This window comes from Lithobates pipiens, unplaced genomic scaffold (assembly GCF_037356315.1).
Source record: "Lithobates pipiens isolate NorthernLeopardFrog02 unplaced genomic scaffold, aLitPip1_a1.2 Scaffold_19, whole genome shotgun sequence".
NCBI lineage: Eukaryota > Metazoa > Chordata > Amphibia > Anura > Ranidae > Lithobates > Lithobates pipiens.
In genome coordinates this window covers 337,611,537-337,755,715 of record NW_027507764.1, presented here as the reverse complement: position 1 = coordinate 337,755,715, position 144,179 = coordinate 337,611,537, and positions in this window count along the sequence as shown.

Genomic DNA, 144,179 nt, shown 5'->3' with positions numbered 1-144,179 from the left:
CACATGGGTGCCGAAGGCCCATACACCATCACTGAGGCCCATAACACAAGGGTACTGAGGCCCATACACCATCACTGAGGCCCATATCACACGGGTACTGAGGTCCATACACCATCACGGGGGCCCATATCACACAGGTACTGAAGCCCATACACCATCACTGAGGCCCATATCACATGGGTACTGAGGCCCATACACCGTCACTGAGGCCAATCTCACATGGGTACTGAGACCCATACACCATCACTGAGGTCCATATCACACAGGTTCTGAGGCCCATACACCATCACTAAGGCCCATATCACACGGGTACTGAGGCCCATACCACACGGGTACTAAGATCCATACACCATCACTGAGGCCCATATCACAGGGGTACTGAGGCCCATACACCATCACTGAGGCCCATATCACATGGGTACTGACACCCATATCACATGGGTACTGAGGCCCATACACCATCACTGAGGCCCATATCACATGGTTACTGAGGCACATACACCAACACTGAGGCCCATATCACACGGGTACTGAGGCCCATACACCATCACTGAGGCCCATATCACACGAGTACTGAGGCCCATACCACACGGGTACTGAGGCTCATACACCATCACTGAGGCCCATATCACACGGGTACTGTGGCCCATACACCATCACTAAGGCCCATATCAGACGGGTACTGAGGCCCATACACCATCACTGAGGCCCATATCACATGGGTACTGAGGCCCATACACCATCACTGAGGCCCATATCACATGGGTACTGAGGCCCATGCACCACCACTGAGGCCCTTATCACATGGGTACTGAGGACCATACACCATCACTGAGGCCCATATTATACAGGTACTGAGGCCCATACACCATCACTGAGGCCCATATCACACGGGTACTGAGTCCATTTGTTTATGCGGCTGGAGCTGCCAAGTGCTGCATACAGGCAGCCCATGTAAGTCTTTGGCGACCAGCAGCTGCCTGAACACAGCCACTCATCCTAATTTGAAAGGCATGGGGGTGCAGGTGAGCGGACCTAAATTAAGACATTGGGGGAATTTCACTCACACCTGCAATTCTGTCAAACTACTGCCAGCAATCTTTCCCATAAGCAGGGGTTCTGTCCACTGATCCCCTGCTGATCGTAGCAGACCGGGGTGGGCAACAGGTCCGTGTCCACTCTGTCTATGCAGAACTGACAGGCTCCGCTGTGCTCTATGGATGGCTGGGAGTAAATGGACTATACTGTCTGTTTACATCCAGCTATCTCCAATCCGGAGCCCTCTTCCATTTTTTTTAGCAGGCCTGATCAGACTCAGAGGTAGGTGGTTTTAAACAGACACACGTCCCTTTGCACCCACCGGTCCATAGGAATACATGGTCCTTCTGATCAGGTCTGTGTGAAAAACTAACACATGGACCTGATTGGACCATCCATGTAAAAGGGGCCATAGATTTACAGTACAGTACATTGGCTGTCTGCATGCATGCACTACCTGGTATCACCAGCTGCATAAATAAATGGCCAATCCACATGTACACGCTTTAGCACCCATGTAAATAATATTATAAATCTGGGCCAGATTCATGCAGTGTATTACTGAAAACCACCCACAGTGCACTGCAACACACAGTAATACACTTCTCTGCATTGTGATGCAGTAAAGGTCAGGTGCAGCTTGATGGCAATAGCAATCAGAGTATCTTTTTCTAGTTGTTGGCAGGAGTAGTCAGCCAGCAGCCTTCTGCCAACCTACAAACATAAGATGTAATTTCAAATTTAAAGTCACATAATGGAAAATTAACAGTTCCTGTAATTGTGATATTTTGTCTGTGGGTACCCAATGCCAAACTAGGTGGGAAGAATAAAGCTGCCATCTGTAAAATTTACACATTCATATCAGGCTTATGTCTGCTGCCTGTGAAAATATGTCTTCAAGTCTTGCTTCCTCTGTGCAGCAATTTAGGTTTCCAATTTGGGATCACTATTACTAAAACTGGTATTATTTTTATGATTTTAACCATTCCCCTTATTTCTAGCATATTGACAACTTTATTATTTTTATTACACCTCTGATTTATTGATTTTTTTAAGCATATTTCTTTCCTTTACTGCATGTTTTGAATGTTTGCTATTTTTAAGGGCTGATTTACTAAAGTAGTTGATTATCTTCACACAATAAATTGTGGTTCACTTCAATTATATAATCATGTAAAAAGCTAATTCCTGTTATCTATTTGAATTGGCATATGGCTGGATAATTGAAGTGACTATTCACACACAATTTGTTGTGTAAAGATTCAAAAGGAATGGGCTCAAATCGCACTGCAAAGAATCTCATGCGATTTCAACAAGAATGCGGTGCGATTCCTGGCTGAGTCACATGCAATTTCCCCCACCGCTACTGTGTGTGTGAACCCAGTATAAAAAGGGAAGGGTCATCTAGTGCAGCAATGGACAGTTTTTTAAAAATGTTATAACAACTCACAATAAAGTACATATCTTGTCAAATCCAAATCTGCATAGTGTTCCTGTCCCACTGATGATAGAAAACCATGGCCACTGGAGGTGCTCACAGGGCCGGAAGAGATGTATAGGCATTCTGCTGCCAAGCTGACATCACTTCCGCCTTATACCCACAGGGGTCTCGAAACTTCTCCTCCAGCCCTGTGAACAGGGGCATGCCTAGAGCATTTGGCACCCAGGCAGATCCTATATCTGGCACTCCCCCATGTTAAAATGTAAAAACACCCCACTTTACCCCCTGCATACCTATGCATCCTTCAATATCTCTTTGTCACTACTGTGTACCCCCCCTCCACAACTGCACCTCTGGACCCCTTTAAATTGCACAGAACCCTGCACCTCTGGACCCCTTTACATTACACATCACCCTGCACCTCTGGACCCCTTTACATTACACAGCACCCGACAGCTTTGGTCCCCTGCATGTTACACAGATACCCCCTACCAGTTCTGAACCCCCTGCATGTTACACAGACCCCCCAACAGTTCTGGACCCCCTGCTGGTTACACAGACCCCCCTAACAGTTCTGAACCCCCTGCTGGTTACACAGACCCCCTAACAGTTCTGGACCCCCTGCTGGTTATACAGAACCTTCTCCCACAGTACAGACCCCTCTCATCAGTACAGACCCCCTACCTCAGAATAGACCCCCCCTTTCAGTACAGACCCCCCCATTCAGTACATAGTCCTCTTCAGTACAGATGCCCTTTCAGTTCAGACACCCCATTCAGTACATTCCCCTCTACAGTACAGACCCCCCCTTCAGTGCAGACCCCCCATTCAGTACAGACCCCCTTCAGTCCAGACCCCCCTACAGTGCAGATCCCCCATTAAGTACAGACCCCCCAGAATGCAGACCCCCCATTCAGTACAGACCCTCCCATTCAGTACAGACCCCCTTACAGTGCAGACCCCTCATTCAGTACAGACCCCCCACAGCGCAGATCCCCCAATCAGTACAGACCCCCTACAGTGAAGATCCCCCCATTCAGGACAGACCCCCCTACAGTGCAGACCCCATTCAGTACAGACCCCCATTCAGTGCAGACCCCCTATTCAGTACAGACCCCCCGCTACAGTGCAGACCCACCTCCAATCAGTACAGACCCCTCTACAGTGCAGACCCAGATTCAGTACAGACTTCCTCTACAGTGCAGACCCCCCAGTCACTACAGACCCCCCTACAGTGCAGACCCCCCATTCAGCACAGATCCCTGTGGGGCCCTGCCGATGGGTGTCACCCGGGTGTGGCCCGAACCCCCCTTGCAAAGCCACTGCAGCTCACCTCTCCTTGTGTGCTCTAACCTGCCCTGTCACTGCAGGACCGCTGCCTAAACCCACCCCGCTGTCGCCGATTCAGTTTTAGAAGGGGGGCACCGGCCTCACCCCCCCAGTGGGTAACACCCAGAGTGGCCCGCCCCCCACTTGGTGCATCACTGCCTGTGAGCACCTCCAATAACCATGGTTTTCTATTGGTGGGACAACGACACTATGAGATATGTACAATAATGTGAGTTCCAACATTTTTAAAAATTGCCCATTGCTGCAATAGATGGTGCTTCTCCTTTTATACTGGGTCCACACACACAGGAGCAGTAGGGGAAATTGCATGTGATTGGGTCAGGAATTGGGTCAGGAATTGCACTGCATTCCTGTTCAAAATGGCATGTCATTCTCTGCAGTGCAATTTGAGCCCATTCATTTTGTTTGCAAAGGTATCAGTACTCGGTTAGGGTTATTTGCTGATAAAAAAACAATATCAACCCTAGTATATATAATGCTCTCCATATAACCAATGCTGTCTCCTGAGGAAGTCATGTGACTCTGTGACACAACGCGTTGGGAGGAGCTGATATCATCATGTCACAAACAGGAAGTGAGCGGTCCGCCATCTAGCATGAGACATTTCATATACACATGCATGTACACTGTTGTGCACCAGGCTATAGGCACTTTTTAAGTTGAGTTATGTTACTTTTGGCTTTATTTTAATAAAAAAAATAACATTGGTTATACAGAGGTTATACAGAGAGCACTATATATACCCTTCTTTTTTAATTTTCTATATAAAATAACTGAAGGATTGCTGTGGATTGTGGTGGATTTAAGAACATCCAGAAGATATCAACACTCCTGGCATATAACTCCCTGTTTAAAGGGAATACGCAAGAGACCAGTTTTTTATTGGGTTTTGCACAATGCATGATTAACCACCTCAATACAGTGCAGTTACACCCCCTTCCTGACCAGACCAATTTTCAGCTTTCAGCACTCTCACAGTTTGAATGACAATTACTCAGTCATGCAACACTATACCCATATAAAACCTGCGTCCTTTTTTTCACACAAATAGAGCTTTCTTTTAGTGGTATTTAATCACTAGTGAGTTTTTTGTGTGCTATAAATAAAATAAAACGTAAATTTTGTGAAAAAAATGCCTATTTCTTTGTTTCTTTCATAACTTTTTGCTAATCTGTAATTTTTCTTCATACATTTTGGCCAAAATGTATACTGCTACATATCTTTGGTAAAAATAACCCACATTAGTGTATATTATTTGGTCTTTGTGAAAGTTATAGAGTCTACAAACTATGGTGCCAATCGCTGAAAATTGATCACATTTCAGTACATCAGGTGTATCTCATTTCTAGAGACACTAACAAGTAGAGATGAGCCGAACACCCCCGGTTCGGTTTGCACCAGAACTTTCGAACAGACCCCAAATTCGTATGAACGTTAGAACCCCATTGAAGTCTATGGGACTCGAACGTTCGAAATTAAAAGTGCTAATTTTAACGGCTAATATGCAAGATACGGTCCTAAAAAGGGTTTGGGGACCTGGCTCCTGCCCCAGGGGACATGGGTCAATGCAAAAAAAACTTTTAAAAACTGCCGTTTTGGCGGGAGCACTGATTTTAATGACGATTAAAGTGAAAAAAAAAAAGTGAAATATTCCTATAAATATCGTGCCTGGGGGGTGTCTGTAGTATGCCTGTGAAGTGCCACGTGTTTCCCGTGTTTAGAACAGTCCCTGCACAAAATGACATTTAACGGAAATAACGTCATTTAAAACTGCTTGCGGTTTTAATGTTATATCTGGTTCCTGCAATATGGTTGAAAATCATTGAGAAAAATGGCATGGGTAGCCCTCCTTGCCCATTACCAGCCCCTTTGGGTCTTGTACGCATATTAAGGGGAACCCCGTACCCATATTAAAAAAAGGAAATACGTGTGACCCCCAGGCCCTATATACTCAGAACAGCAATATACAGGCAGTGCAAACAAGACAGGGACTGTGTAGGTTTGTTGTGTTAAGTTGAATCTGTTTGTAATTTTCAACTGGTACATTTTTAAAGTGTAGCTCCAGTCAAAAAAACTATTTTTAAGCTTTTTGGAAAACATAGGGAAGGGTTATCACCCCTGTATAATTTGTTTTGCCGTCCGTCTTTTCCAGAGCACGCAGACAGCATGCACAATCTCCTACCGCTGACTGCAAGCTCTATTTAAAACGAGCAAGATAGTTAGCTATATAGGTGGATATAGCGGTGTATACTGCGTTCAGAGCACGCAGACAGCATGCACAATCTCCTAACACTGACTGAAAGCTCTATTTAAAACGAGCAAGATATTTAGCTATATAGGTGGATATAGCGGTGTATACTGCGTTCAGAGCACGCAGACAGCACGCACAATCTCCTAACACTGACTGAAAGCTCTATTTAAAACGAGCAAGATATTTAGCTATATAGGTGGATATAGCGGTGTATACTGCGTTCAGAGCACGCAGACAGCACGCACAATCTCCTAACACTGACTGAAAGCTCTATTTAAAACGAGCAAGATATTTAGCTATATAGGTGGATATAGTGGTGTATACTGCGTTCAGAGCACGCAGACAGCACGCACAATCTCCTAACACTGACTGAAAGCTCTATTTAAAATGAGCAAGATAGTTAGCTATAGAGGTGGCTATAGCGGTGTATACTGCGTTCAGAGCACGCAGACAGCATGCACAATCTCCTACCGCTGACTGCAAGCTCTATTTATAACGAGCAAGATATTTAGCTATATAGGTGGATATAGCGGTGTATACTGCGTTCAGAGCACTCAGACAGCACGCACAATCTCCTAACACTGACTGAAAGCTCTATTTAGAACTAGCAAGATATTTAGCTATATAGGTGGATATATCGGTGTATACTGCGTTCAGAGCACGCAGACAGCACACACAATCTCCTAACACTGACTGACAGCTCTATTTAAAACTAGCAAGATAGTTAGCTATATAGGTGGATATAGCGGTGTATACTGGGTTCAGAGCACGCATAATCTCCTAACACTGACTGCAAGCTCTATTATAAAAGATAGATATATCGCTAGCTATATAGGTGAATATAGCGCTGTATACTGCGGTCAGGGCATGCAGACAACAACCACTACAGAAGAGCAAGAACGAAAAATCGGCCGATAACGGTCGGTGTATACTGTGTTGAAGGTACACAGAACACCCACTAACTGCTACAGATGCCAACACACTACACAAGGCCGCCGCGCTGGCGGCCTTATATAGTGTGGGGCGTGTACTACACAGCCTGAGCTGTGATTGGCCAAGCATGCGGGGTCACAGTGCATGCTTGGCCAATCATGAGCCAGCAATGCACTGCGCCATCGCAGTGCATTGTGGGCCGTGAGCGCCACTCGAATTTGGCGCGAACGGCCCATAACGTTCGGAATTCGCCGAACGGGCGAACAGCCGATGTTCGAGTCGAACGTATGTTCGACTCGAACACGAAGCTCATCCCTACTAACAAGTCAGGAAAGTACAAATACCCCCCAAATGACCCCTTTTTACAAAGTTGACATTCCAAGGTATTAAGAAAGTAGCATGGTGAGTTTTTTTAAGTTGTCATTTTTTCCCACAATTCTTTGCAAAATGAAGTTTTTTTTTAAATTATTATTTTGTTTTACAAAATTGTCATATTATCAGGTTATTTCTCACACACAGCATATGCATACAACAAATTACACCCCAAAATACATTCTGCTACTCTTCCCGAGTATGGCGATACCACATGTGTGAGACTTTTACACAGCCTGGCCACATACAGAGCACCAACATTGATGTAGTACCTTCAGACGTTTTACGAGCAAAAATGACGCATCTCACTTCTCAACCACCTATTACACTTTTGAAGGCCCTGGAGTACCAGGACAATGGAATTTCCCATAAAATGACCCCATTTTGGAAAGCAAACACCCCAACGTATAATCTGTGAGGCATAATGAGTCTTTTGAACGGTTAATTTTTTTCCAGAAGTTTTTGGAATATGTGGAAAAAAATTAAAACACATTTTTTTTTTACACAAAATTGTCAATTTATAAGATATTTCTAACACATAGCATGTATATAGCAAAAATTATACCCCAAAACACATTCTGCTACTCCTCCCGAGTATGGCGATACCACATGTGTAGGACTTTTACACAGCCTGGCCACATAGAGAGGTCGAACATTGAAGTAGTACGTTCAGGCATTCTAGGAGCATAAATGACACATCTCATTTCATTTCTACCTATCACACTTTTGAAGGTCCTGGACCACCAGGGCAGTGCAATTACCCACAAAATGACCCCATTTTGGAAAGCAAACACCCCAACGTATATTCTATGAGACATGGGCTTCAAATAGGTACTCGGGTACTCTGATGGGCTGGAGATAAGTACTCTGGTACTCTGATGGCCTGGTGACAGGTACTCGGGTACTTTGATGGCCTGGTGACAGGTACTCGGGTACTCTGATGGCCTGGTGACAGGTACTCGGGTACTCTGATGGCCTGGTGACAGGTACTCGGGTACTCTGATGGCCTGGTGACAGGTACTCAGGTACTCTGATGGCCTGGTGACTGGTATTTGGGTACTCTGAAGGGCGGTGACAGGTACTCATATGGATTGTGACAGGTACTCGGGTACTGAGATGAAGTGTGACAGGTACTCAGGTACTCAGATGAACTATGACGGGTACTCAGATGGACTGGGACAGGTACTCGGGTACTCAGATGGGCTGGGACAGGTACTCGGGTACTCAGATGGGCTGGGACAGGTACTCGGATACTCTGATGGGCTAGGACAGGTACCCAGGTACTCTGATGGGCTGTGACAGGTACCCGGGTACTCGGATGAACCGTGACAGGTACTCGGGTACTTTGATGGGCTGTGACAGCTACTAGGGTACTCGGATGAACCGTGACAGGTACTTGGGTACTTTGATGGGCTGTGGCAGGTATTTGGGTACTCTGATGGACCGTGACAGATACTCGGTACTCTGATGGACTGCGACAGATAGTCGGGTACTCTGATGGACCGCGACAGGTACTCGGGTACCCTGATGGACCGTGACAGGTACTCGGGTACCCTGATGGACCGTGACAGATACTCGGGTACCATGATGGACTGTGACAGGTACTCGTGTACCCTGATGGACCGTGACAGGTACTCGGGTACTCTGATGGACCGTGACAGGTACTCGGGTACTCTGATGGACCGTGACAGGTACTCGGGTACCCTGATGGACTGTGACAGGTACTCTGGTACTCTGATGGACCGTGACAGGTACTCGGGTACTCTGATGGACCGTGACAGGTACTCGGGTACTCTGATGGGCCGTGACAGGTACTCGGGTACTCTGATGTGCCGTGACAGGTACTCGGGTACTCTGATGGGTTGGGACAGGTACTCGGGTACTCAGATAAACTGTGACAGGTACTCGGGTACTCTGATGGGCTGTGACAGGTACTCAAATACTCTGATGGACTGTGACAGGTACTCTGATGGACTGTGATTGACAGGTACTATGAGGGGTGGTGACAGGTCCTCTTTATTGGGGGGGCAATCAGTGTGATTGGTGTACACTAGGTGGTAACGAGATGTTACCGCAATCTCCTCCTCACACACGATCAGTGTGTGAGGAGGAGAACAACCCGGTAACATCTCGTTACCGCGGTTTGTTTACATTTTAGTGATCGGCTGTGAAAGGATCGCGCGCATGCGCCGTGCACAGTCGGGGTGTGACCATCTGTGATCGGCTGTGACTTCATCGTGGCCGATTACGTGGTAAACAGCCATAACCAATGGCTGTTCACCCCCTTCGGTGGCGAGCAGTGTCTCCGTGACACGCCGCCACCGAAGAAACAGGGATGCGCGCGCACGATCGCGCGCATTCCCTGTTTAAACGGGAGGCCGTCATATGACGGCCTCCCGCCACAATAGGTGTGCCGCCTGCCCGTCATTTGACTGCCAGTGGTCAGCAACCAGTTAAAGAGATGTTTCAGTGATTCACAACATATGGCAGAAAGAATAAAGTGCAAATGGTATAAGTGGAAGAAAATAATAACGGACACTTATATAACAACTGAAGAATGAAGAACATTTATTGATAATTATGGTCATGATTTGTTGGTCTTGAGACTTTTCAAATGGAGATATGTTTTTGGTATAATATAGGTTTATGATTCATATTATTTTATATAGTACCGCACGGCACTAATTAGTATATGATTTTGCATGAGCCTCCTCCCAACAACAGGCAAAAGCAATCAACCCATAAGCTAAGTTTTTCTTTATTTTTTTGTTAAACCAGACGATTAAATGAAAAAATACTCACAGATCCCCACTTGAACAGAAAGAGATGTTGATGCAGGGATCTCTCCTGCTTTTCTATTGTATTCTGACAGGGGGGATCCTCCCTCCAGAATACACAGAGTAAGCACTGATCAAATGCTGGTTTCCAACATGACCATTTGATAGAAGCTGGTCATTAGATTGGGTTCTGTGTAACAGACAGAGCTACAAAGAACCAAAAGTTGTCCGGTCCTACTGAACCAGCTGACTTTCAGTACTTGTATATCCAGCTTTAGAGAAGAGCTATGAAAGTTAATAACAGCTCAGGTTGATTACAGCCTAGCAACAAAACAGACAAAATTTACTCGGGGGTCCCTACATGTACAGTATTTACTATACTATTGAATTTTTATGTTGTTTCCTTTTAATGGATTTTAGTTATAAAGATCAGGCTATGGAAATGTCACATATTTTTTATAATTATAAATATATAATTTCATACATATCAACAGTATATTTAATATCTTCCCTTGTTAGGCCTCATGTGCACTGCTGCTGGTAAACGGACGTTTAGGAGCAGTTGGGAGTTTTTTTCAACTGCCCCTGAACTCTCCTCTATGTTATCTTATCAGTACATGTACACAGGGTGTTTACAGTAGTTTCCAGGCAGTTGAGTTAAGAGACATTTTTTGGAAAGCAAAAAATGCATTCAGAAGCTGAGTTTACAGGCATTTCCACTGCCAAACGCTTCTAAACCTGGCTAAACATGGTAATTAATGTTTAGCCAGAACTAAAATTTGCAAAATGAAAAGTGCGAATCAACACTCACCACACTTCTATTAATACGAAATTAGCAGAAGGAACCCAAAGGGTGGCAGCTGTCAATTGAACTTCCTCGCTTTCAGCTCGTAGTACGTATAGTACATCACTGCATTTGTGTTTGTTGGCCAACAATTGTGTACAATTTGTATTCAAGACAAAATCCAGGCACACGTCTTTGGACAAAAGTCAGAGGTTTTGTTTGCGGAAAATCCGATCGTGTGTAAGAAGCTTTAGAGTCACATTGATAAAGACTAGATCACATTGCTCTACCCTTGCTCTACCCAAGGGTTAGTAAACTTTTTTCTCACAACTTTATATGGTTCTTATTTTCACACTTTTAAAGCAGTCTAGAATACAGTTTTAAATATAGTTTTGGCATTTCTTTCTTTGGTTTTCCTTTCATTGGCACCACAGCTCCGATGTGTAAAAGTAATTTGCTTGTATATCTTATAGATCTGAGTAGAATGAGTCAATAATTTTATCCCAAACAACTTGAATTTTTTAATTATCTTCATTTTCATTTACTTGCCAAGTCAACAATTACATTTTATAAACAAAATTTATGAATGTTTACCAACAATTTGGAATTTTGGTCATAAAATCCTCAGTTTGTTCAGAAAATATGCATAGTCTCTTTCATGGTAAATGGAACAAAACTGGACGGTCTATCTTGCAGAATGGGGTTTACAGAACCAAGTGTAGCACTAACCCCCAAAGGAGCTGCTGGTTAGATTTGGGCTTACCGTTACCTTCTTTTCTCCTCACTTCACGTCTAGGGGTGTCCTGTGGTAGATGGCCTAGTAACTCGAGAGACTGACAACAGATTCACTCGAATGGATTTTATTTGCAAAAAATTTAGACAATGAACAGTCTCTTAAATTGGGATCAGAGGGTTGGAAAGGAAGTTCAGGTACTCTTAGCCCTTGTACACACGGTCGGAGAATCCGTCGGAATGTGTCCTATCGGATCGTGTTGTCGGATAATCCAACTGTGTGTGGTATGCATCGGACTGATTCCGTCGGAATATCCGTCGGACCCAATTTTCCAACTTGTTGGAAATATTTTCTGACAAACTGGTCCGATCGGACATACTCTGATCATGTGTAGAGAATTTCGGACAAAGTGCTACGCATGCTCAGATCAAATTCCTATACCAAAGCTATTGGCTACTAGCGTGAACGTAGTCCCGTCGTAACGAAATAACGTCATCACGATCTGAACGATCGGATTTTCCGACAACTTGGTCCGACTGTATGTATGCAACAGTTTCGGACACAATCCGTCGGACAAAATCCAACGGATTTGGTTGGCAGAATGTCCGACCGTGTGTACAAGGGCTTAGTGTCAAAGTCAAATGTTGAAGAACTTGCTTACTTTGACTGCATCCAGAGAATAGCCATTCGCAACTGGATGTTCACTCAAGTTGGACAGTCCCTCTCTCACAAGGCCTAGCAGCCAACAAGGTGCTTAACTCAGGAACAAGTCTCTGCTACAGACGTTGTTGTAGAACATACAAGATATGTCTCTGCCACAGACATTGTTGTAGAACACGTAGGAAAACTAAACTTGAAGAACACTCGTGGGATACCTAGATCTTTCAGCCAGCTTGGCGATATCCACGAGACCGGATTCTCTTGGGTACTTCAGCTCCTCCAGGCTCTTACTAAGAAAACAACCCATACGTGGCCTTCTTCTGAAGAGTGCTCCCCTGGATAGCGTGAAATCACTGGCTCTCTCCCAAACCGGAGACGGCACCCAAACACCTCAGAATCCTCCTTTAGTTTAGCCAGCCCTGAGACATCAAGATCGGGTGAATCCGCACCCCTCATCTGGGCATCTGATGTGTCAACCAAAACCCCATAAACACAAATGGTTTATCAGAGGGAAAATTGTAGTTATTGAACAAAGTTTTCTTATATGTCAAATCACTATTTGTCCCAATAAGTCTTAGGCGGAGCATGGGTGTTTGAGGCTCCTATAGATATTAGATCAAAATAGTTCAATTAGAAGACTCAACTTTTATATCAATCTATCTGAAGGTTTGCTGAAACAAAAGGCACTTACACTTATTATGGATTGCAATATTTTTAATTAGTCTTAAGGCACTCATAGGCCGCGTACACACGGGCGGACTGTTCGCCCAACTTTGTCCGCTGAACAGTGTTTGGGCGAACAGTCCGCTCGTGTGTGGGCTTTCAGCGGACAGTTTCAGCGGACAGTTGGACGGACAAGGTTTTTCGGAATTTCCGAAAAACTGTCCGCTGAAACCTTGTTTGAGCGAACAGTCCGCCCGTGTGTAGGCTTGTTCGTCAAACAAAGTTGCGCGCATGCTCAGAAAGGATTTTCACGCCGAAAGCTATAATGCAGTGTATAGGACGTCGTATTTTTCGTCCCGTCGTACGTGCCGTTCACGTCATCGCGCACGGTTTCAGCAAACTGTTCGTCCGTCGTGTGTGGCCATGTCCGTCCATGCTAAGTTTGAGCGGACTGTTTGCCGAAACTGTTGGACGGACAAAGTTGGGCGAACAGTCCGCGCGTGTGTACGCGGCCATAGGCTTTCCCTGAGACAATTGAAAAATAAAGTGTTATAACTGGGAAGCACTGGGAAGCAGGAAGAAAATATGCTTGTCCACATACTCATATATATCTAAAGTAGAACTGAAAACATAGAAATATATATATATTCCAATAAATATTGGGGTTGAACTATTTAAGTGATCATTTATTTATGAACTGGAATATTCACTCTGGAAAGTCAATGTATACTTTCATTTTATGAGGAGAGTTATATTTGAGCAGGACCACTGGAGGCTATCATAAGTATGGCATAGAGTGTAAATGCAGGATGAAGAAGACCTGGTGGGAATTCTTTTTGAAGCAAAGCAGCACAGTGAAGTTTGTTGAATCAAGGACAATTTTTTCTCCAGGTGGGTTGCATTAAGGGTAATGGAAGCATGACTTAAGGGCCAATTTGTATCAAAAGTAGTGTTATCTGGAGATAAAATTGTATTTGTCTGTATCTTACTTAAAGCGGGGTTCCACCCTAAAGTGGAACCTCCGCTGATTGGAACCCTCCCCCCCTCCGGTGTCACAATTGGCACCTTTCAAGGGGGAGGGGGGTGGAGATACCTGTCAAAGACAGGTATTTACACCCACTTCCGGGCATAGACTCCCGTGGGAGTCTACGCCATTTCCTGTCCTGCCGCGCTGTCTGCTGGGACACACACGGGTCTCAGAGACAGCGCAGAGAATTCCTATGCGCAGTAGGGAACCGGGAAGTGAAGCCGATTCGCTTCACTTCCTGATTCCCTCACCTAGAATGGTGGCGGCAGCAGCCGAGGGCCGAGCGATCGATCGGCCTCGGCTTCCGGCATCGCTGGAACCCGGGACAGGTGAGTGTCCATTTATTAAAAGTCAGCAGCTGTAGTATTTATAGCTGCTGGCTTTTAATATTTTTTTTTGGTGGAATCCCTCTTTAAAGTCCATATAAAACTATAACTCCATCTAAGACCACCCTGTCCGCAAGGTGCCAAAGCTGCTGTGTTAATGCTACTGACAGACTGCATAATATATGTATTTTTTTTTTTTTTGCCCATAGTTCCAGTTTGAGGTTTCTTTTGACAGTTTAAAGGCTTGCTTTTTGAAAAAAAGTCTCCTGTTTACAGAGCTCATTGACTCATCAGCAGTAACTCATCATCGTGAGGAGTCTTATTATCTTCAGATGGAAGTTCCCATTAGAAAAATTGCACCTCAAGGCAAGAAGCCCTACTTACTCTACTGTCTCATAAGCTAACATAAATCTCTGGGAATCTTTTATCATAAGATTATCTTATTTGTAAAACATGTATCGCATACATAAAAAGAAAGGTATACAGTGCATCTGGAAAGTATTCACAGCGCTTCGCTTTTTCCACATTTTGTTATGTTAAGCCTTAGTCCAAAATGGATTGAATTCAATATTTTACTCAAAATTCTACAAACAATACTCCATAATGACAGCGTGAAAGAAGTTTGTTTGAAATCTTTGCAAATTTATTAAAAATAAAAAATGAAAAAGTCATATGTACATAAGTATTCACAGTCTTTGCGTGACACTCAAAATTTAACTCAGGTGCATCCTGTTTCCACTGATCATACTTGATTCAAGTCCACCTGTGGTAAATTTAGTTGATTGGACATGATTTTGAAAGGTACACACCTGTCTATATAAGGTCCCAGAGCATGTCAGAGCACAAACCAAGCCATGAAGTCCAAGGAATTGTCTGTAGACGTCCAAGATAGGATTGTATCAAGGCACAAGTATGGGCAAGGGTACAGAAAATGTTTTGCTTCATTGAAGGTCTCAGTGAGCACAGTGGCCTCCATCATCCGTAAATGGCAGGAGTTTGGAACCTATAGAAAAATGGAGAGGGTGCACCGACCTTGCGCATTACCAAAGATAAAATGTATTTAAATAGTAAAAACAAAAGTCATACTCACAAACAAACATTAAACTTAAGGCTTAAGGCTTAACATTACTCCTAGAATTCAGAGCCGTGTTAGGTTCCTTCTAACAATCAGTCCAGGTTGCAGGTATCTAGAAGACACGGCTCTGAAATCTTGGAGGAATGTAAAGCCTTTTTTAATGTTTGTGTGAGTATGACTTTTGTTTTTACTATTTAAATACATTTTATCTTTGCTAATGGGCTAGGTCGGTGTGCCCTCCCCGTTTTTCTATATGTTTCAGCTTTAACCACTTTCAGACCGGACCATTTTGCTGGTAAATGACCAGAGGTCTTTTTACACTTTGGCACTGCGCTGCTTTAACTGGTAATTGCGCGGTCATGCAATGTTGTACCCAAACAAAATTTGCGTCCTTTTCTTCCCACAAATAGAGCTTTCTTTTGATGGTATTTGATTGCCTCTGCGATTTTTATTTTTTGCGATATAAACGTAAAAAGACCGCAAATTTTGAAAAAAAATGATATTTTCTACTTTTTGTTATTAGAAAAATCCAATAAACTAAATTTTAGTCATACATTTAGGCCAAAATGTATTCAGCCACATGTCTTTGGTAAAAAAAAAGTCAATAATTGTATATTTATTGGTTTGCGCAAAAGTTGTCACATCTACAAACTAAGGTACGTTTTCTGGAATTTACGCAGCTTTTAGTTTACGACTGCCTATCTCATTTCTTGAGGTGCTAAAATGGCAGGGCAGTACAAAACCCCCCCAAATAACCCCATTTTGGAAAGTAGACCCCCTAAGGAAATTGATAAGAGGCATGTTGAGCCCATTGAATATTTTATTTTTTTGCCTCAAGCGATTGAATAATGACAAAAAAAAAATTTTTTTTTTTTTTTACACAAAGTTGTCACTAAATGATATATTGCTCACACATGCTATGGGCGTATGTGAAATGACACCCCAAAATAAATCTTGCTGCTTCTCCTGAGTACGGGGATACCACATATGTGGGACTTTTTGGGAGCCTAGCCGCGTACGGGGCCCCGAAAACCAAGCACCGCCTTCAGGCTTTCTAAGGGCGTAAATTTTTGAGTTCACTTCTCACTACCTATTACAGTTTTGAAGGCCATAAAATGCCAAGATGGCACAAAACCCCCACAAATGACCCCATTTTAGAAAGTAGACACCCCAAGCTATTTGCTGAGAGGCATGTTGAGTTCATGGAATATTTTATATTTTGCCACAAGTTGCGGGAAAATTACAAACTTTTTTTTTTTTTTTTTTTCACAAAGTTGTCACTAAATGATATATTGCTCATGCATGCCATGGGCATATGTGAAATGACACCCCAAAATAAATTCTGCTGCTTCTCCTGAGTACGGGGATACCACATATGTGGGACTTTTTGGGAGCCTAGCCGCGTACGGGGCCCCGAAAACCAAGCACCGCCTTCAGGCTTTCTAAGGGCGTTACAGTTTTGAAGGCCATAAAATGCCAAGATGGCACAAACCCCCCCCAAATGACCCCATTTTGGAAAGTAGACACCCCTAAATTTAGGGGTACACTAGTGAGACTAGGTAATAAATGGCGGGTGCCCTGAAACTATAAAAAAATAACTAACCAACCAGCGTCACCTGTAACAGTTATATGGTGATCACTGGTGAAAGGGTTAACTAGGGGGCAATCAGGGGGCTTTATGCGGTAGTATATGGGGGTCCCTGGCGCTATAAAAAGCTGCAGCGAACCTAAATACCTACCTGCCTAACTAGCGTCACCTGTGACACTAATACAGCGATCAGAAAAACGATCGCTTATTAGGCTGGGTTCACACTGGAGCGGTGCGGGAACGCCACGAATGCGCGGCGGGTTCCCGCATCGCATGCCTCCCGGCGGCAGTTCACACTGCCCTATGCGAACTGCTGGGAGTGTCAGTGAAATGTTACTGACACCCCCAGATCAGTTCGCATATCGCAGTGCGATCTGCAAACTCGGATCGCATGGTGTGAACACCCATGCGATCCGATTCTGCTGCGGGCCAAAAAAAGGGTCCCGTGCGAATTTGCGGCGGGTGCGGCGGGTGTGGCGGGTGCGGCGAATGGCTGAACTCGAATCGCACAGAGATCGGATGTGATTTGCACTGCAGTGCGGTGCGAATCACATCCGTTCTCATAAACCGCTGCAATGTGAACCCAGCCTTAGTGACACTGGCGACGGGGGGTGATCACGGGGTTAAACCTTTATTGGGGGGGTTAGGGGGGTACCTTAGAACTAAAGGGGGCTAACCCTAACTGCCCTAACAGTTATTAGTCACAAATGACACCCGCCGGGTGATCAGGGGGTTAAACCTTTATTAGGTAATAAATGGCGGGTGCCCTGAAACTATAAAAAAATAACTAACCAACCAGCGTCACCTGTAACAGTTATATGGTGATCACTGGTGAAAGGGTTAACTAGGGGGCAATCAGGGGGCTTTATGCGGTAGTATATGGGGGTCCCTGGCGCTATAAAAAGCTGCGGCGAACCTAAATACCTACCTGCCTAACTAGCGTCACCTGTGACACTAATACGGCGATCAGAAAAATGATCGCTTATTAGGCTGGGTTCACACTGGAGCGATGCGGAAACGCCGCGAATGCGCGGCGGGTTCCCGCATCGCATGCCTCCCGGCGGCAGTTCACACTGCCCTATGCGAACTGCTGGGAGTGTCAGTGAAATGTTACTGACACCCCCAGATCAGTTCGCATATCGCAGTGCGATCTGCAAACTCGGATCGCATGGTGTGAACACCCATGCGATCCGATTCTGCTGCGGGCCAAAAAAAGGGTCCCGTGCGAATTTGCGGCGGGTGCGGCGGGTGCGGCGAATGGCTGAACTCGAATCGCACAGAGATCGGATGTGATTTGCACTGCAGTGCGGTGCGAATCACATTCGTTCTCATAAACCGCTGCAATGTGAACCCAGCCTTAGTGACACTGGCGACGGGGGGTGATCACGGGGTTAAACCTTTATTGGGGGGGTTAGGGGGGTACATTAGAACTAAAGGGGGCTAACTCTAACTGCCCTAACAGTTATTACAGTCACAAATGACACCAATGCAAAAAAAAAAAAAAAAATTACATTGGTGTCACTGTGACTGGGGGGCAGGGGTAATTGGGGGGGTGATCGGGGGGTAAAGGGGGGGTGTGAGTGTGCCTGGCATGTTTTACTGTGTGTGTAGAGTGTTGGTGCAACTCACCGATCCGCTCTCCTCCGTGTCGGAACGAAAAATACCGACACGGAGGAGAGAATACATCACTTCCTCTCCTGTGTTTACATTACAGGAGAGGAAGTGATGTCACGGGGGATTTCTATTCGTCGGGAGCGATCGCGAGGGGGTGGCCATGAATGAATGGCCGCCCCCTCTTCCCGGATCGCTCCCGGACGAAAACCGACCGCCGCAGGCACCCGATCGGGCCCCCGACCCGCGGGAGGCAAGGGACGTACATTTAAGCCCTTATGCCTGCCCGTGCCATTCTGCCGACGTACATCGGCGTGCGGCGGTCGGCAACTGGTTAAGGACACTCATTGTTCTGCGGAGGGCAGCAAGACTTTTGACATTCCACACTTTAGCCAAAGGGCTGGCTACACCACCTACACATGGACTAAGAGCCTGAGCGCAGGAGATTGTTTTGTGTTGTTTAGAACTTTGGAACCACCAGGACTCTTCCTAGAGCGGCCCGTCCAGCCAAAGTGAGCAATCAGGGGAGAAGGGTCTTAGTCAGGGAGGTGACCAAGAACTCTATGGTCACTCTGACAGAGCTCCAGCATTTCTCTGTGGAGAGAGGAGAATCTTCTGGAAGAACAGCCATCTCTGCAATACTCCACCAATCAGGCCTGTATGGTAGAGAGGCCAGATGGAAGCCACTCCTCAGTAAAAGGCACATGACAGCCCACCTGGAGTTTGTCAAAAGGCACCTGAAGGACTCTCAGACCATGAGAAATAAAATTATCTGGTCTGATGACACAAAGATTGAACACTTTGGCCTGAATGGCAAGCATCATGTCTGGAGGAAACCAGGCACTGCTCATCCCCCGGCCAATACCATCTCTACAGTGAAGCATGGTGGCGGCAGCATTATGCTGTGGGAATGTTTTTCAGAGGCAGGAACTGGGAGACTAGACAGGATCAAGGGAAAGATGGATGCAGCATTGTACAGAGACATTCATGAGGAAAACCTGCTCCAGAGTGCCCTGGACCTCAGACTGGGGCGAAGGTTCACATTCCAACAGGACAACAACTCTAAGCACACAGTCGAGATAACAAAGGAGTGGTTATGGGACAACTCTCTGAAAGTCCTTGAGTGACCCAGCTAGAGCCCAGGCTTGAACCCGATTGAACAACTCTGAGGAGACCTGAAATTGGATGTGCACCGATGCTCCCCATCGAACCTGATGGAGCTTGAGAGGTTGTGCAAAGAAGAATGGGAAAAACTGCTCAGAAATAGGTGTGCCAAGCTTGCAGCATCATACTCAAAAATACTTGAGGCTGTAATTGGTGCCAAAGGTGCGTCATCATAGTATTGAGCAAAGGGTGTATATACTTATGTACATGGGATTTTTTTGTGTTTTATTTTTAATAAATTTGCAAAGATTTCAAACAAACTTCTTTCATGTTGTCATTGAGGGGTTATTATTTGTAGATTTTTGAGGGAAATAATTAATTACATTTATTTTGGAAATAGGCTGTAACATAACAGAGTAAACCAAAATGTTTTTTTGTGCGTTGCGCTGCTGGATTATATATGTCCAGGATGGGGGGAGGGGGGGAGGAAAGGGGGGGGGGGGTTTTGGGGAAAAAAACACGGAAAAAATGGAGGGGAGAGAAATGGGATGGGGAAATGGGGGTATCTGCTATAGTTTATGTGTATAACAGATTTTGGGTTTCAAGTCTGCTGCTCCGCAGAGTTTTGCAGTCCTTAGTGAATATGGCAGTAAATATGGCAGATAATAGTCAATAGGTAGCTGACAGGATCATAGGTTATAGTCAATAGTTAATAGTTGTAAGGATAGCCATGGAAAAGGGAGGATTTCTTAGCACAAGCAGGTAGGCAGCATGTTCAAGGGTAGAAGGCACCTTTAGAAGATATACAAACAGAAGAAAAACAGCGCCAACTTAAGTGCAGTATTTTTAGATCACAGGTATTTATTTGTAAAGTAATACACTCACTCTCTACCAGAATGTTTCAGGCACATCACGTTTTACGTGTGAGGAAAGGTTTCTGGGGGACATCGCAGGGCTCCCGAGGAGAAGCGGTTTCTCTTTCAGCTGTTTCTTTCGTCCGGTGGCGCCGGAGGTTCCCAGCGTCTCACGGCCCGGTGTAGCAGCGTCAGGGAGGTCCGTTCGTTGGTCGTGCGGGGTCGCGCTGTGATGACGTTCGTTACGTTGCACGCGTTCGGAGCATGCGTGCTCCTTCATCAGGCATCTCGACCACCATATTGGAAGTGGTCAAATAGGGAGAAGGCAGTTCTGATTGGTCGATCGGGTTAGGGTGCCACCCTCTGTGGGGCGGGGTTGTTACGGCCAGGGCCCGGTGTTAGTAAGCTATGTGCTGCAAGCTTGCTGCATATTATTGTGCGTGTGCCTATGTAGGGAACTTGGTCATTGTGAAAAAAACTTTTATTTATGAATATATGGATAAAAATTAATAATAGTGGTAAAAAATTATAAGAGTTGGAATTTTTATTATTATTAAAAGCACGAAGATGTTTGCAAAAAGAGTTAATAAAAAATAAAAATAAAAATAAAGATAAAAATAAAAATAAAGATAAAAATAAAAATAAAATTGAGTAAACACCTTATTGTATATAGAAAGGGCAAAGAAATTACCAAGGATATATTTCTTTGATGGGTATTCAGGCGTTAGATAGTATAAGAAATATATATAGAGAAAATTAGATACTATAAAATTTGATACTATAAAATTCAATATAAAATAAGAAATTTTGTATTAAGATTATATATATATACACTTGAATACATGTATACACATATATATATATATATATATATATATATATACACGCATGTGCATAGATACACATACAGGGGGATCTGAAAAAGCGCGTCGATTTTTGATTTGTGGTGGGGGGGGGGGGGGAAGGAAAAGGAGGTCTCGTTAGGAAGGCATAGTGGATGAAGATTACACAACTGAGTTAATTTCTATTTCTTCATTGAGGCCTCCAGGCGTGAGAGTGTCTAGCGTATATATCCAGAAGGTTTCTCTCTCGCAGAGGCGTTTAAAACGCTCTGCGAGGGAGAAAGATCCAGGAATCTGTTCAATGGCCCATACTTGCATGCCCTCTTTGCAAGAAACCACATCAAACCCACTGCAGGAAATTCGTATTTACACTTCCAAAGTTGCCACCACCCGAGGTGGATCACTAATATCCCAAAAAGCCAATTTAATCGTCTAAAACGAAATTGCACTCACAACTCAGATTACATTGAGCAAGGTACCCTGTTTAAAAGAAAATTCGAAGACAAAGGCTTTCCCCCCACCCTAGTAGAGGAAGCCTTTGCCAAATTCCTGGACACCCAGCTAGAAACACACCAGGTTACACTCCAACAACATGAAACCATGCCGAACAAACAGACTGCTCATTCCCAAACCCACAGCACCAGATTCACTACCCAATATCACTCACAACACAAAAAAATGGAAAAGATCTTCAAAAACCATTGGGGTATCCTTCTGGAAGACCCTCTACTAAAAACCTCTATTACAGATACCCCCAGGATCACATATCGTAGAGCCCGTAATGTAAAAAGTTTTATCGCCCCGAGCAAATTGAAAACAACCAATAACAAGTCAAAGCCACCAATGACATTTCTCACCCTGAAGGGCATGTATCAATGCAAAAAACTGAAGTGCCTGACCTGTAAATTCGTCCACCACCGCCAAAAATCTTTTACCACCAAGGGCAACACATATCAATTTAAAGAATTTTACAACTGCTCCTCTGAGTTCGTAATATATGCGATCCGCTGCCCCTGCAACCTACTTTATATTGGGCGTACCATTCGTACCCTAAGAAAGAGGTTCGGCGAACATCGCCGATCAGTAGAAGGGGATTCCAATCTCACCATCCCACGACATTTCAAAGAACACCACCAAGGGTTTACAGAGGGCATGCAAGTATGGGCCATTGAACAGATACCTGGATCTTTCTCCCTCACAGAGCGTTTTAAACGCCTCTGCGAGAGAGAAACCTTCTGGATATATACGCTAGACACTCTCACGCCTGGAGGCCTCAATGAAGAAATATAAATTAACTCAGTTGTGTAATCTTCATCCACTATGCCTTCCTAACGAGACCTCCTTTTCCTTCCCCCCCCCCCCACCACAAATCAAAAATCGACGCGCTTTTTCAGATCCCCCTGTATGTGTATCTATGCATATATATATGTGTGTGTGTGTATACATGTGTATATATATAATCTTAATACAAAATTTCTTATTTTATATTGAATTTTATAATATCAAATTTTATAGTATCTAATTTTCTCTATATATATTTCTTATACTATCTAACGCCTGAATACCCATCAAAGAAATATATCCTTGGTAATTTCTTTGCCCTTTCTATATACAATAAGGTGTTTACTCAATTTTATTTTTATTTTTATCTTTTTTTTTTTTTTTTATATTTATTTTTATTTTCATTTTTATATATTTTTTTTTTATTAACTCTTTTTGCAAACATCTTCGTGCTTTTAATAATAATAAAAATTCCAACTCTTATCATTTTTTACCACTATTATTAATTTTTATCCATATATTCATAAATAAAAGTTTTTTTCACAATGACCAAGTTCCCTACATAGGCACACGCACAATAATATGCAGCAAGCCTGCAGCACATAGCTTACTAACACCGGGCCCTGGCCATAACAACTCCGCCCCACAGAGGGTGGCACCCTAACCCGATCGACCAATCAGAACTGCCTTCTCCCTATTTGACCACTTCCAATATGGTGGTCGAGATACCTGATGAAGGCGCACGCATGCTCCGAACGCGTGCAACGTAACGAACGTCATCACAGCGCGACCCCGCACGACCAACGAACGGACCTCCCTGACGCTGCTACACTGGGCCGTGAGATGCTGGGAACCACCGGCGCCACCGGACGAAAGAAACAGCTGAAAGAGAAACCGCTTCTCCTCGGGATCCCTGCGATGTCCCCCAGAAACCTTTCCTCACACGTAAAACGTGATGTGCCTGAAACATTCTGGTAGAGAGTGAGTGTATTACTTTACAAATAAATACCTGTGATCTAAAAATACTGCACTTAGGTTGGCGCTGTTTTTCTTCTGTTTGTAACATAACAAAATATGGGAAATGGGAAGCGCTGTTGAATACTCTCCGGATGCACTGTAAAACAACAGTTTGGAAATAAATGTAAAAATACTACAATAATATGCCACCAACTCTACCCCGGAGATAGCAGCCCGACTTAAATTGCAATCTAGAGTAGCTAGCTACACAACTTCAGTTTACAAAGGCCAGGCAAAAGCTGTTTTCGCTAAGCAAAAATTATTTGAGCATGGGGAAAAGGCGGGTAAGCAGTTGGCATATCTGTTCCACAGTGAAGATAGACCCCCAGTGGTCATCACCCTGCATGGACCGGGGGGACAACAGATCACGGAACTGCGTAGTGTAACAGCTAGATTTAGAGATTTCTTTGCAGATCTGTACCAAACAACTACAACAGACCCCACTGACCAGAGAACGGCCTTCCTTCATGGTATCACCCTCCCCCAACTGACGACTGACCAGATTGACCTTCTTGAGGCTCCACTCACCACAGACGAAATAGCCTCGGCTATTGCCAGTTTTGCCAGATCTAAATCCCCTGGCTCGGACGGCCTCCCAATTGAGTTTTACTCCCAGTTGAATTTCTTACTTAAAAGTTACTCATGCTATTTAACCACCTTTTCGAGACCTTTTCTTTGCCACCGTCCATGAGAGAGGCAGTAATAGTACTCATTCCCAAAAAAATATATATATACCCCAAACCATAATTATTATTATATTTCCATTTAAAGCTTAACTCCAGGCAAAAAAAACAACTAAACACACAAATAAACTGTATATAGAACTGTTTTACCTGCATGATTTGTACTTCTTCCCATCCAATTTTGCGATTTACACTGCTCTGTCAAACAGGACTGCCCTGCCCGGGCAGGAGATAAGAGAAGACCTGATATTTCTCTGCTGCAGTTTCATTTTCAGTTCCATGTGAGCGAACAGGGCAAAAGAAAAGCAACAGGCTAAAAAAATCATCTTTCTGTCATTCCTAATTTGCCCCTTGTGCTGTTTTTCCTCTCCCCCTCTTTGAGTTCTGTTGTACAGGAATTGCAAGAGGCTAACTCCAAGTCAACTTCAGGTACTTACACTATTTGTCTAAAACGTATATTTAGTGCTGGTTCAAACTGCAGAGTTGTCTGAGATCGGATGTGATTCGCACCATACTGCAGTGTAAATCACATGCGATCTCTGTGTGTTGCGATTTCAGCTATACAGAAAGTAGGGCTGAATTTGCATCGCATTTGGACCACTGCGATATGCAAACTGATTTGGGGGTGTCATTAACTTTTAATTAATATTCCTAGCAGTTTGCATAGGGCAGTATGAACTGCCACTGGAAGCCATGCGATGTGGGAAGTCGTAGTGGATTTGCACGGTTCCTGCATCGCAGCATTGTGAAACAGCCCTTCATGGTGCATTAATGATTTGCATTCATTTTGCTTTTTATATATTTCTGACATTTAGCTTTAACCAACTGACTGCAATGAACAGAAGATTAAATCCTTTAATAATTGATGTCTTCAGGACTAAAGCCAGCCAAACATGGATTGAAATCAGGCCAGTTCTGTAGGGGCCAGACAAAATGTAATCCATGTAGGGCAGGCTGGTTATATAGAAGTCAATCTACCAATTGACATCTGTACAACCAGCCTGTTCGAAAATTTCTGCACAATCAGCACAGCCAGTTATTGCTGGCAGCGCTGATCAGTGTATTCTGACAATGGTGAAATCTCCCCGCCATCAGAACACAGTAGCTTGGTGGGGAGGATTCCCCCATCCACCTCAAGTGTGTGGATGGAGAAATTATATCATTTTTTTTCATTCAACCTACTGGTTGAACGAACAAAAATGACTATGGGCTGCCTATAGATTAGATTATAGATTAGAAAGAAAATTCACTCCAACACAGGTGGAAGGAAAGAAAATTGCTCAATATCCCCATCAACACAGCCACTGCTTATTTGGGAATCACTCTAGCACTATTCTGTTCTGCCAGCAGGGAGCCTTGCTTGCCGGTAGAACACAATGATCACCGCTGGCAGTGATCACAATAAAAAATCTGACAGGCTGGTTGACGGAAGTAGATCGATAGTTCAATTTCATTACAACCAGCCAGCCCATAGACCGAATGAATCTCGGCTGTTCCTTGCCAAACCAACTGCTGATCCTTGCAGAGATTTGATTTGTCTATGGCTATCTTTAGTCTACCAGGTTAAATTCAGGTAATTACACTGCTTACAGCTGAATTAATTTATGTTTTGTTTTGTTTTTTAATATCTGTCTGAAGTTTAGCTTTAAACATTGATGGTGCTTTACAGAAGAAGTACATTTTTTACTTTGAACATCCCTGTCTATGAGTTATTAGGTTTTCACACCATTTTATAATTTAACTAAATAGGTTCGCTAAACTAAGTAAAAAATGTACTAATTTAATAATCAGTCCCATTATATTCTACTAGTATTGAAAATATTTATATTATTTTTGTGAATATCATCAGTATCTTTTACATTGCCATCTTCTAATGTATACCAACTGGCCCTTTAAGGAAAGTGAAGCTACGTTAAATAAACACCGGTAGAAAAGAGCTTAAGTTACATTTCTATAAACAGGAAAGCCCAATCAGCATCCCATTTTATTTTGTAGGTTATTTTATTTTATAAATTACCTTAGATGTCACGATCTTATTCTTAAGACTAACTTTTTCCAGCTATAACTTTGGCTGTAATAGCAAAACTGCTATTTTAATAAAAATATCATTCATATTTTTAGGCAAAGGGAAGGATATGGCATGCAATATTAAAAGCACCAATGAACTTAAAATTTAAGGCTTGCTTTAACCAAAAAAAAACTATAAATCACATTAATAAGAACTTTGATATACATATTGTATATACTGTATGATATATATAAATATATATATATATATATATATATATATATATATATATATAGTTGTTACATGTTCTTATTGCAAAAAAAAATTATTTGAATTAAGGAATCCTACTATGGATTTTTTGGGTATTTTGAAAATGTAGTTTATTTGTGTTTCATGAATATTTTTACACTTATCTATAATACTATTACAGATATGTAAAAGCTAACATAAAACTCTTCATGGTTCACATGAGACAATACACTGCAGTCTGTTACTATTTCCAGAGTCTGTGTACATGTTAGCATTGTTGAAGTATGCTGTGTGTACACAATCCTAATTTTAGATCTTTGAAGGTACGAAAAGGGTGGTCATTATGGTGAAATTTGTCAGAGTGCAGTAACAGACTAGGCAAACAAAAATTATTTATTTGGAATGAGCTTAAAGGTATTTTCTGTTGCGACTTGATTAAATGAGGTAAATGGGAAATTAAAAAAACAGAAACTTCATCTAACTGGATTTGTTTAGAATGAACCACTATATACCACTATGATATAAACCAGGGGTGTCCAAACTTTTTTCAAAGAGGGCCAGATTCGATGAAGTGAACATGTGTGAGGGCCGACCATTTTGCCCGACATTCTTTGAACCATTAAAATTCGGTCATTCGAGCACTCATACCTGGCCCAACAAAAATTCTCGTGCCTTTGTCGCGCTCGTTTGCCTGACACACAGACGAATGCTCTGTTCTTTAGGGGTACCGTTAAGTCTTAATGGTACCCCACACATTGGAAACATGGGGTGCTTTTGGTGCAGCGCAATAAAAAAAAAAAAAAAAGCTCTGGGACTTCTTTCCCTGCATTTTTGTGGGTATGGAAGCCCATTGAAATGCATGGGCTGCCCTACACACAGCATGCAGCCATGCAGATGTGAACCAAGGGCTTATTGGAGGGGCAGTAAAACTACATGGTTAAGCTGTTTTTACCACCCCCAACTTCTCCCCCTTTAGCTGCAGAGGGAGCAGCTGGGGGTGTACACATGCTGTGGCTGCAGCTGGAGGTATGCTCAGGGTGAATGGGCCTGCACTGCAACTACCCCACAACTGTGTAGACTGCACAGTTGCGGTATAGTGATGCTACATTTACGGGCTTAAAACAAGTGGTGAGGAGGCAACATAATGCCTCTTTACCACCTTTCAAATGCCTCTGAAAAGCGATCTGTATATGGATTGCTTTTCAGAGGAGCAGCAGTCCTGGCTGCTATCACACACACAAGCACCACAAAAGCAGTTCTGATGGTACAAGAATGGGGGGGGGGTCTGGATTAAAAGTAACACACATGCATACACATACACACAGACATACACACATACAGACACATGCATACACATACAGACACATGCATATACTTACATACATACAGACACATGCACACACACACATACAGACACATGCACACACATACATACATACAGACATACACGCACATACATACACGCACATACAGACATACATACACACACACACACACACACACACACATACATGCACACAGATACATACAGACACACATGCTGCACACACATACAAACACACATACATGCACACACATACAGACAGACATACACGCACATACATACAGACACACATGCACATACGCATACATACAGACATACATGGACACACACACACATGCAATCATACATGCACAGACACACACACACATGCACACACACACACACAGACACACATGCACATACAGACACACACAGACACACACACACACATACATACATACATACAGACAGACAGACATGCACACACACACACATATAGACACACATGCACACACATACATACAGACATGCACACACATGCACAGACACACATACATACAGACACACATACATACAGACACACATGCACACACACACATACACACATGCACACATACATACATACATACAGACACACATGCACACACATGCATACAGACAGACATGCACACACATACATACATACAGACATGCACACACACACATACAGACACACATGCACATACATACAGACACACATGCACATACATACAGACAGACATGCACATACATACAGACAGACATGCACACATATACATACAGACACACATGCACACATACAGACACACATGCACACACATACATACATACAGACACACATGCACACACACACACATACACATAAATAAAGCCTTTTTAAAACGAATCTAGCTTGTAGTACAGTACCTTTCCATTCCATTTCCTCATTCAGCCGGGTACTGCACTGTAGGGGGAAGCAGAGAGCACAGCACACTCCTCTGCACTTTACTTTCACTTTTGAAGCCGACGGAGCTTCACACAGTGCCGGGGATCGGCTCATTTGACAGCCCTGATCCCGCAGCACACCAGGCGGGCCGTTCAAAACCGGACTGTGGGCCGCGATTGGCCCGCGGGCCGGACTTTGGACATGCCTGATATAAACGATATATATAAATATATACCGTATATACTCGAGTATAGGCCGACCCGAATATAAGCCGAGGCCCCCAATTTACCCCCAAAAAAACTGGCAAACTTATTGACTTGTGTATAAGCCGAGGGTGAGACATGCCTGTCCATCCCTGTGTGTCCGTCCATCCCTGTGTGTCCGTCCATCCCTGTGTGTCCGTCCATCCCTGTGTGTCCGTCCATCCATCCCTGTGTGTGTGTGTGTCCATCCATCCATCCATCCCTGTGTGTGTGTGTGTCCATCCATCCATCCATCCCTGTGTGTGTGTGTCTCCATCCATCCATCCATCCCTGTGTGTGTGTGTCTCCATCCATCCATCCCTGTGTGTGTGTGTCCGTGTGTGTGTGTGTGTGTGTGTGTGTGTGTGTGTCCCCAGCCTACCTGTGTCCCGAGCCTGTGTCCCGAGCCTCCGTCCCGTGCCTTGCCTCCTTGCCTCCGTCCCGTGCCGTGCCTTGCCTCCTTGCCTCCGTCCCGTGCCGTGCCTTGCCTCCGTCCCGTGTCGTGCCTTGCCTCCCTCCCGTCCCGTGCCGTGCCGTGCCTTGCCTTGCCTCCGTCCCGTGCCTTGCCAGGATCGCCGCTCTTCGTCGGCGCCTCGGCGGCCATTCTAAAATTCAAAAGCCGCGCCTTCGCCTGTGATAGGCGGAACACTGAATTTCCCAGCAGCCTGTGTTCCGCCTATCACGGACATCGTCTCATCCTCGTCCGTAGTACGAGGATGAGCGGATGTCCGTGATAGGCTGAACACTGACTGCTGGGAAATTGAGTGTTCCGCCTATCACAGGCGGAGGCGGAGGCGCGGCTTTCGAATTGTAGTATGTCCGCCGTCTGTCTGCTCGATACGCTGATCGAGCAGTCAGACGGCGATGACTCGAGTATAAGCCGAGGGGGGCACTTTCAGCCTCAAAAAAGAGGCTGAAAATCTCGGCTTATACTCGAGTATATACGGTACGTTCTTTATAAAGGAAAGAAATTTAATGATGCTGTGACGTGGGACACATTTCCCCCTTCAATGCAGATTTATCAATAATGTTGCACATGTCAGTTGCATGTTGCTGTGTACAGACATACCCCACTTTTAAGTACACAATGGTGTTTATTAACTATAGCTGGAAAGTGCAAAATCAGGCTCACTTCTGCATAGAAAGCAATGAGCTGCCAGGCTTTATTACCAAAGCTTAATTGAACAAGCCGAGGTTAGAAGCTCATTGGTTTCTATGCAGAAGGGAGCCTGATTTTGCACTGTCCAGTTTTAGTAAATAAACCCCATTGTGTGCTTAAAAGTTGGGTATGCCTGTAATCTGGTAAATCCTTTCCATGCTCACAAAAGGAATATACAATTGGAAAATAAAGGTGAAAGCAACTACCGGAAAGAGTGTAGATAACCTTCCAATATCATATATGTCAGATTTTGCAAAAAAGAAGGAAATATTTTCTAAACCACTTCCTTAGTAGAAGGAGATTTGAGCCCCATAGTGAAGATATTTGCCAGCACACCATGGAATGACATAGATAGCGTCCAAATGGGTGATTTATTGCATGATCACAACAGAAGGATAGTGCAACGTTTCGGAGCCACACAGGACCCCTTCGTCAGCCATGTGATATGTGTGGAGTGACAGTGAAAAATATTTAAAAAGCCATCAACCAATCAAAAAAAAAGGAAAAAAAAAGAAAAAAAGAAGAAAAACCAAAGCTCCTCCCACCCACCGACTGGTATGATGTCACAAATCCCACCAAGATAGTTTAAATGTTTAAAATACATAAGCAGAAATCACAAGAAATATATAACAAGAACAAGGATTAAAAAAAGGACATCATTGAAGTGCCATTATAGTACCTTTTTAACGGTGGTGTTGTGGCGTTGGTCCCCAATCGCTGTGGGGACAAACCAGCTGTAAAGGAACAGCTCCATACACACAATCAGAAAATCTTACGAAAAATACAGCTTTAAAAGCGATCTTACAATAATCCGATCGATAGTACACAGCTTTCGAGAGTCGATGATGACAGTTCATCTGAAATTATCTAAAGGGACAAGCACGAAAAATTCGAATTCGATACCAGATCATAAAGTTTTTGTCCGAACATACAATACAATACATCACTTCTGAATTTGTATTCTGTCGTATGTGAATTTTCGGGACTTTAGTAACCTCTTCACTTTTGATATGAGACTAGCATGCTAAAAAAAAAGATTGATTATTCGTCTGACAATCTCATTGTGTGTACCAGGCATTAGAAAACCTTGGGGCTGTACTTAGCGTGGTGCTCTAGGTGCTGTGAAATCAACATAAAAATATTTGGAGACATATTCACAGAAAAGAGTAAAAAGAAAACTTGATAAATATAGCATAAAAAGACATTAACTTGTTTTGCAAAATACCAGATGCACAGGCAATGCTGCCTGTTTTTCTCTTTATCTATTCAACAATTTGATTGAGTGCAGAGAGTACAGACCTATCAGAACATTTCTAATTGTGGTCATTCATCAAACTGGATTTCTACTTTTTTTTTCAGTTTTGGATAGGGAATAGTTAGCAACAGTGGTGTAGCTATAACTATAGCAGCAGATGGCTGGATGCTATGGTGTCCGGGGATGGAAGAGGGGCCCCACTAGGGAGCAATTTGAGGCCACAAATGAAGAAATCAATGTGCAAAGGTAAAAACAGATCCAGTGCTGTAGCAATAACCCCCATCCTCTTAAGTTTCCATTCTAGATAAACTCGCTCTGGTTACACAGAAAAAGTCTTTGGACTCATGTGGTTGCTAGTCACAGATCCCCCCCCCCCCCCACCCATCTATGAGTAGATTTATTGCCTTCAGGGCCTCTGGCCAGCTTTCTGATCTCCTCAGCTACAAAGTCATTTGAGGTTTGTAATTCTGCAAAACAGGCCATAGTTTGAAGAAGTTTGAATTAAGTTATAGAGTAGTTGTGCAAAGGTGCACTAACAATTATGTATTTATATATAGAGTATATGGTTTTGCTGGAATGGGGTGAACGTCTTTGCCCTTGTACACACGGTCGGACATTCCGACAACCAAATCCGTTGGATTTTGTCCGAAACTGGCGTTGCATACACACGGTCGGACAAAGTTGTCGGAAAATCTGATTGTTCAGAACGTGATGACGTTATTTCGTTACGACGGGACTACGTTCAGGCTAGTAGCCAATAGCTTTGGTCTAAGAATTTGATCTGAGCATGCGTGGCACTTTGTCCAATCGGAATTCTCTACAAACGATCGGACAAAGTCCGATCTGATCATGTTGTCGGAAAATTTTATAGCCCAGCTCTAAAACTTTGTCGGTCGGATTTTTCGACGGAAACAGTCCGATGGAGCCCACACATGGTCGGATTATCCGACAACACGGTCCAATCGGACATTTTCCGTCGGAATGTCCGACCGTGTGTACAAGGTCTTAGATTATGCATGAAATATGATACTATACTCCAAACAACCAGTTGATGCTGAAGGACATTTTCCCTTAGCTTATTGAATGAGGCAAAGTTCTTCTGACTTCCATCATCCAATTATATGCAAGCGAAAATAGTTGGGGTTTTTGTTTTGTTTTTTACCTTGATGTGATTGTATATTCATTGCAAAGTGGATTTTCCCCATGTTCACTGAGCTAACTGAAAATTCCCTTACATACTGAACAGCCTATATGCCTTTATTTATATATAAAAAAAAAATGAGTAAAAGGAAAGCAAAAGGACGCTTTCCTTAACTTTCTGTCCCCCTAGACACATAGGGGTTTATTTACTAAATGCAGCCACTGTGCCCATCAAATGCAGCCACTGTGCCTCATAAAATGCAGCCACTGTGCTATCAAATGCAGCCACTGTGCCATCAATTGCAGTCACTGTGCCCATCAAATGCAGCCACTGTGCCCATCAAATGCAGCCACTGTGCCCCATAAAATGCAGCCACTGTGCCCATCATATGCAGCGCCTGTGCCCATCATATGCATCCGTGGTGCCCATCATATTCAGCCTCTGTGTCCATCATATGCAGTCTGTGCCCATCATATGTAGCCTCTGTGCCCATCATATGCAGCCTGTGCCCATCATATGCGGCCTCTGTTCCTATCAAATGCAGCCTCTGTGCCCATCATATGCATCCTCTGTACCCATCATATGTAGCCTGTGTGCCCATCATATGTAGCCTGTGTACCCATCATTTGTAGCCTCTCTGCCCATCATATGTAGCCTCTCTGCCCATCATAGGCAGCCTCTGTGTCCATCATATGTAGCCTGTACACATCATATGCAGCCTCTGTGCCCATCAAATGCAGCCTCTGTGCCCATCATATACAGCCTCCCTACCCTCAGAAGGCTCACATTCCTTTGGATGATGCATAGTCAGAGTGAGTTAACAGGTGTAATACAAAAGTTAAACACCTTGTTCCATTATGCATCTATTTTCCTTTTCAATTAATACATTTTTATTTAATCTATTTGGAACATATTCCGGTTTGATGATCTTCATATGGTCTATGTTTTAATGTATTTTATAATAATACGTTTTAGGACTACTATGTGTATTTGAGTTCGAGTCAAATAGATATTTGAATAATATATCTCTTTGCTCACTTCCTGTTCCGCCCCCCAATGTGGGCGGATCCGGGATTTACCAGTCTATATATTGAGTAGCAATGTGAGGGGGTCACAGTATGCCCCTGTTGAAGACCCTTAGTGTCAAAACGCGTCGGGCCAGCATTACTTGTACCCCTCATTGCTTTTATTTGTTTTATTTTTACTTTGTGATCACTATTTTTTATGTCATTTATACCATATGACTTCTTTAATAAACCCACTGGTTTGTTTTTTGACCTGCACCATCTGGAGCCCCTCTTTCTTTTTGTTTTTTATGATGAGCCATGTTTAAACCACATCCTAGATACAATCAAAATTTTAGTGCATGACCCTCTGGAGTCCGGGGACGGCTAAATGAGTATTCCATACTAGGAGTATCTGCCTTCACGGAGCCTAGAGATGGAAAAGTGAGGACCCCTTACCAAGATTCACTCAACATACAGTACCTGATTGGGATCAGTTGGGATTCTTAGCTCGTTTGACTCGTTTGTGTGTCCAACCTTTCTGGTAAGGTATCCATCTTCTTTCCATTATTTGATATTACTTCAGAGAAGCATTTGTTTATTGTTCCTGTTGGTCCATACGGTCTCCACCTCGTCTGTAGGAAGACCCCCACCCTCTATTTAGTTCAGCTTTGTTTGTATGAGTGTTAGCCACTGTATTTTGTAATTTTCACATTTGCCTTAGTATAGTGTTTTCCCCCTTTTTTTCTATGTAGTCTGTGTGCCCACCATATTCAGCATGTGTGCCCATCATATGTAGCCTCTGTACCCACCATATGCATCCTGTGTGCTCATCATATGTAGGCTCTGTTCTCATCAAATGTAGCCTGTGTGCCCATCATATGTAGCTTGTGTGCCCATCATATGCAGCCTGTGTGCAGCCTCTGCGACCCCCCCCCACTCACGGCCCGACCGCCACACACTCACCCCATCCTATTGGCAGATGACAGCGGCGAGCTGTGGGTCATGCAGCAGGTGAGGGCGGCAAGCTCCTGTGTCCTCCATGGCTGTCTGTCCTCCTGTCCTTTCGTTCCGTTAGGGGTCTAATGAGGGCGCCTGTGCCTTCAGATAATCAGGTGATGGGTATTAGATCTGCACCTCCTGATATTCATTTGCTTTCCTAACCCACCTGGGTGAACTGAGAGCACAATTCTCTGTGCTCGCAGTTCACCTTTTTTGAAGCCTATTAGAGCCTATGGCCGCTGAAATTCAGGCTTCCGGCGTCCAAAAAGGAGCCGAATACCTGAATAGGGTTGGGTACAGCGACCATGGATAGATTCATGCAATGCATGAATCTATCCATTTTACACAGAGGGGGTGGCTGGAGAGGGGGGGGGGGGGACCCTTAATGTTTGCACCGCCACTGGTTTCTACGCAGAGCTGCACTAGATTTTGCACACTCCAGTTTTAATCAGCCCCAAGAAAATACTGGGAAATATTGGGAGAGGAAATACCCCCTTAGACAGTTGTCACCAAGACAGGTGCCTCCAATGGGTGATTTCTCTTTACCCCATATTCTGGTGACAAACACTATATATCAGATTTATCATTACTTGCTGTCTGGGTGTCAGTGTTCCCCAGCACAAATTGAGAGGGTAAACCTCCCCAGCAGAGACACAGAAAGCAATAAATACATGAGGAAGGTCTAACCTTTCTCTATACAAAAAAAGTTTGGACTGATTTAAATTAGGAAAGACAAAAAAAATCAGGCAAGTTTTCCTTGAGTACGAAAATAGTGTGTCACGGAAAAAGTTTTTTCCCTATGCTATGCGGCGGGGCTTTGTTATGCCATGTTTTCTTTCAGTCACATTAAAGTGGTTCTAAAGCCTCAAGTTTTTTTACCTTCATGCATTCTATGCATGAAGGTAAAAAAAACACCATTGGGATCCAGTGATGTGCACGATGTGTATATAGACATGCAGAGCACTGTGACCAGCTTGGGTGCCCCCATGGAAAGCTGCTTGCTCTAGGGGCACTCGGTAGGAGGTAGGGGCCGGAAGCACTGGTGGGGGCCAGAGAAGAGGAGGATCGGGGCTACTCTGTGCAAAACAGCTGCACAAAGCAGGTAAGTATAACATGTTAGTTATTTTTTATTTATTGCCTTTAATATTACTTTAAACTTTTTATAGCATTACAACTTTTCAAAATATCCAAAATTTCCTTAGACCAGTATATATCCATTGAAAATTACATATTATAAAGTATTTAAATGTTTGTACCCAAAGCCATTTGTACGTTTTTTTTTTCCATCTGTGTCCCATTGGTAAGATTTTCCTTCTTTTTCTGTCCCATAGACACATAGGAAGTGGAAGGATATATTTTCAAAGTGAGGTAAATTCTCACAGTGGTCACCGCTGAAAACGTTCTCTTCATTTCCTATTCCGGCGACAGCTCAAAATGTTGGATTTTCCTGCTCTTTTAGGCCCGGCGACAATAGTCATGGACACAAAGAAAAAAAAATGTAGTAACTCTTCCAAGCAAAGGTACAGATAGCAATACAGTTCTTACCCTATTCTAAACAAAACTAAAAAAGTGTAAGCAATACTTTAATGACAACATAAAAACTTTCTTTGTATTTTATTCCCCAAACCCCTGAACCCAATATTCAGAATCAGAGTGGCGGTAAAATAGTGTCAGGCTGTCAAGTTCAAATCTGTCCTGAATATGGAAGAAACGGGAGAGGAGCAAAGGAACAACAGTTGGGAATCATTCGTAGTCCACTGAGTAGGTTGGTGGTACTGATAAGGAAATTTCACAGGTTGCTGCAATGGTTTAGTAAGTAATCAGTATGTCCACAGTGTGAATTACAATACTGACTCAAAATTTGAGTATTTTGAGGGTAAAAAAGCCTATATACTTGTTTTTTAGCAATGTAGAAGTGACATGTTGCACAGCACTTTATCACGTACAAATAACCCTTCACACCAGGTTCTGTTCTCTACAGAGGTTCACAATCTAAACCATCACCACACTTGTAAACACAGAGGGCCATTTGGGATATGTCTTTGGATTGTTGGAGGAAACCACACAAACAGCATGCAGAAATTGATTTACAGCCAGGATACATAGCAACGAGGCACACATGCTAACCAGTTATCTACAATGCTACTTCATTTTTCAGCACTTTTTACTTTACTTTATTCACTCTACTAGACTTCTGCTTAAAAGGATTACTTACTAATATACTCACATATACCTGAAAAATGTTATTTTATACATTAAAGTGATATTAAATCCTTAGTTTTAGCACTTTCAGCAGCTAATTAAATTTGACGAGTATGCAACTTCTTTATCTTTTGATCCTTACCTAGGTTCCCGTTTAAGATGATGCCATGACCGCTGCCCCAGGTGTCCCTGTTTCAGGGTGGTTCCTTTCTTTTAAAGCATCCTATGGAGCCACCCTTGAATGCAGGGACGAGAGTTCTGTCTCCCTACACTGTGTGCATCAATAGAAACACAAAGCCCCATAGCCTAGGGTGGCAAGTCACTCCCCTGCTCCTTCCTCTCCCATCCCCCCTTCTCCAAACTAACAGACTGGCTAGGGACTGCACTGTCCACTGTTAAAAGTTGCCATCCTCTAATAGGAAGTCAGATCGCAGCAGCATAAAAAAAAATGTTTGGGGATTTGGAGGAGGCTGGATGCAATAGAACAGGGATCTGCAATTAGCGGACCTCCAGCTGTTGCAAAACTGCAAGTCCCATCATGCATCTGCCTCTGAGTGTCATGCTTATTGCTGTCAGAGTCTTGCTATGCCTCATGGGACTTGAAGTCCTGCAACAGCTGGAGATCCACTAATTGCATATCCCTGCAATAGAAGGTACTCTTGTGAGTTAGAAATAACAGAACCTTTTTTTTTTTCAAAACAGGGTTTAGGGTCACTTTAACTCTTTCCTGTGAAGACCAGAAGTTCTGCAAAGCATCCGTGAGAGAGCAGGAGCTTTGATAGAGCTTAGCAGCTTTGAAAGTTGGAAATAAAGGGAAGACCCCCACTATGTCAACATCCAATAGGTATATAGAAGGATTGAAAGAGTAAAAGTCTCTAAAAAAAAAGGTGGACTTTGTGAGCACATAATGAGGCGATTATTATAAAAAAAATATCTTTATTACAAAAATTCTAAAAAACAATAACACCCTATTACTTGACAAGGTCAACAAATACCCAATAAAACAGACATGAAGGTATGGATCCTTTCACTAAGTAGATGAAAAAGTCCAATATAGATTCAAATAAGCAGTATGTGTATATATATCAGGGGGTTAGGTCCATAAGCTCCGAACTGATCTGGGGGTGTCATTAACATTTCACTGACCCTCCCAGCAGTTCGCATAGGGCAGTGTGAACTGCCGCCGGGAGGCATGCGATGCGGGAACCCGCCGCGCATTCGTGGCGTTCCCACATCGCTCCAGTGTGAACCCAGCCTAATAAGCGATCATTTTTCTGATCGCTGTATTAGTGTCACAGGTGACGCTAGTTAGGCAGGTAGGTATTTAGGTTCGCCGCAGCTTTTTATAGCGCCAGGGACCCCCATATACTACCGCATAAAGCCCCCTGATTGCCCCCTAGTTAACCCTTTCACCAGTGATCACCATATAACTGTTACAGGTGACGCTGGTTGGTTAGTTATTTTTTTTATAGTTTCAGGGCACCCGCCATTACCTAGTCTCACTAGTGTACCCCTAAATTTAGGGGTGTCTACTTTCCAAAATGGGGTCATTTGGGGGGGGTTTGTGCCATCTTGGCATTTTATGGCCTTCAAAACTGTAACGCCCTTAGAAAGCCTGAAGGCGGTGCTTGGTTTTCGGGGCCCCGTACGCGGCTAGGCTCCCAAAAAGTCCCACATATGTGGTATCCCCGTACTCAGGAGAAGCAGCAGAATTTATTTTGGGGTGTCATTTCACATATGCCCATGGCATGCATGAGCAATATATCATTTAGTGACAACTTTGTGAAAAAAAAAAAAAAAAAAAGTTTGTAATTTTCCCGCAACTTGTGGCAAAATATAAAATATTCCATGGACTCAACATGCCTCTCAGCAAATAGCTTGGGGTGTCTACTTTCTAAAATGGGGTCATTTGTGGGGGTTTTGTGCCATCTTGGCATTTTATGGCCTTCAAAACTGTAATAGGTAGTGAGGAGTGAAGTCAAATATTTACGCCCTTAGAAAACCTGAAGGCGGTTCTTGGTTTTCGGGGCCGCGTACGCGGCTAGGCTCCCAAAAAATCCCACACATGTGGTATCCCCGTACTCAGGAGAAGCAGCAGAATTTATTTTGGGGTGTCATTTCACATATGCCCATAGCATGTGTGAGCAATATATCATTTAGTGACAACTTTGTGAAAAAAAAATAAAAAAAAATTAAAGTTTGTAATTTTTCCGCAACTTGTGGCAAAATATAAAATATTCCATGGACTCAACATGCCTCTCAGCAAATAGCTTGGGGTGTCTACTTTCTAAAATGGGGTCATTTGTGGGGGTTTTGTGCCATCTTGGCATTTTATGGCCTTCAAAACTGTAATAGGTAGTGAGAAGTGAAATCAAAAATTTACGCCCTTAGAAAGCCTGAAGGCGGTGCTTGGTTTTCGGGGGCCCCGTACGCGGCTAGGCTCCCAAAAAGTCCCACATATGTGGTATCCCCGTACTCAGGAGAAGCAGCAGAATTTATTTTGGGGTGTCATTTCACATATGCCCATAGCATGCGTGAGCAATATATCATTTAGTGACAACTTTGTGTAAAAAAATAAATAATTTTTTTTTTTTGTCATTATTCAATCGCTTGAGGCAAAAAAATAAAATATTCAATGGGCTCAACATGCCACTTATCAATTTCCTTAGGGGGTCTACTTTCCAAAATGGGGTCATTTGGGGGGGTTTTGTACTGCCCTGCCATTTTAGCACCTCAAGAAATGAGATAGGCAGTCGTAAACTAAAAGCTGCGTAAATTCCAGAAAACGTACCTTAGTTTGTAGATGTGACAACTTTTGCGCAAACCAATAAATATACAATTATTGACTTTTTTTTTACAAAAGACATGTGGCTGAATACATTTTGGCCTAAATGTATGACTAAAATTGAGTTTATTGGATTTTTCTAATAACAAAAAGTAGAAAATATCATTTTTTTTCAAAATTTGCGGTCTTTTTACGTTTATATCGCAAAAAATAAAAATCGCAGAGGCAATCAAATACCATCAAAAGAAAGCTCTATTTGTGGGAAGAAAAGGACGCAAATTTTGTTTGGGTACAACATTGCATGACCGCGCAATTACCAGTTAAAGCAGCGCAGTGCCAAATTGTAAAAAGACCTCTGGTCATTTACCAGCAAAATGGTCCGGTCTGAAAGTGGTTAATGGGATAATAATGAAGCTGCTTTGCTGGTGATACTGATGGAGTTATTGCAAACAAATTTTCAAAGGCTTTTTTTTTTCTAGTGATATCAAGAATAATATTATTTTTTTAAATTTTTTTTTTTTTAACAAGTTACCACAACACCATTATCCCGTAGTTTTTAAGATCAAAGATACAACTATGTTGATGTCCCTTGTCAATTTTACATTGTATTTTTAAAAATGTAACTGCCTACTCCCAAACTGTCATTTGCAATAAAACACATAGCCAAGTATTATTCTTTACAATTTTTTAATGTGCATTAAAAAAAGAAAACAAATACAATTAGACATGCTATCTTCCAATAGAACTTAACCAAAAAGTGCATTCTATAAAAAAATATACCAAATCAAATCATTATTCAACCAAAGAAATAATGTCAAAGCAATAACTGCAAGGCCAATAATAAATAACACGTTACCTCCTCTGATTCTGCAACATGTCTGGTTGATGAACGGTCGTTCAGAACGACTGGAATTTTGGTTGGAAAAAGCTCTGATGGTTTTCCCCACGGAATTCCAATGGGATTTTCGTCAAGCTGTCTTGCATACACACGGTCACACCAAACTCCGACCGTAGAGAATGCGGTGGTGTACAACACATACGACGGGACTAGAAAAAGGAAGTTCAATACCCAGTAGCCAATAGCTTCCATCTCGTAGTTGAATCTGAGAATGCGTGAGTTTTTTTGCGTCGGAATTGCATACACACAATCGGAAAAATCTCCTTCAGAAAAATTTAGAACATGCTCTCAAATTTTTGCTGGTGGGAATTCAGCCAGCTAAATTCCGATGGAGCATTCACACGGTCGCATTTTCCGATGAAAAGCTCTCATCGGTCTTTTGCTGGCCAAAATTCCGATTGTGTGTACATGGTATTAAGCGCAAAATGAAAAGCGCGAATCAACACTCATCAAACTTCTACTAACACGAAATTAGCAAAAGGAGACCAAAGGGTGGCGCTAAAGAACTGAAAGACCACTAGGTACGTCAGTACGTTCGTGTTTGTTGGCCGACAATTCCTTGCCATTTGTATGCAAGACAAGTTTGGGCCAACACCCTTCGGACAAAAGTCCGTGGCTTTGTTGGCCAACAATCCAATCGTGTGTAGGAGGCTTAATGGGATACAGACCCTGCCATTTTCTTCATTAGAACCCTGCAAGCGCAGGGTTCTAATGAAAAAGTCACTCCCATTTACTTTCACTTTGCACATGGCCACAAACAAACAACTATTTCTTCAGAATAACAAAAGGTTGGAATCTGCAACAAACTTGAATAAAATTCCTACAATGTACATAGATTAACCAGGGGAGAATGTTCTTTTCTCAACAAATGTGGCCTTTGCAATAAAACAAAGCAGGTTCTAAACCATTTTTCTGACATTAGGGAGAGGTGAAATTTTATCTCACTAATATTATTCCAGTCCTATTATGCCTCATATGCACGATCAGATAATCAGCTGATAAAAATCGCTTTCGGATTGATTGCATGATAGTCTGATCGTTAGTCAGCTTTCAACAGACGATCTCGACAGTTTGTCCAACAATATCCGAAAGTACAAATGCAAAAACTTTTCTTGGACATTAGCCCTGCGAACGACAATCATTTATTCAGTATAGTATTCATCTGCTAAAAATCGACAAACACCATGCATGATCAGAAACACGAAAATAACCCGGAAGGAGATGGGAGAGCGTAAACCATGTTCGTACCGTGAAAATGCTCCAACATACGAACAGAAAACCGTCTGCAGCCTATCACAATGTACACGAATATGCCTCTACAATGCGAACAGAAATAGCCAAAAGGAGTGGCAGACACAGGGGTCATACGTATATGACATAATTTCCTATACGTAGCTACGCAAACAGGAAGCTTTTCCAGAATCGTGCGAAAAAAATCGTACATTTCGTACAGCTCAAAATGCACTGTTGAATTCGATATTAGTATTATGCAACAAAATGCGCATGAAAAGTCGTACAAGGCATTAGTCTGCGTTTGTCTCAAACAATCAGAAATCACACAGACTGACCCAGATTTTTATTCTCCATAGGGTCTATAGAACTCCGCAGTTTCTCTGTGCAATTGGACTGAAATCTGAGCCAGCCTGCACTTGATGCGTTAACACAGGTACATTAATACATCTTTTGTGGGGATGTCCAAAACTTCAAAGATACTAGGTGGAGGTACCTTAAATAAGGTATTGGATATTAATATTCCGGTTGAACAGCTTATATGTATATTATTAAAACAGAGGGATAGGGTGCGCTATGGAATCTGTTATACAGAGAGTATATAGTGTAATATAGGTAAGAGCAGCCTCTATTATGTTTCCATCCAGATGGATGGAACAGTAAAGTAGGTGAAAGAAGGAGAATAGATGTGGCGCTATACCTTATTAAACTCACTAAAAAATATAAAATATAATATAATATAAAATAAAATTGTACAAATTTTCCAGCTTGCTGGCTAGTATTTTTTAAAACCAGCGAGAAACCTTAATGGCCTGTATAGTAAAATCAATAGTAAAATCAATAAATTGCTGGGGGTTAATCCTTATTCAATAGTGAATGCAAAGTGAATATAAATTTTCCAGCTGGTCAGTAAATGCAATAAAACTGTACGGTCCACTCAAATTGGGTAAAGGTGAATAAATAAATAAATAAATAGTAAAACTATCATGAATCAATCAATACTCAATAGTGAAAACTACTAAAGTTGCTTGTGACTGTGATTGTAGCACAACCAAATAAATGGACACAAGGGGAACAATCAAAGCTATATAAACGTGAATACTGGTGGGGTGGTGGGTGTAAACACACTGTGTCAAATCTCAAAACATGCCAAAAAATACCACACTATAAAAAATAGAAAATTATATGCAGATAAGAAATAAAAAATAAAAGATTAAAAAATTTAGTCCAGAAAGTAAAAGTAAAGAAAAAATCTTGCGGTGACAAGTCTAATGTGAAAGTCCAATTGAATAAAGTTTAAAATTAATATTTAAACATGAAACGAATATTTGGTGATGAAAAAGGTAAGTGAAGAAAGTGACTTCGATATTCGTTCGCAGTGAACGTTTATGGATTTTGCTCTCACCAGAGATATGACCCCGTCCGGGGTGGATCAGCCTCCACAGTATAAGCCACTGTGTCGCTTCTTGGGCTGTCTCTGCTATGCTGCTGGGGAGATCCTTCGTTCTTCCGTGGGGATGTTGTACCTCGTTTACATGTGATAGAAAAGAGGACTGCCCATGGTGTAGTATGTTTGAAACTCAGATTATTTGAAACAACCTTAAAAATACTCACATTTAGTACGAAAAAAACACGTATTGTATTAAAAGCGTTCGGAGCATCCACTCGGCTGACACGCCGTTTGTGCTGAAGGTGTACCTATCTGGCCACGCCCTACGCGTTTCGTCATTCAGACGTCATCTGGAGCCGCTCCAGATGACGTCTGAATGACGAAACGCGTAGGGCGTGGCCAGATACGTACACCTTCAGCACAAACGGCGTGTCAGCCGAGTGGATGCTCCGAACGCTTTTAATACAATACGTGTTTTTTTCGTACTAAATGTGAGTATTTTTAAGGTTGTTTCAAATAAACTGAGTTTCAAACATACTACACCATGGGCAGTCCTCTTTTCTATCACATGTAAACGAGGTACAACATCCCCACGGAAGAACGAAGGATCTCCCCAGCAGCATAGCAGAGACAGCCCAAGAAGCGACACAGTGGCTTATACTGTGGAGGCTGATCCACCCCGGACGGGGTCATATCTCTGGTGAGAGCAAAATCCATAAACGTTCACTGCAAACGTTCACTGCGAACGAATATCGAAGTCACTTTCTTCACTTACCTTTTTCATCACCAAATATTCGTTTCATGTTTAAATATTAATTTTAAACTTTATTCAATTGGACTTTCACATTAGACTTGTCACCGCAAGATTTTTTCTTTACTTTTACTTTCTGGACTAAATTTTTTAATCTTTTATTTTTTATTTCTTATCTGCATATAATTTTCTATTTTTTATAGTGTGGTATTTTTTGGCATGTTTTGAGATTTGACACAGTGTGTTTACACCCACCACCCCACCAGTATTCACGTTTATATAGCTTTGATTGTTCCCCTTGTGTCCATTTATTTGGTTGTGCTACAATCACAGTCACAAGCAACTTTAGTAGTTTTCACTATTGAGTATTGATTGATTCATGATAGTTTTACTATTTATTTATTTATTTATTCACCTTTACCCAATTTGAGTGGACCGTACAGTTTTATTGCATTTACTGACCAGCACGCTGGAAAATTTATATTCACTTTGCATTCACTATTGAATAAGGATTAACCCCCAGCAATTTATTGATTTTACTATTGATTTTACTATACAGTCCATTAAGGTTTCTCGCTGGTTTTAAAAAATACTAGCCAGCAAGCTGGAAAATTTGTACAATTTTATTTTATATTATATTATATTTTATATTTTTTAGTGAGTTTAATAAGGTATAGCGCCACATCTATTCTCCTTCTTTCACCTACTTATATGTATATTAAGCTACTGTGACACCTCTGTCTACACCTCCCCTATTGGTAATACTATAAGGCACGCACTTTTTGCTGCCCTTAGACAGATTGCTCTTAAGTGGACCTCTCCACATCCACCGACTGTGTCTGATTGGAGCAATTCGACAATTTGACAATTCGACCGTGTGTGGACTTCATTGGACCTTTGCTGTTGAAAAATCAGATGGACTTTAGATTTAGAACATGTTTCAAATCTTTCCAACGGACTCGAGTCCGGTCGAAAAATCCGTTTGTCTGTATGCTAGTCCAATGGATGAAAACCGACGCTAGGGCAGCTTTTGGCTACTGGCTATGAACTTCCTTATTCTAGTCTGGTCGTACGTCATCACGGTCGAATCCGTCGGACTCTGGTGTAATTGTGTGTAGACAAGTCCAATTCAACGGAAGTTAGACGGAATTTAGTCCGTCGAAAAGTCTGGTCGTGTGTACACGGCATAAGGAACTCCCTGAATAAGTTTGATGTTATCTGGTCTAGATGGCTTATATCTATGACTTAGGTATCATGTCAATCAATGTGTATTGTGTACTTTGTAATGCTGGATATTGTTATTCCTTTTTTTTTGTGTGTCATATATACTCGGGGGGGGGGGGGGGGGGGGGTTGTCGGGGCTTGTTGAAGGGAAGTGGTTTGGGGTTTATTTTTTTTATTTTTTTATGGGGGTTTTGGTTTGGTGTGAATTCTATTTTTGTGGTTTTGTCTGTATTGTGTCAATGTCATTTTCATATAAAATAATAAAAAGGATTTGATTAAAATAAAAAATAAAAAACAATCAGAAAGGTTAAAGAAAAATAATAAATCATACAATCTCTTTCACTTGATGTGTCAGCATAAGATTTCCTTACAACTTTGTTTTTTAACAGTAAAAAAACGTTATCAACATATTTTTAAGTATAACATAATAAAAGGCACACATTTGCACCACAAATCGTGTACAGCATACAAGAAAGTCACATGGAATTGACATTGTACCCATACAAGCCTCACAGAGATATAAATTGTATAGGATCTTGCAAGGTAAATTCATTTCAGTATACAATAACTGCAACATTTTAGTACCGTAAGTTATCTGCTTAGCCATTGGAAGGATTTGACCACTGATATTCATAGCTGTAATTGCATCCATCTATCCAAATTAAATCAAAATCACAGAAACAAGAAGTATAATATAATAGTATAAATAATACAATAGTATAATAAAACACAAACCACACACACCTAGTAATAACACAATGGGGGTTATTTACGAAAGGCAAATCCACTCTGCACTGCAAGTTCACTTGGAAGTGCAGTCACTCTAAATCTAGGGGGTAGATCTGAAATGAGTGGAAGCTCTGCTGATTTTATCATCCAATCATGTGCAAGCTAAAATGCTGTTTTTTATTTTCCATGCATGTCCGCCTCGGATCTACAGCGACTTTACTTCCAAGTGCACTTGCAGCGCAAAGTGGATTTTCCTTTAGCAAATAACCCCCACAGCCTGACAGCTTGCAATGTTTTGTAAAGTAAGCGTTAACTAGTAATGCCGTGTACACACGACCAGACTTTTCGACAGCAAAGTTCAGACGGAACGAATCCGTCAGACAATTCGATCGTGTGTGGGCTTCATCTGACCTTTTCTGTCAAAAAATCTGACAGACTTTAGAAATAGAACATGTTTTTTTACTGTTAAAAAACAAAGTTGTAAGGAAATCTTATGTTTCAAATCTTTCCACCGGGAATCAGTTCCTATCGAGAAAACCGTTCGTCTGTATGCTGGTCCAACGGACCAACAATGACACAAGGGCAGCTATTGGCTACTGGCTATTGAACTACCCTTTTCTAGTCCCGTCGTACATCATTGGGTTAAACGATCGGACTTTGGTGTGATCGTGTGTAGGCAAGTCCGTTTCAGCAGAACTCCGTCAGAACTCCGTTGAAAAGTCAGTCGAAAAGTACGTCAGAGTTCATTCCGACAGTCGTGTGTATGTGGCACAAGAGTCAGAAGAGTCAGAAGAACCAACAAGCTTTAAAAATGGAGAGGGGTAGGCAAACAAACAGATCCCATCTAGTATTTATTCCATGCGGGTGATAAATTATGTTTTGACATCTTACTATAGGTATTAACAACTTTTTTTCCCCCAGCTTTGTAAATTAGCCCAAAAATATTAAAAACTATAAAAATTGGCTTGGTAAACTGTTTGTATTTAACTTTTAAGAAATATTTCAAACTCTATTCAGATGGGTTTTTTTTTTTTTCAAGATACGCAAGATTTTGTGCAGTCCAGTTTTTAAAAAGGCAGTATTTACAATAGATTACATTTAGAAGAAACAAGAATTATTTATAGTAGAAGTAGTAGATTTTTTTTTCTGGGAGTCTCTTTGGGGCCTGCTATAAATTAAAATGCAGTTTTAAAAGTTTGCTGCGACCACAGTGCTGTGTTTACATTCTTCCCAGGCAAGCCTGCGTACTAGTCATTTATATCCTAAACACTTGGATGTAATATGTTTATACAAATGGAAGAATGACAGGCTTTTCTGAGAGCAAAAAATCTGACTTGGCAAATTAAGTATTTAAAAAGTGATGGCAGACTGCCCTCTAGTGTCCATTTATATATACTAGTATGCTGGAAAGTAAGAAAAAGTTAACAGACAGAGTACAAAATACAATAAACCATACCAATAAATCAGGATTTGTTTACTACTCATCTATGGAGATGATCAAATATCTTAAAATCTGCTTTGCAAATGATTTATCGAATTCACTACCACAGTTCTATGTCTGGCATTAGGCTGGGTTCAGACCTGTGCGGTTGGTGTGGCTCAGCGTTTTCGCAGGCACAGCAGCCCATTCACTTACATGAGTTACTGTACCTGCTGTACCACACACATAGGTTGGACTTGATGGATGCACTATACGATTTATCACACCCACAAATGCACTGTGTGTTTAGATGCGTGGGGGTTCCATTAAGAATGATTGGCAGCCCCACATATCTGTAAAAGAGCAGCACATTTTTGGCTGTGGGTGGTTGTGGGTAAGGGGAACAGGTGTGATTCCGGCATCCACAACGACCGTCACAAGTGTGATCCAAGCCTTAGGGCTGGTTCTGCATTGCAGATGTGTTTCTTTCATTCATTCTGGTGCACCAAACATGGTATTTAATCTAAAGGCCCTGATGAAAAATGCCCATTTGCACCAATCTATATTTTTATACTTCTCCAATGAATACTGTGCAGTATTCTTACCCCTTTTTAACATTTATCTGAGGTATTCTACCCACAAAATACCTTGTCTGCACTTTGTTTATGCTATCTGCAATCATTTCCTACTGTTAAGAACTAAAACACCTGCTGGTGGCACTGTGCTCCCTGGACACAAAGGGTGTAGTTTCAATATCCACCAGTGAGTATCTCCCAGCAGCATAAGGTTCTAGAAATTAGTGTTAACCTGATGCTGTCTGTTGGGTTATTTAGCACCACATCAAATGTCTCACAGTGCCTCAAAATTGTACCTGTGTGCCTGTTTTTGCTTATCTGCTGCTAATTAAAGATGTTACTCCATGAACCTGCTACCTGTATCCAGTGCTACTGAACCTACTGCCCATTCTGGCCACCATTTGTCTTGTTCTCTGTTCCTTGTATTTCTGCCTAACCCGGATTTGGCCAATTTCTCTTTCTTTTCTGTACATCGTTTTTACTTTCATGTGTGTCCTCTGGGTTTTGTATTTATGTTATCATTTGTGTTGTGCCCGTAATATTTTGTATTTCCTAATAAAAAAACGAATGTCAGCACTCAACAAGGAATCTAGCTTAAGTTGTCTCTGATGAAGAGGCTCTGCCTTTAAAACACGTCAGAGGGTATTAGAGGTAGGTCTTCGAACCAAGCACTAATGGACGGATGAGTGCATTCTTTGATCAATGAGATGAAAAAGCAGAAGCATGTGTTTTTATCACTTAGTACAATCAGGGACTGTCTGGCAACTTTTGGCCCAGGGGGCAAGCACAACCCAGAGGCCCATGGTGGAGTGACTCAGCCTCCCTCCTACTCTCCCTCATACCTTCCTCCTCCTGCCACTTTCGTCATCCATGTAAATTAAAACACAAGAAAAAAAATGAAACAATAAATCACAATTTAGGACTGTTTAAAAAAAATAATTAGGGAACTCTTTAATCTTGTACCCACAAAATACCACATAACTACTATACTATGAGTGTGAGACACACTTACATAAACCTACATTTAAATAAAAAAAATCCTGCCATGTATACACTCAGATACAGTTACATAGTTACATAGTTACATAGTTAGTCAGGTTGAAAAAAGACACAAATCCATCTAGTTCAACCACAAGAAAAATTTAAATAATAAAAATATCATACAATCCCATATACTCAATTCTATACCCACAGTTGATCCAGAGGAAGGCAAAAAACCCCAGCAGAGCATGATCCAATTTGCTAAAGCAGGGGAAAAAATTCCTTCCTCCGAGAGGCAAACGGATTTTCCCAGGATCAACTTTACCTATAAATGTTAGTATCCAGTTATATCATGTACACTTAGGAAATAATCCAGGCCCTTCTTAAAGCAATCCACTGAGTAGGCCATAACCACCTCTGCAGGGAGTCTATTCCACATTTTCACAGCCCTTACTGTGAAGAAACCTTTCCGTATTTGGAGATGAAATCTCTTTTCCTCTAGACGTAGAGTGCCCCCTTGTCCTCTTTGTTAACTGTAAAGCGAATAACTCGACACCAAGTTCACTATATGGACCCCTTATATATTTGTATATGTTGATCATATTCCCCCTTAATCTCCTCTTATCAAGAGTGAATAAATTCAGTTCCTCTAATCTTTCCTCGTAGCTGAGTTCCTCCATGCCTCTTATCAGTTTGGTTGCCCTTCTCTGCACTTTCTCCAGTTCCCCGATATCCTTTTTGAGAACTGGTGCCCAAAACTGAACTGCATATTCCAGATGAGGTCTTACTAATGATTTGAACAGGGGCAAAATTATATCTCTCTCTCTGGACTCCATACCTCTCTTAATACAGGAAAGGACTTTGCTCTCTTTGGAAACCGCAGCTTGGCATTGCATGCTATTGTTGAGCTTATGATCTACCAAAACCCCCAGATCCCCCCAGTTGTACCTCCCCTAAAATGTATGATGCATGCATATTCTTAGCCCCCAAGTGCATAACTTTACATTTCTCAACATTAAACCTCATCTGCCACATAGTCGCCCAATTATACAGAGCATTGAGGTCGGCTTGTAAATTAGAGACATCCTGTAAGGATGTTATTCCACTGCATAGCTTGGCGTCATCTGCAAAAACTGAAATGTTACTTTTGATCCCAGACCCAATGTCATTTATAAAGATATTAAAAAGTAAGGGTCCCAGCACTGAACCTTGGGGTACACCACTGATAACCTTAGACCATTCAGAGTAAGAATCATTAATCACTACTCTCTGAATTCTGTCTTTTAGCCAGTTTTCTATCCATTTACAACCTGATATGTCCAAACCTGTAGACTTTACCTTACACATGAGCCGTGTGTGCGGAACTGTATCAACCGCTTTTGCTAAATCCAAGTATACCACGTCCACCGCCACCCCCCTGTCCAAGATTTTACTTACCTCCTCATAAAAAGAAATCAGGTTTGTCTGACAACTTCTGTCTTTCATGAATCCATGCTGTCTGTTGCTTAAAATATTTTTTTCATGCAAGAACTCGTCTATGTGGTCTTTTATTAATCTCTCCAGTATCTTCCCAACTATAGAAGTTAAACTAACAGGTCTATAGTTACTTGGTAAAGACTTTGTTCCCTTTTTAAATATAGGCACCACATTGGCCCTGCGCCAATCCAGTGGTACTATTCCTGTTATTAATGAGTCCCTAAAAATTAGATACAATGGCTTTGAAATTACAGAGCTCAATTATTTTAGGATCCGTGGGTGGATGCCATCGGAATCAGGTGCTTTATCCACCTTTATTCTGTCCAAATATTTCTGGACCATATCACTTTTGAGCCATTGTGGATTTGGGGCTGTGTCACTATCACCCCATTATGGACATGACCTCCCCCATGCTCCTTTGTATACACAGAGCTGATGAAAGTATTTAATAAATTAGCCTTCTCTTTGTCCCCAGTCACCCACTCCAGATTATTTTGTAAAGGGCCTACATGCTCAGACTTGACCTTTTTACTATTAATATATTTGAAGAATTTTTGGGGGTTTGTCCTATTATCTTTTGCAATCTGTCTTTCATTTTAAATCTTTGCATCCTTGATTTCCTTTTTACATATTCTGTTATATTCTTTGTAACATTTAAATGACACTAGTGTTCCTTCATTTTATATTTTTTAAAAGCTCTTTTCTTATAGTTTATAGCTTTTTTTACTTTGGCTGTGAGCCACATTGGTTTTATTTTTAGCCTTTTAAACGTATTGCCCATGGGAATATACTTTGCAGTGAGATCACCAACAGTCTTTTTGAAGAATTCCCATTTCTGTTAAGTGCCCATTGATGCCAATATTCTCTCCCAGTCTAGGTCCTGGAGAGCAGCCCTCATCCTTGGAAAATTTGCTCTCTTGAAATTAAGTGTTTTTATCTTTCCCGTATGTGATTTTTGCTTACAGCTAACATCAAATGAAATCATGTTATGATCACTGCTACTCAGGTGTTCCTTTATCTGAACATTAGTAATACGCTCTGCATGGTTTGAGATTACCAGGTCCAACAGAGCATCATTCCTAGTTGGGGCCTCAATAAGCTGGACCATAAAATTGTCCTGTAATAGGTTTATACATTTTTGCCCTTTAACTGTCCCAGCAGTGCCATTACTCCAGTCAATTTCTGGGTAGTTAAAATCCTCCATTATTATCACTGTCCCAGCCCTTGCAGCCCTTTCTATCTGTGCAAGGAGCTGAGTCTCCACCTCCTCATTAATATTGGGTGGTCATCAGTTGAGCTGATGAATACTTTGTTACCAGTACTAAACAAAGAGTATTTAGTCCCCTGTTATATCAGATGCCCCCTTCACATCTAGAGTCCCCATATACAGGAGCTCCTACTTAGCATCAGGTGTCCTCCTTTACATCAGAGTTCACTTCACATCAGCAGTGTCCCCTTAATTCAGAAGCTCCTTTACATCAAGGACCCATTTAAATCAGGAGTCACCTTTACACATCAGAGGCCATTTCCATAATAATAACTTACAGCATAAGTGCCAGCTTGCACAATAATAACCCACAGCATTGGTGTCAGTAGCAGCAATAATAACGCCCAACATCAGTACCAGTTTCTGCAACTATATCCCCCAGCATCAACTGGAGTTTCTGCAACAATAATCCCCAGCGATGGTGCCAGCTTATGTAATAACCCCCAGCATTGATGACTTTTTCTGCAATAAAAAGCCCCATGTGAACTGGCTAGAGTAATTAATATTAATTACTTAATAGTAATTAAGTGATATTAACGCCTTCCTGCCCTTCCTATAGTAAAATGATGGCTAGATGGGACACTCGCCATTCTGGGTGGATGTCATATGACATCCTCCACAGAACGCACCTTGCAGTGCCCCACGGGCCACGCTGCATCGTGATCTGTCACCCGCTGTGTCACTGCGCATTACAGATAAGTGTACCAGCTTGCTGGGGGTATCATGTGATTGCTGTAACCAATCACAGCAGATCACATGACAGTTGTACACAATGGATGGCATCCATTCATGCCATTTGTTGTGTACTATTGTGTGGATCTCTGTGATTGGTCACAGTCATCACAAGGTACAGAGAGGGCCAATCACAACCCATCTGTACCATGTGATTAGCTGTGGCCAATCACGGATAATCACAATAGTAAACACTGAATGCATAGATTTCATTCAGAAAAAAAAGGTTGCTTATATATTCACTGTTATATACCAGAGTAGTACAGTGTTACTATGTTAACAATGTATTGCTCTGATCACAGTTTGAAACATAAAAAAGAAGAAAAATTTAATAAAAAATAAAAAAAACATATTTAAGAAAATAAAAAAAATGCTTAAAAATGTTTTTGTTTTTTCTTACATACTGTCACCAGTCAGTGTCCCTGATCACCACCACAGCAGTTCTATGATGATGCTGTTCTGCACTGGTGACAGCATGTTAAAAAAAAATTGTAAAAGAAAACTATTTTTTTTAATTCCTTAATTTTCCAAAAAATTGTGGCAAAAAATTACAGCTTTAAAAAACTTGCCACCCTCTTACTAAATACCTCAGACTGTCTACTTTCCAAAAAGGGGTCATTTGGGGGATATTTGTACTGTCCGGGCATTTTAGGGGCCCCGTCGGTACATCAGAATTGATCAATTTTCAGATATACAGTATAAACACTGATATGGGTTATTTTCAACAAAGAAATGTAGCAGACAACATTTTGGCCTACATTTATGATGAAAGATTATTTGCAAATATTTTTAACAGAAATGAAGAATAACTTGTTTTTTTTAAATGTTCAGCCTATTTTCGTTTCTCTAAACATTACATTTCTTTATAAAAATGTCATATGGCTACAGTGTTGCATGGCAGCACAATTGTCATTCAAAGTGCGACAGAGCTAAAAGATGAAAATTGGCCTTGTCAGGAAGGGGGTGAAAGTGTCCAGTATTGAAGTGGTTAAAGGTTTTTTTTTTGGGGGGGGGGGGGGTTCTAAAACCCTTCCATACAAGACACATTTATCCCCCTCCTGCCCAGGCCAATTTTCAGCTTTCTGCGCTGTCGCACTTTGAATGACAATTGTGTGGTCATGCAACACGGTACTCATATGAAATTTTCTGAATCATTATTTGAGACAGAGCTTTCTTTTGGTGGTATTTAATCACCACTGGGGTTTTTATTTTTTTTGCTAAAAAAAAAAAAAAATTGGAAAAACAAAAACCTTTTTTTTCTTTTCTGTTTGCAAATAAGTAATTTTTCTTCTTCGCTGATGTGTGCTGATGATGCTGCACTGGCGGGCACTGATAGGCTACACTGGCGGACACTGACAGGCTGCACTGATGGGCACTGATGAGGCTGCACCGATACGTACCGATAAGGTGTCACTGATGGGCACTAATAAAACTGCACTGATAGGCGCTGGTTAAGAGGCACTGATGAGGCTGCATGTCGGCATTGATGAGCGCTGATAAACGGCACTGATAGGCACTGATATGCTGCATTGATGGACACTTAATGGGCTGCACTGATAATCAGGGCACTGATGATCATTGCCCTAGATTTCAGTGTAAATGCCCTGTCACAGGAAAGACACTTATAGATTTTCCTTTCCTCAGACACTTTGAGTCAAGTTGAAGTCACGTGACAGTGACGTAACGCGTAGGAGAGAGGCATACGGACACTGGAATTGACGTCTGGATACGAGCTCGATGCACATTTTTACATTGTGCTTTTTATTTTAATTGAATGTGAGTAAATTTATATATTTTTAAATAAACTCAACGTATTATTTAATATACTACACTATAGTAGGCTCTTTAGCCCTCTCTCTAACTGCTCACACTGAGTACCTAAGCTGTGCCTGCAGGACCCACCCCCCGGAGAGAAATGGAATGACCCCGCTGCACAAATCATACTCTTATTGGTATATAGAAGGAACGTGCAGGATTCATCTCCCCTCTATCTCCTAAATGCTGTTTGCCTTACAGCAGTAAGATAATTACCTAGTACACTCTACGGGTGTCACTAACACCAAAGGATCACTTTATATTTAAAATCACATTGTCACCAGATGTGGTTGATCTTAGGAAACCCTCACGTGTCGCTCCTATAAGAACATTCACAGATTTGCACTTTGCACCCCGATTTGTGTCCAAATATTCATGTATCTACCTTGGACTGTCATATTGTTTTTTCTAGCTCTTCTTTTTTGTGGCATTATCATATTTTATTTTTATATTTATTGAGTTGTCTATCATTCATCACAGTCAGGTCTGTCTGTGTATTGATATCTGTTTGTTTGTATCTGCACTTGCATGTAATCATTTGTCAGCACGCCAGCACTTTATATTGTCTATGATTTTTTAATTTATTATGCAGTGTAAGCAATGGCGGAACTACCACCATAGCGACCCGTGCGGTCGCTATGGGGCCCGCAGCTGAGGAGGACCCGGTGAGCAGGCGGCGGGTGAGCCGCCGAGCTGCCTGTCCACTCGGTGCTTGTATAGTCACACTGACTGAACAAGCGGACACAGCCAGGTGACTCGGCGGCGGCGGGGGGTTGTCAGGGAAGCTGCCAGCGGGGAGGCTTAGTGGGTGACCGTTCAGCAGGTGGCGGTGCAGAGAGATGACATCATCTCTCACCGCCCGGCGTCCGCCCTGCAAACTGCCAGCTCCACCCTCACTCACTGTGCAGGCAGCAGAGAGATTACATCATCTCTTTGCTGCCTGACTCAGACTGGCAAACAGAGTGACAATCCAATTCCCCACCTTAGAGGAAAGTGACAATCCGCAATTTGTGGCAGGTGACGTGGCAAGTGGACAATCTGCAGTGTGGCAGGTGACGTGGCAAGTGGACAATCCGCAATGTGTAGCAGGTGACGTGGCAAGGGGACAATCTGAAACTTGTGGCAGGTGACGTGGCAAATGGACAATCCGCAATGGGTGGCAGGTGACGTGGCAAGTGGACAATCCGCAATGGGTGGCAGGTGACGTGGCAAGTGGACAATCCGCAATGGGTGGCAGGTGACGTGGCAAGTGGGCAATCTGCAATGTGTGGCAGGTGAGGTGGCAAATGGACAATCTGCAATGGGTGGCAGGTGACGTGGCAAGTGGACAATCCGCAATGGGTGGCAGGTGATGTGGCAAGTGGACAATCCACAATGGGTGGCAGGTGATGTGGCAAGTGGACAATCCGCAATGTGTGACAGGTCATGTGGCAAGTGGACGATCCACAATGTGTGCTAGGTTACGTGGCAAGTGGACAAACCGCAATGGGTGGCAGGTGACATGGCAAATGGACAATCCGCAGTGGGTGGCAGGTGACGTGGCAAATGGAGAAACCGCAGTGGGTGGCAGGTGACGTGGCAAATGGACAATCCACAATGTGTGGCAGGTGACGTGACAAGTGACAATCCACAATGTGTGGCGGGTGACATGGCAAGTGGACAATTTGCAATGTGTGGCAAGTGACAATCTGCAACTTGTGGCAAGTGGACAATCTGAAATGAGTGGCAGGTGATGTGGCAAGTGGACAATCCACAATGGGTGGCGGGTCACGTGGCAAGTGGACAATCCGCAATGTGTGGCAGGTGACGTGGCAAGTGGACAATCCGCAATGTGTGGCAGGTGACGTGGCAAGTGGACAATCCACAATGTGTGGCAGGTGACGTGGAAAGTGGACGATTTGCAATGTGTGACAGGTGACATGACAAGTGGACAATCCGCAATGTGTGGCAGGTGGACAATCTGCAACTTGTGACAAGTGACAATCTGCATCTGGTGGCAGGTGACACACTCGGGGCTCCCACTGATTCTGCATTATGGTGAGTTGAACTATTTAATTTTCTATAACAATGTAATAATAGAAATAATGTGTTTCAATCATCCTGACACCATAACACAAATGGTGCCGTGATAACTGAAGCACCAAGAGGGCGTGGCTTCGGCATGGCGGCGAGCAGACGTTAGCACAGTGAGCTCCCGGCCGGCGGGCCCCGTGCAGCACAGCGGGACAGACATCCCTGGCAGTAGACACACCGCTGACGCACCCGGAGGCCTGGGGAACGATCCGCCGCTCTTTGCACCTGATCCGCGGCATGGATCGTTATATTAAGCAACTCAAACCATCGGCCTCTACTCCGGCGCGGTCCAAGATGGCGCCGGTGGGGCACACCTCGGCCGTCCTACACGAGGAACAGAGAACCCAGAGCTGCAGACTGCAGAGAGGGGATGACTTCACAATGTCGCCCTGCTCCCCCCCTCAGTGACCTCTCTCCCTGCCTCCCAAGATCACTGGCAGCAACACTGGACAGAACGGAGGGTCTGTTTGACTCAGTGCAGAGCTCACCTTGTGCTCATCCCTCCATCCCTGTCTCTGACCTCCTCCATGGATCCGGCCTGCGGGACACAGTGAGTACACATGATACCAATGCACAGCAATATGGGGATGTTTTGCAGGCTGACCCCACACATAAGTTATGGGATCTATTGCAACAGTTGCCCACTAGAAATGACTTTGAAGCACTGGCCACTAGAATGGAACTGGCAATGAGGGGGGAGATGCAGGCCCTTAAGCAAGAAGTCACAGCTATTGAAACCAGAGTCTCCACTGTAGAGCAAGCGCAGGACCTGTTATCTCACAGAGTACAGGAGGTCCAGACAGCACAGACAGACATCAGCGATCAGTATCTCCAACTGCAATTGCTCATTGACGACCTGGAAAATTGCAGCCGCAGACAGAATATCCGCCTGCGAGGTATCCCAGAGTCTGTCCAGCAGTCTGACCTTCGGTCGACAGTGACCGCTGTCTTTAATCGGTACCTGGACCGACCACCGGACACAGCTATTACTCTAGATCGAGTTCACAGGACTCTGGGCCCTAACGCTAACTTGCCAGATAGACCCAGAGACGTCCTTTGCTGCCTGCATTCATTTACTCTCAAAGAAGACATCCTGAGACAGGCTTGGCGGGTAGGAGTGCTGGAGTTCGACGGCGCAGCTATACATCTGCTCCCGGATATTTCCCGTCGCACCCTTCTGATGAGGCGGGCGCTCAAACCCATCTTGGACGGCATCGGCGAGAAAGGCCTCACCTACAAGTGGGGTCACCAGTTTCATCTGATAATACATAAAGGGACGGAGACCTTCGCTCTACGCCATCCCTCGGAGCTACCGCATTTGTTTGCTTTTGCCGCGATGGACCCAGTCGCTGTGCCCAACTGGCTTCTGCTGAACGCTCCACCGAGTGTGCACCAACGCCCCATCGCTGGAGGACAACGGGGAGCCAGAGCCGGACATCGTGGGCGAAGAGGCCGAGCACGAGAGCCGCGGGGACAGGCCCCCTGACTCTAGGAAACCAGGTACCCTGATGTCCCCTTTGCCGGTCATACCAGACTGTTTTTTTTACATTTCTTTATTTTTCTGTACATAGCCAGTTTTGCCTGAGACTACTTGCTCGTCCTCGGTGATCGGGCCCAGTTTGCTGCAAGCCTGACTTTCCCGACGGGAGAGATCACCCTGACTCCCAGTTGGACTTGAACGCCTCCTGCCCCCTTGGACTTGGGGGAGCTGGGATTGGTAGTTGTTTCTCTCCCCTACACCTCCTGGGTTTCCCCCTCTCCCCCCCCACTTTTTGTTTATTATTGTTATTATTTTTGGAACCTGCCGGGTACGTTACGATTGGGCTGGACATGTAGTGGTAACTTCAAGCAGGGGACTTCGCACCTACTGCTTTGGTCAGAGGGGGTACTTCCCTACATGGTTTTCGCCCAGAGCCCCACCTAACACCAATATGTTGTTTAGCGAGCGAGGAGCTCCTTTCCCCTATCGATTACATTATCTGTAATAGAAGTCCTCCCTTTTTACAAAACCTCCCCCCCCTTTTTTTTTTTTTGGGAGGGGCGGGCACAGGGACGGGGCGGGAGGGCAGGGTCCTGTTGACCAGAGTTTGGGGGGCCGGTGGATGCCTGGGGGAGGGCATGAGATGACACCCTCCACATATTTTATCACACTTCCCTTGGGACTACGGGCTTGTTAGACCCAACACTGGGGCTTATAATAACCATTACCGGGTAAGGGGTTAGTTACTTTCGACATCCCTGCGGGATGCACCTGGTTTCCCTGTGTGAGATTTTCAGTAGAATGTATTACATGCCATGTTGGTGATGTCATTTAATCTTATGTTTACTGTTTATCTGTTTACTATCTGCTGCTGCTGCAGGGGTCCCAATGGCTGGGGCTCCGCGCTTGACCGTGCCTTAAGACCTCCCAACTTAGGTACACTCTGCCCTGGTGGCAGTAGTTCTCCTGACTGGAGATACATCCTTTGATAGTCCTTCCTTTTTTTCCCCCCCTCTTTCTATCTCCACTTCCACCCAGCTCTTATTTGACGCCTAGTGGCGCCCTAGCCCTTAACCTTTGCCCACCCCCCTCCCCCCTCCTCTCCCCCCCATTCCCCGTCCCCACCCCCCTCTCGGGGAGCGGGTACTCCGCTGCCATGGCCCTAAAATTTCTCTCTTGGAACGTTAAGGGGCTTAATTCCCCAGAGAAGCGATCCAGCTGTCTGACCGAACTTTGGAGACAGAGGGCACACATTTTCGGGCAGACAAGGTACCGAAGCTCACTAACAAGCAATTTCCGGTGGCTTACCATAGTCCATCTGCCTCATCCAAATCCAAGGGGACAAGCATTTTAATCTCCAAATCACTACACTGGCAGTATCTAGCAGAACTTCAAGATCCGGAGGGCAGGTTCCTGTTAGTGAAAGGGAAAATAGGCTCTCACACGTTTACTCTTGCGAACTACTATCTACCGAATACGAATCAAGCCCAGGCTTTAGGAACTTTTCTGACCACACTCGAGACGTTCCATGAAGGCACACTTATTGTGGGTGGGGACTTTAACCTGACTCTGGACCCCTCTAAAGACTCCTCGGTACAATCATCTTCTCTGCCCCATAATGCGCGTCGCTACCTGAAAGAATTGCTACATAGCCATCAGTTGGTGGATATCTGGAGGATTTTCCATCCACAAGATAGGGATTTCACTTTTTACTCTCCCACTCACGGATCCTACTCCAGGATCGTTTTTTTTCTAATCCAGCATTCTACCATCCCCCTTGCCTCTAAAGCATCGATCGGCCAGATAACGCTCTCTGACCATGCGCCGGTCCTTCTGGAGCTGACGATGCCGCATCTACATGAGCGGACACCACTTTGGCGTCTGAATGAAACGCTCCTTAAGGACCCCGATGGGGCGGGAGAGATTGAAGCAGAATTACGGGCCTACTTTGCCGATAATATCAGCTCAGTGTCTAACCCTCTCCTTGTCTGGGCGGCCCATAAATGCTTCATCAGGGGGATCCTTATTAAATTAGGGCACGCGGCAAAGCAACGCCGTGCTTAAACCCTGACAGACCTGCTAACGAAGCTCCATCGGCAGGAACAGAGGCACAAAATGAGCTCTGATCCTGTGCTGGAAGCAGAGATGCTCCAGACCAGAGAGGCCATCAGGAACCATTCCCTATATCAGGCGAAGCACACCCTACTCAAGGCTAGAAGAGCGTTTTATGAGTATGGGGATAAGTGTGGCCGCCTGTTGGCCAATGCACTCAGGGCGAAGCGAGCGCAATCATATGTTCCTGCATTATCAACGCCGACTGGGTCCAGGATACATGCGACTCCTGACCTGGCAGCAACTTTTCGTGAGTTCTATGCTAGACTTTACAATCTGGACCAGTCCCAGGCAGCTACCACCCCCGCCACCACCATTTCCAAAATACAGGAATATCTCAGAGAAGCCAACCTACCTGCGCTTTCAGAGACGGACCGAGAACTACTATCCCAACCTATTCGCATAGAGGAATTGGCAGCGGCCATTGCCGATACTCAGCCGGGGAAGGCCCCGGGACCGGATGGCTTTACGCTTCCATATTATAAAACTTTCCAGAGGCAGTTGGCCCCCCAACTTATTAAAGCCTTCAACGCTATTCTGGACGGGCATAGCGTCCCTCCAGACATGCTACGGGCATCTATCTCGGTGATCCCTAAACCTGGAAAGGACCCGCTGTTGTGCGCCAGTTACAGGCCCATCTCTCTGCTGAACTGTGATATTAAGCTCCTCACGAAAATTTTAGCTTCCAGGCTCAGTGGTTTTATGCAACACCTGGTAGCTTTAGACCAAGTGGGCTTTATACAGTCCAGAGAAGCAAGGGACAATACCGTCCGGACGCTTAACGTTATAGAGATGGCGAAGAAATCAGGCACCCCAATCATACTCCTGTCCACCGACGCCGAAAAGGCATTTGACAGGGTGGACTGGGGGTTTCTACAAGAAGTGTTACGGTCCTTTGGCATGCCTAAACCGATAATGGACTGGATAGCAGCTCTATACTCTAGTCCTACGGCCATGGTCCGGGTTAACAGGATGGATTCGAAACCTTTTGCGATCTCGAATGGGACCCGGCAGGGATGCCCACTTTCCCCCCTTCTTTTCGTCCTCTCCTTGGAGCCGTTTCTCAGGCACATAAGGGACAACCCCAATGTATGCGGGGTTCAGTCGGATTGTTACCACCACAAAGTGGCCGCGTACGCGGACGACCTCTTATTTTTTATCACAAAACCAATAACGTCCCTGCCGTTGTTGCTGCGCGAATTAACACGACATGGCTCCTTATCCAAGTTTAAGGTCAATCTTCAGAAATTAGAAGCTCTGAATGTTTCAGTGTCAGACCGCACACTGGCGGGTTTGCGACCATTTTTCCCATTTAAATGGGCTTCCCGGTCTATACAATATTTAGGTACCAAAATACCAGCCACCTCCAAGGATATTTTTTCCCTGAATTTCCGGTCCCTTTTGACGACGCTTGCGACGGACCTTAAAAGTTGGGACCCATTGGCTCTGTCCTGGTTCAGACGCTGTAACGTGCTGAAGATGAACGCGATGCCTAGACTTCTGTACCAACTACAAGCCCTACCTATTAAAATACCCCAGTCTTTCTTTCATGCGGTTCGCTCAATTTTTATCCAGTTCCTTTGGCGCGGCAAACACCCGCGTATTGGTAGGACAATGCTAGTGCGCCCGAAATTGAGGTGAGGTATTGGCTTTCCGGACCCTGCTTTATATTACACAGCGACGCACATGACACGCGTGGTCGACTGGTGTCGACATGAGGAACTGAAGTTGTGGGTTAAACTGGAGCGGGAGATGGCGCGGGCTCCGTTGGCCGGGCTGCCTTGGGCGGGGAGGCCTCTTGAGCCCTGCGTGACTACTCACCCCTTAATTAGCCCCACTTTAGCTGAGACGGAGCATTTTTTCCACCTATCTCGTCGGACTAGCTTCCCGTCCCCAATGACCCCAATTGTCGGGCATCCTGGATTTCCCCCGAGACTGCAAGACCGGGCCTTTACTGGGAGGGCCCCGACGGGAATTCTGAGAGCTGCTCTATTTCTGGAACCCATGGGCTGGATTCCCACGGGGACCATATTGCGAGAACAAATACCAGTTACATTAGATAGTTGGAGAGCTAGACAGTTCGCCCACTTTTTTGGATCACTGCCTAACCACTCGCTCTTTTCTAGACAGCTCCATCCATTCGAAGACCTTTGCCTGGAGGATGGCCCAGTTCGTGGGTCCCTCTCTAGATCCTACAAATTTCTGACTGAAGCACAATCCTCCACTGATCCGCCATTTTTGGCAAAGTGGGAGAGGGATCTGCGAACTACATTCTCCGCACCACAGAAGGATAGGATACTCTTTTTCGCCCATAAGTCGTCACTCTGCAGTAAATACCAGGAGATATCATATAAGTTGATCACACGCTGGTATCGTACACCAGCGGTGTTAGCCAAAATATTCCCCGGTCATTATGACGGATGTTGGCGCTGTGGGCAACAAGCTGGTACCATTCTCCACATTTTCTGGGAATGCCCTACACTACAAACCTTCTGGCAACCTGTTCTGAGACTCATACACAAGTTTACAGATATTTCTCTGGACAATGATCCCGCGGCAGTACTCCTCAACTTAACCCCCATGTCGAAAAAGCGTTATCACAAGTCCTTACTTAAACATCTCCTTAATGCAGCCAGGGCCTGTATCCCGAGTCAGTGGAAGCAGCAATCGGCTCCAACGGTGACACAGTGGTTCGCAAGGGTGAATGATATTGAACGCATGGAGGACCTTACTGCCACAATAAGGGATAAATCAGAGGAACATAGGAACAGATGGTTCTACTGGACCCAGTATCGCTTTTCTGGGGAATACCTCAGTGAGATTCAATAAGCTCATGAAGACCCCTGGAGACAGGTGTCCCACACTTCGGCTGGCCGCTGTAATGGTGGGCCGAAGGGGTCTTTTGCTCCCCGAGGGGGAACCCCACCCTATCCACATTACCCCCTTACCTATTCTCTTCCATCTCTGCTATTTCACCCCCTGTTCTGCTCTCCCCCCTTCTCCCTTTTCTCAACTCTACTTTTCTCATTCTTAACTTAATAATAGGAAAATACGGTATGTTCCGACCCCATTTGATTACTACGCAATGCGCTTCCTCTACCTACGGATATTCCAACCCTTTGAGGGTGTCGGGGCTGGTGTTGAAGATAGCTTATGTAGAAGAAGCTCCTACGCGAGGGGGAGCATTAATCTCCTCTCGAATAGTCTTCACAGCTGTTTATGTCTTGTACTCCCAAGTTTTCTTGCCACTGGCTCTGATACCCATGTTTTGTTATTGTTTGTTTGTAACTATCTGTATTACGCAATCTGTGAAGTTGCCTCTGCATTGTATGTCGCATACTATTAAATAAAAAAAAAATAAAAAATAAAATAATAATAATTGAAGCACCAACATCAGCCATTGCCCCCCATAAAAGTATTTTCTATCAGTGCCCCTCCCGGGACTAGAATCTGGACCTGCCCCTAGGTGGGGGGGTGGGCATACAACATTTTGCTATGGGGCCCTGTGATTTCTAGTTACGCCCCTGAGTGTAAGCTTGTTTTATATATTTATATATTTATTGACAGATTCTTGACATTTTTTACAACATATTAGACACAGTTTGATTTGATTTTCTTCACATATAAGAATTGTTGTCACTTGATAATTTCACTTCATTAGGAGCACAACACCATCACTTTACCATTGATTCTATACTGAGGAGTGTTTGACTCATACTGTGTTTGCAGCACCCTATATCTATACCTTACCAGCCAATAGTAGCGTGGGAGTACTTATTATACATACTTTCCTCAGACACTGACATTGCTGAGGAAAGGAAATGTTGATAACATTTGTTTATATGTGATCAGCTGTGATTGGACACAGCTGATCTAATGGTAAAGAGCCTACATCATATGACACCCTCCTATAGAATGCATAAAGGTAAAAAAAACTTCAGCCTTTACAACCACTTTAACCTATATGCATCACAAATGGGCGTCCTCTGACCATGCACCAATCTATATGCATCACCGCTTAGATAGAAAGCTGTAAGGTAGAGGACATGTCATAAAATCCAATCTTAAGTTCACATTGGCATCATCCTATAAGTGAATATGGTATCTTTTGAAACAGAAGAGTAGTGGGGCTTTAACCACCTTAGCTCTGGAAGGATTTACCCCCTTATTGACCAGGCAATTTTTTGCGATACAGCACTGCTTCGCTTTAACTGACAATTGTCATATGACGCTGACAATTGTCATACAACGCTGTACCCAAACAAAATCGATGTCCTTTTCTCCCACAAATAGAGCTTTCTTTTGGTGGTATTTGATCACCTCTGCAGTTTTTATTTTTTGCTCTATAAACAAAAAAAGACTGACAATTTTGAATAAAATAAACATATTTTTAACTTTTTGCTATAATAAATATAAAAAAAAAAAGGTAAACAAATAATTTCTTCATTGGTTTAAGCCAATATGTATTCTGCTACATATTTTTGGTAAAAAAAAATTGCAATAAGCGTATATTGATTGGTTTGCGCAAAAGTTATAGCATCTACAAAATAGGGGATAGATTTATGTCATTTTTTTTTTATTTATTTTTTTTACTAGTAATGGTGGTGATCTGTGACTTTTGCGGTGCACAGATCGGGCGTTTTTGACACTTTTTTGGGACCAGGCACATTTTTACAGCGATCAATGATATAAAAATGCACCGATTACTGTATAAATGACACTGGCAGGAAAGGGGTCAGAGGCTGCTCTCTAATTAGGCAAATTAGGTGGTCGCCTAATGCCTCGTGCTCCCAGTGGCCTTGCGGCTGTCTAATTTGTCCATAGCTCAACCTCGATGATTCAGCGAATCAGAGTCCCGTAATTCCAGCTTGTGCGGGGTGTCTCCATTCCCACACACCGTGAACTCCACTGTGTATAGCAGCCGGCATCTCTCCCCAGCTGCCTGACACATACAGTGCACTGCAGAGCGAACTGAACCCAACCCTACTCCTCCTGCTGTGATGTTTTCCTGTGCACGGAGAAGGGGAGAGGAGGCTCACCACTGTACCAAGAGTGCGCTGATCTGAGGTCTGTGATCTGTGTAATCTAAAGTGAGTCTTGCAGAGGAGGGGGGAATGGTGGGGGGGGGGGGGGGGCAACCAACCAATTCACTTGGAGTGATTTGGGGTAGAGGACATGTGCTAGGGGGCCACTTTAGGACTTGTGCTTCAAGGGGGCTTGAATATGAAATCAATCCCCCCGGCACATGTCTTCTCCTCTCCCAAAGCACCCCCTAGCACCTATTCTCCTCCCACTCAAACAGCTGCTGTCTGTCACAAAGAGGGTCGCTCTAGGCACCCCACAAGAGATGTGGACAAATGCTCCCATTGTCCAAACTAGCGTCCCCCTTCCAGTTAAGTTAGTGGAACAAAGTGTGGGTTCCGGGGGCAGGTTAACACCATGAATCGCACAGGAACGCACTGTGCATTCTGTGCGATTCACATGTGACCCGGGTGCAGTGCAATTTCAGCCCATTCATGTCTGCAGTCTCTGACCATCTACTGTATCATGTATGCAGTCTTTGACCATCTCTTGTATCCTGTCTGCAGTCTCTGATCATCTCTTGTATCATGTCTGCAGTCTCTCACCATCTCCTGTATCATGTTAGCAGTCTCTGACCATCTCTTGTATCATTGTATCATGTCTGCACAGTCTCTGAATACAGCCGACATCCTCAAGCGCATACCTGTGTGCCGGTGCAAACAAGGTTCACCCGAGATCTGCCACGGGTGCATCGGTGGGCGAGCGTGCGCGTTCGTGCGCGTCAGTGCATTTGTGTGCGCGCTAGCGCGCCTGCACGCGCTGGCGCACATGAGTGCGCGCGCCTGCGCCCGTTACCAGAACTGGCGCCAGACGCCCTATTTTAACACAGAACTCAGCACTGTCTGGTTGCTGCTTGATTGACAGCGTCACCTCTGTTACCCTGTGTTGTTTCCTGAATACCTTTCGGCTTGTTACCTGAATACGCTCCTGCCTGCTGTCATACCTGATCCGCGTACCTGTTGCCAGCCCTGCCAGTGACCTGACCACACTTCTGCCTGCTGTTATACCTGATCCGCCTACCTTTTGCCAGACCTGCCTGTGACCTGACCACGTTTCTGCCCGCTGTTATATCTGATCTGCCTACCCATTGCCGAATCTGCCTGTGACCTGACTATGCTTCTATCTGCTGTATACCTGATCTGTCTACCCTTTGCCGTTCCTGCCTGTATCCTGACTACGCACCTGCCTGCTGTTGTACCTGGCCTGCTCGTCTGCTGCCAAGACCTGTCCAAGAACACGCTACGTTCCAGCCCGCTAGCAGCCAAGTCCGGCTTCCTACCTGTGTGTTCCTGGCTCCTACCTGCACAGACTTCAAGACTTGTTCCAGGCACTCTTACTCCACCGTGCCCCAGTGCCAGCTGTCCCACTACCAGCGGCTCTTGGGCCGGAGTTGTACAGGAGGCCTTCCTCTACACATCAGGCTCACCATCAGGTACGTGACAGTTTTAAGCAGCCATGAATGAGGCTGCATGAGGAACCTCTCCCCTACATGAAGTCTGCCAATGTCTCACAGGCCTTACCCAAGCGGTCAAGTCCCTGCAGGAAAAATATGTACGTCTGGAAGAACATGTGCAAGCCCAGCTGTCTTCTGCCATTCCCGCTGCGTTGCTGACATCCCCAGAGCCAATAGTGCCTAGCCCTGACAGATTTTCTGGAGATCGGACTAAGTTCAGAGCATTTCGCAATGCCTGTCAGCTCTACTTTTCACTCCAGTCACTGACTTTTTCTGCAGAGACTACAAGGGTGGGGTTCATTATATCCCTGCTCTAAGGCGAGCCCCAGACCTGGACTCTGTTGGAAAGGAAGGACATACAACTAAATACTGTATCCTCCTTCTTTCAGGCAATGTCCAAGTTGTACGAGGACCTTCAACTAACCACCACTGCCGAGTCTGCTCTCCATGCACTCCAGCAAGGCCGCAGTGTGGTCGAGGACTATATAATGGACTTCCGATGCTGGAATGCAGACACCGATTGGAATGACGCAGCCCTCCGACACCAATTCTGCCTATTGGAGAATTGAAAGACGAGTTAGCTCATGTGGGTGTTCCAATTTCCTTGGAGGACTTAATTACATTGACAATCCAGATTGATCGTCGCCTGCGACAACGTAGGCAGGAGAGGTTAGCCTTTCCATCCCAACCCATATGTATGGTGCCCAAGGGTCCGATTCCTGCTCGACCGACCTCCGTCAAGTTGGCTCCTTCAACACCCACACGACTAGGCCTAATTTGACTGCCACTGTCCCTTCAGGAACGGGTACGACGTCTTCAAGGCAACCTCTGCCTCTACTGTAGCGGGGCAGGTCACTATGTACAGAACTGTCCGGCTAAGAGACGTAGATATTCCTGCATTTCTCCAGTAAGCCAAGTGGCCCCGCCAGCAACTTCAGCGCAATTGGTACTTTCTAGTACCTTCCAACTACCAGGGAGAAGTGTGTCAGCAACCGCAATTGTGGACTCTGGGGTGTGCAGTTGCTTCATTGACTTGGCATTTGCTGCCCAACAAGGCATTCCCCTTCAATCCAAAGAGCGGGGGCTTACCGTATTTTTGGCTGATGGTCTCTTGTATAATATCCAGACTGGTGACCCAGGAAACTCCTCCATTGTTGACTACGACCCTTCCTGGCCATAAAGAACTTTTGTGTCTGAATGCTATCTCCTCACCCCTGTTCCCTGTCATTTTGGGTCTACCGTGGTTACAGGCCCATAATCCTGTGGCTGGTTGGAGATCAGGCATTATCAAGTACCAATCAACCTACTGTCAGAAGCACTGTCTGTCCAACTCTACTGTTGCACCCACCACCCTGTTGTGTATGGACATTGATGCTGAACTCTGCCAAAAGGTGCCCGAGGTCTACCATGAATTAGTGGACGTATTCAGCAAGCAGGGAGCAGACACCCTACCTCCTCACAGAGCCTACGACTGCCCCATTGAGCTCCTTCCAGGGGCCGCTATTCCGTTTGGTCGGTTCTTCCCACTGTCCGAAAAAGAGCTAGCAGCCCTGAAGGAATATATTGATGAGAGACTCCAGAAAGGTTTCATCCGCCCTTCTACTTCACCTGCCAGGGCAGGAATATTCTTTGTGGAGAAAAAGGACCATTCTTTACGGCCTTGTGTTGCTTATCGAGAACTAAACAAGATTACGGCGAAGAACCGTTATCCTCTTCCCTTGGTCCCAGAGCTCTTCCAAAGATTGTGTTCTGCCACCATTTTTACCAAATTATACCGCATACGACAGGGGGACGGGCGGAAGACAGCCTTCCGGACCCGTTTTGGCCATTACGAGTACCTCGTCATGCCATTCTACTTATGTAACGCCCCGGCCACATTTCAGCACTTCATCAATGACATCTTCAAGGACTATCTGGACATTTTCATCATTGTTTACTTGGACGACATTCTTGTGTTCTCCAACTCCCTCGCTGATCAACGGGAACAAGTCAAGAGTGTTCTCTGCCGCCTCCGCTTGCATGGACATTATGCCAAACCCGAGAAATGCGAGTTTGAGCGGCAGAGTATTCAGTTTTTGGGTTTGATCATTTCTACCGGAGGCATCGAAATGGACCCTCAAAAGGTGTCTGCAATTCTGTGCTGGCCAGCGCCCACCGATAAAAAGGGAATTCAGCGGTTCGTGGGATTTGCCATATTTATTAATAACTTTTCAGCCATCATCACACCTATCACCCAACTCACCAAACTGGGTGTTCGTTTCTGCTGGTCTCCCGAAGCTCAGGTTGCTTTTGAGACCCTTAAAGGACTATTCACAACTGCCCCTGTACTAAGTCATCCAGATCCAGCACTACCCTATATTCTGGAAGTAGATGCTTCCGAAAGTGCAGTCGGGGGAGTTCTGTCTCAGCGTCATGCGGTAGCCTTCTTCTCTAGGAAACTTGCTCCAGCAGAAAGGAATTATGACGTGGGTGATCAGGAGCTTCTTGCCTTTAAGGTCGCTTTGGAAGAGTGGAGGTACTTGCTGGAAGGAGCTGCCCACCCAATATTGATCTATACAGGTCACAAGAACCTTGAATACTTAAGGACTGCTAAGAGACTAAAACCCCGCCAGGCCCGGTGGGCACTTTTAAGGTTCTTGTTCCATATCACCTATAGACCCAGGTCAAAGAACACCAAGCCCAATGCGCTGTCACGCATGTTCGAGGATCCAAAGGACCAGTATGTGATAACATCTTACCAGCAGGGAATTTTTTGTTGTTACAATCCGATCTCATGTCACAGCTGAAGCAGGCATCTGCAGTTACCCTTGACCCTATCACAGACACACTACAGGCAAGAGAAGGACTTTTTTGGAAGGGGAACAGAGTCTTCGTCCCAGAAGCAGTCCGGATACCAGTTCTGGGATCCTATCATGATCACCCCCTCGCAGGTCACTTCGGCATTCGCAAAACAATAGAATTAGTGCAACGCACTTTTTGGTGGCCTAATCTGGAGGGAGACTGCAAGAAATACATAGATACATGCATTACCTGCATCCAAAGCAAAACTACCTGAAATAAGACTTGGGGCTTGCTCAGACCTTTGCCGGTGCCCGACAGACTGTGGACCATGATTTCCATGGACTTTATAACTGCCACCTTCTAAGGACTGTACAGCTATCTTCGTCATAGTTGACCGGTTAACTAAGATGGCCCATTTCTTACCCTTGAAGAGGGCACCCATCGACAGTGTCTGACCGAGGAGTCCAGTTTACTTCAAGGTTTTGGCGGGCACTATGTGAAGCCTTAAAGATCAAACTTTCCATGTCATCTGCATGTCACCCGCAGTCTAATGGCCTGACCGAACTAACTAACCAGACCTTGGAACAGTACATCCGTTACTTCACTTTGTTTGTGCAGGATGACTGGGTATCACTCTTACCCTTGGTTGAGTTCGCCTATAACAATTCCTGTCATGCAACTACCAAGCAATCGCCATGCTTTTCAAATTATGGCTTCCATCCAACCTTTTTGCCCGACTTTGTCCCTGAGTCTTCGCTACCAGGTTCCTGGGCAATTGACCAGTGGGGCTTTGTTATTTCCTGGACCGTTGGCTAGCGGGGCTTTGTTTATTCCCAGGCTGTTGCCCCAGTGGGGTTTTGCAGATTCCCAGGCAGTTGCCCAGCGGGGCTTTGCTGGTTTCAGGGCTGTTGCCCAGCGGGGCTTTGCTGGTTCCCAGGCTGTTGCTCAGTGAGCCTTTGCTGGCTCCTGGCCATTGAGCAGCTGGCCTATGCTGGTTTCTGGGCTGTTGAACAGCCATCTTATGCTGGTTCCTGGGCCGTTGCCCAGTCATCCTATGCTGGTTCCTGGGCCATTGCCCAGCCGCCCTATGCTGGCTCCACAGGCCATTGCCCAGCCAGACTACATTGATTCCCGGGCTGTTGCCCAGTTAGACTCCACACCCTCCACACTCTACTCCTCTACAAACTACTTATCCTTTCCCTGTGTTTTTCTCCTGCACATACTGCCTACTCTTATACAATTTGTTAACTCCTCTCCTCTACAAACTGACTGCAGTAATACCCCCTGTACTTCCCTCCTGCATGTGCTGCCTGCTTTCATACTCTCTACTAGGGATGAGCTTCGTGTTCGAGTCGAACATACGTTCGTCTCGAACATCGGTTGTTCGCCCGTTCGGCGAATTCCGAACATTAAGGGCCGTTCGCATCAAATTCGTGTGGCGCTCACGGCCCACAATGCACTGCATCATCGCAGTGCATTGCTGGCTCATGATTGGCCAAGCATGCACTGTGACCCCGCATGCTTGGCCAATCACAGCGCCAGCAGCGAGGAGAGCGATGATTGGCCACAGACAGGATGCCTGTGGCCAATCATAGCTCAGGCTGTGTAGTACACGCCCCACACTATATAAGGCCGCCTGCACGGCGGCCTTGTGTAGTGTGTTGGCGTCTGAAGCAGTTAGTGGGTGTTCTGTGTACCTTCAACACAGTATGCACCGATCGTTATCGGCTGATTTTCGATCTTGCTCTTCTGTAGTGGTTGTTGTCTGCGTGCCCTGACTGCAGTATACACCGCTATATTCACCTCACCTATATAGCTAGTGATCTATCTTTTATAATAGAGCTTGCAGTCAGTAGTGTTAGGAGCTTGTGCGTGCTGTCTGCGTGCTCTGTACCCAGTACACACCGCTATATCCACCTACATAGCTCTTCTCTATTTGAGCCCACTTGCCATCTGCAGGAGTTATTGGAAGATGTGTGTGCCTCCAGCACAGCACAGTATACATCTGTATCTACCGCTTTATCTCTGGTGTTCTATAATAAAGGCATCTGCAGGAGTTAGTGGGTGTTGTGTGCCTCCAGCACAATATACACTACCCAACTGCTGTTTTACCCAACTCCCTTCAGGCCATTACCATGTCTGGAAGGCCAGCAAGGAGAGGCAGACAGGCGCGAGCCGATAAAAGAGGGCAAGCAGGCTCTGTGTCTAGAGACAACAGTGCTGGTCGTGGACGCGGTGCATTGTCATCAGCACGTGGCCATGGGACATGCTTGTCCATCTTTTCGGCAGCTGGACATGTTGAACCTAGCTGATTTGTTTTCTCTGAATTATATCCCTTTGCTTAACCGTATACGGAAGGACCTCGAGGAGTGGGGGGGATCTCCCTTGCCCTGGTTCGGACGGATTAATATCCTGAAGATGGACACTCTACCCAAGTTCCTATATTTATCTCAAACAATACCCATCCACGTCCCCAAATCATTTTTTATCTCCCTACGCTCGCTGGCAATCAGATTCTTGTGGAACAGGGGCCTCCCCAGGGTTAAATTTAAACTACTAACGATCCCGAAGACTTTGGGAGGCACAGGCCTCCCTGACTTTGAGACTTACCATAAGGCCGCTCATATGACTCGCATCATTGAGTGGTTCTCTCGCCCCTTCCTGCAAGGCCTCGGGGTCTGTTGAACAGGACCTTTCTCCTGTAGATCTCCGAGCCCTTCCATGGGGTTATAACCTGGACTACTCTCGTATGACCTCCTTGTCCCCTCTGACTTTGGCCTCCCTGACGATGTGGTACAGGACGGGACTAAACTCCACTCTCTCCTCGGACCCGGGCCCCTTGACGTCCCTCTTTGACCATCCTGCTTTGCCACAAAGTGCAGGGGCAGCCTCCCTAGGACCTTTTAAGCGCACAGATTGGCGGCAGGCCCGTACCTTTGTGCACCCCTCTCAGGGGACCCCGGTCTCCGTGACAGACTCCGGAGATTGGCTCACGGCCCTACATGTGTCCGCATTTGCCAAACGACTACACTCCTCCTCTCAGATACATCGCAAGCTTACCAATTTCGAGGAACTGTGTTCGCTTCCAGAAACTCCCAAACACTTACTGTCCTCCTTATATAACCTGCTACAGACTTTAGCACATGATCAACTCCCACATTACACCAGGCTGTGGTCTGCGGATTTGGGTGAGGACATCTCTGTGCCGGAATGGCATACCTCTTTTCATTTCACACATAAGTCAACAATCTCCTGCTACTCCCAAGAAAAGAACTACAAGCTATTATCCAGGTGGTACAGGGACCCTGCTACTTTACATAGGATTTTCCCATCTACCCCGGCCACCTGCTGGCGCTGTGAAGCTTCAGTCGGAACTTACATGCATGTCTGGTGGGACTGTGAGAGGATCGGCCCCTTCTGGACACAGGTTTTTGAATGTTATAATCTCTTGGCTGATACCCCGGTTCCTATCTCTCCAAAAATTGCATTACTCTCTATTCTGCCAGGGTCTATTAAATCGCAGAGACAAAGGTTGCTCCGTTTCTTTATGTCCTCCGCTAGGCAACTGATACCTGCCTATTGGAAGACGACGACCACCCCCCCATTGTCACGGTGGGTATCGATTATGAATGACACTATGAGAATGGAGGAGATGTTGGCACTGGACAATGACACTTACGCCAAATTTGTTTCTCAATGGTCGATCTGGCTCCGCTTCTCTTCTTCTGACAGTTTAATGAACCAAATCTTAAACGCATGAGGACGCTGTGGGCTCTCCCTTACCCTACCCCCCCTACCCAAATTCCTTCCTCCTCCCCCCCTTCCTCCTCCTTTTCCTTCCTCTCCTCTTGCTATTTAGCTTTCCCCTATACTGCCTTGCTCTTCTTTACTTTGCTCCTTTCTCTTCTCTCTTCCTTTCTATCTTTTCTTTTTTATGTTCTTGTCTAAAAACTGCATCATGTAGCAACCCATGGGTGCTTCTCTCTACTGTGACCTTGAGGATCGGAGCACAGGCCGTCTCTTCTACTCTCCCAGCTTCCTGTCAGGGACCGGCTGTGGCCGATTGTCGTTAGCCGGTCTCCTGTAATTGTACCTCTGTTACTGTTCCTGTCTGCATATGCCTCATGATGGTTACTGTTTATTGTTTTTACTTGACATGTTTTAATAAAAATATTTTCAACACAAAAGTTCTTTGGTGTGGGCCTTTTTTGAGACGAGTGCATCAGATCGCACCGCTGCTATTTGCAACATATGTCTCAAGCGTATCTCGCGTGGCCAAAACATCAGCCGCTTGGGCACCACATGCTTGACCAGACATATGCCATGCAGCTCGTTGGCAAGCGTACCTCAAAGACCCACACCAAAGAACAAAGCGGACCTCTCCTTGCTCCTCATCAGCTGGCATCTCCAACCCCACTAGACCTTCAGTCCTCTCTGAAAACTGCTCTGAGAGGAATGAAGGTGTAGAATTAGGTGTGTCACAGCCAAGTGCTTCCAGGCACTCTGCTAGCAGTGCACCCACGTCCGATTATAGCAGGCAAATGTCCCTGCCCCAGCTGCTGGACCGGCGAAAGAAGTTCACTCCCAGCCATCCACATGCCCAGCGGTTGAATGCTAGCTTGGCTAAATTGCTAGCACTTCAACTGCTGCCTTTTCAGTTGGTAGACTCGGCCCCCTTCCGTGAGTTTGTACAATGTGCGGTTCCTCAGTGGCAGGTCCCCAAACGCCACTTTTTCTCATGGAAGGCGATTCCGGCTCTCTACCGGCATGTGGAAGGCAATGTCCTTGCATCGCTGGACAGGGCGGTCAGCGGTAAGGTGCATATTACCGCTGACTCATGGTCCAGCAGGCATGGACAGGGACGTTACCTGTCTTTTACGGCCCATTGGGTCACTCTTCTGGCAGCTGGGAAGGATGCAGGACAAGGTGCAGTAGTGTTGGAGGTTGTTCCGCCACCACGCCTCCAAAATGCTACTATTGGTTGTGACACACCTCTCTCCTCCACCCCCTCCTCTTCTTCTTCCTCCATGGCCTTTTCCAGTGCTCTGTCCTCAGAACCAGCGGTGCTCCGTAGGCGTTCCAGGGGCTACGCAAGTACGCAGGCAAAACGATGCCATGCCGTGCTTGCGCTGGTTTGGTTGGGGGACAGGAGCCACACTGGGGCGGATGTTTTGTCAGCTCTGCAGGGGCAGGCCGAGAGGTGGTTGACGCCACACCAGCTTAAGCCAGGAATGGTGGTTTGCGACAATGGCACCAACCTCCTCTCCGCCCTCCGACAGGGACAACTGACCCATGTGCCCTGTGTAGCTCACGTCCTTAACCTGGTGGTGCAGCGGTTCTTGGGCAGGTACCCGGGCTTACAGGATGTCCTGAAGCAGGCCAGGAAAGTCTGTGTGCATTTCCGCCGATCATTTAATGCCTGTGCTTGGCTGGCTGAGCTCCAAAAGGAGTTGAACCTGCCCAAGAACCGCCTTATATGTGACATGCCCACCAGGTGGAACTCAACGTTGGCCATGCTGCAGCGGCTGCACACGCAGCAGAGGGCCATCAATGATTACCTTTGCGACTACGGCACCAGGACAGGGTCAGGGGAGCTCGGTTTTTTCTCACCACGCCAGTGGGCCATGATCAGGAATGCATGCACTGTCCTGTCACCGTTTGAGGAGGCCACAAGGATGGTGAGCAGTGACAGTGCATGCATCAGTGACACTGTACCTCTTGTCCACCTCTTGGAGCATACGCTGTGTGGAATAATGGACAGGGCACTTGAGGCAGAACAGAGGCAGGAAGAGGAGGACTTCCTTGCCTCTCAAGGCCCCCTTTATCCAGACAGTGTTCCTGCTGTGCCACCCATCACACAGGAAGAGGATGAGGAGGAGGAAGAGGAGGAGGAGGATGATTGTGTCAGCATGGAGGTGGGGGCTGGCACTCAGCATCAGCAGCAGCAGTCTTGTAGGGATGATTTACAGTCCCAGGAAACACGTGGACTTATACGTGGCTGGGAGGAGGTAGCTGCGGATCATGTTGTCCTTAGTGACCCAGAGGACTCCGGACCGAATGTCTCAGCTAACCTACGCTGCATGGCCTCCCTGATCCTGCAAAGCCTGCAGAAGGATCCTCGTATTCTTCGGATCAAGGAGAGGGACCATTACTGGCTGGCCACTCTCCTAGATCCACGGTACAAGGGTAAGGTTGCCGACCTTATCTTGCCATCGCAGAGGGAGCAGAGGATGAGACATCTCCGGGAGGCCTTGCAGAAAGGTCTGTGCAACGCGTTCCCAGAGACTGGGAGGTTACAAACTCCTGGTCCTGGACAACGTGTTGCTGAGGCATCGGTCAGAAGGAGCGGTGGAGAAGGTGGCCGTCTGACTGATGCTTTCAGACAATTTTTTAGTCCGCAGCCCCAAGGTATGATCGGTTCCAGCAACCATCGCCAGCCTCTGATTTACACGGTGCAGGAATACCTAGGGGCAAGGTCAGACTTGGACACCTTTCCCACCGAAAATCCTCTGGCTTACTGGGTCTTGAGGATGGATCACTGGCCAGAGCTTGCACAGTATGCAATTGAGCTACTGGCCTGTCCTGCATCCAGCGTTCTTTCGGAACGCACCTTCAGTGCTGCTGGTGGCTTTGTTACCGATCACAGGGTGCGCCTGTCCACCGAATCAGTTGATCGACTGACCTTCATCAAGATGAATCAGTCTTGGATCACCCACAGCTACCAAGCACCTGAAGCTGATGTAACCGAATAATTTTTTTTGAAATATCACATCCCTTCAAGACTGCCTTTGCTGATGCTGAGTGACTGTCCTGTTATGTTGATTGTCTATCCTCTTCCTCCTCCGCTGATATGTTGGAAGAACATTTCTGGTTCTGGGTAGGGATGAGCCGAACACCCCCCGGTTTGGTTCGTACCAGAACTTTCGAACGGACCCCACGTTCGTTACGAACGTTAGAACCCCATTGAAGTCTATGGGACTCGAACGTTCGAAATGAAAAGTGCTAATTTTAACGGCTAATATGCAAGATACTGTCCTAAAAAGGGTTTGGGGACCTGGCTCCTGCCCCAGGGGACATGGGTCAATGCCTAAAATGTTTTTAAAAAGGGCCGTTTTGGCGGGAGCACTGATTTTAATGACGATTAAAGTGAAAAAAAAAAGTGAAATATTCCTGTAAATATGGTGCCTGGGGGGTGTCTGTAGTATGCCTGTGAAGTGCCACGTGTTTCCCGTGTTTAGAACAGTCCCTGCACAAAATGACATTTAACGGAAATAACACCATTTAAAACTGCTTGCGGATTTAATGTTATATCTGGTTCCTGCAATATGGTTGAAAATCATTCTGAAAAATGGCATGGGTAGCCCTCCCTGCCCATTACCAGCCTATTTGGGTCTTGTACGCATATTAAGGGGAACCCTGTACCCATATTAAAAAAAGGAAATGCGTGTGGCCCCCAGGCCCTATATACTCAGAACAGCAGTATACAGGCGGTGCAAACAAGACAGGGACTGTGTAGGTTTGTTGTGTTAAGTTGAATCTGTTTGTAATTTTCAACTGGTACATTTTGAAAGTGTAGCTCCAGTCAAAAAAAACGATTTTTAAGCTTTTTGGAAAACATAGGGAAGGGTTATCACCCCTGTATAATTTGTTTTCTCGTCCATCTTTTTTCATCTCACTTGCTGTTGTCTCCTTCCGTTTGCAAGTAGGAGATGTTTGTAAGTTGGATGTTTGAAAGTAGGGGCCTGCCCTATATGCTCTGCAGAAATGGCGGAACAAGGTGTTGGTTTTGCCACAACATTGTAAGCCCTCAAAGTGACTCTTGGTGGGCGCTGGAGCGCCCTGCTGTGAACGATTATATCAAGAATTGTAATTACATGCCATTGTTGAACAGTGGTAGAAAAATTGACCTTTGGTGGTTGTGGTGCTGGTGCCACAACACTATAAGTCCTCACCGTTACTCTGGGTGGGCACAGGAAGGGGCCCTCCTGTGAAATATTATATCAAGAATTGTAATTACATGTCCCTGTTAAACAGGGGCAGAAAAATTTGGCCTTAGGCACTGCTGCTGGTGCCACCACACTGCAACCTCTTCCATATACTCTAGTTTTTTTGCTGGAATTAGCCCTGTTGCAAAGCATTGCATCAAAAATTGTACTTAAACGCCCCTGTTAAACAGGGGCAGAAAAATTGGGCCTTAGGCACTGGTGCTGGTGCCACCACACTGCAACCTCTGCCATATACTCTAGTTTTATTGCAGGAATTAGCCCTGCTGCAAAGCATTGCATCAAAAATTGTACTTAAACGCCCCTGTTAAACAGGGGCAGAAAAATTGGGCCTTAGGCACTGGTGCTGGTGCCACCACACTGCAACCTCTGCCATATACTCTAGTTTTATTGCAGGAATTAGCCCTGCTGCAAAGCATTGCATCAAAAATTGTACTTAAACGCCCCTGTTAAACAGGGGCAGAAAAATTGGGCCTTAGGCACTGGTGCTGGTGCCACCACACTGCAACCTCTGCCATATACTCTAGTTTTATTGCAGGAATTAGCCCTGCTGCAAAGCATTGCATCAAAAATTGTACTTAAACGCCCCTGTTAAACAGGGGCAGAAAAATTGGGCCTTAGGCACTGGTGCTGGTGCCACCACACTGCAACCTCTGCCATATACTCTAGTTTTATTGCAGGAATTAGCCCTGCTGCAAAGCATTGCATCAAAAATTGTACTTAAACGCCCCTGTTAAACAGGGGCAGAAAAATTGGGCCTTAGGCACTGGTGCTGGTGCCACCACACTGCAACCTCTGCCATATACTCTAGTTTTATTGCAGGAATTAGCCCTGCTGCAAAGCATTGCATCAAAAATTGTACTTAAACGCCCCTGTTAAACAGGGGCAGAAAAATTGGGCTGCTGGCATCACCCAGAACCAAAAATGTTCTTCCAACATATCAGCGGAGGAGGAAGAGGATAGACAATCAACATAACAGGACAGTCACTCAGCATCAGCATAGGCAGTCTTGAAGGGATGTGGTATTTCAAAAAAAATTATTCGGTTACATCAGCTTCAGGTGCTTGGTAGCTGTGGGTGATCCAAGACTGATTCATCTTGATGAAGGTCAGTCGATCAACTGATTCGGTGGACAGGCGCACCCTGTGATCGGTAACAAAGCCACCAGCAGCACTGAAGGTGCGTTCCGAAAGAACGCTGGATGCAGGACAGTCCAGTAGCTCAATTGCATACTGTGCAAGCTCTGGCCAGTGATCCATCCTCAAGACCCAGTAAGCCAGAGGATTTTCGGTGGGAAAGGTGTCCAAGTCTGACCTTGCCCCTAGGTATTCCTGCACCATGTAAATCAGACGCTGGCGATGGGTGCTGGAACCAATCATACCTTGGGGCTGCGGACTAAAAAATTGTCTGAAAGCATCAGTCAGACAGCCACCTTCTCCACCGCTCCTTCTGACCGATGCCTCAGCAACACGTTGTCCAGGACCAGGAGTTTGTAACCTCCCAGTCTCTGGGAACGCGTTGCACAGAGCTTTCTGCAAGGCCTCCCGGAGATGTCTCATCCTCTGCTCACTCTGCGATGGCAAGATAAGGTCGGCAACCTTACCCTTGTACCGTGGATCAAGGAGAGTGGCCAGCCAGTAATGGTCCCTCTCCTTGATCCGAAGAATACGAGGATCCTTCCGCAGGCTTTGCAGGATCAGGGAGGCCATGCAGCGTAGGTTAGCTGAGGCATTCGGTCCGGAGTCCTCTGGGTCACTAAGGACAACATGATCCGCAGCTACCTCCTCCCAGCCACGTACAAGTCCACGTGTTTCTTGGGACTGTAAATCATCCCTATAAGACTGCTGCTGCTGCTGCTGATGCTGATGCTGAGTGCCAGCCTCCACCTCCATGCTGACACAATCATCCTCCTCCTCCTCTTCCTCCTCCTCATCCTCTTCCTGTGTAATGGGTGGCACAGTAGGAACACTGTCTGGATAAAGGGAAAAAACCGAGCTCCCCTGACCCTGTCCTGGTGCCGTAGTCGCACAGGTACTCATTGATGGCCCTCTGCTGCGTGTGCAGCCGCTGCAGCATGGCCAATGTTGAGTTCCATCTGGTGGGCATGTCACATATAAGGCGGTTCTTGGGCAGGTTCAACTTCTTTTGGAGCTCAGCCAGCCGAGCACAGGCATTAAATGATTGGCAGAAATGCACACAGACTTTCCTGGCCTGCTTCAGGACATCCTGTAAGCCGGGGTACCTGCCCAAGAACCGCTGCACCACCAGGTTAAGGACGTGAGCTACACAGGGCACATGGGTCAGTTGTCCCTGTCGGAGGGCGGAGAGGAGGTTGGTGCCATTGTCGCAAACCACCATTCCTGGCTTAAGCTGGTGTGGCGTCAACCATCTCTCGGCCTGCCCCTGCAGAGCTGACAAAACAACGAGCTGCATGGCAGGTCAACATATGTCTGGTCAAGCATATGGTGCCCAAGTGGCTGATGTTTTGGCCACGTGAGATACGCTTGAGACATATGTTGCAAATAGCAGCGGTGCGATCTGATGCACTCGTCTCAAAAAAGGCCCACACCAAAAAACTTTTAGAATAACGCGCAGAGGCAGCACTCTGCACAGGCGGAGCTCTGCGGTGTGATTCAGTCGGTGTGCTGCCCCTAAGCTGGCCCCCGGAGGGCATCCTGCCTCGTTGGACATGTGCCTCCTCCTCCTCCTCCTCCTCCTCCTCCTCCCTCCTTCCAGGCACCCACGTGGAGTCAGTGCCCTCATCATCCCCTCCCTCTTCATTGCTGTAGCAAACCTGGCAGTATGCTGCAGCTTGTGGAACATGACTGCCAGATTGCTGTCCTTCTTGAGCATCCCCTCTCTCTGCGCTCACGCTACTGCCTTCCTCTAGCTGAGTGTCATCATCAGAGCCCACCAAACACTGGGCATCCTCCTGGAGCATGTACCCAACACTGTGCTCAAAGAGTTCAGGAGACTCCTCAGGAGGACGTGGTGGGTCTAGGGAAGGAGTCACTGATGATGACATTGAGAGGAGGGAAGGCGATGCGTTGGCAGCTGCTTTGCGACTACCCTGAGACTGGGTGAGAGAGGATGAGGAGGATGAAGAGGGCTTGGTCATCCACTCTACCAAGTCATTGGCATGTTGCGGTTCAACATGTCCAGCTGCCGAAAAGAAGGACAAGCATGTCCCATGGCCACGTGCTGATGACAATGCACCGCGTCCACGACCAGCCCTGTTGTCTCTAGACACAGAGCCTGCTTGCCCTCTTTTATCGGCTCGCGCCTGTCTGCCTCTCCTTGCTGGCCTTCCAGACATGGTAATGGCCTGAAGGGAGTTGGGTAAAACAGCAGTTGGGTAGTTTATATTGTGCTGGAGGCACACAACACCCACTAACTCCTGCAGATGCCTTTTTTATAGAACACCAGAGATAAAGGGGTATATACAGATGTATACTGTGCTGTGCTGGAGGCACACACAACTTCCAATAACTCCTGCAGATGGCAATTGGGCTCAAATAGAGAACAGCTATGTAGGTGGATTATAGCGGTATGTACTGGGTACAGAGAACGCAGACAGCACGCACTATCTCCTAACACTACTGACTGCAAGCTCTATTATTAAAGATAGATCACTAGCTATATAGGTGAGGTGAATATCGCGGTGTATACTGCGGTCAGGGCACGCAGACAATAACCAGAAAACAGCAGAGATAAAGGGGTATATACAGATGTATACTGTGCTGTGCTGGAGGCACACACAACTTCCAATAACTCCTGCAGATGGCAATTGGGCTCAAATAGAGAACAGCTATGTAGGTGGATTATAGCGGTATGTACTGGGTACAGAGCACGCAGACAGCACGCACAAGCTCCTAACACTACTGACTGCAAGCTCTATTATTAAAGATAGATCACTAACTATATAGGTGAGGTGAATATAGTGGTGTATACTGCGGTCAGGGCACAGACAATAACCACTACACAACAGCAAGATAGGAAATCAGCCAAAAACGATCGGTGTGTACTGTGTTGAAGGTACACAGAACACCCACTGCTTCAGATGCCAACACACTACACGAGGCCGCCTTAATGGCGGCCTTATATAGTGTGGGGCGTGCACTACACAGCCTGAGCTATGATTGGCCACAGGCATCCTGCCTGTGGCCAATCATGGCTCTCCTCGCTGCTGGCGCTGCGATTGGCCAAGCATGCGGGGTCACAGTGCATGCTTGGCCAATCATGAGCCAGCAATGCACTGCGCCATCGCAGTGCATTGTGGGCCGTTAGCGCCATGCGAATTTTCACGCGAACAGACCAAGTGTTCGGATTTCACCGAACGGACGAACAGCCAATGTTCGAGTCGAACGTACGTTCGACTCGAACACGAAGCTCATCCCTAGTTCTGGGTGATGCCATCAGCCCAATTTTTCTGCCCCTGTTTAACAGGGGCATTTAATTAAGATTTTTGATGCAATGCTTTGCAGCAGGGCTAATTCCTGTAATAAAAATAGAGTATATGGGAGAGGTTGCAGTGTCGTGGCACCAGCATCAGTGCCTAAGGTCCAATTTTTCTGCCCCTGTTTAACAGGGGCGTTTAAGTACAATTTGTGATGCAATGCTTTGCAGCAGGGCTAATTCCTGCAATAAAACTAGAGTATATGGGAGAGGTTGCAGTGTCGTGGCACCAGCACCAGTGCCTAAGGCCCAATTTTTCTGCCCCTGTTTAACAGGGACATGTAATTACAATTCTTGATATAATATTTCACAGTTCCTGTGCCCACCCAGAGTAACTGTGAGGACTTATAGTGTTGTGGCACCAGCACCACAACCACCAAAGGTCAATTTTTCTACCACTGTTCAACAATGGCATGTAATTACAATTCTTGATATAATCGTTCACAGCAGGGTGCTCCAGCGCCCACCAAGAGTCACTTTGAGGGCTTACAATGTTGTGGCAAAACCAACACCTTGTTCCGCCATTTCTGCAGAGCATATAGGGCAGGCCCCTACTTTCAAACATCCAACTTACAAACATTTCCTACCTGCAAACGGAAGGAGACAACAGCAAGTGAGATGAAAAAAGATGGACGACAAAACAAATTATACAGGGGTGATAACCCTTCCCTATGTTTTCCAAAAAGCTTAAAAATTGTTTTTTTGACTGGAGCTACACTTTAAAAATGTACCAGTTGAAAATTACAAACAGATTCAACTTAACACAACAAACCTACACAGTCCCTGTCTCGTTTGCACCGCCTGTATACTGCTGTTCTGAGTATATAGGGCCTGGGGGCCACACGCATTTCCTTTTTTTAATATGGGTACTGAGTTCCCCTTAATATGCGTACAAGACCCAAAGGGGCTGGTAATGGGCAGGGAGGGCTACCCATGCCATTTTTCTCAATGATTTTCAACGATATTGCAGGAACCAGATATAACATTAAAACCGCAAGCAGTTTTAAATGATGTTATTTCCGTTTAATGTTATTTTGTGCAGGGACTGTTCTAAACACGGGAAACACGTGGCACTTCACAGGCATACTACAGACACCCCCCAGGCACCATATTTAAAGGAATATTTCACTTTTTTTTTCACTTTAATCGTCATTAAAATCAGTTCTCCCGCCAAAACTGCCATTTTTAAAAACATTTTAGGCATTGACCCATGTCCCCTGGGTCAGGAGCCAGGTCCCCAATCCCTTTTTAGGACAGTATCTTGCATATTAGCCGTTAAAATTAGCACTTTTAATTTCGAACGTTCGAGTCCCATAGACTTCAATGGGGTTCTAAAGTTCGTACGAATTTGGGGTCCGTTCGAAAGTTCTGGTGCGAACCGAACCGGGGGGTGTTCGGCTCATCCCTACTCTCCACTCTCTTATGTGTGTTGTCTGCTCTCATACTTTCTGCACTCCTCTCCTGCACACACTTTCATTGTCCTACCCTCTGCACTCTCCTATGCATACTGTCGCCTCTCATACCTCCACACTCATCTCCTTCCCATACAGCCCCCTCTTTTATACCCTGCGCTCCTCTCATGTAAAAACTGTTCACTGTCATATGGTCCATAATTCTCATGCACATACTGCTTGTTTCGTACCATCTGCAACTGTCTACAGTATACACTGTGCAATATTCCCAAAATTTTAATTTCTGCAATGGGCTAGGTTTTACTACTATAGGGGCATCAGCACAAATAAATTGCTACATATCAGTGCATATGGACAGTGAAGAACATTTGTTAAGGACAAATCCACCTTTGTTCAAGTCAGTCTCCTACCTATTCAATCGCAGAAAAGCAAAGCAGCTGTTCCTATAAAAATGCGTGTGATGTTTATAAGCATAACACTATGAATAACAATATGAAACCACCACAGTCTCCTCATTGAAGATATCAGCCGCACTGCTCTTGTAACAAATATTTCATTATTAAACACAATAATATGAAGAAAAAAAAACTAAAAACAATTACAAATCCCATGTTACTCATAAAGGAGTCCTCTGAAATGTAAATACCAGTTAAAATCAGTGTATAAACCAACAAGCACATACAATTAGGAATATTTTCATTACAGGTTTAATAACACTGTGAATTGATTGTACTTGTAAAACACATAAGGTGCTCTGCTAGGGGAGAAACTGGGTGCTCTAAACTTACCACAAATGTATAAAAGTAATAGCAATAGTGTTCTCAAGGATCAGCAAAAAGTGTGCACCGATCACCTAAATACCAATCACTGATATAAACATCCTAACCAATATTGTGCAATTATTGCAACTAATTATATACTAAACATAACTGAGAACAGCTTCAACATATTAGTTATGATGTTTATAGTTGTGTTTGGTATGTAGGTGGTTAGTGCACACTTTATTGACATTTGTGTTTTGTTTATCCTTGTGAAGACTATTGGTATTGCTTTTATATACATTTGTGATACATTTATAGAGTAGGTCCTCTTGCAGAGCACCTTTTGGGGTTTACAAGTACAATCAATTCATACTGTCATTACAACTGTAAAAAATATATAAAAAATAATAATTATATGAGCGTGTTGGTTTATACAATGTGGGATTTTAATATTTTTTAGGGGTTAGGGTGTTATATGACTTTTTCATATTGTTGTATTTTAATATTGAAATATTCTTTACAAGAGCAGTTCGGCTCATTTCTTCGTTGCACCGGCTTCTGTTGAATGGTCTTGCTGGAAAACCAGCATTTGATCAACACTTGCAGCCAATGGTTTTATTTACAAAAAGCCATAGTATACAATCATATATAAAACAAACACAAGAGGGTGCCTCCATCTAGATGCTGCAATTTATTAAAAAGAATATAAGACAAAATACACTCACTAATTAAAAGTGGATCAAGGCTTGTCATAAACCAATATAGACCTCCATAAGATCACCATGAGGCTGCAGAGCTCTGCAGGCAATCGGCTAGCTGAAGCAGAGTTCTTGCTGGAAGTACAGCTATTCTAACTCAACTACAAAGCCATAAACTTTATCTTCAGCTTCATATAGAGCTTACATGACCTGGTGTTCTATCTATCCCTTGCATCAATTCAGACAGCTTAACTCAATGAATAACTCACCGTTGAAGAGACAGACGATGAATCCTTTTGAATGTTCCGTTTAATGATGAATATTCATAGGTAGAAAAAAGTTGGCGTTGGAAGGCACATGGAAAGATATTACAGCAAGGATGGTATACTGAGCAATGAACCAGAGAGAGGAAGGGGAGGTTAATATACAGAACTTCGGTGGGAGAGAGAGTTCAGCTAGACAGAAAGCAACAAAGCTCAAAGACACAGAGTGATAATAAATCACATAGTGTAACACAACAACAGCTCTCAGGCTTCAGGCTGGAACATATGTGACGGACTGGGGTTTATATGGTCACAAAACAGACACCCCAAAGCAAAGTACATATTCATTTTTTTTTTATATTTCTAAACATGGCCCTTCTATTCTATTAATAACCAGTAGATGGCAGAGAAGGTACACAAACAGAGTCTATATAAGGCCACACACCATGTGACTGGAAATTAAACTACTTCCAGCCATAAAGTCAGTGGTCATATCTCATGCTGTTTGTGTGTTTCTTTGCAGGTATGTACTCTAAATTGTTCCTAATCTGTATTAACCTGTGATAGAAAGATTCCTAAACATCTTGAGCAGATGCAGAAAAAGTCTCAGCAGATTTTATGCTATAGTTTTGCTGTAATTAGAAGTTTAGAACAGCATGTGTCATAAACAAGTGAAAAGTGCATAAGAACATGAAAATACTGCATTAGTCAGAACAAATGACTATGATAAACACTAAACCTTTCTAAATAGGTATATTTAAACCTGATTTATTGGAAATGGCATAGATTTATAGAAGCACATGTTTTCTGTTATTTAATATAGAAAAAACCTATTGTATGTAAAGCTTATGCATTGCATCATACAGACATGCAATGTGCACCATCTAGTGGTTAAAAAAGAGTACTACCATGAAAATATTTGTATTAAAGCAATGCATTGCTAGTATGATTATTGCACACTTAAAATGTACCAGAGAGATAAAGATAATTATCTATAACACTGAATAACAGGGATATATATGTTATTAAATTTAGTAATGTTCATTGTTATAACTACGTTTTAAAATACTTTAGTTAAAATCGGTATTATATATATTGTTAATGTTTATAAACATGTGACTATAAAAATGTAAAAGATGTATTGTTATGTAAAAATTAAACTACTTCCAGCCATAAAGTCAGTGGTCATATCTCATGCTGTTTGTGTGATTCTTTGCAGTCCACGCCAAGCTGATCACCTTATCTCATCGCGTCTACAATCATCGGCTCTCTTAATTCACATTTTGAGGCCGGTAACATTTTGGGGGCTCGTCCGGGATTCGTTGTGTTACCAGTGAGAAGGAAGCGCGAGACAAGCGTGAGCCTGCTACAGAGCTACAAGGAGAGTCGTGAGAGTCGTCTGCCTTGTGAGTGCAAGTCTTCAGATTGCAACAGAGATGGCGTCTCCTCGTCGTGCGCTGATGTGGAATATCCAGAAACAAATTCATCTGCTTAATGAAGAACAGCTGCATAGCCTCGCTATTACGCTGGAAGATGAAAGAGACATGGACGTTCCATCAGTGACTGGTACCAACGAAATGGAACTTGTTGAATTTATTAAAGACTACTTGAGAAGTGATCAGCTGGAAAAGTTGGAAGATCAAGGTATGTCTTACCTACTCATCATCCAAGACAAGATCAATGAACTAAAACTTAACAAGGAAAGTACACCAACTGTGGACATTGCAACCGCTGCAAAAAAAATAAGTAGTGGAACTGCAAGGACTGAACAGGTATCGGAGGTGGTGAGATTAACTGATGTTGTTGCTTTTTTGCCACGTAGAGAATTTAAAATGCATGGTGGTGTAATTTCAGATCATGGTTCGGACATGAGTTACAGTAGCGTGTGCAGACAAATTGACGAGGGTCTAACAGAAAAATTCCCTGAATCTGAAATTATACGCACAGTGTTGAGAATAATCAAACCTGGTAATTTTAAAGATATGTTGACTGACAAAGATGATCTTACTGTTGCTGAATTGAAAAGGTTTTTGAAGTCACATATGAGAGAACGAAGTGGTAATGAGTTATTTCAGGACCTTAGCAATGCTACCCAGCAAGAAAGAGAAACAGCACAACAATTTGTTTACAGGCTAGTGGGGTTAAAACAAAAAGTTCTGTCTACATCACAACATGATAGGCGAGAGCTTAACTATGACAAAAAACTGGTGCAAGGCATATTCCTTCATACACTGTATCAGGGACTAAATGAGAAAAATTCTAATGTTAGACGAGATATCAAGCCTTATGTGTCTGATTTGACAGTAACGGATGACTTTATCATAGAGCAAGTCACCAGATCAGTTGATGAGGAAACAGAAAGGCAGAGACGCTTAAACAGTGCACCTAAACATAAACCTCTTACTGTTCATTCATCACAGACACCAGGTAATAGTGAAAAAGACACCTTGCAACAGAGAGTTGAGGGAGATGTTAGAGTAAATCACACTGCATTAATGGAACTAACAACACAGGTCTCTGCTCTCACAAAGAACCTGGAAAAGATGATGAAACAAACTCCTCTTGTTGGAAACCAAATGACTAAGCCACTAACCAATGTTCAAGTTCCAGATACAACTCACTGCAAGCCCAGGTGTGATGATTGCATTAAACGAGAGAGTCAGAACTGCTACCATTGTTTCTACTGTGGTTGGACAGGACACAGAGCGGTTGATTGCTTGAAGAAAAGAAGGCAGTCGGGAAACGACAGACGGTCACTGGGAAAGGGACAACCAGTGACCACCTCAAATGATCTGTCCCATGCTAAGGTAAACAGGGTATTCACCCACCCGTCAACTAGAACACTCCCAAAAGAGAATGGATTCTCCAAACAACACGTAGCACAATTAATTGGAGGAAAATGCCTACTGTCATGTCGGATGAATGGTGTTCCGGTTGACATATTGATGGATACAGGAGCTCAGGTCAGCATTGTCGGGAAGGCATGGTTAGAAAAGTTTCTACCCAGTGTCTCCATTAGGCACATACAAGATTTACTTTGTGATGACAACTTATCCATTACAGCTGCAAATGGTTCTATCATTCCATTCATCGGGTGGCTTGAAGTCTGCCTGGAATTCGAAAGTAGTGGACATGGAAACTTAGCCATTTATGTGCCAATGCTGGTGAGTGACTGCTGTAATGACAATCCAATTCTTGGGTTTAATGTTATCGAAGAATTGATCAGAGAAAACCGTGACCGACCAAACAGCACCCAAAACCTGACTATCTTGCTGAGTGAAGCTATGAAAGTAAGACAGAGTGTAGCGAATAACATTGTCAATGCTGTCAGTCAAGCAACTGACCCAGGAGAAATATTCGATAGTCGTATGGTCAAAGTGGGGAAGAAGGGACTCCAGATTAAAGGAGGCGAGCTCTGTGAAGTCAAATGCAGAATTAGAGCGTGGCCGAAAGGAGGAATCATGTCATTTGAACCACTTCCCGAATATCCAATTGAGGAAGGACTTGAACTATTTCCTTCAGTGGTAGATGTGCCAAATGGGTTCTCTAAACTGGTGAAGATACCTATACTGAACCGTGCTCAACATGACATCTACCTTCCACCCAGAACAGTATTGGGTACCATTTCTCCAGCAGCTGAGATTCTACCATTGTCTCCAAACAAAGACAATGGAAAGGGAATTGACCAGAAGAAAAGGGTGTTTCATGTAAACCAGATGAATCAAGTGGACACTAGAAATCAGCTACCCACTAACAAATCTGTTAAGTGGCACCCACCTGTCAATTTGGAAGATCTCTCAGAAGAAGAACAGGAGATAGCGAGACAAATGTTATATGATGAATCAGATGTCTTTGCTCGAGATGAGGGAGACATAGGATGCATCCCTAACCTGAAACTGAGGATAAATCTGAAAGATGAAACTCCTGTCCAGAAACGCTACAATTCGATACCAAAACCCCTATACAAAGAAGTGAAAGAATATATCCAAAACCTTCTTGACCGAGGTTGGGTAACAAAATCTTCTTCTGCATACTCATCACCAGTTGTTTGTGTTCGAAAGAAGGACAGTAGCCTACGACTATGTGTTGACTTTAGGGAGTTAAACCGAAAGACTATCCCAGATAGACATCCACTACCCAGAATACAAGATCTGCTGGATAGCTTAGGAGGATTTACGTGGTTCTCAATCCTGGACCAGGGTAGTGCATATCATCAAGGCTTTGTGCATGAAGATTCCAGACATCTGACGGCTTTCAGCACCCCCTGGGGACTCCTGGAGTGGAACCATATTCCATTTGGATTAACGAATGCCCCAGCAGCTTTTCAGAGATGCATGGAGAATGTATTAGAGGGCATCAGAGACAAATGTTGTTCTCCATACTTGGATGACGTACTTTGCTACTCCAAAACTTTTCAGGAGCATGTCAATGATATTAGGCAAGTGCTTAGTCGAATGCGTGAGCATGGTATCAAACTTAGACCGAAGAAGTGTGAACTATTTAAACGACAGATTCGATACCTTGGACGAATGGTGTCAGAGGAAGGCATAAAAATTGACCCAAAAGATCTTGAAGCGGTATTACATTTGAAAAGGAAAGAACCAAAAACAGTGGGAGGAGTCAGATCTTTGTTAGGATTCCTGAGCTACTACAGGTCCTTCATTCAAGATTTCTCTCGACTTGCTAAACCACTGTATGAACTTTTGCAGAACACTGAGAAAGAATCTGCTACATCCATCCCCAAAAACAATCGGATGGAATCTATGAAGAAAAACAGGAACAAAGCACAAGTGCCATCTAAAACACTGATTCAATGGACACCCAAACATCAAGCTGTAGTATCCAGACTGGTGGACATGCTAACCAATCCACCAATTCTAGCATACCCTGATTTTGACTTACCCTTCGTCTTACACACTGATGCTTCCAATGAAGGCCTAGGTGCTGTACTATACCAACGACAAGGAGAAAAACTTTGTGTTATTGGGTTTGGCTCCAGAACATTGACTCCAGCAGAGCGCAATTACAATCTTCACTCTGGTAAACTTGAGTTTTTAGCTCTCAAGTGGGCAGTCTGTGACAAATTCAGAGATTACTTGTACTACGCTCCAACATTCACCGTTTACACAGACAACAACCCATTGACATATGTATTGAGTACTGCCAGACTGAATGCTGTGGGTCATCGCTGGGTTGGCGAGTTGGCTGATTTCCACTTCGATATCAAGTACAGGCCAGGTAAACAGAATGCAGACGCAGATACACTGTCACGATTTCCGGTGGAACTCACGAAGAATCTGAGTGAGTACACAGAGCTTGTACCATCTGAGGTTGTGTCAGCTATGTGGCAAGGGAGCAAAGCTGTTGACGAAGAAGAGGCATTATGGGTGGCTTCATTGACTCTTCACTCAGAAAGTGATGTGGCCGAAGAATTGCTGAAAGGACAGATAATCTGCCCAATGACTCAGGAGAATATCAGAGCATTACAACAAGACGATACCAACATTAGAGAAGTGGTCTGGCTTAAGGAGAATGACTGGATTCCAAACCACAAAGAAAAGGAGAGTATGACCAGCAAAACAAGACGTTTGATACATGAATGGAATAAACTCAGAGTCGATGAAGGAATCCTCTACCGACACTCTGGAACCCGAAAACAGCTAGTTCTACCAGAAAAGTTAAAACCATTGGTCTTAAGAAATCTTCATGATGACATGGGTCACATTGGTACTGACAAGGTAACCCACCTAGCACGTGAACGATTTTACTGGCCATTTATGCAAAAAGACATTGATGAATATGTGCTGAAGAAGTGCAGCTGCATCAAACAAAAGCGTCCAAATATCACCGAAAGAGCACCTATGGGTTCGACTACTACCAGTTCACCTTTGGAGTTAGTATCCATTGATTATCTTCACTTGGAGAAAAGCAAAGGAGGATATGAGTATATACTTGTAATAGTTGACCATTTCACACGCTTTGCACAAGCGTATCCAACTAAGAACAAATCTGGAAAAACGGCGGCAGAAAAGATCTTTCAAGATTTCATACCACGTTTTGGCTATCCAGAGAAACTCCACCATGACCAAGGAAGAGAATTTGAAAACAACTTATTTCAGACATTGCAACGATTGGCAGGGATTTCTCATTCAAGAACTACTCCATACCATCCACAGGGTAACCCAGTGGAGAGACTGAACCGTACTTTGTTACAGATGCTTCGCACCTTAGAGGAAGAGAAAAAGTCAGATTGGAAAGAACATCTTCCACATATGGTTCATGCATATAATTGCACCAGGCATCAAGCCACAGGATACTCACCATTCTTTCTATTGTATGGAAGATCTCCTCGTTTGCCAATTGACCTAATGCTCAACCTAAATTTGGAAAAGGAATCAGAAAGTCAACCAACATTTACTCAGAAATTGGCATCTAGAATGCAAGAAGCTTACAAAATCGCATCCGAGAATAGCAAAAAATCATCTGCTAAAGGGAAGAAGTACTATGACAAAAAGATAAAAGGAGCACCTCTTCAACCGGGTGATCGGGTCTTAGTACGAAATCTCTCTGAAAGAGGAGGACCTGGTAAACTTCGTTCATACTGGGAAGAATCAGTACACAAAGTGGTAGAAAGAATCAAAGATGGGCCTGTGTACAAAATTCAGCCTGAAAGTGGTAAAAAGACTATTCGAGTTCTGCACAGAAATCTTTTACTACCAGTAAATGACCTACCAATCGAAGGACACATTCCAAGAGTACCGATGAAACAAAGACAATCAAGTAACAGAAAGGATACCAGAATGGATCTGGACCAGGAGGAGGAATGTTCAGATGAAGAAAGATGGTATTATCCTTATATACCAGAGACTACAGAAAGTCATGATCGTGTTGTGTCTCAACAAAACTCTCAAAACGTAGAGAAAATCCCATTAAGAGTTTCTGCTGAAGAGTTCTATCCTACAACTATCGCACCCAATCTTGAACAAGAACAAAATGATGGAACAGTAGTTGGCGACCAAATCTGGGCTACAGACATGGTGGGACTAGACACTGCAGAATTACCCTCATTAAGTCAAGACTTACCTGTGAACCAAGATATGCAAATGGAAAATGATGTTGATGGAGAAGACTCAACTCCTGTCAGAAGATCTACCAGACAAGTTAAGCCTAAAGAGATCTTTACATATGACACACTAGGTCAGCCAAGATACATACCAAGTCAGATTCACACCATACAAACTCCTACAATGCTAGCTACTCCCAGGACATGCCAGGTAGTTAACGTAGCTCCTTGGTGGCAACAAGTACCTATTTGGGTTACTTAAATCACTAAATAGTGTTCAGATACCAATTGAGTTTAATGTCGGGAGCCATTAACTGAAGGAGGGGAGAGTGTGACGGACTGGGGTTTATATGGTCACAAAACAGACACCCCAAAGCAAAGTACATATTCATTTTTTTTTTTATATTTCTAAACATGGCCCTTCTATTCTATTAATAACCAGTAGATGGCAGAGAAGGTACACAAACAGAGTCTATATAAGGCCACACACCATGTGACTGGAAATTAAACTACTTCCAGCCATAAAGTCAGTGGTCATATCTCATGCTGTTTGTGTGTTTCTTTGCAGGTATGTACTCTAAATTGTTCCTAATCTGTATTAACCTGTGATAGAAAGATTCCTAAACATCTTGAGCAGATGCAGAAAAAGTCTCAGCAGATTTTATGCTATAGTTTTGCTGTAATTAGAAGTTTAGAACAGCATGTGTCATAAACAAGTGAAAAGTGCATAAGAACATGAAAATACTGCATTAGTCAGAACAAATGACTATGATAAACACTAAACCTTTCTAAATAGGTATATTTAAACCTGATTTATTGGAAATGGCATAGATTTATAGAAGCACATGTTTTCTGTTATTTAATATAGAAAAAACCTATTGTATGTAAAGCTTATGCATTGCATCATACAGACATGCAATGTGCACCATCTAGTGGTTAAAAAAGAGTACTACCATGAAAATATTTGTATTAAAGCAATGCATTGCTAGTAAGATTATTGCACACTTAAAATTTACCAGAGAGATAAAGATAATTATCTATAACACTGAATAACAGGGATATATATGTTATTAAATTTAGTAATGTTCATTGTTATAACTACGTTTTAAAATACTTTAGTTAAAATCTGTATTATATATATTGTTAATGTTTATAAACATGTGACTATAAAAATGTAAAAGATGTATTGTTATGTAAAAATTAAACTACTTCCAGCCATAAAGTCAGTGGTCATATCTCATGCTGTTTGTGTGATTCTTTGCAGTCCACGCCAAGCTGATCACCTTATCTCATCGCGTCTACAATCATCGGCTCTCTTAATTCACATTTTGAGGCCGGTAACACATACAACAGCAGTTTCTAAAAGGGGCAAGATGGCGGCGGCTCCAAACAGCACCTATCTCAGCTGGGTGATAGTGACAGGAAGTGGAGGGGGTGTGGCCCTTTTTTCAGATGGTTCGATAAAGGGACAGTCCTGTTGCCCTGAAACATGTAGCTACATGTTTACATGATGCAGCAGTATCCCCACACTTGGGACACCTATCATTACAGGTTATTTTTACAAACAAATAACAAAAATTTTTTTTTTACGGGAGTTGACATTTACAGCGTATTTCTACTTTTGCAGCCAAATTGGAATAATGCCTACTTTATATTTGTCGCACGTCCTCATTTCATAGTAAAGCTTAAAAGAAAATGTTAAAAATGCAGCTTACCCTTTTTAGATATTTCCTGGAAACTCAAGTACCGCGTTTGCGATAATTAACCCTGTCTGTACCATATAGTCAGATCTTAATTATCAGTTGTACACTGAATTTGACCAGTGTCTATCATGACAAAGGGTTAAAGGTTCATTAGAAACATATTTACCAATAGGATTACCTAATATGGGCTGCAGTTCTACTCTAAAGACTAGCATGTAGTGTACTGTTAAACAAATGAATTCATGCCTTGCCAAAAATAATCTGGCTAACTTGACTTAATGATAGCAAGTTTCTGCTAGCAAAGAGAAATATTGGCATATAGATGCGTGAGTGTGCGCTTGTCCCAATCAACATCAGCCAATTGAAAAGGTTGTCTGAGGTTACCTCACAGTTTGATCTACAAATTATGTGGATCAATGCCCAGCAATGGGTGATTACAGCCATACAAATTACACAGGATTAATCTCAGAATGATCATTTCATGGAAGCGTTAATTTTAGCAATAAGCCTACAATTTCATTTGGTGTCTTTGGCATATTCATCAAAGTCAGAACAAATGTTTCATTTACTTTTAATCATAAATGTTTATGAATTTGCTGTAGAGAGATCATGCCCTCAAAAATGTATTACTATGCTCTTTTCATATAAAGAGTTTGTTGTATGTTTTTTGAATAACAGATATAGAGAAGCTGGAGAAATGTTTATAGGTCATTCACCAAAGGATGGGTCACTGTACAAATTGGTTGCAGTCAGGAAACTAGATTATTTTTCCTTTGCAACACAAGTTTCCTAAAATTTTAAGGTAGCCCTTTGTAATGATTTCTCACATCTATGCATGTCTGGCCATTAGGGTTGGCTATGTATAAGTCTATCTATGAAATTAGACCACTGAACAATCCCGTTTCGGACCTGGACCCAGTATATCAATTTTAAACACTCTTTCATCAACAGGGTTTAATGAATAACTGGACAAAATTCTCCATCCTGTTGAATCCCATGTGGTTCAGATGCTGCTCTCCTGATTATTTTGTTAATTTGCAATACATAATAAAGCAATTACTTTTATTGAATCCTGAAAATTCTTTAATATCAAGACATTGGAAATTGCTCCAACCTCAAACTAAAATGTAATAGCTTACTTGTATCAACACTGTAGCCATCATCGAGGAACTTATCCACATCAGCTAGTGCCACTTGTCACAATGTCATAAAACCTGGACCTGCATCTTTTGAAATGCTCATAGACATACAAACGACTCACGCATCCATCCAATAACCCACTACTACTGTCAAAGACAATCTATTAATCCCATTTCCATGGTTGTTCCTGGAATGACTTGGACAGAGGTCAGCAACTTGGCAGTAACGCAGCACATAGATTCCTAATAGTTACTGAAGCGCTGGTAAGATTTAAATAATGAAAAAATATCAAAAAATAAAAATATGACACTGCTGCAACCAATAAAAGTGATCTCTCACAAAAAAAAAAAAAAAAAATATATGTAAACAATTAATTGTGTACAATTAGTGTGCTGCTGTCACCCTTTTGATATTAGCACAGTTGCCACCAATTACAATCAATGCCCATGTGAAAGTTCTTAGATTATCTGTAAATAAATATGTAGCGCCGGGCTCCTGAAGAGCACACGCTATGTTTTTCAAAGTTAAAAGTTCTACCCAAACTACAGTTTGGTTTGGGCCTATTTGACTAAATTTGTCTTCTGTGTCAGTCTGACTGGACTGCGAGGTGTTCAGCCTGGCCACAGGGGGCACTGTCTCTGGTGGCAGATGTGGAACTATGGTCTGGTTGCGCGCTTGAATTATTCCCTCTCGGAGTCAGGTCAGTGGAAGTGGTCCTCCTGCTGTGCCCTCTGGTAGAGGGTATTTAAGACACGGACATCACGTGGTTCTGGGTTCCGGTACAGTATGCTGTGTTGAGTATATGGTCCTGGTCTTCCTGACCAGCCTCAAGGAAGGCTATGGCCTGAGGTGTGGTTCCACCTGACTTTGATGCCTTGGGGCTGACGGACACAAGGCAAGGGAACTAAGGAAGGATTCCGAGGGGGATGGGTGCCGTCTCTGGTCCGGGAGAGACCCAATGTACTTCAAGCATTCCAGGGGAGGATTCCTTAGAAGAACACCACGCGTGAGGTTGGTTTTCTTAACAAGAGCCTGGAAGGGCTGAAGTAACCGAGAGAATACGGTCTTGGGGATATCACCAAGTGGGCTGAAAGATCCAGGTATCCTACAAGTGTTCTGCCGCTTAGATTTCCCTACATGTTCTGCAACAATTTTGGTGATAAAAACTTTGTTCCTGTGTAAGCACCTTGTTGGCTGCTAGGCCTTGTGAGAGAGGGACTGTCCAACCTGAGTGCTCATCCAGCTGCGAATGGCTATTCTCTGGATGCAGTTGAAGTAAGCAAGTTCCTTAACGTTTATAGACTGACATTGAGAGTACCTGAACTTTCCTTTCCAACCCTCTGATCCCAAGTTAAAAGATGGTTCAATGGTTGACGTTTGCAAATAAAATCCATTCAACTGGATCTATTGTCAGTCTCGAGTTACTGGGCCATCTACCATGGGACATCCCCTAGACGTGTCACAAGGAGAACGAAAGGTAACGGTAAGCCTAAAAATAACCAGCAGCTCCTTTGGGGGTTAGCGCTACAAATGAAATCAAAATTCGTGCAGAAATAAATAATAATATGAATAAAAGAATAATCGGTGAAATAAATAAATAAATAAATCTTTCGTGCCTTGAAAATGTCCATCGAATAGTGATTATTCACCTTCCACCACATACATGTACTGATCAGATTGACTCCCATCAGCGATAGGCAAAGATAAAGTCGCCCAAACCCCTTTAAATTCACATACATATACCGATCAGATTGACTCCAGTCAGCAATAAACAAAGATAAAATTCGCTCTGCTGTTTTTATAGCGGTATTGCACAATCATTTATCCTTTTATTTCTGTGGAAGGAGAAGTAGAGGTTTCTTGTAGAAAGGAGCGCGGACAATTAAAGGGGTTTTGGAGAATTTTATCTTTGTTTATTGCTGACTGGAGTCAATCTGATCGGTATATGTATGTGAATTTAAAGGGGTTTGGAGGACTTTATCTTTGCCTATCACTGATGGGAGTCAATCTGATCGGTACATGTATGTGGTAGAAGGTGAATAATCACTATTGGATGGACATTTTCAAGGCAGCCCATAGATGATTCGATTTTCTTTCCTCAGGTTATTACAAATTTCTGTTTGACACAAATCAAGTGGAGACCAGCAGTGGTTTGGAACATTCCAGTTGGAATTCATTACACCAGTGGTCATCAACCCTGTCCTCAGGGCCCACTAACAGGCCAGGTTTGCAAGATAACTGAAATACATCACAGGTGATATCATTTGCTGCTTTCTAGTCTGTATTTCCCCAAAGTAATACATCAAAACCTGGCCTGTTAGTGGGCCCTGAGGACAGGATTGATGACCACTGCATTACATTGTTACTTTTGGACCTTTTTTTACTAGTGCTTTTATATGAACCTCAATGGATTTGTCTGCAGCAGTCTTGGACTAACATCCCTAACTCTTCCCCACCCACATATACTTTATGTAATCATAATCTGTGTGTTACTATATAACCTTATTTTTATTTCAGAAAGTCTTTTAATAAAAATGACAAAATTAGCAGTTGATCACCCCCATAATGCAACTGCTTGTTTAAACACATGGCCACTTTATTATGCCTGAGGCCATGTCAGACTGCTAATTTAATTTGCCATAGGATCCTCTAGTGCAGTGGTTTTCAACTCCTGTCCTCGGGACCCACTAACAGGCCAGGTTTTGATGTATTACTTTGGGAAAATACAGACTAGAAAGCAGCAATATATTGTACAAATAATATTTGTTCTAAGCCCTAAAATATCAAAAAAATATGAATTATGTAAATTTACCAATATGTATGTTTAGCACAGTCAGTGTTAGGCCGCGTACACACGCGGGGACCGTTCGCTCAACTTTGTCCGTCAAACAGTTTCAGCGGACAGTCCGCTCAAAATTAGCATGGACGGACTTGCCCACACACGACGAACGAACAGTCCGCTGAAACCGTGCGCGATGACGTGAACGGCACGTACGACGGGACTAGAAAACGACGTCCTATACACTGCAATGCAAACTTTGGCGTGTAAATCCTTTCTGAGCATGCGCGGAACTTAGTTTGACGAACAAGCCTACACACGAGGGGACTGTTCGCTGAAACAAAGTTTCAGCGGACAGTTTTTCGGAATTTCCGAAAAACTTTGTTCAGCAGACTGTCCGCTGAAACTGTCCGCTGAAAGCCCACACACGAGCGGACTGTCCGCCGAAACACTGTTCAGCGGACAAAGTTGAGCGAACAGTCCCCGCGTGTGTACGCGGCCTTACACTCACCTGCTCCCCCTTCCAGCGTCAGGCACTTAAGTCTTCAGTTACCCTTCTATCCATGTGCCTTCTGTGACCCTCTGAATCCTGTGCACTGCACGACCCCAGTGTCTCCAGTATTCCTGCAATTCTGTGCCACTTGTGACCTCTAAGTCTCCAGACTTCGGCACCCCAGTGCTTCCTGTGACCCCTGCACTTCTGTGTTCCACAGTCTGTGACCCATGTGTTTCCAGAGACCCTTGCACTTCTGTGCCTCCTGTGACTCCTGCTCTCCCAAACTCCAGATACTGTCAACCCTCTGTCACCAGAAATCCCTGCAATTCATAATTTTCAGAGACCTCAAGATCCCCTGACTTCTCTGACCCTCTGATTCCTGTGTACTCTTTGACCCCAGTGTTTCTATGGACCTCTGCACTTCTGTGCTTCCTAAACTCTGAGACCCCAGTGTCTCTAGTAACATCTGTGCTGCAACCTGCCTGTGTCACCCAGTGACCCCAAAGCATCCACTGTCTTCAGTGACCCTAGAACATCCTCTGTCTACAGTGACCTCAGGTATGCTGTGTCTTTCAGTGACCCCTGGGTATCCAGTATCATCCAGTGATTTCATTGCATCATGGTCGCCTCCATCACACCTATGTTTCCACACAGCCCATTATAAAGCAATTCTGATCCAGAATCCAGAAGCCTAACTCCAAATTGTGGGGGGTATTAAATGTGTTACACCTAATTAATAGTTACAATCACAAAATACCTAAGCTCCGGCCATACATGGATTTGAAATTTGTCTGTTTTAAAAGGGATTTGATCCATCTATGACCAGGCTGATTGTACCAATCCATCGATCGACTTGGGTACAACCAGCCTGTCAGACTTTTGTTATATGTGATTACTGCCAGCAGTTATAGCTGCTAGCAGTGATCATCGCCTTCTTCAGGCTGGGAAGTCCCCCCTGCACACCTCCCTTTGTGGTGGATGTAAAGAAAATCAAGTCATCTATGGGCTGCTTTAGGCCCCTGATATCAAACAAATCACAACCATATATTAAAGCGGGAGTCCACCGGGACTCCGCGTTTTTTTTTTTTTTTAAAAGCCAGCAGCTACAAATACTGCAGCTGCTGACTTTTAAATAGTGACACTTACCTGTCCAGCGCGCCCGCGATGTCGGCACCCGAAGCCGATCGCTCGCTCGGCTGCCGGGTCCCGCCGCCATCTTGGGTATGGGAATCAGGAAATGGAGCCTTTCGGCTTCATTTCCCGGTTCCCTACTGCGCATGCGCTGCCTCTGGGAGCTGTGTGTTTCCCAGCAGGCAGCGGGGCACTTGCTGAAGGGGGCGGGCGCTTGCGGAACGGGGGCGTAACCTACGCTCGTTCCGCAGAGAGCTAGCCCGGAAGTGGGTGCAGTTACCTGGATTATCCAGGTAACTGCACCCCCCTCCCCCCTGAAAGGTGCCGATTGTGGCGCCGGAGGGGGGGGGGATTCCGATGAGCGGAGGTCCATTTTAGGGTGGACCTCCGCTTTAACATACATCATTTTACTTTTACATAGTATAAAAAAGAAATTGTACATAAAACACCTATTATTAAAAAAGGATTCTGATAATCATTGTATAGGTGTACCCAAAGCAAATATACCCTCTCCAAATGTATTGAATTATAATTCAAGGTAACTAACTTCTCTGTTCCAGAATGGACCATATGTAATGCTGAGAACAAATAGATTCATCTCAAAGAGGGAGAAGAAAAGAAGGGTCATGAATTAGTTCTACCTGTTTTACAGCCAAAGCCGCTTCATCAGGAGAAATACATACCCCCAGCCATGTTGTGTGTCCCTGATGTCGATGGTGTTTGAACTTCTCCATGATATGCCAAGGTCCTAACAATCTGCTCCATCTTAGGAACCTGTGTGTGTTGGAGACTTGTGAAGTGTTGACCTGGTGTGTCCCTGTATGCTCCGGTGGTCTCACTTTGAGGGTTGTACATGGTGCAAATGCATAGAGCTCATTGATGACTGTAACGTAGGTTAGAAATATTTAATTTTCTTGTGAAATCAACAACCTCTATTACTGGGGTTGTGTGTAAAGTAAGCCATATATATGACCTTCATCTGCTGTTGAACACTGAGTAACCTTCGGAAGCTGCCAGTGTGAGTAGTCTTCTCTGATGCCCTGGGATTACTGCCCTATGAACAATTTTCCTTTGACTGCTGCCTTGTGAATGGATATCTAGTGACTGTTCTCCTGTGTTTATTGCCCTGCATCACCATTGTTTGGGGCTTGTTCTCTCTGGAGTGTCCTTTGTATAACTGGGCATACTGGTTGTTGTACCATATTGCCCCTCAAGACTTGCTCTTGCTGTATAATATTGCTACCCTGTGGACTATTTCTCCTTGCTGTACCATATTGCCCTGTTTAATATTTCAACATGCTGTGCCATAATGCTTCCCTGTGGACTCTCTCTATCTGTGCCATATTGCTGCCCTGTGGGCTATTTCTCCTTTCTGTGCCATATTGCTACCCCCTCTTGTATATCCCAGCTAATCAATAAAAACCTTGCACATTTGGTCTTTTGTGATTTGCCTCTGTGTGCTCTCTCTCTGTCTCTCTCTGCACTCCTAGTTTCATTCTGGGACAGAACAGTTGGTTACCTTGACTTATAATGCTATAAGCTTGGAGAGGGATGTATATTTGCTTTGGGTACATCAATATCAATTATTATCAGAATCTTTTTTTTTAAATTGGTGTTTTATGTACAAATTCTTTTTTATATTATGTAAAAATAACATTCTGAATGTTGATATATGGTATGATTTATTTGATATGTGGTGCCTGAAAAACCCAAGTTACATAGTTACATAGTTAGTCAGGTTGAAAAAAGACACAAGTCCATCCAGTTCAACCTTAAAAACAAATAAATAAAATAAAAAATAATCGTACAATCCAGATACCCAATTTTATGCCCACAATTGATCCAGAGGAAGGCGAAAAAAAACCCCAGCAGAGCATGCTCCAATTTGCTACAGCAGGGGAAAAAAATTCCTTCCTGATCCCCCAATAGGCGATCGGATTTTCCCTGGATCAACTTTACCTATGTTAGTACCTAGTTATATTATGTACCATCAGGAAAGTATCCAAGCCTTTCTTAAAGCAGTCTACTGAACTGGCCAGAACCACCTCTGGCGGGAGTCTATTCCACATTTTCACAGCTCTAACTGTGAAGAAACCTTTCCGTACTTGAAGATGAAATCTCTTTTCCTCTAGACGTAAAGAGTGCCCCCGTGTCCTCTGGGTTGACCGTACAGAGAACAACTCAACACCAAGTTCACTATATGGACCCCTAATGTATTTGAACATGTTGATCATATCCCCCCTTAATCTCCTCTTCTCAAGAGTGAATAAATTTAGTTCCTCTAATCTCTCCTCATAGCTGAGTTCCTCCATGCCTCTTATCAGTTTGGTTGCCCTTCTCTGCACTTTCTCCAGTTCCCCCGATATCCTTTTTGAGAACTGGTGCCCAAAACTGAACGGCATATTCCAGGTGAGGTCTTACTAATGATTTGAACAGGGGCAAAATTATATCTCTTTCTCTGGAGTCCATACCTCTCTTAATACAAGAAAGGACTTTGCTCGCTTTGCAAACAGCAGCTTGGCATTGCATGTTGTTATTGAGCTTATGGTCTACCAAAACCCCCAGATCCTTCTCCACTATGGATTCCCCCAGTTGTACTCCCCCTAGCATGTATGATGCATGCATATTCTTAGGCCCCAAGTGCATAACTTTACATTTATCAACATTAAACCTCATCTGCCACATAGTCGCCCAATTAGACAGTGTATTGAGGTCGGCTTGTAAATTGGAGACATCCTGTAAAGACGTTATTCCACTGCATATCTTGGTGTCATCTGCAAAGACAGAAATATTACTTTTGATCCCAGACCCAATATCATTTATAAAGATGTTAAAAAGTAAGGGTCCCAGCACTGAACCTTGGGGTACACCACTGATAACCTTAGACCATTCAGAGTAAGAGTCATTAACCACTACTCTCTGAATTCTGTCTTCTAGACAATTTTCTATCCATTTACAAACTGATATTTCCAAACCTGTAGACTTTACCTTACACATGAGCCGTGTGTGGGGAACTGTATCGAATGCTTTTGCAAAATCCAAGTATACCACGTCCACCGCCACCCCTCTGTCCAAGGTTTTACTTACCTCCTCATAAAAAGAAATCAGATTTGTCTGACAACTTCTGTCTTTCATGAATCCATGTTGTCTGTTGCTTAAAGTGTTTTTGTTCAGCAAGAACTCGTCGATGTGGTCTTTTATTAAACGCTCCAGTATCTTCCCAGCTATAGAAGTTAAGCTAACAGGTCTATAGTTACTTGGTAAAGACTTTGATCCCTTTTTAAATATAGGCACCACGTTCGCCCTGCGCCAATCCAGTGGGACTATTCCCGTCATTAATGAGTCCCTAAAAATTAGATACAATGGCTCTGAAATTACAGAGCTCAATTCTTTTAGGATCCGTGGGTGGATGCCATCAGGGCCAGGTGCTTTATCCACCTTTATTCTGTCTAAGTATTTCTGGACCATATCACTTTTGAGCCATTGTGGATCATTTGGGGCTGTGTCACTATCACCCCCATTATGGACATGCGCTCCCCCATGCTCTTTTGTGTACACAGAGCTGAAGAAAGTGTTTAATAAATTAGCCTTCTCTTTGTCCCCAGTCACCAACTCTAGATTGTTTTGTAAAGTGCTTAAGTGTTTTGTGATTGTAACTAATAATATGGTGTGGCACCTTTTTTTTACCAGCTGCCATTTGGATTTATGCTTGTGTTTATCAGAATTGGTTTATAATGCCACAAAAAAGTAATGACCACACACCAAATAATTCAAATTATGGGAAACTTTAAGTCATAATATTCACAATGGATCTTCCCACCAAGAGTACACCAACATTTCCCCAATTCACATGACTGGAGTTTCCTCCTTAATTCCTATCTAGTATCTACACCCTAAAAGAGTCTAGAAGTTCTGACACTTACATATATTATTCCCATTTTTACCATATGAAATGTAAATGTTGCATAGCTGTTTGTATTTCATGTTGGCAGTGCTTGTGCAGTATATGATTAACTACTCATTTGGGGTTGTACCTGCTGAATTAAAAAAAAAGGAATTTTAAAAAGAATACATTAATATATATTTCATATTATTATCTACTGCTTTTATACATTTGTTTTCTGCTTTTTTAACCCCTTATATTCAAAATGAATCATAAGCAAAGACATTTAAATGAGAGAGGAAAATTTGCCAAGGGTGACAGAATAAGGTTTGAAATAACAACTGTGTGCAAAATGAAATTCACTTAGCAGTCTTTTAGGAGGATGACTGCATACCATTGCAGGAAATCATAAAGCAACACGGCTGCTTCTACCCTTATTGGACTTGTTAAAGCCAAAGTAATATAACATATCAAGCTGCTTAAACCACATCTAAAATCTAAAGCAATAAAACAGTTATAAAGATGACATATTGTATAAAGGTATGTCTGATGTATCGTAAAGTATCTGGAGAAGATCAGCTTAAACATTACTGACATCATTCTTAATATTATTTTATACAGTCAGTAAGTAATTAGACTGGGTGTTCACCTTTTCAATCTATACAACCAACAAAGTAAAACATACTTCTGGCATCTCTTACCCATGGTTGAAAAAAACAAAACAAAAGCAAAAAAAAAAGCTAAAGTTACCAAACTATTGTTCATAAAAGAAGCTACTGGCTTTGTTAATCTTTATTTTTAAAGGTATCCTCTACTGAGGGAAATACAGAAGCTGCTATTGAATACTTCTTTCTAAGAATGCTAGTTGTAGGGCTCTTTCTGACTTCAATATTATGAGATGCATGCATGCACCAAAGGAAATTGAAATGATCTCAGAATTTCTGATCTGCAAGTAAATCGAGTAAATAAATAAACCTCCAATTCAATTATTTTATATATACTGTGATTCTGTACGTGCCAAATATGCTGCAGAAATCTCACTCCACAAAGTCTGACTGCAACCATTTTAACTGTGGGCAGCTGAAGCTGCTGCCTGTTCACTTCCTGGATTTACACAGACATACAGAGGCGCACCTCCAGCACATCTCCAGTTCTGCAGCCCTGCAGCTCTAATTGGCCCTTTTATGATTCACCCCCCCATCCCTTCCTGGCAAACTCTCGCCAGAGTGAGAGAGAGAGCTGCGAATGATGTCATAAGCCTAGGCTAATGACCAGGCAATAAACATGAAATGGGCTGCATTGTCACTTTCTCTGTTAGTATCTCATATGTTAGGCAGGCCATACATGGTGCAAATTTCTTTCATGCAACCTAAAGAAATTTGCATGATTGCCCCCATCAACACAACTGCCCCTGCCAAGAGAAGACAGTAATTATCGCTACCAGCTATATATGCTGCTAGTGGAATTTGCAAGAGAATACAGCAGGCTGGTTGTACCAAAGTTGATGCATGGATCAACTTTAGCCTGCCCATTAACTGTTCTAATCTCGGCCAGTTCACAAGGAACTGGCTGAGATTCAAACTGTGTATGGCAGGCCTTAGTACTGGTAACACGCCAACACAAATCGATGTGTTTTTCCATGCGGCCTGGACTGTCAATATAAAGAAAGTAAACATCTGTCCAGTGGCGGCCCACCCATTAGGGGCGCAGGGGCGCAGCCCCCTTAATCTATGCACCCTGCCCCTAATCTCTATGCAAGACGCCGGACACATGTATTTCAATTAGGGTTTTTTCTTTAAGCACATATTTAGAGCCTGAAGCTCTAATTGGCTTCAAAAAGGGTGGGCTCGGGGTGCAGAGCACTATGCCCCAAGCCCACCCACTTGTGTGATGTGTGTGGCGGTGGTTGGAATGTATAAGCAGATGAGAGGAGGAGTAGAAGAGCCAAGGAGGAGGCAGGGGGGCTGGTGGCAGTCAATGAGCGTGCAGCCTCTGACGGTGACATACGCAGTGCAGAGGCAGAGTTGCTGTGTGGCATGAGCTGGGAGAAGAAAGATGGCAATGTCTGTCATTGGAGCATGCCGCAGCCTGGATCTGTCCACCTGGCTGCTCTTCTACTGCTTCATCCATATGCTGTGGGAAAGCCATGACCATGGATAGGGTAAGTGCGGACGTGTGGGAGGGGGTTTGTTTGCCGCCCCCCAAAAAAATGGAGCACTAGGAAACTAGAATTTTCAAAAGAAAAGATCGGTAATGGCAGTCTACTTATTTCTTGTAGTAGAAGATTTTGTTAAAGCTATGCATCTAAGGGAAATAAAATGGACAAATTATTAAGAACATTTTATCTAGTATTGAAATTAAACAAACACTAGAAAATTCAAAAAGATCACATTCCAAAAATAAAAATCATTAACTAAAAAAATACCATAACAAAAAACTTTTATGAAAGCGGAGTTCCGCCGAAAAAAAAAGAAGAAAAGTCAGCAGCTACAAAAAGTGTAGCTGCTGACTTTTAATAATCAGACACTCACCTGTCCCAGGGTCCAGCGTCTGAAGCCCTGCTCTTATCCCCCTCCTCTCTACAGAGCCAGCATTCTTACTGTGGGCACCCGGCTGTGGCTTCACCGCCGGGCACACACTGCGATTGCATGAGCTGGGCTGTGAATGGCCGGGCAATCTTGTGGGACCTGTGATGTGTCCCAGAAGATTGCAGGGAGGGAGGGGGGAGAGGTGAACTTCCTTCCGGTGCCGGGGAACCCCAGGGGGAAGTGGGAGCTGGGTGCCTATAAAAAGAGGGTATCCGCCCCCCCCCCCAAAAAAAATATTACATTGCAAATGTGGGGCGGAATTCCACTTTAATTGTATCTCAATATTATTCCCCAATAGGGACAGTCCCTTACTGGGTGAAAGATACATATTTCTCTTTAAATTAAAGAGGATCTCCAGTCCACCACCCCCCACCCCCCACAATATTTTTTTTAAAAGACAGCAGCTACAGATACTGTAGCTGGTGACTTTTAATATAAGGACACTTACCTGCCCAGGAATCCAGCGATGTCCTCACCCGAATGGATTCATCAATCGGCTATAGGTGCAGGTTCCGGCATCTCTAGTAAGGGAAACAGCCTGTTACCTACTGCGCATGCCTGAGACTCGCTGCACCTTATGAATGATGCCATAGTCATTGGGACAGGAATGTTTTGGGAAAGCTAAAATTTTAGAGTTGTCATCGAAACAGTATTTTAGGGAAAATCTTCCAAAGGAAAACCTGTTTCGGTGCCAACAATCTAGGGGTAGGGGTTTTCCTGATTTAAGAATAATTTCTCTTGCTTCCTGTTGATTTTCAATTCAGTCAGTAAGTGAAAGGAGATCTTCCTAACGAAACCTCTTCATACAGAACCTCAAACCATGTCATAGCACTATACTATTTATATGGAACAGAACCAGTGTGCACACACAGTACATCTCTATTATTAAATTGTGTCTAAAAGGCCTATAATTGATAGAAAACAATAGAGAACATAAAAAACAAGCAAACAGGAAAAACAACAAAATATTCCATGGTAGATGGTGAAAAAAAAACACACAACTCATCTCAACATTATTATTATTATTATTATTATTATAATACAGGATTTATATAGAGCCAATCGTTTGCGCAGAGCTTTACAACATGAAGGCAGACAGAACACTTACAATACAAATCAATACAGGAGGGACTAGAGGGCCCTGCTCGTTAGCTAACAATCTAGAATCTCAAAGTCTCTGAACTTTAATGAGAATCAAACTTTCCATGTGACTAGATTAATACTAGCTAAAAGAAAGCATCCATCTTAATAATAAGCGGTAGGTACAATCTCAGAGTCTCTGAATTTTAATGAGAATCAAACTTTCCATGTGACTAGATTAATACTAGCTAAAAGAAAGCATCCATCTTAATAATAAGTGGTAGACAGGTGTCTCAATACTTTTGGTAATACAGTGTATATGGCTTACACATTTGTTCAAATGGTTTTTTATGCTTAGCTTAATCACAGCATCATTTTGGGTACTTTAGCACCACCTCATGGAGAAGCACAGTTATTGACTCTTAACCATTTTAAAAGGATCAGCAAGTTAAATAAATTTGATGAATTAAATGATCAGTTACATTTTCAAATACAGATGAGAATGTCCAAATTTTACCAAAACAGGCAAAATTGCACATATGGCTAAATTCAATCAATAGCATGAAAGACGAATAGTAAGTTATACAATGTATATTCTAAGTCTCAAACCTGATCACATAAAATTCAAAGATGCTACCTTAAAAAAATAAAGAGGTGGATCTACTAAGAGCCCTTTCACACTACCAGCATGGTGCATCGGCGGTAAAGCGCCACAAATCTTTCACACTGGGATTACAGATGAGGCATTTTTCAGGCTCTTTACAGGTGATATTTTTAGCGCTAAAGTGCATGAAAAACGCCTCCAATGTGAAAGGAGTCTAAAGGAGTAGAGACTGTTCACTGAGCAAAATAAATATTAGGTTATCTTAGCAAATAAAGGGACAGTATCTCATCCAAAGGAGATTTAAAAGAAATCTAAAAGAACATCTTCACAGGCACTGCATTGGGTGATTGAATTTTCACCTTACTTACTGAGAACAACCTCTAGTCCTTAAGCAAATCAATCCCAATATGTTTTTATGAGATAAAAGAACAAAGAAAAGTGCTGAGTATTGATCTAGTGCAGGTGTATTGAATTAATATTCACCGAGGACCGGTCAGTAAAAGTTTCTTCCAGCAGAGGTCAGAATAATACGTCAGCACCTGCGGCGCATTTTCACCTCCGCCAAACTACTGTTGCTGCAGCATCATGCGGCTTGGTGCGGCGCAATTTTATAAAAAAGGGTCGGGACTTCTTTCTCCACTTCATGGGTAGTACAGCCCAATAAAATTAATGTGCTAACCTACCCATGATGTGTGCACTGAATACACATGCACAGATCTGAACCAGTTCTTACATCAGTGTCCTCAATCCCCACTGCACATTACAGTCCCCTCCCTTTTCACATCAAGATCCCCTTTTGATCCCATGATTGGAATTATTTGGCGTGCGGTCATTTCTTTTTTGCGGCATTATAAACCAATTCTGATAAACACAAACACAAATCCAAATGGCAGCTGGTAAAAAAAGGTGCCACACCCTATTATTAGTTACAATCACAAAACACCTAAGCACTTGGGTTCTTCTTCATCAGAGAGTACTCTGCCCCTTTTTACATCATCCCCCACATTACTGTCCTCAGCCCCCCACACACACACATTACAGTCCTCAGCCACCCCAAATTACTGTCCTCAGCCCCCACATTACAGTTCTCATCCTGCATTGCATCAGAGGGGGGTAGGGTCACCCGCCCATGTCACTGGGAAACCCCCAGCGTTTCCCCTTGTCAGAGGGGGGCGGGGTCACGTGACGGGTGGCCCTAACCTTAGCTACATAAGACGTGTCAAGCTGGCGCCACGTCATTGGCTGGGTGCCTCCGGTGGAGGCAGGATCTTGTGCGTGTTCCTCGCTGGAGTCGCTGGAGATCATCCATCGCTGGAGATCGAGAATTGGATTACATCGCTGGAGTAGGAGCATGGATTTATTGGATTACGTCGCTGGAATCTCTTTTTTATTTTTTTATTTTTAATAAAGGACTTCTCCCACGATGTGTGTTGTTTTTTATTTTACCATTTTGACACGTTCTTTTTGTGAAATGGTAGGGGTACAATGTACCCGTTACCATTTCAAACAGGGGGGGCTGGGATCTGGGGGTCCCCTTGTTAAAGGGGTGTTCCAGATTCCAATAAGCCACCTGCCCGCAGACCCCCACAACCACCGGGCAAGGGTTGTGGGGATGAGGCCCTTGTCCCCATCAACATGGGGACATGGGGCCTGGCATGGTTCAGCAGGGGGGGCGCTCTCTCGTCCCCCCTTTTCCTGCGGCCTGCCAGGTTGCGTGCTCAGATAAGGGTCGGGTGTGGATTTTTGGGGGAACCCCACACCATTTTTTTTTTAATTTTGACGTGGAGTTCCCCTTAAAATCCATACCAGACCTAAAGGGCCTGGTAATGGAATTTTGGTGGACCCCCACGCATTTTATTTTAAATTTTTCAATGACTTTTATGTGAATTGTCAGGACCAACAATTCATTAATAGCCGACACTAGCGCTATTACTATAAATTACTTTTTTTTACTTTATAAATGTCATTTTGCTCTCGGACTGTTATAAACACAAGAAACATGCTCTACTTTACAGGCATACTATAGACACCCTCCAGGTATGAAATTTAAAGGAATATTTCACTTTTATTGTTTCACTTTAAGCGTTATTAAAATCACTGCTCCCGAAAAACAGATGTTTTTAAAACTTTTTTTGCATTGATACATGTCCCCTGGGGTCGGACCCGGGTCCCCAAATACTTTTTATGACAATAACTTGCATATTAAGCTTTAAAATGAGCACTTTAGATTTCTCACATAGACTTTTAAAGGGTGTTCCGCAGCATTTCGAATTTGCCCCAAACAGATAACCCATCTCTACCAACTATGAAGCTATGATACATAGCAGCCAGCTACACACCATGCAGATTGTGGCTGTGTGTAAGGGATTCTGATATCAGCTATGTGCTCTGCGGGGAAGATGAACTCTGTTGCCCAGGCTGTATGCAGTGCAGGAATGGGAATAGGAGCTCTGCTAAGTGCCCTGCCAGCAGTGAACTCTGTTCTCTGTGCTGCCAGCAATGACTCCTGTCCTCTGCCCTGCCAGCAGTGGCTCCTGTACTCTGTCATACCAACAGTGGCCCCTGCCCTGCCAACAGTGACTCCTCTACTCTAGCCTGCCAGCAGTGACCCTGTTCCTTCACTCTGCTGAATTCTGTCCTCTGCCCCACTTTCCCTCTGTACACTAATGAGAAAATGTTCAAAATTGAGGCTTCGAATTTGCAAGACAGATTATTACAAAGAGGTTATTCACCAACATGTTTTTAAAAAAAGCCTACAAAAGAGCTACTAAACAAACAAGACAGGACCTTTTGTTAAAGCAAAAAGCTCCTTTACAATCAGACACCACAAAATCCAATCCATTACTAATCATCACAAATTATACCAAACAACATGAAAGAATCAGAAAAATTGTAGCTAAACATTGGCATTTGTTACAGATAGATCCGACCCTAAGCCCCTTTATATTGGAACATACATCTATTACATATCGTAGGTCAAGACCAATCAAAGACTTCTTTGTCCATAGCAAATTCACTGGCGACTTCAGAAAAGATCCCTGTAAACGCCCAGGAACCTTTAGGTGTGGAGGCTGTTCATACTGTCAATATATGAACACTGATACCAACATAAGATTACCCAACAGTGGCAGCTGGTGGTCTTTTTTGGGGGGGGCGGTTGCAAACAATTCACTCCCTCCCCCCGGCGGCACCTCAACTCCCTCAGATACCCCCCAGCCCGCATACTGTCTTACCCCATCTAGGTGTCAGGTGGCAGGTATCGGCCAGCAGGCATCGCAGCAGGCATGGGCAGCGGAATTGGGCAGTGGGCATCTCCTCCATTCCTCTATCTCGGTGGGCTGTGCGTCTCCTCCCCTCCTAGGCATTCAATAGGATCGCCTGTCCTTTCAGCCAATTGGGTGACGGTTTGACGACCCGCTTCCTGATTGGACGGGAGGAGGATCAGTGTTTCAATATGTTCAATATTCATTCGCTATTGTAACACACCCTATTTTGAAGCCTATTATGCCGCGTACACACAGTCTGGAAAAGTTGGATGTGTACTTGGCTGAAAGTCCAACCGTGTGTATTCTCCATCGAACATTTTTTGGTGGACTTTCCACCAACAAATGTTGGCTAGCAGGTTCTCAAATTTTCCACCAACAAAACTTTGTTGCCGGACTTTCCAAACGTGTGTACACAAGTTTGTTGCACAAAAGTTCACGCATGCTTAGATCAAGTACGAGACAGAAGCGCTCAGTCTTGTAAAACTAGTATTTGTAATGGAGATTCCTCACATGGCAAATTATGAAATCTCTCAATTCAGCGCATTCTCTTCTTCTTTATAATGCTATAATAATGAAGTTACTTTGCTGCTGATATTCACAGAGTTCTGACAAACGTATTTTTTATTATTTCTAGTGATCTCCAGAATAATATTTTTTTGGTTGTTAATCATGGATGTTACTGGGTATGTCCTGTATAGGGTAACATGCCTATGTGATATAGTGGACCCCCCTCTTCGGATGACCTTGCGGTGCTGAAACCCAGAAATGACGTCATATGGTCGCACGGAAATGATGCATAATGTCCGAAGCGTCATTCGAGAGGGAAAGCCGACAGGAGAAAGGAGGAAGAGGGTGGTTTTAAGTACAGCCCGACTCCCCCTACAAATTCCTGTGGCCAGCCTTCCCATTTATATTAGATTCAGCCTAGTATATTTTTTAGCAAAAAAAGGGGGATAAAAAAGTCCAAGAATCCAACTTCACCAGATAGGTACAGTACCAGCCGGTTCATCATAATGAGACGGGATACCTGCCCAATGTAGCAAAGGGAGCTATATGGAAAAATACATTTTGGTGTGGACAAGGGAGTCCCCGGAAAGAAAAAAGGGAAGGGTCAACCACAGCTTAGTGTACAAAAATGTATAATAGGCTTTATTGAAAATTAGGGAGGGGGGTATATATATCATACAAATGCACAGATTTAGAATATATGCAAGGAAAACAATGTGTCCTATTTAACACAGGGCATCTCACTATACCAAACCAAAAAATGTGTTAAAAACATGCTGCAGCAATAAATAAAAATGCAGAGCGCTCATGCAGGCAAAAAGACATAGTCCTCATTAATCCAAGGGGCAGAGAGGGGTAGCACAATAATATAGCTTTTAATTTACTGGCTAAATGGTGAAAAAGGTCTAATATTGGCATGTATCGAAGAGTGTCAGCAATGATAATATAAGGATTAAACCAAATGTATCCACAGCAGGGACACTCTTCATGCAACTCAGTCAGTCCATATTCCAGAAACTACATGCTTCACAGGAAAATCTCAGCAAGTCATTGAAAAGCTTAGTATACAGGGCTTATTTGTTGTCCAGCAGTCCCAGGTGAAAAAACAGCATACTAATTGTTTAATACATCCAGCTCATTGCCAAATGTAATTTTATCCAACACATTGGGGTTTATTCAAGTGCACTTGGAAGTGCAGTCGCTCTAAATCTAATGCTGCGTACACACGAGCGGACTGTATGGCATACTTAGTTCGTCATACTTTGTCATAATCAAAGTAGAAAAATCTCATAGGAAGCCCCCTATATTACTAGATTAGAGGACATGCTTGAAGCCTGCAGTCTGGCCCTGCAAGGGCTATGTTGACGTTTTGTACACCTCCGTGCACTTCTTCAGAACAATCTGGCCTGGATCAAAGTCTTACCTTAAATAGGAAACTATGTTCAATTAGATCGACCCACGCCAAATAGCTTGACAGGTCTTATGTAGCTGAGGGCAGGGCCAGCCGTCACGTGACCCCGCCCCCCTCTGACAAGGGGAAACGTCGGGGGTTTCCCAGTGATGTGTACGGGTGACCCCCCCCTCCGAAGCAACGCAGGATTCCTGTTGCATCAGAGGGGGGTGGGGTCACCAGTCACATCACTGGGAAATCCTGGCATTTCCCCTTGTCAGAGGGAGACGGGGTCACGTGACGGTTGGCCCGCCCTCAGCTACATAAGACCTGTCAAGCTAGCGCCACATCATTGGCTGGTATCGCGTCATTGGCTGGTATGAAGTACAAAGTCACCCCTGTATGTGAGTATGTGAGTGACATTAAGCTTGTGAAGCCCCTAACATCTTTTGTGTAGTGGCTGTAGTGTGGGACAGCCAATGGGGGAATATTATGTGTGTGTGTGGCCCACCAGCCATTCAGTAGGGGTTTCTTGGCCAGTGGTGCATGCTGGGGAAGTGCATATATACCTAGGAGAATTGCCATATGCTCAGTCTACAGCATACATCCAGGCTTGTCTTGGAGATGAGAATGCTCAAGTGTGGGAAAGGTTTGACTAGGACTGAAGCCCAGAAGAGTCCTCACATGCTGATTAAGGAGGAGAACCAGAGACGCTGGATGGCTACTGGAGGTATCTGTTACTGGGAAGGACCTAAGAAGAAAGTCTGGTGTCCCTCCTACTGAAGATCTTATGTCTATTTCCTATTCAGCTGTTTCTCTAATATCCAGTGCCAGCCTGTGCTCCTATTGATTCTGCACTGTGGAATACTGAAAGGGACTGGGGAGTAGTGATGGACGAACTTCCGACGGGAGGTTTCGCAAACGCGAAACGCGGCCGAGAGTTCGCGAACCGTAACGTTCGTGGCGGGCCCCATTGATTTCAATGGGAGGCGAACTTTACAAACCTACAGGTCATACTTGCAGCCACAAAATAATTACTAGCTGTGCACACATAGTCCCACCACATGGCCAATGACATAACACATGTATGAGGTGAATCTGGGATCGACAACTACAAGCATTCTTTTTTTATATGTGAAATTCTGACAATTCAGGACTCATGAGGCAATGGAGGCGAGGGAAGGTCAGGGTAGGCAAAGAAGAGGGTGCAGGAGATGATCACCAGTAGTGATGGACGAACTTTCCGACGGGACGTTTCGCAAACGCGAATCGCGAACGCGGCCGATAGTTTGCGAACCATAAGGTTCGCGGCGGGCCCCATTGACTTCAATGGGAGGCGAACTTTACAAACCTACAGGTCATATTTGCAGCCACAAAATAATTACTAGCTGTGCACACATAGTCCCACCACATGGCCAATGACATAACACATGTATGAGGTGAATCTGGGATCAACAACTACAAGCATTCTTTTTTTATATGTGAAATTGTGACAATTCAGGACTGTGGAGCGCATGAAGGCAATGGAGGAGAGGGAAGGTCAGGGTAGGCAAAGATATGCAGCACTGACACCTGCACCGTGATAGAGTGATCTGACACCAGCACCGTGATAGAGAGCACTGACATCAGCAGCATGACATAAAGCATTGACACAAGCACCGTGATATACAGCACTGACACCTGCACCGTGATAGAGTGATCTGACACCAGCACCGTGATAGAGAGCACTGACATCAGCACCGTGATAGAGAGCACTGACATCAGTAGCGTGACATAAAGCACTGACACCAGCACCGTGGTATAGAGCACTGACACGAGCACCGTGATAGAGAGCACTGACATCAGCAGCGTGACATAAAGCACTGACACCAGCACCGTGATATACAGCACTGACACTTGCACCGTGATAGAGTGATCTGACACCAGCACCGTGATAGAGAGCACTGACATCAGCAGCGTGACATAAAGCACTGACACCAGCACCGTGATATACAGCACTGACACCAGCACCGTGATAGAGAGCACTGACATCAGCAGCGTGACATAAAGCACTAAAACCAGCACCGTGATATACAGCACTGACACCTGCACTGTGATAGAGTGATATGACACCAGCATCGTGATAGAGAGCACTGACATCAGCAGCTTGACATAAAGCACTGACACCAGCACCGTGATATACAGCACTGACACCTACACCTGCACCGGAGGAAGTCAGCATAGCACAGGGATGGTGGGAGCCCCTCATAATGAGCATAGCACAGGGATGGTGGGAGCCCCTCATAATATGCACAGCAGAGGTACAGCCCCAGGAGGAAGTCAGCACAGCACAGGGATAGTGGGAGCCCCTCATAATAAGCAGCCCCAGGAGGATGTCAGCATAGCACAGGGATGGTGGGAGCCCCTCATAATGAGCATAGCACAGGGATGGTGGGAGCCCCTCATAATATGCACAGCAGAGGTACAGCCCCAGGAGGAAGTCAGCACAGCACAGGGATGGTGGGAGCCCCTCATAATAATCAGCTCCAGGAGGAAGTCAGCACAGCACAGGGATGGTGGGAGCCCCTCATAATGAGCATAGCACAGGGATGGTGGGAGACCCTCATAATAAGCAGCCCCAGGAGGAAGTCAGCACAGCACAGGGATGGTGGGAGCCCCTCATAATGAGCATAGCACAGGAATGGTGGGAGCCCCTCATAATGAGCATAGCACAGGGATGGTGGGAGCCCCTCATATTATGCACAGCAGAGGTACAGCCCCAGGAGGAAGTCAGCACAGCACAGGGATGGTGGAAGCCCCTCATAATAAGCAGCCTCAGGAGAAATATGACACCGCTCAACCTCTTCAAACAGGAGGGTAGGGGCATATAGTACGGTGTGCTTTTTTTGTACAAGGAAGTGAGCCAAATGAAGAAAGAAGGTCTGTGCGCTCGATTAAAAAAATCGTTTATAGACATATACATGGTCTACTGGTCACATGTGTTGAATTCCTCCGAGATCCATGCCTCATTAATTTTTAGAAATGTGAGGTAGTTAACACTGTCGTGAGCTAGGCGAGTACGCTTATCAGTCACGATCCCCCCTGCTGCGCTGAACGTCCTTTCGGACAGGACACTGGATGAGGGGCAAGCCAACAGTTCAAATGCAAATTGGGCAAGCTCTGGCCAGAGGTCAAGCCTGCCCACCTAGTAGTCCAGGGGTTCATCACTCCTCAGAGCATCCACATCGGCCGTTAACCCGATGTAGTCGGACACCTGGCGGTGTAGGCGTTCCCTGATGCTGGATCCGGATGACACCTGTCGATGGGTCGGCTGAAAGAATGACCTCATATCAGAAGTCACCAACACATCTTCAAACCGGCCTCTTCTTGCAGGCGCTGTTGGATTGGTACCCGCAACTCCTTCTCTGGGAGTGGGAATTGCTCCTCTGCCAGCGCACGCAAAAGCAGAATGCAGCATTTCTCGAAGCAAGGCCTGGAACTGCTCCATTATGACAGCCCTCTGTGACGGCGGTAACATTTCCGCCATTTTGTGTTTGTACCGGGGGTCTAAGTACGTTGCCACCCAGTACTGGTCCTTGACCCTAATGATTTTTATACAGGGGTCCCTATTAAAACACTGGAGCATGAAGGCCCCATTTGCACTAAACTGGAAGCGGTGTGGTGGCCTGGCTCCTGCTCATCATCCAGGATAATGTCGTCCTCTTCATTCTCCTCTCCCCATCCACGCACAACAACAGGGATCCCAGAAAGGTTTAAAGCATGCTCTTCTTGCTCCTCCTCATCCGCCCCGGCACCATTCTCCTCTGACTCCTCTTCAGACTCCTGTTGTTCACTTGTCTCAGATAGAGTAGCCCCCCCGGGAATTCATCCAGCATTGCGACTTCCTCATCTTCCCGCTCCTCCACAGCTTGATCAATGACACGACGCAATGCACGCTCCATAAAGAAGGCATAAGGTACCATGTCACTGATGGCGCCATGGCTGCGACTGACCAGTTTGGTGATCTCCTCAAATGGCCGCAGAAGTCTGCATGTGTCGCGCATGAGCAGCCACTGGCGTGGTAAAAAAACCCCAGCTCCCCAGAACCTGTTCTGCCACAGAGTTCATACAGGTAGACGTTAACTGCACGTTTCTGCTGGAGCAGCCTATCAAGCATATAGAATCGCGTCGGGCAATCGCAAATAAGACGTCTGACTGTGATTGTGTCGCCGCTGAATGTCAGCAAGGCGAGCCATGGCCGTGTAAGATCTTCTGAAATGGGACGAGATTTTCCTTGCTTGCCGCAAGATGTCCTGAACCCCAGGGTGTTTGACAACGAATCACTGCACGACCAAGTTTAAGACGTGTGCCATGCATGGCACGTGCGTAATTTTTCCCTGTTTCAATGCACTAAGCAGATTGGCACCGTTGTCACACACCACTTTACCAACTGTCAAATTGAGCGGTGTTAGCCACTGATCTGCCTGTGAACAGAAAGCTGAAAGGAGTGCCGGGCCAGTGTGGCTCTTGGCTTCCAGGCACAACAGACGTAGCACGGCATGGCAACGTCTCACCTGGCAAGAAACGCTAGCAGCAGAAAAAAAAGGAGTCAGCCGAGGAGGAGAGGGAGGATGATGGAGTAGGAGGAGGAGAAGAAGAGCCAGGCCTGCATGCAATCCGTGGCGGTAAAACCAAATCTAGACGGGTGCCACGGGTTACATGCTTGACGGCCGTCAGAAGGTTCACCCAGTGGGCAGTAAAAGTGATATACCTTCCCTGCCCGTGTTTCCTAGACCACGTGTCTGTGGTCAGATGTATCTTGGCACCGACACTGTGTGCCAGAGATACATTCGCTTGCCACTGAACATGGCCATATAGCTCTGGGATGCCCTTCTGTGAGAAATACTTCCTTCCTGGGACCTTCCATTGTGGTGTTCCAATGGCCACAAATTTTCAAAAGGCCTCCGAGTCCACCAGTTTATATGGCAGTAGTTGGCGGGCTATCAGTTCTGACAAGCCAGCCGTCAACCGTTGGGCAAAAGGGTTATCCGGCGTCATCATTTTTTTACGCTCGAACATTAGGCCCACGGAAGACTGCCTTTTTGCAGAAAAACGTGAGCTTGGCGTGATGGAAGGTGGAGTGGAGGACAATTGTGAGGAGAGAGGAGAATTAGAAGATGAGGCTGGACGGTGAGAGCCTGCAGTGTGGCTTTGTGTGTTCCGTTGCTCCCACTGGGCTCGGTGATGGCAGCTCATGTGCCTTCTTAAGGCGGTCATCCCTAGGTGAGTGTTGGGCTTACCGCGAGTAATGCATTGACTGCAAAGATTGCAGATGGCAACACTATTGTGCCGGCGCCCTGGGAGCGCCAGATGTGACCGTACATGGTCGATGACTCGCTCCTGATACAATAGCAGTCTGCTTTGTCCCTGCTGTGCAATGTAAGTTATTCCTGCTTCTCCTCCCTATCTGCTGGTCCATATCTCCCTCTGTACTCCCCTCCTCTTCCTCGCTTGTGGGCACCCACGTGACATCAATAGACACGTCATCATCTACGTCACCTTCCCCACCGCTATAATTAGAGATCTCGGAGTAGGCAGCAACACCGGTGACCAACCTCCTCCTTGGGCTGATCTGGGTACTGTCGTCAGACTGCTGAGTGGCGGTTGTTGCTACCTCCTCTTCCTGATCCAATGCCTAGAGTGGCTGCGCATCAGAAATGTCTTGATATGGATCGGAAAATAATTCCTGTGACTCAAGCGGAAGGTATGTGGTGGTGGTGGTGGTGGTGTTGTTGGTGGTAGTGTCTTTGGGGGTGCACATAGCAGAGAGTGAAGAAGAGGGTGCAGATCGAGAGGATGAGGAGGGTGCAGAAGAGTAAGGCTGAGTGAGCCAGTCAACCAATTCTGGTGCTTCCTTTGACGTAATCGCACGCACCTTCTGCAATTTCCCACTTTGGCTCAAGCCTGTTGCTCCTGCCCTACCCCTACCACCCCTGTGGAAGAGCCTGCCTCTTCCTCTGCCTGTCATTTTTTAAATGACCCTGTGACAAAACTCTCAGTCCCTATACTGATAAAGGACTGCTGCAGAATAGGGCAGCAGTCAGCAGTAGTGCACCTAAACCCTATATATTGTGGACCTATACCAGTCCTTAAGGATTAGCAGACTGTACCTCACTCAACTATATATACTCTAGTACGCTATACCTTACCAGTCCTTAGAAGGACCTTTGTGGAACTAGTAGGTTGTGATTAGCAGACTGTACCTCACTCTACCCTATATACTCTAGTACACTATACCTTACCAGTCCTTAGAAGGACCTTTGTGGAACTAGTAGGTTGTGATTAGCAGACTGTACCTCAGTCCCTATACTGATAAAGGACTGCTGCAGAATAGGGCAGCAGTCAGCAGTAGTGCACCTCAACCCTATATATTGTGGACCTATACCAGTCCTTAAGGATTAGCAGACTGTACCTCACTCAACCCTATATACTCTAGTACGCTATACCTTACCAGTCCTTAGAAGGACCTTTGTGGAACTAGTAGGTTGTGATTAGCAGACTGTACCTCACTCAACCCTATATACTCTAGTACACTATACCTTACCAGTCCTTAGAAGGACCTTTGTGGAACTAGTAGGTTGTGATTAGCAGACTGTACCTCACTCAACCCTATATACTCTAGTACACTATACCTTACCAGTCCTTAGAAGGACCTTTGTGGAACTAGTAGGTTGTGATTAGCAGACTGTACACAAAGGGAAACGAGGTGGATTTTTTTGATGAGGAGCTTGACACCAGTGGGTATGAATATCGAGCTGGATGTCAATAGCTTCATCAATAACTCCTGACAATATTTTGTATTGAGGGGGTTGGCCGCTTCGGTTTCCTTTTTCTTTCTCTTGCTTGGAGGGCAGTATTGTGAATATGACCTGACTATAAGCAATTTGAATTCTAACTAGGAAGATATCGCCCGCACGCATCTTGGGGAATAGTTGGATCTTATTCATTTTCATTTTTCTTTTTATCTCTATTTGCCTGTTCTAAAATGATTCTTTTTAGGATTAGATGTGTATTTGGAGGTACACTGGGACACCAATTATTAGAGTTTGGGGTCGTCTATAATGAGTGTTGTTTGACCATGTATCTCATGTTGAAATGAGTAGATGGGTTTGAGAAAAGCAGTTTATATGATAGTTAGTATTTTTACTTTTATCTTTATGTTTACTTTTCCAATTAGTGTGTCTATAGATTAGGAGAAGTTTTTTATATATATATTTTTTATATTGCTTTTTATATTGTTATGTGAACTCCTGGGCATTGGTCGCATAAGCAAGTTGTTCAATAATAAGGGTGACATTGAGCATCCTCTTTAAAGTAGTGGGGGTAAATATACATTGCTTGTAAATCCTCTGTATGTTCTCCTCCCCTGCCCGATTATATTATTTTACCATTATATTATTTTATTCTATGGTATCTTATAGTTATTACTTGCCCACATAAACACTTAAAGTCTGTGTGCACACTCATTCTGTTGCATATACACATTATTGCATGAGGGGTCAGCCTCACCATAGATGTTCAGTAGTGTTTGTGGAGTTGAGGGTATCGTTAGGGTGCTATACTCAGCTTAATGGCGTGTACATTGACATTGTTTTATTTGGGAGTATTGAAGCACTTTGCTATTAAGCAGGATTGGTTGTGACTATGTTACTTCCCTTGTTTGATTCACCGGTAATTCTGACAGGAGTGGGGCGCCGATGAGGAGGAAACCATATTCTTCTCGCCAAGACACTGTATAGTGTTTGGCGCCTGCGCAATCTACTAGTGACTCCTGGGTGCAGCAAGATGGCGCGGGTGTAGTGAGCGGTCTGTGGGAAGTACGCTAGCGCTAGGTTTACAGTGATTGGCGCGTGCGCAGTTCACGAGTGATCCCTGGGTGTAGCATGATGGCGCGGGTGGAGTGGGCGGTCCGGGGATGTACGCTAGGGGAAGCGTGATGACGGCGGCGCCCAGGTTCAGCCAATCAGTTGGCGGAGTTAACAGGCTTCCCCGGAAGTCCGCGCATGCGCGTGGACGAAATAAAACCATCCACTACTACGGGAAGGAAACGAATGAAGAGGAAAACAATCAGAAGGGTAGGTTGGTGGGCCTCTCTGAATATGTGTGGTGTTTCACTTTCCTGATTTGGCTGAGAGCAACGTGTGGGGGAGTCATGAGTGTTTCTGCATACAGAGATGGGGAGGAGCTGAGGAGGAACTAATTATGAACCACCCACCGCAAGAGCCCAATAACCAATTGGAGGGTATAGGGGGGAGTGGTCACCTTTACTGGGAGGGACTGGTTGCTTGGGATTTTAAATAAAAGGGGGGTTGTTACAGCTGGATAGCCAAACCCATGAGGAAGTCTATTGGACGAAACATGTCGGGGGCGTGGCTATACGGCGACCAGCACACACAGTAAACGGCTAGAGAGAAGGCGGAGGAAGGAGAACACACAAGTTGAAGGACTGGATATCATTATTTGGCGCTGCTTTCAAATTGGGTTGTCTGCTGTCAGGTACCACACAGATACCTTGTTTAGAGACGGTGCTTTTTGATATGAACTTAGCTTGCTTCCAGTGTGCTCACCAATGCCTATGAGTGAAGGATCTCCTAATTGACCAGTGGAATGTCTATCTGAAGTGCCTGCTTTTAATTGGATCCATGTGAGTGTGATTTTAATCGAGTGTTTTATTGAGATTAAAAATAGTTTTGCAATTTTGCACTATGGGAAGTTTCTTTTGTCTCCCTGAGGTAACTCTGAGATATTAATTGATCACCCTCTGCTGCGAAGTTTTCACAAGAATTGGCTGGAGAAATAGTCATCATCTGTATACATTATAAGCGTTTTTTGCCCGACACGAGAGTTCTGGGCAATACTGCTGGTGAGTGTTCTAAACAAGGGGGGCACGAACACCAAGGGTGCGGTGGAGGCTTTGCGGTTTATGGACACTTGGGTACAGAACGTTCACTTGAAAAGGAGTTTTTGAACTATTGCTACCATCACAGTTATTGCTCCTCAATAATTGTGTCTGATTGAAGATCAATCTTTAAATTTATTTTGGAACTGCACATTTCCATTAGAGCACTATTTGTAGTATAAAAATTATTGTGTTTATTTGCTTTATTTATGTTTTGCCACATATTCACTGTATCACTTTTATGCGATTTTTTGATTGTGATTTTTTTTGCTATTTAATCACAATTTACTTTATTGTTTATTGTACTTATTTATGCACATGTGTTTATAATTTTCACGCTGCGCAGTTTTGGGCATTGCAGTACACTGCTATTTAACAGTGTTTATCCTTTGTAGCGCCACAAGGTGATTTTTGCATTGTGAGTGTTAGTTTTGCTTTTTTCACCTTCTGAGAGATATATTCAATTTTTTAAGTGGCAGCTGGGGGGAGGGGGGGGTTTGAGCGCTGTGATGATATACTAGACGGGAGGCCATTAATAGTGTATCTTGAGTTTTTATAGCACAGGGATGGTGGGAGCCCCTCATAATGAGCATAGCACAGGGATGGTGGGAGCCCCTCATAATAAGCAGCCCCAGGAGGAAGTTAGCACAGCACAGGGATGGTGAACTTTACAAACCTACAGGTCATATTTGCAGCCACAAAATAATTACTAGCACCGTAAGCAGCCCCAGGAGGAAGTCAGCATAGCACAGGGATGGTGGGAGCCCCTCATAATGAGCATAGTACAGGGATGGTGGGAGCCCCTCATAATGAGCATAGCACAGGGATGGTGGGAGCCCCTCATAATAAGCAGCCCCAGGAGGAAGTCAGCATAGCACAGGGATGCTGGGAGCCCCTCATAATGAGCATAGCACAGGGATGGTGGGAGCCCCTCATAATATGCACAGCAGAGGTACAGCCCCAGGAGGAAGTCAGCACAGCACAGGGATGGTGGGAGCCCCTCATAATAAGCAGCCCCAGGAGGAAGCCAAATATGTGCAAGTATTTTATACGTGTATTACACAACTATATACTGCACACCAAATAGTACACCTATACCAGTCCTTAAGGACCTTTGTGGAACTAGTAGCTAGGGATTAGCAGACTGAACCACACTCAACCCTATATACTGTACTACGCTATACCTTACCAGTCCTTATAAGGACCTTTGTGGAACTAGTAGGTTGTGATTAGCAGACTGTACCTCAGTCCCTATACTGATAAAGGACTGCTGCAGAATAGGGCAGCAGTCAGCAGTAGTGCACCTCAACCCTATATATTGTGGACCTATACCAGTCCTTAAGGATTAGCAGACTGTACCTCACTCAACCCTATAGACTGTACTATGCTATACCTTACCAGTCCTTATAAGGACCTTTGTGGAACTAGTAGGTTGTGATTAGCAGACTGTACCTCACTCAACCCTATATACTGTACTACGCTCTACCTTACCAGTCCTTAGAAGGACCTTTGTGGAACTAGTAGGTTGTGATTAGCAGACTGTACCTCAGTCCCTATACTGATAAAGGACTGCTGCAGCATAAGGGCAGCAGTCAAGTATAATATTCTTTCTATATTTGGAAGAAAGAATATTATACGTGTACAACCCTATTACCATACCAGTCCTGAAAAGGACCTTTGTGCACCTAATAGTAACAGCTAATGATTAAACTGACTGTCCCTCACTGCTACACACAGCGTCCTGTCTGTCCCTCTGTACACTGACAAAACACAGGCTGCTGCAACAATAACTTGAATAGCAGTGCACTCAAAGCTATATCCTGTACTACACCATACCAGTCCTGAAAAGGACTTTTGTGGACCTAATAGTAACAGCTAATGATTAAACTGACTGTCCCTCTCTGCTACACACAGCGTCCTGTCTGTCCCTATCTGCACTAGCAAAAGACAATCTGCTGCAACAATGACTTGAATAGCAGTGCCTCAAACCTATATCCTGAACTACATCTACACCATACCAGTCCTTAAAAGGACTTTTGTGGTCCTAATAGCTAGCGATTTGGGTCACTGCAGTCTCTCCCTGCTCCACACAGCAACCTCTCCCTATAGTGACAGTAGAAAGAATGTAAAATGGCCGCCGGGTCGGGTCTATTTATAAGTTAGGGGGAATGTCCAATTGTCCATGTGCTGTAATGTGTCAATTGGCTGTCCTGTACCCCATGATGGATGTGTCACCATAGGTCAAAGTTCTTTTACACAGTAAACACGTGGGTCCGCCGGGCGAACAGCGGCAATAGTCCGCCGATCGGGCGAATCGCGAACAGCCGAAATTTGCCACGAACCGACCGCCGGGCGAACAGTTCGGCCATCCCTACTGGTGAGTGTGGAGTTATGTTCTAATCTAGTTTTGCCATTGATGTTCTCAGCCCTATACCTTCTGTCAGTTATTGAGTTCTCCAATAAAGCATTTAAAAATGTACTTAAAATGACTGGCGCCAAACCTTTCTTTGATCGCACAGCCCTTCACTAGTCTAGGATCTGCCTGACATCAAAATGTCAGTCTTCCCTTCCTTTGAGTGTCCATGCTATGCCTCTGGGGGTCAAGGGGTGCTGTACTTTTTTTTGGATGTTATCCAATTTCCCCAAAATTCCCACATTTGAAGACTATCTATGTCAGCATATTCTTAAAACCTGACTGACCAAAGGTTATTCACTTTTAACAATTTTATTATAGTCCTGAAACATTTAATTGGAATACTTAAAGGGTAAGTTCACCTTTACAGAAAATCTGTAAGGTGAACTTACGGTGGACCCCCTCCCCACCCCCCTCACCCACATGAGTTCCCCCAAGGGAGAGCGGCTCTCCAACGGGTCACTCAAGAAGAGGAGGAGCCAGGAGCACCACTGAGGAACCCCAGAAGAGGAGGATCGGTGCTACTCTGTGCAAAACCAACTGCACAGAGGAAGTATGAAATGTTTGTTTAAAAAAAAGAAAATTAACCTTTACATATCCTTTAAGCTAAATGTCACTCATTTCCCTTATGGGAAACCAAAATCCCTATTCAGGAGGATAGGGTTGGGAAGATAAAACTTTGGCTGTGCAAAGTTTCACGGCTATTGATTAACCACTTCAGCCCTGGAAGGATTTGCCCCCCTAATGAATAATAAATATCCTAAAAAAATGTAAAAAAAAAAAATGTCTTCATCCGTTTAGGCCAATATATATTCTATATATTTTTGGTAAAAAAATAGCAATAAGTGTATATTGATTGGTTTGGGCAAAAGTTACAAAATAGGGAATAGATTTACGGTATTTTTATGGAATTTTTATTATTAATTTATTTGTTACTAGAAATGGCGGTGATCTGCGATTTTTAGCGGCACTGCAATATTGTGGCAGACAGATCGGACACTTGACACTTTTTTGGGACCATTGACAGTTATACAGCAATCAGTGCTAGAAAAATGTACTAATTACCAATTGCATTGGGTCCTCCAATGTGCAGCGGGCACGTGCCTGCTATGGCTCCTAAAGGATATTTCTTCGGTGTTGTCACATGAAAAGATACTCAATATTTACAAAAATTTGGGGGTGTACTCACTTTTATGTACAGTGTTTTTTTTTACAAAGCAGCTTTGATCCTCCTCTTCTCAGTTCCCTCCCTGGCGCTCCTGGCCATTCCCTCCTGCCAAGTGCCCCCACAGCACGCGGTTTGCTATGGGGCACTCAAGCCAAGCCGTAGCTTTGTGTGCCCATATATACACGGAGCCATGGTTTGGCCCGCCCCCTCTCTCCTGATTGGCTACCTGGATGTGATTGACAGCAGTGGGAGTCAATGGCAACATTGCTGTGTCTCGGCCAATCAGGAGGGGGACTCCCAGATGGCAGAGGCACTCATACACATCGATGGATAGAGAGGGGGCTCAGGTAAGTATTAGGGGAGCTGAGGGAATTTGCTGCACACAGGTTTTTTTTATCTTTTTATCTTAATGCATAGAATGCACCTTCTACAATTACTTTAAACCACATTAAGCTCCCCAAAAAACAAGGTTAACCACTTGCCAAACAGCCACCATAGTTTTACTGTGGCAGCATGGCTTAGCTGGGTGAAGTAACGTTATGTTACATCGCTTCGGAGACTATGCGAGTGCCCGCTGGGTGAGATGACTGCCAGGCACCGCGATTGCTCGTGGCACAGCAAGAACCGGGATCTGCATGTGTAAACAATGATCTGTCATTTCCCCTAGTAAGTCCCATTCCCCCTTCAGTTAGACCATGCAGAGGGAACACAATTAACCCCTTGATTGCCCCCTGGTGTTAACCCCTTCCCTGCCAGTGACATTTTTACAGTAATCAGTGCATTTTTTACAGCACTGATCGCTGTAAAAATGCCAATGGTGCCAAAAATGTGTCAAAAGTGTTTGATGTGTCCGCCATAATGTCACAGTCCAGATAAAAATCACAGATCGCCGCCATTACTAGTAAAAATAATAATAATAATAAAAATGCCATAATTCTATCCCCCATTTTGTAGAAGCTATAACTTTTGTGCAAACCAATCAATATACGCTTATTGCAATTTTTTTTACCAAAAATATGTAGAATACATATCGGCCTAAACTGTGGAAAAAAATAGTTTTTTATATATTTTTGGGGGATATTTATTATAGCAAAAAGTAAAAATGTTTTGTTTATAGTGCAAAAAATAAAAACCGCAGAGGAGATCAAATACCACCAAAAGAAAGCTTTATTTGTGAGAAAAAAAGGATGAAAATTTTGTTTGGGTAAACGTTGCACGACCGCGCAATTAGCAGTTAAAGCGACACAGTGCCAAATTGTAAAAAGTGCTCTGGTTGGGAAGGGGGTAAAATCTTCTGGGGCTGGAGCAGTTAAAGGGATTTTAAAATAAAACATGTAAACAGTGCTGCGCAAAAATTATATTAAATGTCCATAAACTATGGAAGACAATCCAAAAAGGTACAGGTGGATAGATGTAGATCAATAGATCTGATATTCAGTGATCCCTTCACCACATAAAAGGATGGCCTCTCACCTCCAAACTTCAACCTAAAAGGTCACTATGCAGTAAACGATCGGCAGGATCCACACGTCTTACGACCATCAATCTATTGCCAATCACTATAATGTGAACGAGCGGTGAAGCAAACAGGTCCTCATATCATGGAAATATCGGGTTCTCCACATCAGACAATTATTATCCTTTGCCCACTCAAACTGTGGTGCCATTAAAAAAAAAATTGAATGCTTGAAACGATGCTTCAGTAGGAATCAAGAATGGAAACCAGTATACAAGAATTAAGACCTCATAGGCATATCTGTCATGTGTAGGGTCCTCCTTGAGAGGTGCCAGCAATCCGATTTTCCCCAGCGATCAGAGGTGTTTTCACATGCACAGGGCACTGTTTCCAAAGTAGAAAGTGGAGGAGATCCCAGATACCTGGCGTGGACCACACGGGGGAAATTACGTCACTCTGTGGGCGGACCTCGATGTGAGGAGGACAAGAGAAAAAAAAGTCTACACTCTCAGAGCATTGTGCTCCTTCTACTGGCTTTTAAAGTCAGATGGTTTATTTATCTTAATGCATTCTATGCTTTAAGATAAAAAGCCTTCTATGTGCAGTAGCCCCCCTAACACTACCCTAAGTCCCATCTAGATCCAGCGATGACATTACAAGACCCTGACAATCACAGGCATGACTTCTAGAGGCAAAGTCATCATGGGATTTGTAGTTTCACTACAGCTGGAGGGCTGAGCTTGCCTAACCCCTGACTTAAGATAACAACATAATACATGCATTTTTTATTTTTTTTTAAGGACAAGCAAGGCTTTCTTTTTGTGAATATTGTCCTTCAACAATAATTATTTTTTGCAATCCTTAGCAATTAAATGTAATAAAACTAGGGCTGTTACCAATCACAGAACACTAGTTAGTTTCCACAATCCGTGACTTAAAAGGATTGTAAAGTGAATTTTTTTTTTTTTTAAATAACAAACATGTCATACTTACCTCCACTGTGCAGCTCGTTTTGCACAGTGGCCCCGAACCTGCTATTCTGGGGTCCCTCGGCGGCTGTCTCGGCTTCCTCCCGCAGATGCTTCTCACATTCATGCAAGCTCCCTTGCATGGTGAGAAGCACCTGCGGCCGCGCTCCCGTGATACAGCCGGCGGCTATAGCGGCTCACTGTATCACACGGCCCCGCCCCCGGCGCTCCACGTCAGTGGATGTGATTGACAGCAGCGCGAGCCAATGGCTGCGCTGCTTTCCATCCATCCACTCCAGCCAATCAGCGGCCAGGCTGAACTGTGGAAAGCACGACGGGGGCGAGCGTGGGATTTTCGAGGGGTGAGGTATGTAAAACGGGGGGGGGGGGGGCTGGGGGCGCAGGCACTGTCAGATGTTTTTTCACCTTAATGCATAGAATGCATTAAAGCGGGAGTCCGCCGGGAGTCCGCCGTTTTTTTTTTTAAAAAGCCAGCAGCTACAAATACTGCAGCTGCTGACTTTTAAAATAATGACACTTACCCGCCCAGCGCGCCCGCGATGTCGGCACCCGAAGCCGATCTCTCGATCGTCTCTCGGGTGCTGCCGCCGCCATCTTGAGTATGGGAATCAGGAAGTGAAGCCTTTCGGCTTCATTTCCCGATTCCCTACTGCGCATGCGCGAGTCGTGCTGCGCAATAAGGATGGTCCCGCTGTCTCTGGGATCCGTGTGTTTCCCAGAAGGCAGCGGGGGACCTTCGGAAAGGGGCGTAGATTCTGCGGAAAGGGGCGTACCTTCTGCAGAATCTACGCCGGGAGTGGGTGCAGATACCTGTACTGTACAGGTACCTGCACCCCCCTCCCCCCTGAAAGGTGCCAATTGTGGCGCCGCAGGGTTCCAATGAGCGGAAGGTCCACTTTAGGGTGGACCTCTGCTTTAAGGTGAAAAAACATTTACCTTTACAACCCCTTTAACTTCACTTAACTTCACAGTTCACACAAATATGTTTTAAATTCAAACTGTAGCACTGACGGAAGTATTTTTTTTCTTAAACTTTAAGAAAAACGTAGAAAGTTAGTTTAACTTTAATTATAAAACTTATCTAGTATATTGACTGTCAGTCACTTTATAGTAGGCAAGTAGGCATCACTTTAGCCAGTCACGCAGACATACCAGAGTGTTTACATTTTTTTTTTTTACAACAATGTTAAAAACAAAGGTTATCAACTCAATGATCCCAGTTAACCGCATCCATATTTACCATCACTGTCCAGGCTGTCCGGTGACGTCACGGACATCAACGTCACCAGGCTCCTCCCCCTTCCCTTCACTTGGCACTTGGGGAAAGAGGGAGGAGTCCGGTGACATCGATGTCCGTGACGTCACCAGATCTCCAATGGAACTCCCTGAAGACCCAGAAGCCGGCAGAGAGGTGAGTACCGATCAAAAGAATTTTGATCGATCAAAAAAATCGAGGAATTAATCTTTTTAATTTTCCCAGCCCTGAATAAAACTAAACAAAAGGCATTTTTTCCTTTCTTTCAGTATATATATGTAAAAAGGTGTCAAAAACATTAATGAGCAAAGCAAGCAAAAAACTGAAAAAAGTTTAACTAGTTAATAAAATAGAAAAGAAAAAAATCACCTGGAAAATTACAATTGAATAGAGAAGGAGAATATAGTATTAATCAGTGCTGATTAGAGAAAACAAAGGCCCCTTTCACATGGGATGGATTAGTAATGATCCGCCACGTGATGATCCGCTCCCTCAGCGGGGATCGCTCCGTTGTCCCCGTTGAGCCGGCAGCGGACAGGGCAGTCTCGGCACACTGTGCAGGGACCGCCCTGTCAGTTCTCCGCTCTCCTCTATGGGGGATCGGATGAGCACAGACCGTCTGTCCGTGTTCATCCGATCCGCTCTGCAAAGGGATAGAAAATTAGGATTTTCCTCCGTCTGCAGAATCGGACAATAGCGGAGGCGGACGATAGCGGGTGTCTGCGGATGTTTATCCGCAGACACCCGCTATCCCATAAGAATGCATGTATGTCCGTATTTCATCCACAAACGGATAGATTAAATACGGACATACTGTCCGCATGTGTGAAAGGGGCCTAAAGGGTTAATAAGGAGTTCAACAGAGGAACATCTAATTAGAAAAACATTTTTTTTTAACTTGTCAAGGTTGCTTTAACTCTCTTCACCTGCAAATTGAAGTTCACCCCTTTGATCTGTGAATGTAAAACACAGAAAGTTACAATTGATACAATGTTTCAATGTAACTTTCTGTGATGTGGTTGTTGATAAACATTGCCAGCCTGCTTCTTATTTATGACAGCTCCAGCTGAATTGTTGGGTACTGAGACAGGGAAGCATCCCGGCAGCAGAGCAGAAGGACTAGATGTACTAAACATGACCTGTGTACACTGATTACATGTTTTTGGGCGTGTCTAGTACGTCCAAAGTTTGCAACTGGTTAAGGATTGTAAATTGTAAGGATTGTAAAAAATGGTTAAATGGGAATAACTTTGGGGGCGTGGCTTGACGGAGCATACAGTAGGTCCTGCATGCCCAGAGCTCCGTCTATTAATCCTGTTCCAGGCTAATCCTCCACTCTAAAAATCCAACTGGGCAGCTTTCCTGGGGACACTCTTCATACCCCCCTAATTCCTGGTCTTCTAGCGGTCCGATCATTCCGCGCGGCGGCCGCGCTCAGGCAAGTCTGCGGCTTCGGCCTACATGCGGAGGTCTGTGGCCATCTTGGGGCACCCTTCCTCGGAGTCAGCACTGGACCCTGTGGATTTTGCCTTCCTCCCATCCTTCCTGGGCTTCAGGCCTTCATCCATCCGTCGGCTGAGCGGAGAGGTGAGCCTGCCTTACGAAATCTGCCCTCAGGCAAGTCCGTGGCTTAGGCCTGTACACGGAGGCCGGCGGCCATCTTGGTACACATGACCCTCAAGCCAGCACTAGGCCCTGTCCCTGCAATATTCTCTCCATCCTTCCTGGCCTATCCTGACAGACTCAAAATACTATATCTGTGCCTGCTATCATGTCCCCTCCGAAGAACCAAAAATCGACCGCGGCAAAGCTTGTACAATACCACCAGAATGAGGGAGAGGAGGCGGAGGAGGTTGGTGGTGCTGAGAGGACGGGGGGGGATCGTGGGCAGGGAGACACAGATAAACTATTGGAAGTGATCACACTTTGCAGGACACCCCTCTCTGCCCAGATTGAGGGGGTCAAGATGGACATGTCTCTGATTAGACAGGGTTTCCAGAAAATCCACAAACGGGTCACAGAGACGGAAACCCACATCAGTACGGTGTAAGATATCCTGCCGCCATTACAGGCTGGATCTGGAACACATGCAGAGGCAGAATAACCAGCTGCTCGCCAAGCAAGGTGACATGGAAAATCGCCTGAGGAGGTGTAACCTCCGTTTCATCGGTCTCCCGGAGGAAGCGGAGGGTAAGGACCCGACGTCATTCCTGGAATAACTACTGGTAACTACGTATGGTCGGGAGGCCTTCTCCCCCATGCTGGTGGTGGAGAGGGCTCACAGGATGCCCGCTAAACCTCCTCCTCAGGGGGCTCCCCTGTACCTTTATCGCAAAACTTTTAAACTACAAAGACCAAGACGCTGCACTGAGGCTGGCGAGAGAGAGGGGTAACATCCCAGTAGGAAACATCACGGTGGCAATATTCCCTGACTTCTCATTTGAAATACAGAAACGCCAACGGAGCTTCATGGAGGCCAAACGCAGACATCACCTGAACTATTCCATGCTCTTCCCTGCATGCCTGAGAATGGAACATGATGGCCGGGTGTCATTTTTTGAGGATCCTCGCGAGGTCATCTCCTGGCTGGAGCGTGGGCCTGCTCATGGCAGGGGTGACTGATCGCACTCCAGGTGAGCCACGTGGCGAAATCCTCTTGCTTTATGTTTACGCCATCATTCGGCCTGACCTAACTACTCTTGCCACATTACCACCTTGACCTGCACCACACATTGGCGACTCCACATCGGTATATCTCACCTGTCTGGAGAGGCAGGTGGAACCCTGCACCTCTACTAACCCCACCGCCACAACTGCTAATATGCAATCTTCTCTGCTACATCCAGAGCACTGGAAAAAGGGAAAGAAAAGTTGTTTTTTTCTTCTTTTTTTCTCTCTTCACCTTATTCTTTTGGATACTTTGAGTGGACTTCATTTATATCATTGCTCCCCTTATGGGAGCCCTTTTTTATTACTCCTACATTTATCCGCCACATGGAGGTGTGGAAGTGTGCTGATCCTACAAGCTGCATGCATAGTGCGGCGAATTTACGCCCCACCAACCACTGGGAACCACTACTGTGTAGACGAACAGAGGAATTGGGTCGTGCTGCCTCTTTTTCATACTAATTTGCAGGGGTGTTCAACTAGACCCCATTCTCATCATTTTCCGTGGCGGCTGGCTCGGAACCACTATTTGACCCAGTGGCAAAAAACTCTTCCTCATCTTCTCCTTATATATGCAGTTACTTTTTTTCCCAGATGGAAGTTCAGAGTTGTTAAGGGATCATGCTTGCACAAGTTGGGATGGGTGTAAGGCAGGGAGGGGGTTCTTAAACAGTTGTCTTTGCAATTTTTCAACGTGCATATCGTGTCTCCAGAACCGACTGTGGGAAAATGTACATTGGTTGAAGAGGTGCCTCATATGGTGTTTAACGTACCTCAGTTCTATTATACATTGTATTTTCCACTTGACCTTGAGACGCAGCGAGGTTTGGCTCCACTAATCCCTGGAGCTCACACTCGCCAGAACTACAGAAGGAACTGGGGCTTGGCACTAGCTCCTCCTAACAACTTTCACAGCCATGCGACTATCAAGCACTTAGCGCTGATATGCATGACCAGGTGCCTTAGTTGTACCCAGGGGCTGAATTTTTTTTCTCTTTTTTATCCTTTCTGTTTTCCCCCTTTTTTTTTGCTCTTTTTTCACATGTTTACAAGAGATGGGACTCTTGGGTGGTAGTTCACAAAAATTACGTCTTCCAGGGGCACCTGGATGATGTAATTTTGTTACGAAATGCGCTGACATCACCTCGTGTTGGAGTAGCCTGTTTCCAGGAAGGACGGGTTTGTCCATGTGCGTCCAGAGCAGCAAAGATCTATTCCGGAGTGGGGGAGAGTCTTATATGTTTACTTTGTGACCCTCTGTAGTGGGGGGTCATGAACTTCTGGTAAGAAGAAGATGTGTACATTTTGGTGGCAGATTGGGCACTATCCACAAGTGGAGGATTTTGTTTCTTCTTCTACAGTCAAGCTGATTTGAAAGACTTTTTTTTTTCTCACAGTTATATTTTTTATATTGTCTAATAACAGCACATTGGGGTGTTTATATGCACTGTCGTATTTTGGATTGTAATCCACGATCACTGTTAATTGTATTTATTTTTATATTACCCATATGGTAAGGGTAAGGTTAATGTTTATGTGATATTTTCACTGGTTATGTTATATATGCACAGGAGGTATTAGTCTTTACGGCACATTTTTGGTTTAGCGCAGCTTATTCATTTCCAATATTGTTTTTCTGTAATTATGTGACACAGCTAAGCTGCAGCTGAACTGGGTCCCTCTGGTGACTAGTTATTATACGATTTACTTTTTACCGTAGCACAGTTTCTTTCTCTATTTTCCTGTTCTCTAATACAGCCATCTGTAGGAGTTAGTGGGTGTTGTGTGCCTCCAGCACAGCAAAATATACACCTGTATCTACCCTTTATTGCTGTTGTTCTCTAATACAGCCATCTGCAGGAGTTAGTGGGTGTTGTGTGCCTCCAGCACAGCACAGTATACATCTGTATCTACCTTTTATTGCTGGTGTTCTCTCATACAGGCATCTGCAGTAGTTAGTGGGTGTTGTGTGCCTCCAGCACAGCACAATATACACCTGTATCTACCCTTTATTGCTGTTGTTCTCTAATACAGCCATCTGCAGGAGTTAGTGGGTGTTGTGTGCCTCCAGCACAGCACAGTATACACCTGCATCTACCTTTTATTGCTGGTGTTCTCTCATACAGGCATCTGCAGTAGTTAGTGGGTTCTGTGTGCCTCCAGCACAGTATACACCTGTATCTACCCTTTATTGCTGGTGTTCTATCATACAGGCATCTGCAGGAGTTAGTGGGTGTTGTGTGCCTCCAGCACAATATACACTACCCAATTGCTGGTTTTCCCATCTCCCTGTAGGCCATTACTATGTCTGGAAGGCAAACAAGGAGAGGCAGACAGTCACGAGCCAATAAAAGAGGGCAAGCAGGCTCTGTGTCTAGAGACAATAGTGCTGGTCATGGACGCGGTGCATCGTCATCAGTACGTGGCCATGGGACACGCTTGTCCTTATTTTCGGCAGCTGGACATGTTGAGCTGCATCATGCCGAAGACTTGGTAGAGTGGATGATCAAGCCCTCTTCATCCTCCTCATCCTCTTTCACCCAGGCTCAGGGTACTAGCAAAGCAGCTGCCAACGCATCCTCTTCCCTTGTCTCAATGTCATCATCAGTCACGTCTTCCCTAGACCCACCATGTCCTCCTGAGGAGTCCCCCGAACTGTTTGAGCACAGTGTTGGGTACATGCTCCAGGAGGATGCCCAATGTTTTGAAGGCTCTGATGATGATACCCAGCTAGAGGAAGGCAGTAGTGTGAGCTCAGAGAGAGGGGATGCTCAAGAAGGACAGCAATCTGGCAGTTATGTTCCACCAGCTGCAGCATACTGCCAGGTTTGCTCCAGTGATGAAGAGGGAGGGGATGATGAGGTCACTGACTCCACGTGGGTGCCTGATAGGAGAGAGGAGGAGGAGAAGGAGGCACATCTCCAACAAGGCAGAATGCCCTCCGGGTGCCAGCTTAGGGGCAGCACACGACTGACTCACACCGCAGGGCTCCGCCTGTGCAGGACGCTGCCTCAGCACGTTATTCCAAAAGTTTTTTGGTGTGGGACTTTTTTGAGACAAGTGTATCAGATCGCACCGCTGCTATTTGCAACATATGTCTCAAGCGTATCTCGCGTGGCCAAAACATCAGCCCACAGGCTTGACCAGACATATGTTGACCTGCCATGCAGCTCGTTGGCAAGCGTACCTTAAAGACCCACAGCAAAGAACAAAGCAGACCTCTCCTTGCTCCTCATCAGCTGGAATCTCCAAACCCACTAGACCTTCAGTCCTCTCTGAAACCTGCACTGAGAGGAATGAAGGTGTAGAATTAGGTGTGTCACAGCCAAGTACTCGCGGGCAATCTGCTAGCAGTACACCCACGTTTGATTGTAGCAGGCAAATTTCCCTGCCCCAGCTGCTGGACCGTCAAAAGAAGTTCACCCCCAGCCATCCACATGCCCAGCGGTTGAATGCTAGCTTGGCTAAATTTCTAGCACTTCAACTGCTGCCTTTTCAGTTGGTAGACTTGGCCCCCTTTGGAAAGCGATTCTGGCTCTCTACCGGCATGTGGGAGGCAATGTCCATGCCTTGCTGGACAGGGCGGACAGCGGTAAGGTGCATATTACCGCTGACTCATGGTCCAGCAGGCATGGACAGGGACGTTACCTTTCTTTCATGGCCCATTGGGTCATTCTTCTGGCAGCTGGGAAGGATGCAGGACAAGGTGCAGTAGTGTTGGAGGTTGTTCCGCCACCACGCCTCCAAAATGCTACTACTGGTTGTGACACACCTCTCTCCTCCACCCCCTCCTCTACTTCTTCCTCCATGGCCTCTTCCAGTGCTCTGTCCTCGGAACCAGCAGTACTCCGTAGGCGTTCAAGGGGCTACGCAAGTATGCAGGCAAAAAGATGCCATGCCGTGCTTGCGCTGGTTTGTTTGGGGGACAGGAGCCACACTGGGGCAGATATTTTGTCAGCTCTGCAGGGGCATGCCGAGAGGTGGTTAACGCCACGCCAGCTTAAGCCAGGAATGGTGGTTTGCGACAATGGCACTAACCTCCTCTCCGCCCTCTGACAGGGGCAACTGACCCATGTGCCCTGTGTGGCTCACGTCCTTAACCTGGTGGTGCAGCGGTTCTTGGGCAGGTACCCGGGCTTACAGGATGTCCTGAGGCAGGCCAGGAAAGTCTGTGTGCATCAGTGACACTGTACCTCTTGTCCACCTGTTGGAGCATACGCTGTGTGGAATAATGGACAGGGCACTTGAGGCAGAACAGAGGCAGGAAGAGGAAGACTTCCTTGCCTCTCAAGGCCCCCTTTATCCAGACAGTGTTCCTGCTGTCCCACCCATCACACAGGAAGAGGAGGAGGAGGATTGTGTCAGCATGGAGATGGAGCCTGGCACCCAGCATCAGCAGCAGCAGTCTTGTAGGGATGATTTACAGTCCCAAGAAACCCGTGGACTTCTTTTTTTTTTACAATATAATCTTTATTCAACTCCAAACACGGAGAAGCGGTCCCCAAAATACAACATACCATAACAGAGTACAAAACAATCCAAAGAACCAAAAACTCAGTACAGATAAAGAAGAAAAAAACAAAAATGAAATTATAAGACTATCGTACATCAATCATATCCTGGCGAGATCTAGTGAGAGTGCTGTGCCAGGGTTCGGGATCGTATATACCCCAAATCCCCCCGGCACCAGCCCTCCCCATACGCGGAAAGGAGGCTGCTTGTCCCACTTTTTCACATTTTCAAAAAGAGTAAGTAACAGGGGGGGGGGGGGGGGGGAGAAGGGAAAGAGAGAAGGAAACAGAGAAAAAAAAACCCATGATGGTAGCCACTGCCCAAGGGCCTCGTTAAGTCAATCCCGGACACTAAGGTGAAAGCAGGCGGCGTCCCTCCAGCGAGTATATGAAAACATTCCAGTCGTTCCAAGTTTGTTTAAAGGTCTCCTGTTTACCTTGTGCTGTAAGGATCAAGTCCTCCATCTTTTTCATTTCTTCTACTTTCCTAACCCAATGAACGATGGAGGGAGGGGTACTTTGTTTCCAATAGAGCGGGATACAGGACTTCGCAGCATTTATCAGGTGTCTTAGAATGGATTTTCTATATTTTTTAATAGGGATCCGTGAGAGGTGTAAGAGAAAAAATGCTGCCTCTTCCGGAATTTAAGTTTCCGCAAATTTCTGTATTATGCGTCTTACCTCTCTCCAGAAGATGATCAAACTGGGACAGGACCAGAATATGTGAAGCAACGTACCCTCTTCTACTCCACAACACCAACATCTGTCAGAGGCGGAGGGGAAATATTTATGCAATTTAGTTGGTGTCAAATACCACCTGGTAAGGACTTTAAAATTAGTTTCCTGCATCTTGGTACACTTCGAGGACTTAAAAGCGAGAGTAATAATATGATGTCTTTGCTCCAGGGAAAGTGTGCAATTAAGATCCCTTTCCCAACTGGTCAGACACGGTAAGTCGGAATGCTCCGGAGGTGGATTCAGAAGCGCATATGTCTGAGAAAGGATATGGGCCAAAGGACCTTCACTCGTACATTGCGTCTCAAAGTCCGTCTGACAGCGATCGAATTCTTGGGGATTGGGAAGAGAGTGGAGGAAATGATGTAATTGCGCTGCTCTCCAAAAAGGCAACTGAAAATTTCCCGATGGATCGGTCAAGATTGAAATAGCTGGCCATTTTCCGTCACTAACATATTTAGCCGCATGGTCCAATTTAGCACGTCTAAGCGAATCATACTCTTGGGAGTAAATCCCCGGCGCAAAACTTGGGTGCCAAGGATAGGAAATAGGGGGGAGGCCAGAGTCGTAAGTACATTTTGGATAGCCATCCGGTAACAGACTTTCAGAGAGACCCCTATGATAGGAATGCGACTTCAAGTCCTTAGGCAGATCTTTGTAACACCATAGGGCGCTTTTCAGTGGAATGCAAGAGTGAGACTGCTCTAATTGCACCCATAGCTTAGTGGATTGATTATGGTTCCAGTCTAACACCCGCCCCATGTTAGAGGCCTGGTAATAGCGTCGCAAATCGGGAAGAGCCAACCCTCCCTGTTGTTTAGCTAATGTCAGTTGTGATCGCTGAAGTCAAGGTTTTTTGTGGGCCCATATAAATTGAATAAGCATATACTGGGCCTGTTTAAAAAATGAGACTGGAATCTGGATCGGGAGAGCCTGAAAAAGATATATAAATTTAGGAAGAATATTCATTTTAATGAGATTGCATCTCCCGAACCATGAATGAAGACTGGAACTCCATTTTTGAAGGAGACCACGTGTCCTAGTAACAAGAGGGGGAAAATTCAGCGCAGACACACTCGCTATATCCGACGGAATGTATGTACCTAAGTACTTTAGGGCCGTGTAAGTCCACTTAAATTGAAAGTTCGACTGTAGATCTAATAAGATTTGTGGAGAGACAGCCACCCCCATGGCCTCTGACTTTGAAAAATTAATTTTTAGATGAGAAAACCCCCCATAAATTTGAAATTCTCGGAGGAGGTTTGGCAAAGAAGTTCTGGGGTTCGTTATCGAGAACAGCATGTCGTCTGCATATGCGGAGATCTTACACTCAATGCTGCCCATTTGGAGTCCCATTATGTCTGGATTTTGTCGGATAGTAGAAAGGAACGGTTCTAGGGACAACGCGAATAAAAAGGGGTGACAAAGGGCACCCCTGTCTGGTTCCATTCCTTATGTCTAGAGTGGCCGAAAGCACCCCATTCGCTTTTACCTGAGCCAGGGGGCAAGAATATATTTTACTTATCCACGACATCATTCGTCCCCCTAAGCCTATATGACGGAGGACCGAGATTAGAAATGTCCAATTGACCCGATCGAAAGCCTTTTCAGCATCTGTACTTACGAAAAGACAGGGAGTTCCGGAAGATTTAGCTTTATGCACCAAATTGAGTACTTTAATAATATTGTCCCGGGCTTCCATGGTAGGGATGAAGCCTACCTGGTCAATATGAATGAGGGATTGCAGATGTTGCGTCAAACGTGTAGCAAGAATTTTGGAGAATAACTTCAAATCCAAGTTCAAGAGGGAGATCGGTCTATAACTCCCACAAAGGCCTAGGTCCTTGCCCTCTTTGGGGATCAAGGAAATATGGGCTCTAAGGGTATCCCTTGGAAGGTTCCCCCCTGAACCCAGACCGTTAAAGAATTGCACCAGGCGTGGGCCGAGGGCAGGAAGGAAGATCTTAAAATATTGTGAAGTGTATCCATCTGGGCCCGGGGCCTTACCTCCTCCAATGTAATCGGGTCTTCTAAGCGTTCCCGCGAGTCCAACGACAGAGTGGACAGTCCCGAACCGGCCACATACCTATCTATTTCTTCCTGACTGGATCCAGAGTGGGGCAGATTGTAAAGATCACGATAAAATTCCCCGAAAGCCTCGGCTATCTGAGTTGGAGTGGAGGCCCATTGACCTTTCCCATCCAACAACTGCGGTATATAGCAGGCAGATTTCAGCTCCTTAACAGACCGAGCTAGGTTCTTCCCACATTTATTCCCCGACTCATAGGTCATTTTCCGACAAAACTGGAGTGCCGCCTTTGCTTTATAGTGAAGTAGGTCATTGATCTGGGCACGAATTATCCCCAGTTCAATTTCTAGGGCCCGCGTGGGAGCATGTTTATGGCTTGCTTCAGTAGAGGCCAGTTTAAAGAATGACTTAGTCAGTTGTTCATTCCGTGATCATTTGATCCGGGCCCCATGTTTAATCAGGACCCCACGAAGAACCGACTTATGTGCCTCCCAAACCATCCCCTGGTCATAATCCTGCACCTCGTTTTCTTGAAAATACAGGTCAAGCGACTTAGTAACATCTGCCAGAACCTCTGGATCTTGGAGAAGACTCTCATTAAGGCGGCAGAACAATGACCTAGGCGAGAGGTTCTTTGAGGGAATGTAAGTAAGGACTACAGGAGCATGATCCGACCAAGTAATATGGCCAATGGATGAAGATTCCACCAGGTGCAGGAGGTCATGGGGGATTAGAAAGAAATCTATCCTTGAATAGGATTTGTAAGGGGGGGAATAAAAAGAATAGTCCCTTTCCCCTGTATGTTGCAAACGCCACACATCCACCAGTTGGTCCCGCAATAGACACTTGGTTATTTTCTTCCTTACCGAAACAGGGACAGAGGAGCTTGAGGTAGAGGTATCAACCGAGGGTGAAAGGGGAATGTTAAAGTCCCCTCCCACAATCAGCTGACCCTCCCTGAAATCCCTCAAAAGCTCAAGGGTAGTTCTAAGAAACACGTCCTGATGAACGTTGGGGGCATGTATCGTAGCGAGGGTAAATAGCAATTCCCCTATACGGCCCTTGAAAAATAGAAAGCGACCTTCAGGGTCCACCTGGGATTCCTGGAGTACCCAGGGAAGCTTGCTTGAGATCATAATAGAGACACCTTTAGTCTTAGCGAAGGGGTTGGTGGAATGGTAAACATGGGGGAAGAATCTGGACCTAAGGAAAGGGAGATTCATCTTCTTAAAGTGCGTTTCTTGGATAAAGGCCACTTCGGTGCAAGAATTCTTCAGATCCCGCTGGAGGATACGCCGCTTTTCAGGGGAGTTCAACCCCTTAACATTAAAAGTGGTGAACTTAATACGGTCTGTCATCTCGTTTGAAGTTTACAGAGAGCCGTCATGTAGGTGCCACCAAAGCAAGGGAATTAAAGTAAGTATCAAATGGGTAATAGATAGAAAAAAAACAATATATAGAGAAGTAGGGAAAAAAAAGGGGGGGGGGAAAGGGACGCAGGGCTTTTTAGCCCCTAAGAAATAGAAATAAGAAAATACGCACTAAAAATACGGAATCAACACTAAAATAGCAACAATAAATTGCTGTAACGCATACCAGCAATGTGCTGGATTTAAAGCGTCGTCCTATTTGGGGTATTTAGGTAGACAGGTTGGAGAGAAGACTCCCCCAACCTATCTCCCCCATTCCTCGCCATAAAAAGTGCATCATTTTATAACGGCATGCAGGTAAAAAAAGTCCCACAATAAATCACATCCCTAGACAAATGCAAGACAGTATAATAACATAATCTGCGTAAACATAGACTCAGCAGCTCCAAAGAATCCCTCGGCCCGCCATAAAAATAGGCACACCTAAGGGAGTCCAAGGCAGCAACTGGGTCACCACCAAGTGGGAATCACCCCACCTCCCCCCTCGTTCCAAATCACCATATCCCACCTCCCCACAAAAAAAAAAAGGCATGGTGCGTACATCTATTGCTCCCCTGTGTATAACATAAAAGGGACATAAAAGGGAGCCAAGGAGGGGAAAAGTGGGGTAGTGGGAGGGAAGAAGGACGGGTGAGTGGGAGGGGGGAGAGGGGGGAAACGAAAGGATATATAGTCACCATGGGAAAAAAAACACCTATATTACAATTTACATTCCTCTAGGAGTTCCATAAAGACAAAACAAGCCTCAGTGAGTATGCTTCTTCTTCCCCCCAATGATCCAAAAAAAAAAAAAGGGGGGGGGGGGGACCGGTGAAAAACAAGGTAACCATCCCGGGTTCCCAGTCTGGCAATGTTCTTCCTGCTTTAGGATAAAGATGTCAATATGAAGTGTCCAGCGGGAGACATAGTACCACCCAAACCCTCAGTTATAACTCCAGAAAGGGGACCTGGCATCAAACAATAAAATGTCATACTCACACATACATGTATTAAACAAGCCTGACTCCGCAAACCATAAATGGCTTTGTCTATAAGTCTATACTAAAATAGTGAACCGGAGTCAACGTAGGAGGTTCGGGGGGGGGGGGGCATATTACCGCACAGTAACCCACAGTCACCCACAGGTAACCTCCGAAAATCAAAAAAAAAAAGGGATGAGCCTCCGTCTTATTAAACATATTAACCAACTGAACGTGGAGTAACAGATAAGGAGCACAGTTATGTCTGGCAAACGGGGGGATGCAAAGCAGCCCCCCTGATTAATCACGATGGGCGTCCCTGCGTACCGAACGCCGTCTCTCTCCTGATCACTGGTGACCACGGGCATGAGAACTTTTCGGTGGGAAGGCACCGGACCTGCTACCAGTTGACCTGAAGCGTGAATACGGATGACTCTTTCCGAAACGTGACAGACAGGGGATAACCCCAACGATATGTATAGCCGCACTGTTTTGCCATATCCAGCAAGGGACGAAGTAGTGCTCTACGCTTCAGTGTGGCCCTGGAAATATCTGGTAGAATCAAAATCCGTGCGCCCTCCAGCTCTACCTCACCATACTCCCAGGCGCGCCGCAATATAAGTTCTTTCTGCAAATAACGAAGGAGGTGGCACACAACCTCTCGCGGCCTCGCAGGATCTGCTGCCCTCGGTCCCCAAGTTCTGTGAACTCTATCGAGTTCAAAGGTCATCCCAGGGTCGGCCACTACGGTAAGAAAGATTCCTGTCACGGCTTCACCCAATTTTTCTGCGACAAGGGACTCCGGGATACCGCGGAGCCGCACATTAGACCGACGGCTTCGGCCCTCAAAGTCTTCCATGCGGATCTGTAAAGTGATCGCAGCGTCACGGTACTGAGCCCTTGATTGCTCTAGTGCTAGTACCCGGCATTCCAGGGAGGAGACCGAGGCTTCTCCTGTAAGCACACGTTCTGCCAGGCTCGACACTTCTCCTCTCACTTCCTGGATATCCCTACAATGTGTCTCCTCGTGGCGGCTGATCAGCGCCTCTATATCAGTCCTCGTAGGTAGCGCCTGCAGGAGAGCCCTGATATCTTGGTTAATGTCCGCTGTTGTAGGTGAGGCGGGGCTTCCCACAGACATCTCGTCACTGAGTGGTCCCAAGTGTTCGGGTTGAGAGGCAGAGCCATAGGTGCAAGGGGAATCCTCTCGGTATCGGTCTTCTTGTGAAGTGCCATGTGGGAGGTCCCGCAAGATTGAGGCAGATGCCTCGGAGTTTGTATACTGCGTTTTCTCAAAAAAACGGCTTATCTCTCCGGGATTTTTGCTAATCGGGGGCCCCCCGAGTTGCAGCTCTTGTCCTGTGCCGTTTAGTCGGTGGCATGCCGGGTTTAAACAGCAGTAAGGCCGGTAAAGGGGGATACAAGGCCGAGAGCTCTTCAGTATCACATCTCTACTCCGGCATGTCTAGGCCACGCCCCCCGTTTTTCAACCCATGGACTTCTACGTGGCTGGGAGGAGGTGGCTTCGGATCATGTTGTCCTTAGTGACCCAGAGGAGTCCGGACCGAATGCCTAAGCTAACCTACGCCGCATGGCCTCCCTGATCCTGCAAAGCCTGCGGAAGGATCCTCGTATTCTTTGGATCAAGGAGAGGGACCATTACTGGCTGGCCACTCTCCTTGATCCACGGTACAAGGGTAAGGTTGCGGACCTTATCTTGCCGTTACAGATGGAGCAGAGGATGAGACATCTCTGGGAGGCCTTGCAGAAAGGTCTGTGCAACGAGTTCCCAGAGACAGGGAGATTCCAAACTCCTGGTCTTAGACAACGTGTTGCTGAGGCTTCGGTCAGTCACAGAAGGAGCGGTGGAGAAGGAGAGCGTCTGACCGATGCGTTCAGACAATTTTTTAGTCCACAGCCCCAAGGTATGATCGGTTCCAGCAACCATCGCCAGCGTCTGATTAACATGGTGCAGAAATACCTAGGGGCAAGGTCAGGCTTGGACACCTTTCCCACCGAAAATCCTCTGGCTTACTGGGTCTTGAGGATGGATCACTGGCCAGAGCTTGCACAGTATGCAATTGAGCTACTGGCCTGTCCTGCATCCAGCGTTCTTTCGGAACGCACCTTCAGTGCTACTGGTGGCTTTGTAACCGATCACAGGGTGTCCACCGACTCAGTTGATCGACTGACCTTCATAAAGATGAATCAGTCTTGGATCACCACCAGCTACCAAGCACCTGAAGCTGATGTAACCAAATAATATTTTTGGAAATGTCACATTCCTTCGAGACTGCCTATGCTGATGCTGAGTGACTGTCCTGTTTTGTTGACTGTCTTCCTCCACAATGATCCCGCTGATATCTTGGAAGAACATTTTTGGTTCTGGGTGATGCCACCAGCCCAATTTTTCAGCCCCTGTTTAACAGGGGTGTGTAATTAAAATCTTTGATGCAATGCTTTGCAGCAGGGCTCATTCCTGCACTCCAAATAGAGTATATGGGAGAGGTTGCAGTGTCGTGGCACCAACAACAGTGCCACCAGCCCAATTTTTCAGGCCCTGTTTAACAGGGGCGTGTAATTAAAATTTTTGATGCAATGCTTTGCAGCAGGGCTCATTCCTGCACTCCAACTAGAGTATCTGGCAAAGTTTGCAGTGTCGTGGCACCAACACCAGTGCCTAAGGCCCAAGTTTTCAGCCCCTGTTTAACAGGGGCATGTAATACTATTTTTGATGCAATGCTTTGCAGCAGGGTTCATTCCTGCACTCCAACTAGAGTATATGGTAGAAGTTGCAGTGTCATGGCACCAGTGCCTAAGGCCCAATTTTTCAGCCCCTGTTTAACAGGGGCATGTAATTACAATTTTTTATGCAATGCTTTGCAGCAGGGATCATTCCTGCACTCCAACTAGAGTATCTGGGAGAGGTTGCAGTGTCATGGCACCAGCACCAGTGCCTAAGGCCCAATTTTTCAGCCCCTGTTTAACAGGAGCATGTAATTACAATTTTTGATGCAATGCTTAGCAGCAGGGCTCATTCCTGCACTCCAACTAGAGTGTCTGGGAGAGGTTGCAGTGTCGTGGCACCAGCAAGCAATGCCTAAGGCCCAATTTTTCAGCCCCTGTTTAACAGGGGCATGTAATTACAAATCTTGATATAATATTTGACAGCAGGGCCCATTCCTGCGCCCACCAAGAGTAACTGTGAGGACTTATAGTGTTGTGGCACCAGCAC